At 41.3% G+C, this 130363-nt stretch overlaps 3 protein-coding genes across 24 annotated transcripts; 1 reads left to right on the plus strand and 2 right to left on the minus strand.

Moving 5' to 3' along the window:
* The first annotated feature begins 11713 nt into the window (after positions 1–11713).
* LOC143267330 (disks large homolog 5-like) lies at positions 11714–97245 on the plus strand. 16 transcript variants are annotated; one of them, XM_076544756.1, is made up of 11 exons: positions 30618–30948; positions 34220–34384; positions 36548–36756; positions 59770–59817; positions 64676–65477; positions 88232–88366; positions 91470–91638; positions 92580–92711; positions 93362–93545; positions 95462–95577; positions 96522–97245. In XM_076544756.1, the coding sequence occupies exons 6-11, from the start codon at positions 88234–88236 to the stop codon at positions 96712–96714; spliced, it is 927 nt and encodes a 308-aa protein (XP_076400871.1). In that variant the 5' UTR covers positions 30618–30948; positions 34220–34384; positions 36548–36756; positions 59770–59817; positions 64676–65477; positions 88232–88233; the 3' UTR covers positions 96715–97245. The 16 variants fall into 16 exon arrangements, 15 of the variants coding, with proteins under 15 accessions (XP_076400869.1, XP_076400872.1, XP_076400882.1 ...); XM_076544754.1 differs by lacking the exons at positions 30618–30948; positions 59770–59817 and adding an exon at positions 11714–12061; XM_076544765.1 differs by lacking the exons at positions 59770–59817; positions 88232–88366 and having other exon boundaries at positions 30619–30948; positions 96522–96618; positions 96782–97245.
* Positions 12620–30775, minus strand: LOC143267338 (ribonuclease P protein subunit p29-like). 4 transcript variants are annotated; one of them, XR_013042339.1, is made up of 4 exons: positions 30527–30775; positions 27895–27947; positions 15807–15908; positions 12620–13841 (listed from the first exon to the last, which is right to left on the minus strand). XR_013042339.1 is itself a non-coding variant. In XM_076544800.1 (4 exons), the coding sequence occupies exons 1-3, from the start codon at positions 30531–30533 to the stop codon at positions 26125–26127; spliced, it is 252 nt and encodes an 83-aa protein (XP_076400915.1). In that variant the 5' UTR covers positions 30534–30775; the 3' UTR covers positions 21474–23672; positions 26094–26124. The 4 variants fall into 4 exon arrangements, 1 of the variants encoding a protein (XP_076400915.1); XM_076544800.1 differs by lacking the exons at positions 12620–13841; positions 15807–15908 and adding exons at positions 21474–23672; positions 26094–26316; XR_013042340.1 differs by lacking the exon at positions 27895–27947 and having other exon boundaries at positions 15813–15908.
* On the minus strand, positions 69555–78482 carry LOC143267329 (uncharacterized protein C2orf78 homolog). Of its 4 annotated transcripts, none has more exons than XM_076544751.1 (5): positions 78325–78482; positions 76160–76921; positions 71812–74849; positions 70821–70863; positions 69555–70654 (listed from the first exon to the last, which is right to left on the minus strand). In XM_076544751.1, the coding sequence occupies exons 1-3, from the start codon at positions 78329–78331 to the stop codon at positions 72967–72969; spliced, it is 2652 nt and encodes an 883-aa protein (XP_076400866.1). In that variant the 5' UTR covers positions 78332–78482; the 3' UTR covers positions 69555–70654; positions 70821–70863; positions 71812–72966. The 4 variants fall into 4 exon arrangements, with proteins under 4 accessions (XP_076400866.1, XP_076400864.1, XP_076400863.1 ...); XM_076544749.1 differs by lacking the exon at positions 78325–78482 and adding an exon at positions 78112–78181 and having other exon boundaries at positions 72039–74849; XM_076544748.1 differs by lacking the exon at positions 78325–78482 and adding an exon at positions 78112–78181.
* Positions 97246–130363: the final 33118 nt, after the last annotated feature.

Genomic DNA, 130363 nt, shown 5'->3' on the forward strand with positions numbered 1-130363 from the left:
TTTGACATATGACCTGATAATTCTCTGGAATTCCTCCATGTCTGTTGTTATATCCCCCTTTTCATTTCTGATTGTGTTGATTTGGATTCTCTCTCTCTGTCTTTTGGTTAGTTTGGATAAGATAATCTATCTTGTTGATTTTCTCAAAGAACCAACTCTTTGTTTCATTAATTTTTTGTATTATTCTCTTAGTTTCTAAATTATTAATTTCACCTCTCACTTTGATAATTTCCTGGCATCTATTCTTCCTGGGAGACTTTGCTTCTTCTTGTTCTAGAGTTTCAGGTGTGCTGTTAAGTCACTAGTGTGGGATTTCTCCAATTTCTTTATGTGGGCATTTAGTGCTATGAATTTCCCTTTTAGCACTGCTTTCATAGTGTCCCATAAGTTTGGGTATGTGGTGTCTTCATTTTCGTTGATCTCTAGGAAGTCTTTAATTTCTTTCTTTATTTCTTCCTTAACCCATTGGTGATTCAGTTGAGCATTATTCAGTTTCCATGAGATTGTAGGTTTTCTGTAGTTTTTGTTGTTGTTGAAATCTAACTTTAAACCATGGTGGTCTGATAGAACACAGGAGGTTATTCCAATTGTTTTGTATCTGTTGAGATTTGCTTTGTGGCCAAGTATGTGGTCGATTTTAGAGAAAGTTCCATGGGGTGCTGAGAAGAAGGTATATTCTTTCTTGTTAGGATGGAATGTTCTGTAGATATCTATTAGGTCCAGTTGGGTCATGACATCAGTTAAGTCCTTTATTTCTCTGTTAAGTTTTGATTTGGGAGATCTGTCCAGTGGTGAAAGTGGGGTGTTGAGATCTCCCACTATTAATATGTGAGGTTTTATATGTGTTTTAAGCTTTAGTAATGTTTCTTTTACATATGTGGGTGCCCTTGTGTTTGGGGCATAAATATTCAGAATTGAAATTTCATCTTGGTGGATCTTTCCTGTGATGAGGATGTAATGCCCTTCTTGATCTCTTTTGATTGATTTTAGTTTGAAGTCTATTTTGTTGGATATCAGGATGGCTACACCCGCTTGTTTCTTAAGACCATTTAATTGGAAAATCTTTTCCCAGTCTTTTATTCTTAGGTAGTGTCTGTCTTTGAATTTGAGATGTGTTTCTTGTATGCAGCAGAAAGATGGGTCCTGCTTTCGTGTCCATTCTGTAAGCCTGTGTCTTTTTATAGGTGAATTAAGTCCATTGATATTAAGGGATATTAATGACCAGTGTTTGTTCATCCCTGATATTTTTGGTGGTAGTGTGTGTGTACTTCTCTTCTCTGGGGTTTACTGTTGTGGCTTTATCTATTGCCTGTGTTTTCCAGTGTGTATCTGACTTCCTTCGGTTGGAATTTTCCTTCTAGTGCTTTCTGTAGGGCTGGGTTTGTGGATAGATATTGTTTAAATCTGTCTTTGTCTTCGAATGTCTTGTTCCTTCTGTCTATGATGATTGAAAGTTTTGCTGGGTATATTAGTCTGGGCTGACATCCATGGTCTCTTTGTGTCTGCATTACATCTGTCCAGGTCCAGATGGGCGTGGAGGCAGGGTGTGGAGATTGCAGGGGCTGCCAGGGGAGGTTTGGAAAAGGGGATCCCTCCTGGTGGGGCTAGAAGGGGACCTGCCTGGTGCCCAGAACCCGGGGCCAAGTTGGGCAGGTCTTCCTGGAGTGGTTGGTGCCCAGGGATGGGGTCCGGGTTGGACCCGGATACTCACCTCTGGTCTAGAAGGGAAGTCAGAGGCAGGATGGGAGCTGGGGGCCTGTCTCTAAGTCTCAGGAAGTGGCTGGAGTCTTGGGCAGATGGGCATGGGGGCAGGGCATGGAGATTGCAGGGGCTTCCAGGGGGGGCTTGGAAAAGGGAATCCCTCCTGGTAGGGCTAGAAGGGGACCTGCCCGGTGGCCAGAACCTGGGGCCAAGTTGGGCAGGTCTTCCCAGAGTGCCTGGTGCCCAGGGATGGGGTCCGGGTTGGGACCGGATACTCAACTCTGGTCCAGGAAAAAATTTTTTTTAACTAAATGAAAAAAGAGGAACTGCTGCGGGCCGCAGGAATATCATAAGAACTCAGCTGGTTATGGCAAAGTCACTACCTGGAGGAATCAGGTAATTCCTCCAGAGGAAGCCAAATCCCAAGGAGTTTTGGGTGTTACTTGACTTGTTATATATCAGCTGTATTCTGTTATGAAAATCATGTGTGCCTTCATAGCTTTCCCAATTGACTTTTCCCTAAGAAGGGCTAACAGTGTGGACTGATCACTCTCTGGACATACACATTCCAGGTATTTGGAGAACAGCCTCAGGAAAGGCTTTCTCTGGAACCAGTTAACAGCCTCAGTTAACCCTTAGCCACTTTCAAGGACTACAGGAAACACCACCCAGGTGGCCACCCAACTGCCAAGGACTAACAATGATAACAGCCCACCTGAAAGTCTCCTGACTTAAATTCCACAAGGAGACACCACCCAGGGGGTGCCCAACTTCTAAGGACTAACAGTGATAGCAGCCCACATACAAGTCTCCTGACTTTCAGTAAATTCCACAAGAGGACGCCGTCTAGGTCAGGTGGACACTAAGTAATAGCTTTACACAATTTAGCTTAGTCCCTCCTTTCTTAAAGCCTTTATAACTTTAGACCTCTAACTCCTTACCTAACCACTTCTAGGAATATTTAGATTTTTAACATTCTTTACCAAACACATTTTAGACTACAATTGTGCACATAAGATCCCTCTTAGATATTAACCCAATTTAGCCTTTAGTCAATTCATTAGTCACTTCCCCTTTGAGTTGCAAATGGTAATTAACAACTATTGCCCCTCATTGTAATTCTTATCACCCCTCCATTTGATCCTGATAATGGACAATCACTGCCTGAGGAAGTTCAGGCTGGGTGTCCTGGGTGGAGGGGAGGATTGTGATTTCTGGGGGATATATAACTGTAAAGCAAGGGACGGGGAAGAGAATTAAAGCGAATGGACCAAATGACTCTGCGTGCGTAGATTGATTTGCCGACCTTAAAGAATAGATTCCCAGCTGGTTGATAGATTCTTCCATGGACCCTGCAAAGGAGACTATTAGAGGCTGGACCCCAATAGTCCCCGATACCTGGCATTTTCAAATAAAGTTAAAAGATGACTTTTATATGTACTCATAACAAATGCTTAACTACCTCATCTTTCCTATGAAATACACCATGAGGCAAAATGTACATTAGCTTTCAGATAACAGATGCTACCTACCACTGTATGTAAACTTTATATTAGTTATTAAGCTTCTCTATAAAGAGATAAGATGTAAAATAATATGCTGGTGTAATATAGTAAATTGCCTGGCGTGACTTCCGTTTAAAATATTTTATCCTATTTTATAATAATATTCTGAAAATCTAGAAAGCATGGCTTAGGCAGTGGTTTTCAATTCATGGGCCACAGACCCTTTGGGAGAGTGGAAGGAAACTTTCACAGAAGTTGCATGTCAGATATCCTGCATATCAGATTTAAGGTTATGATTTATAATAGCATCGAAATTAAAGTTATGAAGTAGCAACAAAGTAATTTTATGGTTCAGGCATCACCATGACATGAGGAACTGTATTAACAGGTTGCAGTGTTAGGAGTGTTGAGAACCGCTGGCTTAAGGAGAGGAGGGTTTATCCTGCTGTGAATTCAGGTGAGTTCAGTTCCTGGTTGACTTGGGCAGATCATCATAATAGGAATATATGGTGGATGGGAGCTGTTTACCTCATGGCTGCCAGGAAGCAGAGACATAGAGACAGGAAGGGAACAGACAGGACAAGATAGAACCCCGATTACCTCTCTCCCCGGGGAGCTACTTCCTCCAGCTAAAGACTGCTTCCCAGCATCTTAGGAACCTCTCCACAGGGTTGTCTGGTGCTTTGAATAGTTGTCCTCCAGCTGCTGGTCCAACCTCGGGAGTTTGGGGACTATTAGGAGGGACTTCCCTAGGAGAAGTAGGTCCCTACAGCTGAGCCTCTGAGCAATAAAGCCTAGCCTAGGCCTACTTCAGGACTAGCTCCTTGAGCCTATGGGCAGCTTCCTGGTCTGCTGCCATGGCAGCTGCCATGGAAACAGCCTCAGCCTCCCACTCCACAGACTGAGCTTCCCCACATGCCTTCTCCACTGTGATAGAGTGAGGCCTAATAAAACCTTCCTCTCCCAATTGTTTCTGTCAGGTATCATGGTGAAGCCATAAAAAACAAGGAACTAATTTAGTAATTGACCTCATTACCCTGAAATCTCCAGGCTCAGACTGCTTCACAGGTAAATTCTAAACTCTGTTAAACTGTAGAGAAGAGATGGCTTCCTTTTAAAATGAGACTACGTGGCTACGTGGCTCTAGCTGGCCTAGGAATCACTACGTACACCAGGCTGGACTTAACATTACAGTCATCCTCTTGCCTCTGCCAACTATGTGCTGGGGTTACAGGCTGGAACCATTGTGCCCTGCTCTGTATTGTCTTTTCAATGAAAGCTGTTCCCAAACAGAAAAGAAAACAGTGCCTCAACTCTGTTTTTTTTTTTTTTTTTTGTTGTTGTTGTTTTTGTTTTTTTTTTTGTTTTTCAAGACAGGGTTTCAATGTGTAGCTCTGGTTCTCCTAGAACACACTATGTAGAGCAGGCTGGCCTAGAACTCAAAAATCTGCCTGACTCTTCTTCCTAAGTGCTGTGATTAAAGGGGTATGCCACCATGCCTGACTCTGCATCTACTTCTTTTGAGCCTCAGTTAGCCTCGCTTACAAAATCAAGAAAACCAAATGAAGTTACAGGCCCACTTTCACTTGCACCCATTTGCCAACAAATGTACTAAATGTAACCCATTTCCAGTATTGGAAGCTTTATTTGGAGACAAGAGATATCCAGTTGGGTTTCTGTCTTCTTGATTTTTTGTATTTTTTTCCATTTTGGCTGTTTCATCTACATCCCTCATATATGTATATATTTTAGAGTGGTTCTACTCTATTAGGCTTCTATAAGATCCCTCAAATGGCCCTTAATTTTACCTCTCTCTCCCTATATTTCTTCATTTACCCCTCTTCTGTGTCCCTCCACATTTGACCATGCTGTTTCACACTCCATTACTCATTCATCCATAGCAATCTATTTCATTCCCTCTTTATGGAGATCTGTCCCTCCCTGTGATTCCCTAATTCTATACCTAACCTGTGGTTATACTGATATATCTTTGACTCAATAGCTAATACCCATATATAAGTGACAACATACCATATTTATATTTCTGTGTCTGGGTTAGCTCACTCAGGATGACTTTTTCTAACTCCATCCATTTGCCTGCAAATTGCATGGTTTTCTTTCTTTTTTTCTTTTTTAACTGCTTAGTAATAGCCCATCTCTGTAAGTGAACCACATTTTCTTTAGACATTTATCTGTTGAGGGACACCTAGGATGTCTCCAATTTCTGGCTATTATAAATAGAGCAGCAATGAACACGGTTGAGAAGGTAAGTGTCTCTGTGGTAGGTGAAGAATCCTTTGGGTATATGCCAAGAGAGGCATAGCTGGGTCTTGATCGATTCCTAGCTTCCCAAGAAACAGCCACACCTATTTCCAAAGTGGCTGTACAAGTTTGCATTCCCACTGGCAATGGATGAGTGTTTCCCATATTCCACATCCTGTCAACATTAGATGTCATTTATTTTATTAATCTTATCTGTTCTGACTCATGTAACATGAAGTCTCAAAGTAGTTTTGATTTGTGTTGCCCTGATGACTAAGGATACTGAACATTTTTTAAGTGTTTTGCAGACACAAGAATTTCCTCTACTGACAATTGTGTTTAGTTCTGTAACTCATTTTTAATTGTCATTCATTTTCCTGATATTCAGTTTTTCTTAGTTCTTTACATATTTTGGATATTAGCCCTCTATTGGATAAATAGTTGATAAAAATCCTTTCCCCAGCCATGTGTTAGTGGTGCATGCCTTTAATCCCAGCACTTGGGAGGCATAGCCAGGAAGATCTCTGTGAGTTCAAGGACAGTCTGGTCTACAGCACAAGATCCAGACAGGCACCAAAAGTACACACAGAAAACCTGCCTCAAAAAACAAAAACAATCCTTTTCCCATTTTTTAGGCTTCCATTTGGAATAAAACATTATTAGTGGCAGAATAGATAATGCTCCATGGTTGATCCCACAAGTGGACAGACACATTAGAGTTAACAGAATTCAATAAAGCTATTTAATAAATTATTTCTATATAATAATCCATTCTTTACATTAATAATTTAATGAATATACTTCAATGTATTTTCACTTATTCTTTGAGAATTTCATAGAATGCATTTTGATCATATTCACCCCAAACTCCTCTCAGTAATTCATCCAAATCTGCCCAACATCTGTGATGCCCAACTTTGTATCTTCATCATTAAATTACGTTTAAATAACCCCAGTGGCAGGCTCTTGAAGAAAGCTGCCTCTCCCTCTTCCAGAAGCCATTGTTCATCCTTAGGTCATCAGTCAAGAGAAGGGGCTCAAGCACCCTTCCCACTCTATTGTAGCAGGAATCTTAACAATTCTTATTAATAAAATCAAACCAGAGGCCAGTTATTGAGGAGAATGCTGGTAGATCAGATGCAGAACAAGCCACAGCTATCTCACCTTGCCAATTCCTCAGCTGGTCCTGTTTCCTCACACTGGAGGCCTCTGAGTCCTCATCCAGAATGGGTCTCAGCTGAATTGCTGTTCAAAAGCCTGAATGCTTATCCAGCCAAATGCTTAACTAGCTAAATGCTTCTAGTTTCTGGTTTCCATGCCTTATATATCCTTCTGCTTTCTACCACCACTCCCTGGGATTAAAGGCTCACTTTCTGGGATTAAAGGCGTGAGTCACCATGCTTGGCTGAATCCTTGAACACATGGATTTCTGCCTCTGGAATTCTAGGATTAAAGGCGTGTGCTACCACTGCTTTTCCTTTATGTTTAATATTGTGGCTGCTCTGTCTCTGACCCTAGATAAGTTTATTAGTATGCACAATATTTGGGGGAATACAATACCATGTTTGAAAGTTTACTGGCTTGATATTGTATAAGTGACCACAGGTGCTGTGGGTCATAAGGTCCTGTCATGGCCAGAAGACACTGTTTGCTCTAATTCTCCCTGACCTCTGGCTCCTATAATCTTTCTGCCCCACTTTTCATGATGGTCTTTTAGCCTTGTGGAAAGAGTATGATACAGGTGTCCCATTAAATATGGCTGAAATCAGTGAAATAAACAGAAAAATATAAAGATAGAGTGAAACAAAGAGTCAATTCTTTGAAAACACTAACAAGATGGACACACCTTTAGCCAAATTAACCAATAGGAAGAGGAGGATGAAAATAATAAAACACAGGAGGAAAAAGGAGACATGGAGGGAATTCAAACCTTAAGAATCTCCATTCCACCAAATTGGCAATTTTTTTCAAAATATTGATGAATTTCTAGATGTCTGTGACCCACCAAAATTATATCAAGATAATGTGAATAATTTAAATAGTCTCATACTAATTAATGATATAGAAGCAGTAATTAAAAATGGCCCAACAAAAAGAAGCCTAGACCAGGACAGAATCAGTGTAGAATTGAACCAAACATTTAAAGGACAACTAATACTCCTGAGAATATCCAATAAAATAAAAAATGAAGGATCTCTTCCAAATTCTTCTTTATGCCAGGAATACCCCAATGTTGAGAGAGGGAGACAGATAGATACATAGATAGGTAAGAAAGTAAATAAATAGGTAAATGATAGATAGATAAATAGATAGATAGATTTAAAGAGGGAAAAGTAGGGAGCATGCCATATTAGACAGAAATACGTCGTATGAAATTAAAAAATAAAAAATACTTCAGTAGAGTTATGTGAGCAGTCTGTGAGATTGGTAGACTGGGTATTGCAACAGATGCAGTGCCCACAAACTTTGTATTTGTAGAAAAAAGAGGCTACAGACAACATAGAAAAGGATGGGTTATCAGAGCATGCTCTGAGAATATGTCAAATGTTCTAGTTAGCTTTCTGTTGCTCTGATAAAAGCCCAAAAGCCAATCTGGGAAAGTAAAGTGTTTATTAACCTCACAGGTTACAGTCCATCATCAAGGGAAGCCAAGGCAAGATCCCAAGGCAGGGACTTGAAACCACAGAGGAATGCTGCTCACTGTTCTGCTCAGCTACCTTTCCTCTATGGCCCAGGCTCACATGCCTGGAAATGCCACTACCTACAGAGTACTGAGCCCTCCTTCATCAATTAGCAATCAAGAAAATGCCAAAGGAGCATACCTACAAGCTAGTCTGAGGAAGTCAAATGCTCACTACATGTTAAGTAGACAGCCAAGATTAGCCATTACAGCAAGCCATAAAAGGGAAAATATTAATCTCAGCTTACTGCAAAGAACATTGACCCTCTATGAATAGAATTCTATGTCCAACGTGAATAATTTCAAAGAATTTATATTGGAAAATGTAACTCTCTCTAAAATAAGTGACAATCACACAAGCCACAAAGGAAAATTTGGTAAATTTGCCCATTGAAGCCCCTTTTGGAGGCTGCAGGGTGGTCATGGGGATTGGCTGTTGGCTGCCAGCACCTTTGGCCATCCTTGCAGTGTTTTGGTGGAAGAGTTCCCATCAGAAGTTCTACCCCTTATAAGCTTATGTTCTAAAGAAATGGATGAGGCCATTCTGCTTGATGATTTGGAGAAGGCTGTATCCCATTTTCAGATCCATAGATTTTGAAAACTTCTAAAGCAGCACCAGGCACAAGCCCAGTGTTCTTGGTGGCACACACTGAAGTGCCCATGCTCATCATGTTAGTGTCAGTGGTGAGCTCTGTAACATGATTTAACTTTGGAGTATGATTTGTTTCCTGTTGCTGCTGTCTCCAAATCCTGCCTCTTTAACCACCAGAGAAACTTCAAACTCAATAAATCGTTTTTGCTTAGAAAACAATAGGAGGCTAGTAGCTGTTGTTTACAATGAAGACCCCACAGATGTCTTCCCAGGGTTCTCCTATCTTCAGTAGGAGTTTTTTCCTTTCTCAGAATGCATGGATTAAGCAAGATGTGGCCTGTAGGAGTTCAAGTCCAAATTCACAGGCTCTTTCTGACACCCCACTCTTTCTTTCAGGTCCAGTGTGTTTGCTTTCTTCCTATTTCTTTAAGGAAGGAGTACCCATTTTCTGCCTTTTGGACCCTTTTACAACACAGTTCCTACAAGACATAACATAATTATTTGAATTCCAAATCTTCAGTTACAGAGATTGACTGAATTCTTTTGTAACTGGATTTCTAGTTGATCCCTCCTACCCAAGAATGCACAGAGTGGTATTTCATCCTATATTAGCCATCCATGGTCATAAAAAGGCCACTGAACTGCCACACCAACTCCAGTGTCGTCCGTATGACATGAAAAGTTATGTCAATAATAGCGGACAGGAGATACATGTCCCACGGGACTAAGCTCCCTGGAGGTCCCTGGCAGAGTGCCCGTGTTATGCCTCCTTCTCGAAGGAGACGTGCTTCACAGATCATGAGCTCCCTGGGCTATGGGTTCTGCATAACTGCTTTTCTGATAATGGTCTAATTAATCTATAAAACACAGCCAAAATTAATGAATGCTTGGGTTGTGAACTATGGAGGAAAGGGGAAGCTGGACATGGAACTTATTTAGATATAGCAGAATTCCTTAAAGACCTCAAGCCTCAAGTTTCTAGATAATAGAAATTATAATATTTCAGGCACTTCTAGGGAATGAACACTCACCCACTAGGAATCCTTTAGGAATCCCAACTAAAGTGATTTATGGCAGAAAACATGGCCCCTCTGTTGAGGAAGTTCAGCATGGAAAACTTAAGGACTACAACAGAACCCCTTCCCCTTACAGGTGTAAAAGTACAAGAGTCCATATTCCAGCAGGTAAAAAGGTTTTATATTAGAAGAGATATATGGTAAAGAATGGAAGAAAGACTTAGGGAGGATCTGCAGCATCCAAATTGGCTAAGTGGGTCATGAGAACCAAAAAAGTAAAAATGAATAATAAACTAGTGAGCAGCTGAGATAAAGATGAAGGACACAGCTGCAAGAAGCCTACACAAGTCTAGGAACTGTACTAAGTTTAAAAAACACAGACTGTTCTTTGGGTCATAAAGTTCTTGCGAGTGAAGAGATATGTCTAGTGCCGATTAATAATTATATGCTTACTGTTTTAAAAGATGATGTAATTGAATTATTGCCAAGCTCTTGTTGTTCCCTGTATGACTTGATAGTTTTCTGTATATAAACTACTGATTTGCAGAAGTAAAATTGCAGCAGATTCAAACCACTTTTGAGTGAGTTGTCTGTCTGTCAGTTGCCGAATCCTTGCCTTCCTGACTACCCAAGCCCTGATTCTCCTACGGTCGTGGTACTCCCGGTGGGCCAGTCCGTGGCACTGAACATCATCATGTCATGAGATCTACAGGAGGTCCAGATGTGAGTTTGGATCATCATCCCTCTTTCTTTTCACTCTCTGGTCAATTGCTCATGAATATCAGTGAAGAAGAGAACACAACTGTGATGACTGTTCTTGTTGTCAGTGTGACTACATCTAAGGTCAACTAACACCCAGAAAATAGAGCGCACAGCTGTCAGCCATTTCTACTTCATTTGAAGTAGGAAGATCTTTTTCTAGTCTGGATCTTTGGGGTAGGAAGTCACACCTTTAATTCAGATCTTTAATCCAGATGTAATCGGGACCATGCTTTCTGCTGGAAGCCTATAGAAAGACCTGGAAGAAGGAAGTTTTTCCTCTTTCTCTGCTTCTTCTACCTTCTTAGCACATCCATTTCTTCACTGGCATTAGACCTTACTTTTTGAGATTACAGCATAGACTGCAGACAGCTGAGATATCCAGACTTGTAGACTGAGCAACTACTGGATTCTTTGACTTTCTATCCATAGCCAGCCATTGTTGGATTAGCCACAGTACAGCTTGTAAGTAATTATAACAAATCTCTTTTCAATATATATAGAGATTCATTTTATCACTTATGTTGTGCTACAGAGCCCTAACACACGTGTATGTAGAGAGGACATTCTACAACAGTTTGTGTCTCATAAGAGTCTCGGCTCACTTACAAATTACCAATGGCCACCTTCCCTTAACCTTAGCCTTCTCTAGGCACTTGTTTACTTCAAGGGACACAGTCCTCCTCCTCCACATCATCCTGACTAATTTCTTGGAATGCTTTATTTCTTCTATTATTGGGTATGGGTATTAGAATGGGGTTGGAGCCCATTTTTAGGTTTCATAGTGGTTATAATCAGCAGATCTGCATAGAGAGGATGATTGGACCATGGGCCTGAGTGCAGGTGTCTGAGATGGTCTGCACTCGGGGGAGGTCTTTTGTTCCACCCCTTGGCTTTCCTTTAAATAACCTAGGGCAGAGACACTCAGCTCCTCTCCAGGCTATCCTGTATTTTCTATCTGTTTCTCCCACCTCTAAACTTCTAAGTAATATTTACTAATGTTCCTACTGAAGAGTATTCTGGGGAAATATGGGGTAATGAGTAGCCTCCCCATAGGATGGGAAGGGCCAACTATTGTCAGTGTTTATAAATGAGCTTCCAACTCCTCATGGGTGAAGTAGTGAAAAGATTCTAATGAAGCAGAAAGAAATCTATTGCTTTGGAAGGAGGAGGAGCTGAATGGCTTCCCCTGTGTCACAGCAGAGATTCCTGGAAAGAAACATCAGCTTCTGGTCAGTTCATGAAGAATTAGCAAGGAAGCAAAGGCTGTGCCCCATGACATCAGCAGTCTCTTCTCTGGAATTCTACTGTATCCTGGAGAGCTCTTGGAATCCCCTGTGATGTCACTAGTGTTGTAGCAACACCACGTGAGCTTAGGACATTAGTTCACTGCTGTAAGGTTCACCTACAGAGATGTGGTCAAGACTGAGGCGTCTAGTTGAGAGAGAGAATACACGGCATGGAGAGACCAGAGTGAGAAAGAAAGAAGCAGGCCCTAGGTCTCACTGGAAAACATGGAGAAATCTCTGGTCCTGGGGAAGACACAGTGAGTTCAGGAGGGGCTGGGCAGCTTTCTGGATGTGATGGGCTTGAGCCTTCCAGAGCTGGGGCTCAAGAGCTGGGTACTTGTGGAAAGGAATAGGCCTATCCTGCTCTGGGTTTCTAAGGAGCAGACCCAGATCAAGGATCCATGATGGTTAGTTTGGCAGATTCAGGAATTGACAAGGCTTTACCTGCTTTGCTGTGTACCATCTGCTTTCACTCTGAGTGGGGAGGCGGCACAGAAAAAGTAATGAGATTTCTGTATCTTAACTGTGATCCCTCCCCCACACACTGGTGTAGATGTAACCAACCATCTTATTAAAATAAGAAACACAGAACCAATGAAAAAGAGAAAGCTGAGAGGTCAGAGCTCAGAGCTAAAATTTTACCTCCTGCAGTGTTCCTACCTCCCCAAAAGAGAGCTCCTTTCTGTATGTCTGTCTTTAAATAGTCTTTCTGTTCTGCCTTCTCATTGGTTGTAAACCCAAACACATGACTGCCTTGTCACTGCCTGTAAGTACAGCCCTTCAGGTCTTAAAGGCATATGTCTCCAATGCTGGCTATATCCCTGAACACACAGAGATCTACCTAGCTCTTCTACCAAGTGCTGGGATTAAACACGTGTGCCGCCACCACCACCATGCCCTTGCTATGGCTCTAATAGCTCTGACCCCTGGGTTACTTTATTTATTAACATACAATTAAAAACATATTTCAGTACAAATAAAATGTTACCATATTTCCCCTTTTCTATTTTAATAAAAAGAAAAAAGGCAAAACGTTATAACTAACAAAAGAAAAACTATTTACAAAAGTACAATAACTATATACAATATATACAAGTAACAAATACCTAGCGATGTCTAGTTTATTTGTATTTGACAAATCAGAGAAAATAATTCCCTTATCTATCCTATTTTGGTAAGTCCAAAATGTATCTAATTCACTTTCTATTCTAATTAATCTTCAACTATAACTAACTAACCTTCAACTCTCTCAGAGACCCAAGAAGGAAATAATATTAGCTAACAAAAATAAAAACAGGAAGTGCATGCAAGCAACTTCAAAAAAATTTGTGAGTTGACAGAAACAGCCAGCTGCCTGGACAGTCATTTGAGGTTTCTCCGCAGTGTTTGGGCATCATCTTCAGCCTATAGGCTTAGTGTATCTGGCAGACTCATTTGTGAAGTAGGATGTACACAAGGTCAACAGTTCAACCTCACATTGGGTGAGAGCAGTCCATGTACCAGAAACACCTGAATTCCACTAGTGTCATGTCATGATTCAGGATTTTAAATTCTGGAAATTGTTGACGGTTTTTTAATTCAGCTGTCCATTCTTCTTGGCTGTGTATATAGCGCTTCATCTCAGCATCCCCTTCTTCTCCACATCCCTCTATTAAATGCCAGTCTACTACTGAGAGGCGTGAGCATTCAGCTGCTGTTCCATTGCACAACAGAAGCCATCGGCCCACTGCCTGTTCAGCTGCCTTTGAAGAAAAGGGCACTGTACCTTTTCTGGATTGCGAAGGCCACTTCAGGGATGGGGCCATATTGTCCTGGCCTCAGAAGATGCCTTTTGATAAAGTCATAACCACACTTCTTTTGGCAACAATCAGTAGTCCTTTGTTTCGTGTCCTGTCTGTCCATTTTGTCCTGTTGATTCGAGGATACTTTGTTGTCCAGTAGCTAACTTTTGCTACAATGAAATTTAACTCCATATGCAGTTTCTTCAATGCCCATATTTTCTCTGAAGTAGATTGGTACTGCCAGGAGCCAACATGTCTCAAAAAAGAAAAATTTCTAAGTTATTAAAACATTTTAAATGGCATATTCTGTAGATCTCTGAAGGGTTTGAAGATGACCTGTCTAAAATATATCTGTTCAATTTTTAAAACATATCTAGGCCGGGCGGTGGTGGCGCACGCCTTTAATCCCAGCACTCGGGAGGCAGAGGCAGGCGGATCTCTGTGAGTTCGAGGCCAGCCTGGGCTACCAAGTGAGCTCCAGGAAAGGCGCAAAGCTACACAGAGAAACCCTGTCTCGAAAAACCAAAAAAAAAAAAAAAAACATATCTAATATGACTACAAGTTCTATTGTAATGTCTAACTACTAACTTTCATTTCTTTATATCCTAATAGTTGGTAATAATAACATTCAAGTATCAGAAAATTACATTACATTGTTAAATGAATGGTATAAATACAATTAGAAATATACATACAGCATTTTCTAACAATATCTATTTCAAATTTGTATACAATATAAAACAATCCAATCCAATGTAAAGTATTTAAAACTAGTAATTGTCTTTTCTTTCTTTTTTTTAAACAAGAACCTTAAATCTAATCTCTTTTGTTTAGCCTTTTTCCTAACCCTTGACAACAACTTGTAACAGACCCCCCTAAACAATGAAAATTATCCCAGAACCAAAACCCATTAAAAAGAACAAAAAACCACCCGCCCCACACCACATCTTTGGGAATGTGGGCTTCCTATTCTTAAAATTGCTTCCTGTTGGGTATGGGCGAAGTTATCATTATCCTGAAAGAAAAATTTTAGGTTAATTGTCAAATTCTAGGAAAGGTAACTATATCCTTCATTATCCAGTCTGTGTATAATGCCAAAGTTCAGGGTTTATCTCAAGTCCTTATTCAAGTAGTCTTTGAGACTGGATCATCTCAGCTAGTCATCTCAAAATTGCTCTGAGCACCTTGTAGTTCAAAGCTGATCTGTATATGATGTTTGTCAGCTTAATGATATTATTATTATCCACGTGGAATTGTTGTGTTGTGGGGCCCCATATTCTTTCTGGAGACTTCAGTTGATGTTAGGCCTGGCCGTGATTTCCTGCAGAAAACTGATAAGAGACTCGAACACAAAGACATATATATATATATATATATATATATATATATATATGCAGCTAATTGAAGCCTTTTTTCTAGAATTAGTTAGTACTCTATATGACCATTCATATCTTAACAACGTTTAAAATGTATATATGTCTATTTATATATTAATCTTGTAAATTTTGATATAAAATGTATACTTTAAGAAAAGTTTACATGAAAGTTTACAGCAGTGTGTTGCTAATAGTAGAAAAGTTAAAACAACTCAAATAGCTATCAAATACTGGAGAGAAATAAAATGTGGCTTATTCATACAATAGAATATTATTAAGACATAAAAATGAATGAGAAACTGACAGATTAAATGACTTTGGTGAACCTTCATAATTTCATTTGTAGATCTTTCCATTTCTAATTTATAAATACATTTGGGGTTATGAATTATAAATGTACTGCCTCCTGTCAACATTGTATACTTCTATTTGATGATTTCTGTGTCAAACATTATATGGAAATGTTTCCAAGTATTTTCTGTATTAACTGTGAATGAATAGAACAAAATAAATTGCCTGTGATGGAAAAAAAAAGAAAAGTTTAAAGAATCAGAATAGAATCAAAGAGTTGAGATTAGTAATAGAATAGTCCCTTAATTAATTTGGCTTTTGTCCTGTCCCACAGCAGATGATGGCTCTTTTATTCTGGCATGATACAGGGACTTTGCAATTTCCTTTTAACAACATGCTTGAGTTTAAAGAAGGAGAGAACCATTCTCCAACTCCAAAGTCAGCTTTAAATTTTAATTGAACTGGGACTATTAGAAGACCAACAGTGTTAAATCTTTAGAGAAAAGCAGAAACAAACATTTAGGAAGACATAAAATTTTTTAGATAATATATACCCATACAGCGTTTCACTCTGTTTCCTGGGATAGATGATTTGTCCCTTTTCTCCAGTTGTCACATTTGTCTTGTGTTCTTCAGATTCCTTAACCTTCATTCTCCTAAAAGACAAAAACAAAAACCTTTCTCCAAGACTAATTTTGGGGGTGTTCTTTTTTGGCAAGTTAATATCTGATTAAATGAAAAGGCATGTGTTACTGGTACAATTTAGTTTAAATTGGATGTTCATGCTGGTTGATGAACTATCACCTCCTCTAATTAAGAGGTTTCTCTTGTTCAAATCGAACCTTTATCAATTTTGATGGTACCCACAGCTTATCTTCTCCTGTAGAAACAAAAGCAAAACCTTGTCCCCAATGTAATGCATACCCTGGTTTCCATTCTGAGGTCAGCACATCCTTACAGTATATAGGCTGATTTAATTCTGTAGTTTTTTCTATTATCCAATGTCTCTCTACAGCTGTTGTTCCTTTCTCATTGGCATTCAGAAAATTCAAAGTTAATAGAGCATTATGCAGTCTATTTCTGGGGGGTTTTGTTACCCCTTTCTGTTTATTTAGCATATCCTTTAGAGTTCTGTTTTATCTTTCTATAACTTCTTGACCTGTAGGATTATGTGGTATACCTGTAATATGTTTTATATTGTAATAAGCAAAAAACTGTTTCATTTTAACAGAGACATATGACAGAGCATTGCCAGTTTTGATTTGTGCAGGTATACCCATGATGGCCATAACTTCTAGCAAATGAGTGATTACAGAATCAGCTTTTTCAGAACTCAAAGCAGTTGCCCATTGAAATCCTGAATAAGTATCGATGGTGTGGTGTACATATTTCAATTTTCCAAATTCTGCAAAGTGAAACACGGCCATCTGTCAGATTTCATTCCTCTGAGTACCCTTTGGATTACATCCTCCTGGTAATGGCATTTGATTTCAGAAGGAACATGTAGGACATTTCTTTAATATTTTTTTGGCTTGTTGCCAGGTTATGGAAAAATCCTATATATATTTATTTATTTTACAATACCATTCAGTTCTACATATCAGCCATGGGTTCCCCTATTCTCCCCCTTCCACAGCCTCCCCTTACCCCCATTCTACCCCCATTCCCACCTCCTCCAGGGCAAATCCTCCCCCGAGGACTGAATCAACCTGGTAGACTCAGTCCAGGCAGGTCCAGTCCCTTCCTCCCAGGCTGAGACAAGCGTCCCTGCATAAGCTCCAGGTTTCAAACAGCCAACTCATGCAATGAGCACAGGACTTGGTCCCACTGCCTAGTTGCCTCCCAAACTGATCAAGCCAATCAACTGGCTCACCTATTTAGAGGGCCTGATTCAGCTGGGGGCCCCTCAGCCTTTGGTTCATAGTTCATGTATTTCCATTCATTTGGCTATTTTTTTCAATAATTGAGGAAAATTGAAATTTATTATAAGCCACAGTCGTCCTAGGGACCTCCATGGTATATATATATAGCCTCTATGGTTCTATGGGTTGTGGTCTGATTGTTCTTTATTTTATATCTAGAATCCACCTATGAGTGAGTACATACCATGACTGTCTTTCTGGGTTTGGGTTACCTCACTCAGGATGATTTTTTCTAGTTCCATCCATTTGCCTGCAAATTTCATGCTTTCATTGTTTTTCTCTGCTGAGTAGTACTCCATTGTGTATATGTACCACATTTTTTTCATCCATTCTTCCGTTGATGGGCATCTAGGTTGTTTCCAGGTTCTGGCTATTACAAATAGTGCTGCTATGAACATAGCTGAGCACGTATCTTTATGGTATGAATCAGCATTCCTTGGGTATATGCCCAAGAGTGGGATGGCTGGGTCTTGAGGTAGTTCGATTCCTAATTTTCTGAAAAACTGCCATACTGATTTCCACAGTGGTTGTACAAGTTTACATTCCCACCAACAGTGGAGGAGTGTTCCCTTTGCTCCATATCCTCTCCAACATTGGCTGTCATTGGTGTTTTTGATCATAGCCATTCTGACAGGCTGTCTCGCTCACATAATAAAATGTCAAGACTGTTGAGTATACTGCTACAGAGAAGGCACAGATTTTATGTACATTCACAACTCTCCAATGATATGCGTACACATGCACAGAAGGGAAATCTTATCATGTACTGCAATTCACCACAAAATTTCTTCAGACTGAGGAGTTCTAGGTTCCAGAGGAAAGAGTATTTCTATGGTTTTTTTGAATAGAATGATTGGGTGTTTACAATTCCCATTTACACCTTTGTGGTTTTGCAGGAGATTAATGTAGTTTCAGGTGCAGCTGTAACTGTTACAGTCTGACTCTTTGCTGGCCTTCCTTTGGCATTGTTTCTGTTGCTGTTGGAGAGAGCTGTCATTGTTTAGGCTGCTGAGACTCAGTGGCTGCTGTTGTGGCGACATGGCCGGCTGGTACTCAGAAATGGATCATGCACAAAGCAGTCCATCCAAAGCTCAGGGATTGTCCTGCCAGTAGGAGCCCAATGGAATTGAGAGCTAGAGCAGTAGGGTAGAATAGTGTAGCATGGCTTTCTATTCCAAAATCAAGTGAACATCCCATTGTGATGTTTTAGCATTGATTATCTCAGATGGATGGAGACCTTAGAAAGTAATTGAACAGATTAATTCAGTGATAGACAGGTCTGTGGCTGTGAAGCTTAACTGTACATAGTAGAAGGAGCCATGGAGGTTCATGAAAACTTGACTTGTCATTCTAGACATTACTTGAATTTGAACACCAGGTCCATTGGAAAATGGTCTTTCTTGATGCCAGGGAATAGAAGTGGAGAGTTAACTGAAAGTAGGGTGCTTCCAAGTATTGCTTCCACAGGAAACACCAATAAGTTGGTGGGTATAGTGTGAAGTATTCTACTCTCTCTCTATTTCTGTATGGAGTCACTTTAAACACCAACCCAAGGTCTGTCACATATCCCATCTATACTATTCCAAGGAAATGAACATTTTACTGCATTGCGCATCAGTATAGATTGCAGTATTTTTTCAGGAATATTTATGTTACCTGATCTTCCTGTCCAATAACAGAGCAATGGATAAGGAATATGTGATGTCTACACACAACAGAACCATTTCAGCTAAAGTGATGAGTGTAGTCAAGGTGATTGCAGGGGAGTTCTTTTAACTCGTGATAATCATATTATACCATATGTATCCAGTCCAAGACAAATATCTCCTGATGCTGTCTCTATGAATGGATGCTCGATTACACATACCTACATGGTTCCATTCCTGACATTGAAGGTAATGCTGTTGAGCATATGAAGCATGCCTAAGATTTTTGGTGAGAGTTAAGGAATGGGTAGGCCTTGGTCATAAAGATACTGGGCTCAGTATACAATATATAGTTTTAAAAGAACATGTTCAATGAATAGTACAATGAGAATTAATGACATTGAGGATTCAGTACAAGTACAACATTGTCTGAATTACTTTAATGCCAAAAATGCTTCCTGAGTTTCTTTAATAAGAATTATTTTACAAGACCCTTAGTTTCAATACATAAAGCTTAAAATAATAATGTCAAGGTCAAAAGATATCCATTCAAATGTGTTTCTACTGCTCCTAAGATGTAAAGTGAAGCATAGTAATCTCATGGCAGTGTGCAAATCTGTAATTAAAACCACACACAGAGAGTGATAAAACCAGAGGCCTCCCTAAGCCATTGATTTCCATCATTCTGTTGTACCCAAATTTGTCCCTGTGAGGATCATTGCATACAGGTAGTAGGATCTTTTCATGCTGGGTTTGTTAACATTTTCTAGATGGGTGAGTCTGGACATAGCCCTTTTTAGAATGTACACCTTTGGGCCTACACATTAGTTGCAGGTTAGATATTGTGAAGAAAGTTATACCATGAAACTCTATTTACAGGCTGAATACAATTCCTCTATAAAAATCAGATGCCCGAATTCATCGAAGTAAAAAAGCAATCATAACTTTAACATAAAAGCACTAAATATCCAAAATAGTATTATCACATCTCATAGGAGGTTAGTGATTCATAGGTATTATAGCAAGTATAGCTTACAACTGAAACAAGGTTGATTGCCAGGAAAAAAAATGAATCTGAGTTAAGTTCCATTTGGAAATACATGTGGTTTAGTCTTTTTGGTTTTAGGTATGTACCAAAAATGCACCAAGGAGTACACATGGACCCTTCATCAAGTCATGCACTAAAACGTGGTTATCCACCTGTACAGAAATAACCTGGATTCCACATGGCTTCTTGCTGCATTCCTTTAGTCTCTGCACTCTTGAAGCAGGGGCTGAGGAAGAGGCAGAGGTGGAGGCAGAAGGGGAGGGTGTGATTGACATGGATACAGAGGCAGAAGGGAAGGCAGGCAGCTCTTTCTGAGTTCAATGTTTGATTGTTTGATTTAGCCAGGTCCAGGATAGGCTGGGCTATGGGGAGGGTCCTTTTCTCAAGAAACTAAATATGAGTTAGTAAGTAAATGAATTCTGTTTACTACGATTAAACCTGGACAAAGATAATTACTGCCCAATGTCCCAGAGGCCAAAGTGTAATAAACTCTGATACTGTTAAAGCACAGAGTAGCACAAAGAGTTGAAGGTTCAGAAGATTCCAGGTTTCTTCTCACCCTTCTTCCACAGTGAATGACAGACCTTCACAGACTCCAGCATGTGCTAACTGAGGTGGGTTTGAAGCTTGTTAAATCTATCATGGCTGAGCTCCAGTAATTCCTGCTTCCTTGTGTTGTTAAGGACAGTGAATTGATGGCTTCAGCTCCTTCAGCTTTCTTGGAGTTATTTCTCTAGTTTTCTTGATCTTGTATTTTATGATTCCTAGGTCTGCTGGGCCTGCAGAATGTGGCTTTCTGACCTTAGCCCTCCATTTGCTGGGCCATGTTATCAATATTCCCTTCTCTGGCCACAGCACTGACCCCACCTTCTCTCCCTATATCATGTCCTGATAAAGGATTCTGAACAGAGAAGCTATGTGAAGAAGATTAGAGCTTTTTTCTTCCATCTTCCTCAACTGGTTTAAGGATGTGCTGAATACACCTTAACTTTACTGGGTCTGATCACTCCTGATGACCATGGAGTCTTTGTATAGGGTGACTGTGGAAACCTGGAATTGGTTTAGTTCAGAGAGGGAGTTGAGCAGTTGGGGAGGTGAACTTCTGCCACTAGTGTTGTCATGTCTGCAAAGTTCATGCTGGAGGCCAAAACATTGTGCATGTCCCAGGCTCATCCTGACCAAGACTGCTGCTTTCCCTGCTGGCATTGTCACAAGCAAGCTCCTGCTCTAGGCTCCCTGGGTTAGTGAAGTACAAGGGATGTTTCATGTTGGGGTGTGCTAAAGAGAGGAGAGATAGGTCTTGGCTTTCTTTCGTGCACTCATAGGCATCCAGAGGCATTGACAGATTTGCTGCCATCTCATGCAGGTTGTCATTCTCTGTTTGTTCCAGGCATGGAGCTTATGGCAATGCCAGGATTTTTGAAGGTTGTGGATTGGGGCAGTTAATGACTTGTCCCCAAGTGTGGTAAGAGCAGGAATGTGTTTACTGTAACAGTTCACTGTAACTCCTACAGGAAACATACCAAGTTCAAAGACTTTTATTTTATTTGAAAATAAAAGTCAAAGGGAATAATTACTTTTACCTTAAATAAACAATACCAGTGATTTATAGTATGTAGTTTATTCATATTACACATATTTTAGTTTGGCAACATGAACAGTAGCATAGGTATGAAGAAACCATCAAAGCCTCCTATATATTCTTACTCAAGGTTGATATAACTGACTTTTGTTTCTTCAGTCACTTTTAGTGTCTTTTACAAGTACAGAAACTCTGTCTGACATTTTTATATATAAATCCTTGCATCTACCAATTAATCTCCTTAACTCCATATGTACCTACATATCTACACATACACCCAGATCTTTAAATCCAATGTGTACATGTATATGTGTCTCTATATCTCCCTTTCTCTATGTTGAATAGTAATGAGTTCCAAAGTCTAGGCCAGACCTTACATGACATAGCCAAAATATCTGGAAATTTCCATATCCTTCTCCCTCTGAAGGAAGAGCTGCGGTTTTCCCAGAGAGGTGTACTTGGCAGCATTCTCTCTCTCCTGTTGAGCTCGCCTCTTCATGGCCTCCCTCTCTGGCCTCTGCTCTTCTGTGATGGACTGTGAGATGACTGGCCCTGGAATGTGGACATTCCTCCATGGAATTGGTTGGTGGCTGAAGTCTTGCAGTAGATGTTGGATTTGAGGTTTGGGAGGTGATGGGGCCTTTTTCCTGTCAGTAGAGGCAAGCTCCCTCTGTAGTGAAGGGTGAGATGATGCCCTGTAGGATACTGGCCTACAGCCAGCTTGCTGAGGCCCAGTGCAAGACTGGATGGGGTTGGTTATGTTAGCTTGTGTGGCACTGGTCACAATAGGCAGAACAGGATTCAATACACAAAACTGCAGAGTACCCTGATTAAGAGAAGGACCTAAGCAAAGGCACCTGATGTGCTAGTCACACAAAGCCAGCCACGTACACTGAAAACTTTTACTCTGACTGGATGGGAAGCTGCTAAAGAAGAGGCGAATGGCAGCCGGTAGTCTGACGTCTGATAACAGCCCTCATTTTGGGAATTTCATGTGGTATGCATGTGGAAAAAAACAGTATGTGAGCTGGGGAAGGGGGAGGAAAAGCTTCCATACCAACATGAGGGAGCTGGAGGTAAGTTAGATTCAAAAACAAGGTATTAAATGACTTGAGGTGCACGATTACGAATGAGGTGATGCGTGTGTTTCTAGGTTTCTAGGCTGAACAAATTGTATACAGAGATGTGTCATTTTTGGAGATGAGGAATTCAAGTCACAGAGAGCTGACCTAAATGGAGACCAAGGGTTCTGTGTTAGATAGGTAGTTTGAGGTACCTCCTGGATGTCCAGGTGGCTGTTGGGTGCAATGAGGTGAATGAGGCTGGCAATCACAGGAAAGGTCTGCACTGGTGATGGCACACTGGAAACCATGATGAGAGAGAATCTGCCCCCAAGAGTCTCAGCTAGGTTCCAACAGTGTGAGCCAATGACATGCAGAGAGCACTTAGTGTGTTTAACAAACTCTCAGGATGGGTCAGGTCACAACCATCTTAGATCTTCACTGTTTGTAACTTAGAGATAACTCAGGGATACCAAGTGAAAGATGACAGGCAGAATACTGCCACTGAATAACATTGCCCAGATGAACATATGCTCTCATAGAAATTACCTGAGATAATAGCACCATGAAGATTTGCCTTTATGTGCTTGGCCTGAATCATCTGTGGCTGCCTAGGTGGTGAAGTGAGCCCACAAAGACGCGTTAGTAACAAAGCAAGCAGGATCACAAACACCCACAGCCAGATGGTTTCTCAGGCTGCATCTCTAGTGTTCTCAAGACTTGGGGTCTAATCCCATGGCAGGCTTCAGAAATTAACTCACATGTCTGGCTTGAGCCCATTGCATAAGTCACGGATGTACTGCTTCCAGAGTTAATGCAGAGGGAGGAAGAGACTGTATCTGTCATAAAGTCAGGAACAGGTACAAAGTCAGACACATGAGCTTGGGATTTCCAGTGTTCAGGAAGACAGCTGGGCTCAGGGCTGAGAATGAGCATGAGGGAGCACTGGAGACTGCCTGTAAGCCCCAGGATCCAATGACAATGTGGCCAAGGCCGAGTGCATTTCCCTTCTTGAACCTCAGTTTCTTCCCTGGCAGAACCTGCTCAAGGCTAAATTTCTGCTTTTGAGAAGGGAAGAGGGGGCCCTTTGCTTTGATTCTCTTCATGCTGGCCAGTTGTAGATGTGAGGGTGGAGCCCCTGGCTCAGACCAGGAATAGGATCTGAAAGTGGAGATAACATCAGCTGTAAAAATCCAGGTGCTGTTCACTCAATCTCCTTTTCCTAAGAGAAACTGTGGTATATTGGATGTGTGTTCATGGGGGCTCAAAGAAAGAAGGCACAGAGCAGTCTAGGAATGATTTTAGACTTTATCACATTCAGAGGGGGTCCATCTCTCTGAACTGAAACACTGTAGATAAGCAAAAGACCCTTTTATTGTTATGCAATTCACAACTTTAGCAAGTCAATTCCATATACCTCTTCTATAAGCCCCTCAAAGGGACAATGCCAAATGCAAATTCTCAGTAAAGGAATACTACAGTTTTCTGGGTTGTCCCTGAACCAAGTTTTCATAGGCTTTGAACTCCTAGCAAACTCTCAGATAAGACTTCAAACAGGAGATAATGGAGACAGGAGGTAGCAATCACAAAAGGCAGATCAAAGCTAGGTGCTGACACTCAGGAATCAAACCAGCTGGAGTTCTGCAGAAATTCTCCCAACATATCCCCGTATTTACATGCAACAATTAATTATTTTGGAGGTTATGTAGCTTCACAGCAAATACAGCCTTTTCTCTATCTTTCTGTTTTACAATCTATGTAAGTAAATCAAAACACATCTTAAAGCCAATAAGGTTACTGTTGCTAGCAAAAGAATAACCCTTGCTAAAACAAGAAACCTATTAAAGTTATGTACATGGTTCAATGAGGCTATAGTATCTGCAAGGCTTTCCATAACATCCATTCTTGTCATATCAGGTAACATTTAACAATTCTTAATTTCTTGCTGTAAATCATAAATCATTTGAGAAGAGTTAGGGTGACCCATCAAATACATTTTTATCTTTTCCCAACCATACTTGCTTTCATTAAACTTTAAAGGAGTAATACATAACATTCCAATCACATTTTAACTTTATTTGCTCCTTTGATAGTTCTAACTGATCTCTCAACAATATACCAGCTTGTCTCAAATCAGGTAATTCATTAAGAATATTAAGAAGAATACATCAAATGGTTGGATTGATTATTGCAGTTATTATGGGAATTATTGCATTGAATGCATTGAATGCTACTGGTGCAAAGCCAGAGTGGTGCTTCATAAAAAAAAATTCCAACTACTGAGTTTGTTAGAAACTGGCATAAGCATTCTACAGAACTTTGGACTTAACAAAATGAAATAGATAATGAGATAATTAATGAATGGAAAGAGGGCACAGAGCCTTCTAAGTATGATTTTTAGACTTTTCCACCTTCAGAGGGGGTCCATCTCTCTGGACTGAAACATTGTAGATAAGCAAAGGGCCCTTTTATTGTTATACAATTAATACCTTTAGGAAGTCAATTCCATATACCAAAACATCTTATCTAAGCCTCTCCAAAGCCTCTCCAAAGGGACTATGCCAACTGCAAATTCTCAGTAAAGGAATAGCACAGTTTTCTGGATTGTCCCTAAACCAAGTTTTCATAGGTTTTGAACTCCTAGCAAACACTCAGATGAGACTTCAAACAGGAGGTGATGGAGACAAGATGTAGCAATCACAAAAAGCAGATCAAAGCTAGGTGCTAACACTCAGGAAACAAAGCAGCTGCAGCTCTGCAGGAATTCACCCAACAAGACACAAAAACAATTAACGTCAACCTTGTTGAACCCACTGACATAGGAGGTTACGGTGCAGATTTGCAAAGCAGTTCCTTGTGTAAAGTAGTGGGATTGTAGGGAAAGGGAAGGGAGAGGACCAAAGTTTTTCTCTGAGGTTGTTACCATTTGTCTTGGTGCCCTTTCACACAAAGCCAGGGTAGGGAGTCAAGAACACCAGGCTCAAACCTGAAACAAGAACTTTTTCAAGAACCCCAGGGAGACAGTCCCAGGGTAAAGTGACACTCTCATGCCTTCTGGGACATGGAAGGCTATGTGTTTATAGCGTGTTGTACAAAGCCTATAAATAGTGGCTGTACACACAAACTCAGAACTGTCTTAAGGGAGCCATCCTCCCAGAAGAAAGTCATATGTTCCTTTCAGAAACTTCAGACATGTGTAGGCAGTACCTCTCCTTGGCAGTAACCTTTGAGTGGGTGATTCTGTCTAGTGATATTAAAAGCTATAGGAAAGTCCATATTAAAGAATATCAGTTCCTCTTTTCTAGAAAGCCAAGACAGTCTATGACTATGGGTAACAGACTCACTTATTAGTGAGCCTAGGAGAGACACTATAAGATGAAAGTTCTCAGGCTCACCAATGCCTGACTTTTAGATGCCAAGCCAAGACAATAAAAATTGGTAGGGGGAGGCCGCCTAGGAGGGAAGCCCCTGAGACTAAGGGGGCAGAGCTGCCTAGTGAGTCCCTGGAATCACCAGTCTACACCCTGACCAGAAAGACTAGGCAATGATGAGTGGCAAGACCTTTAGGAAAGATGGGGGTACCTCTGTTGCTCTGGGTTAATGTCAAAGAGCCTCATGTCTCTCCTCTGTTTGGCAGTGAGGCCTTTGGATTTCTTCTGCTGTTGCTTTGGCTTCTGACGAGTGAAGTATTCCAGACCACAGCCTTGCTTTGCAGATGGCTCTCACAGTCTTGCTGGCTCCAGTGAGGCATGCTTTGCTTCAGGAAGGCCCTCACAAAGGCCCCAGGCCGCTGGCTCCCCAGCTCCTGCTCAGAGACAGGTGGTGTGGTTTACTGTTCTGCTCTCAGACTCCAGGGCCCTCAGACCCCATTCTTGAGAGCCACCAGCTTTGATGATCTTGGCTACAAATCCCTTGTCTTCCAAGTGTTTGCTACACACAACTGCCAAGATGTAAAATAACACTCACATGCTAACTGTGACACTGTCCTACACTGTAGCCAGGTCAAACACTGACTTCCTGTCCTGTTTCTCTGAGGTTACTCTATTGAGCATTCAAAATCCTTTGTAATGCAAGGCTTCTCTAATCCGCATGATACAGGTTATTTAATAAGTCATGACCACAAGACTAGCTTGAAGTGGAAGGGAGCTGGGGTTGTTAGGGAAATGAGCCATTCCAGAACTAGGGGAAATTGCCTGGGGGTTCCAGGCAGGTCAAGGAGGAGGAAATCTGATACTGAGCACCACAGTCCCCTTTCCTTGCTTTTCAGCCTTGTGGCCTCCATGTGGCTGCTCTTGGAGAGGTCTGCTCCAGTCCTCCTTGAGGCAGAAAGCATGAAGGGCATCTCGGTGTCTACTCACTCTTATCCACAGGACTGTAATACCCCTGGCAAGAGAGGGTGAAACCATTTCACTGTTGCACCCAGTCCTGAGACACTCTAGTTTCAGCACCTCTCAAGTTGGGGCAGCAACATTCTATTCTTCACTGGGCAGCAGGCATCTCACTCGGCTTTCATCTGCTGCAACCTGGGCAGTGCTCTTTCCTGAGGACCTACCTCTTGGCTGGACCATTTGCTGGGCTCTTTTTGAACTAACCAGACAGTAAAAACAAGTCTGAGGCTAACTGCCAACTTTATTTAGGTTAAACATATCAACAGTGGCCAATACCTTCTCTCTGCTAAAGCAGGGGGTAAAAAGAAAGAACACACAATCTTTGAGGTAGTTCAAAGTTGGGATGGCTAAACAATCTATCATCAATACCAGAACAATTTGCCTCTTTTAAACACATATGTGGTCTCTCTTTCATGGGGAAATAAAATCAAGGCCTTTTAAAATCTTGATTTCAAGGATATTCTCTCTCTTTTGCTTTTTTTGAGACAGGGTTTCTCTGTGTATCCCTAGATATCTTTGAACTCAAAGAACTGCCTGCCTCTGCCTCCCAAGAACTGGGATTAAAGGCATGTGCCACACAGCCTGGTGGGACAAGTACTCTTTATGAGCCACAGGTGATGCTTCTACCCAACTGACAAAGCATGCTGACAGACAGACAGACAGAATTTATAACATTCACTTATGAAATGGTCTGAGCACTGAACACAGAAACAAGAGCAAGTCAGGTTTCAGGTAGGCACAGGCTGTCATTCACCATGGAGAGGGAGATGACATGAAATCTAGAGTACTAGTCCCTCAGAGCTGCCTCTGATACCCTAAGAAAGGAGCCTGGCACAAGAAGATATCAGCACAAAAGACATCGATGGGGCCTAATATGCTGACTGTAAAGGTGAAGAGTAATCCATGGGAAAGGACAGCTAGACCAGTCTTAGAAGACATTGAACTTTCTTTGCTCTCAAGTCTACCGCTCCCAGCCCACCTTTGAAAGATTGTACCTGTACATAGTGCTCCTCGGCTTCTTTATGAGAAAAGGCATGGTAAATCACAGCTGGGGGATGAAAGACAAAAATAGAAGATTACTTCCTGTTAGGAATGAGTGTAATATCCAAGGCTCTTCTAAGTATGACCTACACTTATTTAGAGATGGAATACTTGGTTAGTATGAAAAGGCAAAGCTTTCTTGGATTATCCTGTAGCAGGAATCTTAAAAGTTCTTATTAATAAAATCAAACCCAAGGCCAGTTATTGGGGCCAATGCTGATAGATCAGAGAGACAGAACAAGTCACAGCTATCTCACCTGGCCAATTCCTCAGCTGGTCTTGTCTCCTCAGACTGGAAGCCTCTGAGTCCTCATCCAGAATGAATCTCAGCTAAACTGTGTTGCTCCATAGCCTGAAAGCTTAACCAGCCAAATGCTTAACCAGCCAAATGCTTAACCAGCCAAATGCTTCTAGTTTCAGGTCCTCACGCCTTATATATCTTTCTGCTTTCTACCACCACTCCCTGGGATTAAAGGCATGTGTCACCATGCTTGGCTATTTCCAGTATGGCTTTGAACTCACAGAGATCCAGAGGGATTTCTGTCTCTGGAATGCTAGGATTAAAGACATGTGCTATCACTGCCTAACTAGTGGCTTGTCTGTTCTCTGACCCCAGGTAAGTTTATTAAGGTACACAATATTTTGGGGAACACAATACCACCACATTATCCTTTTATTTTAGTCTGTAGTACTGGGGGATTAAACTCAGTGGGGTTTAATGCATGCCTGGCAAGTGCTTCACCATGGATCCATGTCCCTGGTCCTACTGAATGCTGCTTATTTACATATTTATTTAAAGACACAGTCTCACTTTGCATCCTAGGCTGACTTAGAATTTGCTATGTAGCTCACAATGGCTTACACCTTCAATACTCCTGTTTTAGGCTTCTAATTGCTAGTTGCTGGGATTACAGACAAGTACCACAACTATCTTAGATACTTCTTAATTCTTCCCTCTGGCCAGATTTGTCTTAGAAATACTTAGGATGAGGCTTAAAAGAGCACCTCTCAGAGCTTAATGTGTTTAAGAACCTTCGGGGATCTTATTAAAACATGGGGTTTTAGTTCCTACTCCAGACTCTGAAGGTTCAAAAAAACTTCTCATTGGATCACATTTAGAGTAGTTCTGATTTAAAATACAAGTTATAATTATACTTGGGCAGTTGCTCACTAAGGAATGAAGACACTAAAATTAAGGTGATGGTAATAGTTAGTGGGTGGTTGGTTTACACACTGTATTTTGATGATTACAAGAAGTTTAAAACAGATTTTTTGCTGTTTAGAATCAATAAAATTGGAATGTATCCGACAGACAAAATACAACAGTCTTTCTGCAAATTCTAAATATGACCAGCATGATGCCATAATCTCTCTAAACCTCCATGCTTCTGTTGCTTATTTGTTTGGAGGAAACCATCACGGTGGCACTGGGGGACAGAGTACAGTTGTAAATGTGGTAAGAAAGGGCAAACGACCAGAAAACGTAGCTCACACTACAACTGTGTGGTAGCGCACACAGTTGATCCCATCACTTCAGAGGGAGAGGCCAGCCTTGTTTACAGTCTGTTTCCAGCTCAGTCAGAAATATATAGTGTACCTTATCCCAACAGCAACAATAATAACAAAAAAACAAAAATCTACCTCTGTTCTCTTGTACTTCCCTGAGTACATGTTTGACCAAGCAAACAAACCAAGGAAGTTACCAGTTTTACATACAGAATCTAGTTCTCCCTTGAACTGCAAATTGAGACTCCAGTTTGTTTACTGAGATTAATGTGCAGGGCCTAGGACCCTAGGAATAACTTTTTTTTAACCTACCCCAGATGCCTAGAATCAGAGTTGGAAATCTTTCTGTAGAAGTACACTTGTAATAGCTCTGGTACACTCACTGCTTGTCAAGTAGTTGATTTAAAACAACACATATATACACTCATGGGTGTGTGTACACATTTATTTCAATCTCATTCATCTTTCTAAGAATTTTAAACATAGTTATTCCTAGTTATGTACAAAATAATACTGAAGTTGAGATATGCCAAGGCACTTGATCTCTGATGAAAGGACATGGCAAGAGTGTAAATCAACAGATCAGAGGCTTAATCTTTACAGTATCCTCTCTCCCCTCTTATACTGCTCCAGTGCTTGCTTCCCTTCATGGAACATCTCTTTTCTGCTCAAATACCAAAGCCTTAGGTTTGCAATACTGCACCTAAGAAGGTTTTCACATGACAAAGGGTGAAAAGCCAGGTGGTAGAGGGGAGCAGGTCCTGGCAGCAGTTATCTAGGCAGGTAGTGAGTAGGTCTGGCCAAGGCCTTGGATCCACCTCTTCCAGTTCCCCTGAGCAGCCCTAGCTCCCCTGGGGAGAACACACTCGATCCTGACATCTATTCCTAGCTTAGAGACTGTGTCCGGCCAGTTCACACTCTGCGCCTCGATTACTTTTGTGTACTATAAGTCAATAGTACACGGTTTCCCTGGAAACTGTCTTGGGACTCTGTTGCGACAGGTATCCCTGACTCAGCTTCCTGTTCCAGACCCTCTATACTGTCATCCCGGCCCAATTTCCTGTCTCTCACCCTGCTTACCCTTCATTGTCGAACGCTTCCGGAGCGCTTTGGTGACGTCTCCATCAGGTCTCACTCACTCTTTCCCTTTCTTCGCTTTGTTCAGCAGCTTTCAGCTACCAGGACTCTTTTTTGTTTATCTTTCCGCTGGAAAAATCCGTTGTGCCCAAGAAACAACGTGCGCACAGTACACAAACAGACTTATTCCAGGCGGCATCAATGGATATGTCCAGATTTCAGATACGGCGCCTTGCGTGACGCCATCGAAGCGTGATGGGCTCTGGCGGTGCATGCGCCTTGGGTTTAGCTCTGCTGCCGAGGGAGGGGCTAGCTAAGCTCCGGTTCTGTGGCTGGTGGAGTCTGTTATTTGTGGCCTCTTCAGTTTATGGCTCTCCTGGCGGGAACAGTCCAGTTGCGGGTCAGGATTAATGAAGTATAGAGAGGCAAGCTGTCATGGAGAGGATGCGAGGGAGATTGGGACTACGGAGGGCAGAAATGGGCCCGAAGTAGTGGACGTAATGGCTGTATTGAGGTCTTAGGGTTTTTGTTTGTTTGTTTGTTTGTTTAGTTTTTCGAGTTTTAGTTTCTCTTTGTAAGAGCCCTGGTTATCCTGGAACTCACTCTTGTAGACCAGGTGGCCTCAAACTCAGAGACTTGCCTGCCTCTGCCCCCTGTGTGCTGGGATTAAAGGCATGAGCCACCATCATCTGGATTTTTTTTTTCCGCCTCCCAGGGGACTCATGTGTCTCTGGCTGGCCTAGAATTCACTCACAAGATTACTAGTTATCATTTGTAATGGTGGCCGGGTATTTTCTTCTATTTAAGCTACTATGTAATTTTATGACCTCGTTTAAGGGTCTCTTTCCTATGAGTAAAATAGAGTAGCTTTAGCTGGCTTTAGTCTCAGAATGCTTGCTTTTTAAAATATATTTATTTTTCCTTCTGAAGACAAAGTCTCCCTTTGTAGCCCAGACACTTTCTATGCTGCCGAGGCTGAGCTCCTAAGTATAATCAATATTCTTGCCTTAGCCTCTGCAACATTGGAATTTACAGGCCTCTCTTACTACATCCAACCCAGAAAGCATTCTTGAGACTTGGAGCATTAGTTTCTGTCAATATGATAAAAGACAAAAAATGATTCTCATGGCTGCAGATCTGGGACACAAAGGCCCAGCCCAGCCTTCTCAGCCTGCCTAGGTTCTGTCCAGACACTGCTCTTAATTTCTGATGAGTGCTGGATCTAACTTGGATGGTGGGTGAGAGAAAGCAGAATTATGGTCCCTGCGGTCTCTTTAGTCAGTGATTTTTAATATTGAGTACTGTGCGACCTCCTTTTAAAGAGGAAAAAGAATTCTTAGAGAAACTTGGGCAAAGAGCACTGAATTCTTGTTTAAGAAAAATAGGCTTTATATGTTTTTGGGTGATAATTGTGTGCCATTTTGATCTTTAGCGGTACAGGCCATGGTAACACACATATACTTTAGACGTTGAGGCCAGCCTGACAACAGGATGGACACCAAATGTGTTGCATTTGCAAAGGCCTGACACTTGTTTAGCATGTATAAGACTGTGTGAGAAAGTGCCCTTGGGGACTCATAAATATGAACTCAATAATGAACACAAGATTTCTTTTTTGAGATAGGCCTCCCTTTGTAGTCTTGTCTGTTCTAGAACTGGCTATGTAGATCAAATTGGCCACAAACTCAAAGAGATCCACCTGCCTGTGTCTTAAGAGTGCTGGGATTAAAACATGGTAAAAGATTACTTAACAAAAATTGTATATATTTATCACACTTAAAATAACACTTTGAAATTTATATATTGTGAAATGGCTAATCATTCTAAATAACCTCATATAATTGTTTTATGGTGAGACATTTAAAATTTTAGTGATTTTATTTTTCAAGTATATGCTGCTACTATAGTAGCTATGACATACATTAGATTATTATGTATGAGCTTTTGGTCTTCTTTAAAAAGTTATTTAATTAATGAATTTATTTATTTATTTTTGGTGGTTAGGATCAACCCAGGACCTAACTTATGCTTTGTATCACTGAGCTATCCCTCCTTCACAATTATGAACTTAGATAAGCATAAGACAATAGTGAACTAGGGGTGTAGCTCAGTGGTAGAACACTTGCTTTGTACATTGAGGCCCTCAGTTTAATTACCAGAGTAGCAGGTGGTGGGGGTGGGGTTAGACAACTGAAAATATAGGAGTCATTTTGTGGGTTGTAGACTCAAAAGTAGCATGGATTCTGTGGTTATAGTGACAGAGGCAAAGGAGTCTCTCTTTTTGAAAAGAATTAGTTTTATTTTATGAGTGGTTTTTCTTTTTGTTTTTTCAAGACAAGGTTCTCTGTGCAACAGCCCTAGCTGTCCCGGAACTCCCTCTGTAGACGAGGCTGGTCTCAAACACACAGAGATCATCCTGCCTACCTCCTGAGTACTGGCATTAAAGGCATGTGCTACCATGCCCGACTCTATGTTACAGTGTTTTGACTGCATGTATGTACGTATGTGGTATGTGCATTGTGTGTGGCCAGTTCCTGCAGAGGCCAGAAGAGGGTGCCAGATTCTCTGGAACTGGATTTACAGAGATGGTTGTAAGCCGTTATGTGTTCAATATGTGTTGAACCCTGATCCTCAGCAAGAATAGTAGGTGCTCTTAGCTGCTGAGCCCTCTTTCTAGCCCAGTTATTAGGAATCTCTTAATGAATCGTTTTTATATAGCAAGCATAGCTTTGAATATCTGCCAGTGTTCCCTGTGATTTTCAGATTACAGTAGGGAGGTGGGTTCCCCAGAGCAACAGTGACCACAGTTGCCTGCTTACTAAAATATTTGCATTTTAAGAAGGGAGTGCCCCCACTTTATCCTCTTCAGAAAATGTGTATGAAGAGAGATACCTAGTAGAGTTTTGTCATTATTATTTATGACAGCAAAGTACTCAGAATAATATTTGACAGCAAAACTGAGCAAATGAAGTATGTGCTGATTTATTTGGTAAATTAAATTTATCACATGGGTGATAGAGTGCACACTTATCACATGTGTGATAGAGTGCAAACCTATCACATGGGTGATAGAGTGCACACCAGAAAGCTGGGACAGGAGGACAGAGAGTTTAAGGTCCTCTTAGGATACAGTGAGACCCTGTTTGAGAAAGCAAACAAATTAAAGGTTTCAAAATTTCTCATTCCTAGGCATCTCTTAGAGTTACCTAGTAAATGAGTACCCAGTATCTATGTTTTGAAAAAAGATAAAAGTGTTTATGTGTTTGTGTGTGTGTATACATGTGTGTGGGCCCATGTGCGCTACACATGTGCCAGTAGCCACAGAATCCAGAAAAAAACTCCAGTGGATCTCAAGTTACACGTGGTTTGGAGCCACCCAATGTGGGTTCTGGGACCTCTGGAAAAGCAGCAATTGTTCTTTACCCCTGTGCCATCTCCCCGGCCCCTAGAATCTGTATTTTTAAAGAATCTTTTCAGGTGAGATGTTCTTATATTCAGGTATATAATAGGTCCTGTTACAGGTTAGATAATCACAATTTTTACGATGGTTAGAGAAATATTGGTAAATAAAACCAAATCTGTAGAGAACAATTATACAAATACATTGAAAGGTTTTATAAATGGATGAGGAATCACCTTTGCTATTTAAAAAATTCATTTTATGAAAGTGACATCTCAATTTTTTTCTCTTTGTAGCAATGAATGGTAAACTTTGCATCATGGATATTCATGCATTTTCCCATGAGCGAATCTATGAAAATTCTGTGAGAATTTGAGGTTCAATGAAATAATGGTGACTCCACCCACCTACAACAACTTACTATGGAAAACTTGAAGTAGGATTGGTGAGATGGCCAGCAGGTAAAGGTGTTTGCCAGCTAAATCTGACCACCTGAATTCCATCACCAAATTCTACCAGGACAGACATGGACTGACTTCAGAGAGTTGACCTTTGACCTCCCCACACATGCTGTGGCATGTGTGTATCACACTCACACACACCTACTCTAGTCAGTGCCAGTATGCTTCTATAGCTAACATCTTGCTACATTTGTGCAGATTATGTTGGCTTGCTGTCTTAAGACCTTCAGGCTGTCTTAAGACCTTAAGACAGAAGAAGCACATTTTCATAGAGAAACTCAAGAATAACTTCAGTTATTAAACACATGAATATTTGAAAATCAGGCCATAAATTGGATTACTTTCTTTTCCTCCTTCTTATTTTATTATTTTTTTTCCTCTCTATGCATTGGTTTCCCCTGCTTGTATATCTACATGAGTGTGTCGGGTACCTGGAACTGGAGTTATAGACAATCATGAGTGGCCATGTGGGTACAGGGAATTGAACCTCTTGGAGAACAGCCAGTGCTCTTAACCACGGTGCCATCTCTCCAGCCTTCTTTTTTCTATTACAGTTACTATGTGTGTCTGCGTGTGTTGGCATGTGTGTGCCACAGCATGTGTGATGGTCTAAGGAGAGTTGAAGGAGTCAGTTCTCATGCTGCACTCTGTGTGTCCCTGAAATTGAAGTCCTGTCATCAGGCTTGGCAGCCAGCACATTTACCCACTGTCTTAGTTAGGGTTTCAACTGCTGTGATGAAACACTATGACCAAAAGCAACTTGGGGAGGAAAGGGTCTATTTCTCTTATATATCCCCAGTCACAGTCCACTGAGGGAAGTCAAGGCAGGAACCCAAACTGGGAAGGAATCTGGATGCAGGATCTTATGCACAGGCCATAAAGGAGTGATGCTTACTGACTTACCCCTCATTGCTTGTTCAACCTGTTTTCTTACAGAAACTGGGACCACCAGCCCAGCTAGCACCAGCCACAGTGGGCTAGGCCCTCCCACATCAATCCCTAATTAAGAAAGTTCCTTGTAGTTTTGCCTACAGCCTGACTTCTGGAGGCATTTTCTCAGTCGAAACCTCCATTTTGTCTGCTCTCAGGTGACTTTAACTTGTGTCAAGTTGACACAAAATTAGACAGCACACCCATAAAAACCATCGTGCCAGCCCCTTAGTTTACTTCTTGCTGAAATTGACACTATACATACAGAAACAAGGGTGGAGAGGTTAACTTTGGTGCAGGGTCAGTGATCTGCAGTCTATCACACCAGGGTAGGTATGGTGCAGTGGCTCAGTCCATGACAGCAGAAGTGTGTGGCAGTGTTACTCATGTCATGGCTGACCAGGACAAGCAGAATGACCAGAACTATGTCTGGGCTATAACCTTGAAGGCGACTCTATGCCTAATTATCTACTTCTGCCAGGAAGCAGGGCTTCCTGAAGGTTCCATCGCCTTCCCAGATAGTGTCACCAGCTGGGGAACAAGTGGTCAAAACATGAGCCTCTGGGAGACACTGCAGATTCAAACCATGTGTTCCATTAGTGAATGAGATCCATTTATCTAATGACTTCTGGTGACAGCGGGAATTACTTTCTGTAGCCCACTTCACTTTTGGATTAAGGAGAGACATTTCTACTGGAGTTTCTAGTCACTGCTTAAAAAATTAGTGATTAGAAAGAAATTACCTCCAAGCGTGCAATTAGAACCAAGAGTCCTTATTGATCATGAGAGCTGGAAACTGTTTCTTCACTCTTTTATTTCATTTGTTGTATGAAACATGTATATACACATGCATACTTGTGCCTCTGCCTGCCCAGTGACAGGACTATAGGAAATCACTACCAGGTCCAGTTCTGGTTCTTTTGAATGGTTATATGGATGTGAGAGAGACAGCCCTTTTTGGACTTTCACACTAGAAAGCCCTGTATTTAATACTATGGGAACAGCAGAAGGTGAGGATTTCTCATCTTATCCACCATGTTTGGGACCAGCAGTGTCTCATACTTTGGAGTTTTCTGGACTGTGGGAATGTTGGCATGGATTTGCTGATTGAACAATGCTAATCTGAAACTTAAAGCTGTAAATTAATCTGAAATCTGAAGGTTTTTCAGGACACTTTGGGTTCTGGGTCATTGCATTTCTTGAATTGTGGGTTCTCCTGTGCTTGCTTCATAGGCTGGCTTGGACTACTCTGTAGGACAGCACTGCTTGACATAAGATACCAGCTTTATCCATGCCCTCAAAAATGCAAGGCACAGATTATGAACTTCCTGACCCTGTTTTGCACTTGATCCAAACTCTGGTGTCAGTACAGAGGACTGGCAAGCAGAACTACGGGTGTTGATATAGGAGAACATGGACCCAATGGCACCAGCATTCTTCAGGTTGGTTGGTTATTTATTGTGTTTGTGTGTATGTGTGTTTGTGTGTTCACCATGCCATGTATGTGTAGCTCAGAAGACAACTTAAAATAGTTGTTTCTTTCCTTCTATCATGTAAGTTTAGGATACTGAACTTAGGTTGTCAGGCTTGGCAGCCAGCTCCCTTACCCACTGCCTCATTTTGCTGGCTCCGTTCTTCTAGTTTAATAATATCATCAGAGGCCACTGGAGAATAAAGAGACTGCCATTAGACTTTACTTCCCTCACTTTGTTTTGTGATACTCCAAAATGTTGTGCATGGAACCCAGGTTTCCCACTTTCTAGGCAACAGATCTACTTGTTGAGCTCTACCCCATCTCAGCATTGGGCATTTCTGCTGGGCAAATCATTTCCTGCATTGAATAAACTGACACATTGGCAATAGAAATCACAGGCCTGATCACATGCATTCCCCTAGTCAACAGATGTTACCATATTTTAAAATTTGGTTTAAATTTAATATCAACAGTATAGCTATGACACATACCATGTATAGCCCAACATCAGTTTGAAACATTTGAAAAAATGCAATTCCATAGTCTCTCAACCTGTGAAAGTCACTTTTTAGGCTATCTTGACTCCATGGTGTGTACAATAGAGCTTCCTTGATTTTCTTTTCCAAGGCAGTGTCTCACTATGTAGCCCTGGCTGTCCTGGAACTCACTATGTGTAGACCAGGCTGGTCTTGAACTCAAGAGATCCACCTGTCTCTACCTCCTGAGTGTTGGGATTAAAGGTGTGAACCAATATACCAGGTTTTCAGATTAAGTTGCTGTGAGCCTATTCCATCGAGTACAACTTGGTTTGGCTTATACGAGGGTCTCATATGAATTTGAGGCTCTTTGGATTTGGGAGTTTTTCCTGAGATACTGGAGGAGTTTCAAGGACTCTCACTATAGGCTGCAAGGGCATGCACTCAGTTCCTACTTGTACTCTCCTTTCTGACATGTTCAGTCTCAGAGAAGTAGATGCTGGCTGCAGACCTCATTTTCCCCTGTGCATGCCTCCATGGTGGTTCCTAATACTGGGAAGTGAGAGAGAGAAAGGAGTGCAAGCAAAAACTGAAGTTTGGCTGTGTTGCTTGTGTCCTAACACCTAGCTGGAAGGAGGAGACCTACCTCCCCTTCGGGTTACAGCAGACCTGGACAAGGTTAGCCTAGTTCTGTGAAGAAGAGAGCCCCTCAGCACAGCTGTTTGCAACAGTTTAAAAGGCCCATGCTTTGTGAAAGGCAGAAATACCTTTAGCTTCTAATGTCTCTTCTGTTCTTTAATGTGCAACATGTAGCTTAAACTATAAAAAACAGTATAGAAGAATATATGCAAAAGCAATGTACAAGAAAGATATACAGGTGCATCAAACTGCAGGTTAGACCAAGAGTAGATATTTCTATCAGAAGCAGGAATCTTCAGGCTAGACCAGGAGAGGATGATGCTATCAGAATCAGGAACCTGCAGGCTAGACCAGGAGAGGATGGTGCTATCAGAATCAGGAAACTTCAGGCTAGACAAGGAGAGGACAGAGCTGTAGAAGTCCTAGGTGCCTGCACTGGAAGAAAAGACCCATAAGATACTATGACAGACACATCAAACAGTTTAGAGGAAAGGATGGACTTAATAGGTGACCAAATGATCGCAATAATAGCTACAAAGACCATGATCATGGTTCTCACTGGCAGCCTCATGTATAAAGTAAGCACACGGATAATTACTGAACATCAATCCACCCCAAGGTCACAGACACACTTCCTGCTTAGTTGTCTAATAAACAATTACATGTGAGATGACCTTACCACCGGATGTGTACTAGGCAAGTGTTCTGCCACCGAGCCCAATCACTACCCTCCTTTTTGCATTTTATTTTAAGCCCAGGGTAGGGTGCCCAGGCTAGCCTTGAAGTTGTGATCTCCCTGCCTCAGCCCCTCAAGTAGGTGGGATAGCAAGTTTGCATCACCAGGCCTAGCAATACTCATTTTCTTCCAACTCTGAAATCTTTCCCTGCAGATCTTGGACATGGAAGTGGCCAGGATGGAGAACTGATCATCAAAGCTGCAGGGGGTCTTCAGAATGATACTTTAGTTTCCTACTACATGTCAGTATAGGATCAGAAATGAATCAGGGCTGGCACCTTCCTGAGTCAGGGAGTGATTTCCCTCCATGCCTGTTAAAAGTCAGGATTACCCACTACTTCTGGGGATCACAGCTGGTTCTTATAAGAAGGAGTTGGGGACATTCAGGATCAGAGTTATTTCTCTGTAAACACTGTAGATGGATTTTGATTTAATATCTCAACAGAGCCAGGAGACTTCCATGAGACAGAGGTTAAAGGGAGAGAGAAAGATGAGATGTGGTTGCAGATGACATTCCTGGATTGGTGGCTGCTCAAGAGGGTGGAAGGGCAGGAGGCCGGCCATCCCAGAGGACAGGATGCACAGGCAGATTTTAGTGTGTCCAATACAGGGCTGCTCTGATGAATGCAAGGGGTTTTGACTTGTCACTCGGACTTTATGTTTATTATTTTTTATTTTTGAAGGTATTCTTTCCTCTTTTTCCATAAAAGGATTTTCTGCCCAGTGACCTTGTTATGGCTTTGGAGGGACGTTCATATCTGCAGAGTGTCTGTGCATTGAACAGCATTCATGTGTCCACCCTTGTGCATTATATACAATCACAAGCTCATGAATTTAAGGTGCCAGTGTCATTTCCCTTAACAGGTAGATAACAGACAGGGAACTGAAGTCACTTAGGGAAATTGTTACTAATTGTGATTATTGAACTGTTTTGGCATTTAGTGTGTGTATGATGACATTTATTGGTGCTATCTCATTGGGATTTCAATTTTCCCTCTTCATCAACATGGAAGAAAAGTTCTTTTGAGAGGAGCTTAAGACAGGTGGGATGGCAGGGCCCCACAGTGCTGAGGTGTGTATGTGGGGTGCAGACAGCATTTGTCAAGGAGTGAAGCAATGACTGAGCAGCTGGTCCATGCTTCCTAAGTGGTGTGATTCCATATCATGCCACATCCTCTGTCACTGTCAATGGAGTAACAAGCAAGCTATTGTCCCAAGGAACTGCAGGGCTCCAGATCCCAATAACAGAGAGAAGAGTCCTTCCATCAGCAGAGGTTACCAGCTTTCTTCAGGGTCATATTCTGGAATGCAAATGTCCCTGGACAGGGTACTAAGTAAACCCTATCATGTCCCAAGGTACATCTGTAGCCTGTTTCTCTGAAAGAGTCATGATGTGGAGGGGAGCAAGGGACCAGGTAGAGGTCAAAATTGGAGGTGGGCTGGGTTGAGCATCAGACTACATACACTGGTTCCACTTTCCTTCCTAACGACAATAGATTCCATCTGACTAGGACAGAGCCTCTGGGATCTTACTTATCTCTGGTGGATGTAACTAGGGACAAGTACCTTGTTTCCTTTCATTATACCCTTGACTCCACCCACCAAAGATCCCCCTAAAGGGTTGCAGGAAGTCAGTACTTGAGGGGACACAGTGTGAGGAGCTCACCTCTGTTTGTCACTTCCCTGAACTGACCTCTTTGCTTTGCCTGGCTGAAGCAGGCATGCTAAGTTCTGTCTGTTCTAAGCTGAGTTCTGTCTGTCCCAAGCACTGTACTTGTTAAAGTGTTCCCCCTTTCTCTGGAGATGCCCTGTCTTCTGGAGCCACAGAGTACACAGGCATTTCTCACTGTTCTTGCAAAGTGATCCCAGTTAATGCTGAATCTCCAGCAGAGAGCCATCACCAAGGGATATGAGATCTGCACATAAATTAGGCAATTGATCAGTAACATTGTTAAAAAAAATTATGCCTGTTGACCATATTCCTGGATGGTAATCAATGATATAATCAATGATGTTAATTTTCAGTACATGAGTTCTGGACTAGACATTAATTAGAATGGATAAAACTGTGTGATGGATCACAGTATGAGATCTAGGACAGACAGACACTCAAAGGGTGCCCAGGAGATTTTCTTTTACCCACCAGTTAACAGATAATGAAGTGGGAAATCATCCCTGGTAGCTGAGTCCTGAAGATAAATGTTTAAAAGCTGCTCCCCAATGTCACATGTCTGACCATTTATGCTCCTTGGGTTCCAGTGACAAGAAAATGACAGTGCAGAGCTTGCAGGAGACTCTGCCCCTTCTGATCCAGATGGGAGCCACCCCCTCTTTCCACCCAGTGTAACCTTTCTTTCCCAGTCCATGTATTTTGTCATGATTGAGAGGAAACTTTAAGTTGAAAGGTGACACTTGAGGTGTCAAGTCTAGCAAGTCAGAAATAGCAGAAATAGTTCAACAGCAAAGGCAGCATCAGGGGTTTAGTCAGAGTGCTGACCAACCGTGTGTGTGTGTGTGTGTGTGTGTGTGTGTGTGTGTGTGTGTGTGTGTGGTCTGAGAGAGGGTTCCATAACTGTCACCTTCATGATGAACACTTATGGCCTGAGGGCAGATGGGGAATGTTTTGACCACTGGTCAGGAAGTAGATGGGGAAGACCTATTACTCAGGTGCAATGGTCTGGATCTTGAATGTCCCTCTAAGGCCCATGTCTTAAAGGCTTGGTCCTTGTGGGGAGGGCTCTAAGGGGCTAAGGGGAAAGCAATGGAACCATTAGGATGTGGGGTCGTGGGAGAAGTTAGGTTATAAAGAGGAGTGTAAGACCCTGGCCCTTCCTGACTTTCCTTGCTATGTGGCTTATAAACCTAAAGCAGTGGGGCCATGTGACTTGGAATGAGAGCCTTCAGAACCCTGAGCTGCAGTGTCTTCTGCTTTGGACTCTGTGTCCCAGGGCTGGCAGGGCTCTGGCTATGTGTAGTCTTTAGGCTCCCTCCTGATTGGCAAGCTCTTTTTCTTTTTTCCTCTTCTGGGACTCATTAGCTTACCAACTCTTGTGTCTCTTGTTTGTGTTCTGGGGCCTTCCTATGGCTGTCATTTTGACTATAGCAAAAAGTTGTCACTGATACCAATCATTGCTTGAAGAATAATGGTGTACTATTCACACACAGGACCTTGTAGCATGCAGGGTCCAGCTTCTGGTCTGCCACTCCACGTTTGGAATGGCTGCAGCATCTGCATGCACATCTTCATGTGATATGCTTATTGTCCACCAGGAAGCAAAGTAGCAACATTGAAGTGCTCTCTCACCAATTTGTTTTCATCACCTTAGCTTTCCAGAGGCTTGGTGTAGATGGAGTCCAGCAGTATTGGACATGTGCTAAAGGCACCACTTGGTTGACAACGGTCCTGGCTGCCTGCCAGTGAAACTGAAGGATCTCCTGCTGGCAGGCTACAATCAGCTTTTTCCTGTTGATGCTGTGTGGCAGGTGCAGCTTCCCTGGCACAGCCTCCTGTAGCAAGCTTCCCTGTGGGACTATCTTTGGATTGCTAGTCCCTAAACAATGACAGGGAGATTTCTCATTAATTACGAAAGCTTGGCCTCTTGCTTAGGCTTGTCCAACTAGCTCTTTGTGTTAATATGAATTTTAAAAATCTATTTTTTTATTAAGGAATTTTTAATATACCAATATTTATTCATTTTATATGCCAATATCTCTCCTCCCACCCCTCCAGACTTCTAGCCCCCAACCCACTCCCCATTCCCTCCTCCTGTGGGGAGTCAGCAGAGCCTGGTACATTTAGAAGTGGCAGGTCCAAGTCCCCCCCTCCCTGCATCAAGACTGTACCAGGTAGTGACTCCCCCTGTATCAAGGCTATACCATAGGTAGTGGGCTCCAAAAAGCCAGCTCATGCACCAGGGATGGGTCCTGATCCTACTGCCAGGGGCCCCCTTAAGTAGATCAAGCTACACAACTGTCTGGCTTATGCACAGGCCTAGTCCAGTCCCACGGAGGCTCCACAGCTATTGGTCCACATTCATGAGTTCCCACTAGTTTGGTTTGGTTGTCTCTGTAGGTTTCCCCAGCATGATCTTCATAAACTTGCTCATAAACTCCCTCTTATCTCTCTTCCACTGGAATCCTAGAATTCAGCATGGTGCTTTGCTGTGGATCTTTGTGTCTGCTTCCATCAGTTACTGGATGAAGGCTTTATAATGAGAGTTAAGGTATTCACCAATCTGATTACTGGGGTAGGCTAGTTCAGGCACCCTCTCCACTATTGCTAGCAGTCTAAGTTGGGGTCATCTTTGTGGATTCCTGGGAACATCCCTTGTACCTGGTTTCTCTCTATCTATATGATGTCTCTCTCTCTATTATGGTATCTCTTTCATTGCTCTCCCACTCCATCCCTGTTCCAGATCAACCACCCCATTCCCTTATGCTCTTATTCCCCATCCACTACCTTCCAATGCCCCCCTCTTCCCCAGTTTACTCATGGAGATCTCATCTATTTCCCCTTCCCAGGGCAATCAATGCATTTCTCTTAGGGTCCTCCTTGTTACCTAGCTTCTCTGGAGCTGTGGGTTGTTGCCTGGTCATTCTTTGCTTTACATCTAGTACCCATTGATGAGTGAGTACATACCATGTTTGTCCTTCTGAGTCTGGGTTACCTCACTCAGGATGATATTTTCTAGTTCCATCCATTTGCCTGCAAATTTCATGATGTCATTGTTTTTCTCTGCTGAGTAGTACTCCATTGTGTATATGTACCACATTTTCTTTATCCATTTTGAGGGGCATCTAGGTTTTTTCCAGGTTCTGGTTATTGTGAATAATGCTGCTATGAACATAGTTGAGCATGTGTCTTTGTGGTATGATTTAGCATTCCTTGGTTATATTCCCAAGAGTGCTATAGCTGGATGTTGAGGAAGATTGATTCCCAATTTTCTAAGAAACCACCATCCTGGTTTCAAAAGTTGCTGTATAAGTTTGCACTCCCACCAACAGTGGAGGAGTGTTTCCCTTGCAACACATCTTCTCCAGCATAAGCTTTCTTCATTGTTTTTGATCTTAACCATTCTGACAGGCATAAGATGGTATCTCAGAGTCGTTTTGATTTACATTTCCTTGATGACTAAGGATGTTGAGCAATTCCTTAAATGTTCAGCCATTTCAGATTCTTCTGTTGAGATTTCTCTGTTTAGCTCTGTAGCCCATTTTTTAATTGGATTGTTCAGTATTTTGATGTTTAGTTTCTTGAATTCTTTATATATTTTGAAGACCAGCCCTCTATCAGATGTGGGGTTGGTGAAAATCTTTTCCCATTCTGTAGGCTGTTGTTTTGTCTTATTTGCTGTGTCTTTTGCCTTGCAGAAGCTTCTCAGTTTAGGAGGTCCCATTTATTAATGGTTGCTCTCAGTGTCTGTGCTACCAGTGTTCTATTTAGGAACTGGTCTCCTGTGCCAATGCATTCAAGGTTACTTTCTACTTTCTCTTCTATCAGGTTCAGTTTAGCTGGATTTATGTTGAGTTCTTTGATCCACTTAGACTTGAGTTTTGTGCATGGTGACAGATATGGATATATTTGCAATCTTCTACATGTTGACACCCAATTATGCCAGCACCATTTTTTTGAAGAAGCTTTCTTTGTCTCATTGTACAGTTTTGGCTTCTTTGTCAAAAATCAGGTGCTTATAGGTGTGTGGCTTAATGTCAGGGTCTTCAGTTCGACTCCATTGGTCCACATGTCAGTTTTTTATGCCAATCCTAAGATGTTTTTATTACTGTAGCTCTCTATAGTAGAGCTTGAAGTCAGGGATGGTGATACCTCCAGAGGTTGCCTTATTGTACAGGATTCTTTTAGCTATCCTGGATTTTTTGTTTTTCCATATGAAGTTGAGTATTGTTCTTTCCAGGTCTGTGAAGAATTGTGTTGGGATTTTGATGGGGATTGCATTGAATATGTAGATTGCTTTTGGTAAGATTGCCATTTTTACTATGTTAATCCTACTTATCCATGAGCATGGGAGATCTTTCCATTTTCTGATATCTTTGTCAATTTCTTTCTTCAGAGACTTAAAGTTCTTATCATACAGGTCCTTCACTTGTTTAGTTAGAGTTACCCCAAGGAAATTTATATCATTTGTGGCTAATGTAAAAGGGTGATGTATCTCTGACCTCTTTCTCAGCCCATTTATCATTTGTATATAGGAGGGGTACTGATTTTTTTGAGTTAATCTGTATTCTGCCACATTGCTGAAGATGCTTATCAGTTGTAGGAGTTTCCTGGTAGAATTTTTGGGGTCACTTTCAAGCAGAGTTGAAAGAGATATTGCCAGGGTCTCAGAAAAGCACAGTTCTTTAGTTCTAAACAAGCTCCCCCTTCTGGCTACCTTATATTTACTGTCATTTTATCTGCAAATAGCAAACGTTTGACTTCTTCCTTTCCAATCTGTATTCCCTTGATCTCCTTTTGTTGTCTTATTGCTCTGGCTATAACTTTGAGTACTATCTTGAACAGATATGGAGAGAGGGGACAGCTTTGGCTTAATTTGATTTTAGTGGAATTGCTTTGTGTTTCTCTCCATTTAATTTGATGTTTGCTGTTGGCTTGCTGTAAATTGCCTTTATTATGTATTCCTTGTATTCCTGATGTCTCCGAGACCTTTATTATGAAGGGATATTGGATTGTGTTTAAGGCTTTTTCAACATCTAATGAGATGATCATGTGTTTTTTTCCCCTTCAGTTTGTAGATATGATGGATTACATTGACAGATTTTCGTATGTTGAACCATCCCTGCATCTCTGGGATGAAGTCTACTTGATCATGATGGATGGTTTTTTTGATGTGTTCTTGGATTCAGTTTGCCTGTATTTTATTGAGTATTTTTTGCATCAACATTCATGAGGGAGATTGGTGTATAATTCTCTTTCTTTGTTGCATCTTTGTGTGGTTTGTGTTATCAGGGTGACTGTAGCCTCATTAAAAAAGTTTGGCAATGTTCCTTCTGTTTCTCTTGTGTGGAACAATTTGAAGAATATTGGAATTAGCTCTTCTTTGAAATTCTTGTAGAATTCTTGCTGAAACCATCTGGCCCTTGGCCTTTTTTTGGGGGGGAGAGGGTTGGGAGATTTTAATAGCTGCTTCTTTTTCCTTATGGGTTATAGGTCTATTTAAATTATTTATCTGGTCTTTACTTAATTTGAATATATGGAATTGTCCATTTCTATTAGATTTTTCAATTTTGTGGTGTACAGGTTTTTGCAGTATTATCTAGTGATTTTCTGGATTTCCTCATTGTTTGTTCTTTTCATTCATGATTTTGTTAATTTGAATATTCTCTCTCTAATTTTTGGTTAGTTTGGATAACGGTTTGTCTATCTTTTTGTTTTTCTCAAAAAACCAACTCTTTGTTTCATTGATTCTTTGTATTGTTCTCTTTGTTTCTATTTTATTGACTTCAGCCCCAAATTTGATTATTTCCTGGTATCTATTCCTCCTGGGTGAGTTTGCTTCTTTTGTTCTAGAGCTTTCAGGTGTGCTAAGTCACTAGTGTGAGATTTCTCCAACTTCTTTATATAGGCAATTAGTGCTATGAATTTTCCTCTTAGTACTGCTTTCATAGTGTCCTATAAGCTTTGGTATGTTTAACTCTTTTTCATTGAATTCTAGGAAGTCTTTAATTTTTTTCTTTATTTCCTCCTTGACCCAGTGGTGATTACGATGAGCATTATTCAGTTTCCATGAGTTTGTAGGCTGTCTGCAATTTGTGTTGTTGTTGAAATCTAATTTTAAGGCATGGTGATCTGATAAGATACAGGAAGTTATTCCAATTTTTTGTATATATTGAGATTTACTTCATGACTGAGTATGTGGTCAATTTTAGAGAAATTTCCATGGGGTGCTGTTATTCTTAGATTGGTTTTTCATGGTGTCCCAGATTTCCTGATTATTTTCTGTTATGACTTTGTTGGCTTTAATGTTTTCTTTGACTGACGAATCTACTTCCTCTATGTATCTTCAATGCCAGAAATTCTCTCTTCCATCTCTTGTTGGTTATGTTTTCATTTGTAGTTCCTGTTTGTTTACTCAGATTTTTCATTTCCAGTTTTTCCTTTGGTTTGTGTCTACTTTATTGCCTCTATTTCAGTTTTTAAGTCTTGAACTGTTTTCTTCACATGTTTGATTCCTTTTTCTTGTTTTTCTTGGCTTTTTTAAAAAAAAGGGATATTGATTTCTTCAATTTTTTTGTCTTTTCTTTGATTTCTTTTAGGGAATTTTTCATTTCCTCTTTCAAGGCCTCTATCATCTTCTTAAAGTCATTTTCAGGCCATTTTATTTAGCTTCTTCAATGTTGGGATGTTCAGGTATTGCTGATTTAGAACTACTAGTTTCTGGTGGTGCCATACTGCTCTTTATGTTGTTGAATGTATTCTTGCACCGGCATCTACCCATCTCTTTCTCCAATCAGTGTAAAGGTGTCTGTGTCTCAGGGAGCCACTCTTGGTCCAGTTGGCACTCTTGGTCCAATTTGAGCTCTTGGTCCAATCAGAGCACTTATTCCAATGGGAGCTCTTGGTCCACTTGGTGCTCTTGGAGTCTGTGTCTCAGGGAGCAGCTGTAGTCTCGGAGGATGGGTGGATTTGTGGGGTAGAGTGGGATTTGTAGGTTACAGGATTCAGGAGGCTTGTGCCCTGCCCTAGGGTCTCTACTCCCCCCAACCATTGCTGCCTCAATAAATCTGCTCTTTTGCTATCTGCGCCTGAGCTCCTGGGGACGGCTCTCAGTCACAGACCAGTGCCCAGAGGGAGGCAGAATCCAGAGACCAACATGCTGTCTCCAAAAATCAGTAGGGTAACATAAGATGAAGCAGGAACCACTCCTCTCTAAGATTTAGACCATCAGTGAGGAAGCAGGCTGACAGTGGTCCCCAAAGATGGCCATGGGTCCAGCAGCCTGTGACCACAGACCTTGACTTCCCAAGGTCAGGGGAGCTGGACAGCACATAGGACTGGATATAACCAGGCTCCCTCAGGAACAATGGACTTGGTGGGTGGCTGGATGAAGTCACAGTATCCTTTAAAGCAGGAGGCCAGCCCAGGGGAGCCCATTTAGAATTTTTGACCCCCACAGGGACAGCCAGTGTGCGCGATCTGAAGCTGTGACGAGGGCAGGAACCTGGCACAGCTGCTGACATTCCCTCAGGTGTGCTGGGCCGCCTGAGGAGGGGTAGGTGGGCTCAGGCCTGCAGGAGGAGAGGAACAGACCAAAAGGATGGTGAAGGAATATTTTCCTAGGGCACCAGACTGGAGCAAAAGAGGAGTGCCTCCATCACAGTCACCAGCCAGACATCCTCAAGAGGCTGTGAACCTCGAGGGGCCCCAAATTGGAAGTTGCTGATGTACCCAGAGTGCTGCGGCCCTGCTGTCACCATTACAGCTATTTGGGGAGGTGTTGGCAGACAGACCTATCTGGGACAGACTGGAAGGAGGACTGGAACCAGAAGGAGGCCCTGAAGAAACAGTGGAGATGATGGCATGAGCCCCAAGAGGGGAAGGAGGGGGCCAGGATCTGGCCCTGAGCCCTAGGGCCTGTAGGAAACAAGGGGGGGGGGAGATTGTTCTCAGCTGAAGGGACAGGCCTGGGCAACAGGGACCCAGGAGAGACTATGGGTGAGGAGGGGCCCAGGTTGGGGTATGACACCCCACCTTGGCCAGGATCTACACTGGTAGTGAATTCATCGGGAGTTGAAGGCCACATCCTGGCACCATGCTAGTAAAAGGCAGGGGCTTAAGACTTCTGAGGTCAAAGGGCAAGTTGCAAAGTAAAAACCAAGGCAGCATGTGGAGGACACATCCTGGATGGCCAGAGCACTCAGCCCTGGAGCCTGGGACCTTTGCTGCTCCCTGGCCTCTGTCTTTTCCAGCCTTCTAGTCCCTCTCTGGGTCTCCTTTGTCTGCCTGTCCTTCTCCATATGTGTCCAAGTTAACTCTTCCATTCAGCCACCTCTTTGTATGTGTGTGTGCACGCGCACGTGCATGTGTGTGTCCTTTTCCCCTTTTTAAGACACAGTCTCGCTGTATAGCCCAAATTGGTCTCAAACTTGCCACGATCCTCCTGCCTCAGGTACCGAAGTGCTGGAATTACAGGTGTAAGCCACCATACCCCACTACCCCATCTCTTCCCATGGCTCTGAAGTCCCTCTGGGTCTCTGGGCTGCTTACCTTCTCTATGCTCCATCTCCCCCCTTCCTGCCCACCCCTGCTCCACCTGTTGCCTGTCCAGTCCCAGGAAGGGGACAGCTGCCAGGACTCCCTGAGTGTTTCTATTCTTGGCCTGTGACATCCCAGGTACACCCTCAGCTGTGACCAAATAAGGTTCTAAATGAGGAGCCTGTGGAGGGAAGTGTGCAGGCCTGCATAGATTCAGTTCTTCCTGTTTGTCCTTAGGGCTGACTTGGTGCCCCATTGACCACCTAACTTCTGAGGAGAGCACCTTGGCCCTAACATGCCTGACCAGGCCTGTCCTGAAGCTGGTGGGTTCCTGGGGGTTCCCTGATGCCCATGGGTGTGGGGGTCTGTGCTGACCTCCAGGGGCCCGAGGCACAGGCCATGGGAGGGAGGTTGGTGGTATGGCTGACTGTGTAGCTGTTGCTGGCTGTGCTGACAGCTGAGGCTTAATTTAGCTGCAAGGCCAGGGTCTGGCCAGATAAGGTGTAGATAGGGACAGGACCCACCCCTATGGTGCCCCTTAAATTGCAGGGCTTGAGCTGGTGTTGGGGATGCAGACACCGAGGCCAGGTGAGAGGGTCCTGCTGCTGTGGTCGCCCACAAGGTGCCCAGTGTCTCTCCACCTGTCCACTTGCCTTTCCTGACTGGGCTCCTTCTACCTTCCACAGCCTCCAGCCTCATCCTTCTGTACCTCTCTCTGCCTGTGTCTGCCCCCCTTCATCTCTCTGTCTCTGTCTCTCTCTGTCTCTCTCTCTTCATCTCTATGCCTGATTTTCCCTGTCTCTACCTCCCTCCCTCTCTCTCTGCTTCTGTGTCTCTCCATCTCTCTCTCTGATTTTCTATCTTCCTTCATCTCTGCCGCTCTCCATCATTCTGGGTCTGTCAACCCAATAATTCATTTATCTCTGATGTTCCCGTATGTGTCTGTCTTTCTCTTGACCTGATTTTCTTTCTCTCTGTATTTTTCTTTCTGTGTCTGTCTTTGTCTCTATCATCTTTTGTAGATGTAACCAACCATCTTATTAAATAAGAAACACAGAACCAATGCAAAGAAGGAAGCCAAGAGATCAGAGCTAAGAGCCTTACCCATCTGCTGCAGGTAGCCTCTTCAGCAAAAGAGAGACGTACTTCCTGTGTTTGTCTTTGTATGGACTTTCTGTTCTGCCTTTTCATTGGTTGTAAACCCAACCACATGACTGCCTCATCACTGCCTATCTGTACAGACCTCCAGGTCTTCTATGGTTGGTATTGAGATTAGGTATTGGTTGGAGAAGAAATTTCAAAAGGTTTGAGGAATGTTAGATGTTTTGGATGTGGAAAGCAAGGACATTTGAAAAGGGACTGTAGACAGGTCATTCCTAGAAATAATGTTTCTTCAAGGGACACTTGTAACAAAATGCCCCTTCCTTCTGGAGTATGCAGAAGGTGTGGTAAGGGAAAACACTGGACCAACAAATGTAGATCTACAAGGGACAGACAAGGTAATCCTTTGCCTCGGTCTTCGGGAAACTCCCAGAGGGGCCTTAGGCAGGCCCCCACAGTAAATCCTGTCAAACCTTTCCTGCAGTTGCAATTATGGTCACATCAGTACCTGTGTCTACCAGACCAGACAAGACAAGTATATACAGACATGCAGACAACACACTTGTGTATGTAAAATTAAAAATACCCAAACAGTGAGGCATGAAATGTTTTTTTTTAAATTTCCACAGGTAATTCTGAGTTCATGTTTCTGTTTGTAAAAACCAAGCTTTTGAGGTAGAATCTATCTCAATCATTCTGTGCATTTGCTGATATAGTACTTCTGCATGATTGTGTTTTTTTTTAATTAATGTATAATATCTGTGTCTGTGTTGTGCAGACTAGTTGCCGCATTAACTTTTCACAAGATAGAGTCATTGATAGGAGGTAACCTTAATTGAGAAAATGCCTCCATCAGGTTGAGGGTTGAGCTATAGCCAGGCAAATGAACAGGGCATATTTGTAATTTTTGATTTATGGGAAAGGGCCAAACCCACTGCAAATGCAGGCATGTTTGGGCCGGTGGCTCTGGGTAGTATAAGAAAGCCTACTGAGCAAGCCAGTAAGCAGTTCTCCTCCACGGTCTCTGCATCAACTTCTGCTTCCTGCCTTGAATTCCTGCCTCAATTTGCTTCAATTATGGACCATGATATGGAATTGTAAGTGTAACGTTCCTCCTAAGTTGTTTTTGGTCCTAGTGTCTCATCCCAGCAATGGAAACCCTAAGTAAGACATGGACAGTCCACATTTCATGATAAAAAACCAAAACACACACACATACACACACACACACACACACACACACACACACACACACACACACACCAAAAACCAAATGGCTAGGTGCAAGAAACCATGGTAATCAGGGAGTATTTATCTGACTCTGAAATGATTGAGTTATGATAGATTTTTGTTTTTGCTTTTTGTTGCTTCCCTCCAAATTCCCTTCATTTGTGGAAATTGCTGAGGCTAGCACATCCCAAGTTCAATAGATACGCTTTGCCTTGGGAAGAATACCTTTAACATGGTATCTCCCCTGCCAGCTAAGTATGAAGGGGAAAGGATTTAAAGCAGGAAATGATTTGCATTTGCTCTCTTACATAATGGCTGGTGAGGCTGTAAAACACAGGGTCTAGACAGAATCATTCTGGATTTGATGGCAATGTGATATCTCCAAAATTGCTGTTTCCACAATCATGCCCTCTACTAATAATGAAATAGATGAAATCTCAGACAAAGAATTCAAAAGAATGCTTATAAGTGTGTCTAAATAACTCAAAGGACACAAATAACTTCTGATTGTATTCCAAGGTACACAAAAGGAAGCTAATAGAGGATATGAAAATGTAATTCAATAAAGAGAAATACTGAATAACAACCAAACCAACTGCAAATCTCCTTGGAAAACTTCAGCAGAAGAATGAATCAGGGAGATCACTGTATCAGGGCCTGAGGACAGGGGAGGAAGAGAGACTTGCAGACCATGGTGAAGATGAGTAGGCAGGATGATAAACAGAACACTTGGGTTCCATGGGATGGAAAAGCAGAAAGCTTGAGGTCTGTGTGATGATATGAAACACCCACTGTTTTGTTTAGGCTTTTGTTAACAAGTGAGAGTTATTGAGGAAGAGAAACCTTAATTGAAATTTCCTTAGGCAAGTTTGTGGGGATATTTTCTTGATTAACGATTGATGTGGGAGGGACCAGCTCGTTATGGGCATTGCCACCCCTTGGCTGGTAGTCCTGGATGCTACAATAACGCTCATTGGGTAAGCTAGTAAGCAGCTTCCTCCATGGTCTCTGCTTCAGTTCCTGCCTCCAGGTTCCTTCTTAGAGTTCCTTTGCCCTGCCTTCTTTCAATGATGGACTGTGAGCTGTAAGATGAAATAAATCCTTTTCTCCCCAAGGTTCTGTGGTCATTGTCTTAGTTAGGGTAACTCTGGCTATGATGAAACATTGTGACCAAAAGCAGGTTGTGGAGAGAAGAGTTTATTTGGCTTACACTTCCATATCATAGTCCATCATTAAAGGAAGTCAGGCCAGGAACATGGAAGATCCTTCTCTCAGATGACATTAGCTTGAGTCAGGTTGAGATAAAACTAGTCAACTCAATTGACCCCTTGTCTTGACACACAAACACATCAGTTTAAAGTTATAACTTTTTCTTTCATATTCATCCCCAAGATCTCACATTAACATTAATGTCACAATATAAAATATTACAAGTTTTAAGAATGCCTTGGTTCTTTAAAAATTCAAAAAAGTTTTTCTTTTAGAATTTTTAGAATCCCAATTTTCTTTTAGAATCCAAATTCTTTGTAAAACTCCAGGATCTCTTTAAATTATTAAGTCTCAACTGTGGGCTCCTATAAACTAAAAAAATTACTCTTTATATAGTGATATTTTATTTGTACTAAAATGTGATTTGTATATTAATAAATAAAGTTGCCTGGGGGTCAGAGGTATTAGAGCCATAGCAAACCTGGGTGGTGGTGGTGCATGCCTTTAATCCCAGCACTTGGTAGACAGAGCTAGGTAGATCTCTGTGTGTTCAAGGATACAGCCAGCATTGGAGACATATGCCTTTAATCTCAATACCAACTATAGAAGATCTGTAGGAGGTCTGTACAGACAGGCTGTGATGAGGCAGTCATGTGGTTGGGTTTACAACCAATGAGAAGGCAGAACAGAAAGTCTATACAAATGGGAGTTCTCTTGTCCAAATGGGAACTCCAGGGCAGGATGGAAGCTCTTATCTGGACCGGAAGTCTGGGGAAGGATGGGAGCTTTTGTTCAGACAGGAATCTGTCAGCTCTTTCTGAACCAAGTACACTGATAAGACCAAGAAGGAACCACAAGGAGATGGGCAGATGTCAAGGCAGAAGTACATACAACAAAATAAAGAGCAATACAGCTTCACCAGAACCTAGCCCGCCTCCAATATCTAGACCTGAACATCAAAAATTGGAAGAAGCAGAAGAAAATAGCCTTATGAGTAACATCATGAAGAAGGTAGAGGCTTGTGTAGAGGAAAAGACAAAAAAATTGGAAGAATGCTGTAAACAACTAGAGGAAAGGGCAAACAAATTAGAAGAAAACAATAAAGTCCTGCAAGAAAACAATAAAGTACTGGAAGAAAACAATAAAGTCCAGGAAGAAAACAATAAAGTACTGGAAGAAAACAATAAAGTACTAAAAGAAAATCATGAAAAAGCAATGAAACAAATAAAGGAAACAGTCCATGACCTGAAAAGGGAAATTGAAAAAATAAAGAAGACACAAACAGAGGGAATGCTGGAAATAGAAAACCTGAGTAAAAGATCGGGAACTTCAGATGCAAGTATAACCAACAGAATGCAAGAGATGGAAGAGAGGATCTCTGGCAATGAAGATACAGTAGAAGAAATAGTTTCATCAGTCGAAGGAAACACTAAAGCCAACAAAGTCATGAACCAAAATGTCCAAGAAATTTGGGACACCATGAAAAGACCAAATCTACAAATTATAGGGATAGAAGAAGGTGAAGACTACCAACTCAAAGGCACAGAAAATATATTCAACAAAATTATAGAAGAAAAATTTTCCCTACTTAAAGAAGGAAATGCCTATGAAGATACAAGAAGCCTATAGAACACCAAACAGACTAGACCCCCCCAAAATTCCCCTCGACACATAATAATTAAAAACTATATGTACAGAATAAAGAAAGAATACTAAGAGCAGCAAAGGAAAAAGGCCAAGTGACCTATAAAGGAAAATCCATCAGAATAACACCCGATTTCTCAATGGAGACTTTGAAAGCCAGAAGGACCTGGACAGATGTAATGCAGACACTAAGAGACCATGGATGTCAGCACAGACTAATATACCCAGCAAAACTTTCAATCATCATAGACGGAAGGAACAAGACATTCGAAGACAAAGCCAGATTTAAACAATACCTATCCACAAACCCAGCCCTACAGAAAGCACTAGAAGGAAAATTCCAACCGAAGGAAGTCAGATACACACTCGAAAACACAGGCAATAGATAAAGCCACAACAGTAAACCCCAAAGAAGAGAAGTACACACACACTACCACCAAAAATAACAGGGATGAACAATCACTGGTCGTTAATATCCCTTAATATCAACGGACTTAATTCACCTATAAAAAGACATAGGCTTACAGAATGGATACGAAAGCAGGACCCATCTTTCTGCTGCATACAAGAAACACATCTCAAATTCAAAGACAGACACTACCTAAGAATAAAAGGCTGGGAAAAGACTTTCCAATCAAATGGTCTTAAGAAACAAGTGGGTGTAGCCATCCTGATATCCAACAAAATAGACTTCAAACTAAAATCAATCAAAAGAGATCAAGAAGGGCATTACATCCTCATCACAGGAAAGATCCACCATGATGAAGTTTCAATTCTGAACATTTATGCCCCAAACACAAGGGCACCCACATATGTAAAAGAAACATTACTAAAGCTTAAACCACATATAAAACCCCACACATTAATAGTGGGAGATCTCAACACCCCACTTTCACCACTGGACAGAACTTAACAGAGAAATAAAGGACTTAACTGATGTCATGACCCAATTGGACCTAATAGATATCTACAGAACATTCCATCCTAACAAGAAAGAATATACCTTCTTCCCAGCACCCCATGGAACTTTCTCCAAAATCGACCACATACTTGGCCACAAAGCAAATCTCAACAGATACAAAACAATTGGAATAACCTCCTGGTTAAATCAGACCACCATGGTTTAAAGTTAGATTTCAACAACAACAAAAACTACAGAAAACCTACAATCTCATGGAAACTGAATAATGCTCAACTGAATCACCAATGGGTTAAGGAAGAAATAAAGAAAGAAATTAAAGACTTCCTAGAGATCAACGAAAATGAAGACACCACATACCCAAACTTATGGGACACTATGAAAGCAGTGCTAAAAGGGAAATTCATAGCACTAAATGCCCACATAAAGAAGTTGTAGAAATCCCACACTAGTGACTTAACAGCACACCTGAAAGCTCTAGAACAAGAAGAAGCAAAGTCTCCCAGGAATAATAGACGCCAGGAAATTATCAAAGTGAGAGGTGAAATTAATAAATTAGAAACTAAGAGAATAATACAAAAAATTAATAAAACAAAGAGTTTGTTCTTTGAGAAAATCAACAAGATAGATTATCTTATCCAAACTAACCAAAAGACAGAGAGAGAGAGAATCCAAATCAACAAAATCAGAAATGAAAAGGGGGACATAACAACAGACATGGAGGAAATCCAGAGAATTATAAGGTCATATTTCAAAAACCTCTACTCCACAAAACTGGAAAACCTAAAAGAAATGGACATTTTTCTGGATAGGTACCACATACCTACGTTAAATCAAGACCAGATAAACTATTTAAATTGTCCAATAACCCCAAGGAAATAGAAACAGTCATTAAAAGTCTCCCAACCAAAAAAAGCCCAGGACCAGATGGTTTCAGTGCAGAATTTTACCAGATCTTCAAAGAAGAGTTAATACCAATACTCTCTAAATTGTTCCACATAATAGAAACAGAAGGAACATTACCAAACTCCTTCTATGAAGCTGCAATTACCTTGATTCCTAAACAAAACAAGGATACAACAAAGAAAGAGAACTGCAGACCAATATCCCTCATGAACATTGATGCAAAAATACTCAATAAAATACTGGCAAACAGACTCCAAAAACACATCAGAACAATTATCCACCATGATCAAGTAGGCTTCATCCCAGGGATGCATGGGTGGTTCAACATACGAAAGTCCATCAATGTAATACACCATATAAACAAACTCAAAGAAAAAAAAACTACATGAACATCTCAATAGATGCAGAAAAGGCATTTGACAAAATCCAACACCCCTTCATAATAAAAGTCTTGGAGCGATCAGGAATACAGGGAACATACCTAAACATAATAAAGGCAATTTACAGCAAGCCAACAGCCAACATCAAATTAAATGGAGAGAAACTCAAAGCAATTCAACTAAAATCAGGAATGAGGCAAGGCTGTCCACTCTCCCCATATTTATTTAATATAGTAGTTGAAGTTCTAGCCAGAGCAATAAGAAAACATAAGGAGATTAAGGGGATACAAATTGGAAAGGAAGAAGTCAAGCTTTCCCTATTTGCAGATGACATGATAGTATACTTGAGTGACCCCAAAGATTACACCCAGGAACTGATAAAACTTATAAACACCTTCAGCAACATAGCAGGATACAAGATCAACTCAAAAAAATCAGTAGCCCTCCTATATACAATGGACAAAAAGCTGAGAAGGCAATTAGAGATACATCACCCATTACAATAGCCAAAAATGACATAAAATACCTTGGGGTAACACTAACCAAGCAAGTGAAGGACCTATATGACAAGAACTTTAAGTCCCTGAAAAAAGAAATTGAAGAAGATGTCTGAAAATGGAAAGATCTCCCATCCTCATGGATAGGCAGGGTTAACATAGTAAAAATGGCAATCTTTCCAAAAGCAATCTACAGATTCAATGCAATCCCCATCAAAATACCAACACAATTCTTCACAGACCTGGAAAGAATAATACTCAACTTCATATGGAAAAACAAAAAACCCAGAATAGCCAAAAGAATCCTGTACAATAAAACAACCTCTGGAGGCATCACAATCCCTGACTTCAAGCTCTACTATAGAGCTACAGTAATAAAAACAGCTTGGTATTGGCATAAAAACCGACATGTGGACCAATGGAATCAAATTGAAGACCCTGACATTAACCCACACACCTATGAACATATAATTTTTGACAAAGAAGCCAAAAGTGTACAATGGAAAAAAGAAAGCATCTTCAACAAATGGTGCTGGCATAACTGGATATCAACGTGTAGAAGGCTGCAAATAGATGCATATCTGTCACCATGCACAAAACTTAAGTCCAAGTGGATCAAGGACCTCAACATAAATCCAGCTACTCTGAACCTGCTAGAAGAGAAAGTAGGAAGGAGTCTTGAACACATTGGCATAGGAGATCACTTCCTAAATATACACCAGTAGCACAGACACTGAGACAAACAATCAATGGGACCTCTTGAAACTGAGAAGCTTTTGTAGAGCAAAGGATACGGTCAACAAGGCAAAGCGATAGCCTACAGAATGGGAAAAGGTCTTCACCAACCCCACATGTGACAGAGGACTGATATCCAGAATATATAAGGAAGTCAAGAAATTAGACATCAAAACGACCAACAGTCCAATTGAGAAATGGGCTTTAGAACTAAACAGAGAATTCTCAACAGAGGAAAGTCAAATGTCTGAAAGTCATTTAAGGAATTGCTCAACATCCCTAATCATCAGGGAAATGCAAATCAAAATAACTCTGAGATACCACCTTATGCCTGTCAGAATGGCTAAGATCAAAAACACTGAAGACACTTTATGCTGGAGAGGATGTGGAACTAGGGGAACTCTCCTCCACTGCTGGTGGGAATGCAAGCTTGTACAACCACTTTGGAAATCAATATGGTGCTTTCTTAGAAAATTGGGAATCAATCTCCCCCAAGATCCAGCTATACCACTCTTGGGCATATACCCAAGAAATGCTCAATCATACCACAAGAGCACTTGCTCAGCTATGTTCATATCAGCATTGTTTGTAATAGCCAAAACCTGGAAACAACCTAGATGCCCTTCAACTGAAGAATGGATAAATAAATTGTGGCATATATGCACAAAGGAATACTACGCAGCAGAGAAAAACAATGACATCATGAGGTTTGCAGACAAATGGATGGATCTAGAAAAAATCATCCTGAGGAAAACCAATATGGTATGTACTCACTCATAGGAAGATGCTAGATGTGGAACAAGGATGACTGGACTGCTACACACATCACCAGTGAGGCTACCTGGAATATGGGACCCCAAGAAAGACACGGAGAAATGGATGAGATCTACATGAACAGCCTGGACATAAGTGGGAGCAATGAAGGGCGAGGGTCAAGGGAAAGAGAGCGGGAGATCCTAGCTGGATCAAGAAAAGAGAGGGAGAACAAGGAAAAGGAGATCATGGTAAATGAAGACCACATGAGAAAAGGAAGAAACAAAGAGCTAAAGAGGCCCACAGAAATCCACAAAGATACCCCCACAAAAGACTTCTGGCAATGGTCGAGAGACAGCCAGGACTGACCTACTCTGGTGATGGGATGGCCAAACACCCTAATAGTTGTGCCATAAACACCATCCAAGGACTGAGGAATCTGGATGCAGACATCCACGCCTAGGCCCCTGGTGGAGTGCTGGGAGTCCAATTAGTGAGAAAGAGGAGGGTTTATATGAGCGAGAATTGTTGAAACCAAGGTTGGATAAAGCACAGGGACAAATAACCAAATGAATGGAAACACATGAACTATGATCCAAAGGCTGAGGGGCCCCCAACTGGATCAGGCCCTCTGAATAGGTGAGACAGTTGATTGGCTTGATCTGTTTGGGAGGCATCTAGGCAGTGGTACCAAGTCCTGGGCTCGTTGCATGAGTTATCTGTTTGAAAACTGGGACTTATGCAGGGATGCTTGGCTCAATCTAGGAGGACGGGACTAGACCTGCCTGGACTGAGTCTATCAGGTCGATCTCAGTCCTCGGAGGAGACCTTGATCTGGAAGAGGTGGGAATGGGGGGTGCGCTGGGAGGAAGGAGAGGGGGGCAGGAAGGGAGAGAACAAGGGAATCTGTGGCTATTATGTAGAACTGAATAGTATTGTAAAATAAAAAATAAAAATAAAAATAAAAAAAGAAAGTCTATACCACGACAAACACACAGGAAGTACGTCTCTCTTTTGCTGAAGAGGCTAGCTGCAGCAGATGGGTAAGGCTCTTAGCTCTGATCTCTTGGCTTCCTTCTTTGCACTGGTTCTGTGTTTCTTATTTAATAAGATGGTTGGTTACATCTAAATTTGGCGTCCAACGTGACAAGAATCCATGAAAAATCGCTTGGCTTGGCTTGGCGGCAGGTCTGGTTTCCAGCCTGTGTGGCCCGGCTCCCTAGCTCGGGCCTGGTCTGCTTGGTCTCAGGCCAGACTGACTGTAGCTCCAAGCAGTTGCATGCAGCTGGAGCTACTTGCTTAAAGCTGATGCTACAAACAACTCAGGCCTATCCTGCTGAACAGGGCCCCTGCCTGTAAAGCCAATGCACGTGGTCGGGGCTTAAGGAAGCTGGAGTCCAGGCTTGACTCGACTTAATCAGGAACACGTGGCTGGATTTAAGCTTTTAGCTACACTTTCTTGTTCTCTCTCTCTCTCTCTCTCTCTCTCTCTCTCTCTCTCTCTCTCTCTCTCCCCCTCTCTCTGGATTCACACCTTGGACACTAGGTGGGTGTTTTGAAATTCCCTCGGATTTCTAAAGTTCTACACAGACTGGTAAGTCAATTAAAATATCAGATATTTTTAAAAGAAAATATTTAAAAGAGAATTTTTCCATATTAAAAAAAAATGGGTTTTATGTGTACATTGGAAGAAAATTGGGCTTTGTTTGAAATTTTAGGCAGTCTGACAATGGAACAACTATATGAGAAGATTAATATTTATCAAATTATGCAGTTTATTACTTTTCTTATCCTCATTTTAATATTTAAAAACATAGTCAATTTAAGTGCCAGGATAACAGTTTTAGAAAAACCTGTTAAACCTGTAAAAATGAATTATAGAGAAATTCAAATTCAGACAGAAGAAATTAACAGTGAAGTTGTTTCAAAATTGGATCATAAGGTTACAGAAAGAAAGCCTGTTTTCACACCATCACCCTTAATTTATCTGGTAGCCATAGAGCAACTACCTGGTAAAGAGAATGGACAAAATACTTGGATTCCAACTGAAATGTTAGACTCATGAAGGTTTAAGGAGGCAATAGCATCTTATGGCATGCATTCCCCATATGTAAAGCAAATGTTAAACTCCTGGTCAACTTATAGTAGGATTCTACTACAGGACTGGCAGGAGCTTGCACAGGCTGTTCTGGAACCCAGACAAAACAAAACCTCCAGTGGCAAATGTGGTTCAAGGAGGAGGCTAAAAATATAGAAAAACAATGGAGAGATAGAGGAACACGAGTCTGCTAGGATCAGCTTATTGGAGAAGGCCAATATGCTTCAGTACAAAGACAATGTTCATATGATGTCCAATCCTTAATTCTATGTTGAATGGCAGCCTTGAATGCATGGGACAGAGTTGAGGAACCAAGAAAAAAACTGAGTCATTTACAAAGGTTATACAAGGCCCAAAAGAATCTTTCACAGATTTTTTACAAAGACTGGCTTCAGCAGTAAAGAGAATGGTCCCGAATTTAGAAGCTAGTCAGATAATAATCAAATCTTTGGCTTTTGAGAATGCAAATGCAGCGTGAAAGAGAATAATAAGGCCATTAAAGGCAAGATCTGCACCCTTGGAAGATTGGATTAGAGACACAGTTAATGTGGAGGCTGATGAGCATGATGATATTTGGGTAGGAGAAGCAATTTCAAAAGGTTTGAGAAATGTTATATGTTTTGGATGTGGAAAGCAAGGACATTTGAAAAGGGACTGTAAACAGGTCATTCCTAGAAACAATGTTTCTTCAAGGAACACTGGCAACAGAATACCCCTTCCTTCTGGAGTATGCAGAAGGTGTGGTAAGGGAAAACACTGGACCAACCAATGTAGATCAACAAGGGACAGGCAAGGAAATCATTTGTCTCAGTCTCCAGGAAACTCCCAGAGGGGCCTCAGGCAGGCCCCCCATAGCAAATCCAGTTCAAACCTGTCATGGACAAGGACAGAATCTCTAGTTAGTGGAAAAATACAGACTCCTGATAAGACAGGGAAAATATCATCTTACAGTCAGGTTGTCCTGCAACAGGACATTGAGTCAGAGCCCTTGACTCTTTCACCCTGTAAACATCCTCCATAAACATCCTGTTGCTTGCCCCACCCTATGCAGATAACACCTTCTTGCTCCCCCACCTTGCAGGAACTATATAAACCCTCCTGGAGAAAAATAAAGTTGCACCTTGATCAGAATCTTGACTTGGTGTATTTCCTTTGTGTCTCCTGTCCCTACATTCTGTCCTTAGGGTGGTTGAGAACCTGTTGAAGCCCTGAAGGCCGGGGGAAAAACCTTTCCTGCAGTTCAAACCCCCTAATCAGAGCAACTAAGTAACCAAATGCCTATTGTAATAAATCATGGTGGTCAGGATGATGAAACATAGAGAATAGAAAATTTAGGAAAAAACAAAGAAAATTTTTTGGCAAACTTCTATTAATGAACAAAGACCAAAATTAACGATAAAAATAAATGGTGTTTTGTTGTCTGGTCTGGTAGACAGGTGTGGACGTGACCATAATTGCACCAGAATTTTGGCATCCAACTTGGCCTCTTCAGGAGGAAAACATTCAACTGTTAGGAATTGGGACATTATCTCAGGTGAAACAGAGTGCAAGATGGCTCGAATGTATAGGTGCAGAAGGACAGAGAGGAAAATTAAAACCATATGTGGCTAACATAGCTATGAACCAGTGGGGTTGAGACTTGTTGCAACAATGGAATACTCAGATTGACATCCCTCCAATCTCAGAAACAAATCATAAACCAGCACATGTTTCTGAGAGAAATATTAGAAGGCATTATTCTGAGTGGTCACCAGCCATCCATATTATACAAGAACAGGGCACAAAAACTGATGATCTCCCAATGACACCAAGAGCTCTACCTTTAAAATGGTTAACAGACAAGCCTGTATGTGTTCAGCAATGGCCTTTAACAACAGAGAAACTCCACGCTTTGGAAGAGCTGGTAGAACAGTTAAATGATTAGCATATTGAAGAATCAACCAGCCCTTGGAATTCTCCTGTATTTGTTATTAAAAAGAAATCTGGTAAATTGATTTAAAAGACTGTTTCTTTTCAGTGCCCTCACCAGAAAATGACAGAGAAAGATTTGCTTTCGCAGTGCTTACTTATAATAATTCTCAACCAGTTAAAAGATTTCAATGGAGGGTTCTCCTACAGGGAATGTTGAATAGCCCATGTCTCTGCCAATATTTTGTGCAACAGCCATTGGAAGTGATACGTAAAAAATTCCCTAAATCTATAATTTATCATTATATGGATGATATTTTACTAACTGACTCAAATGCAGATAATTTAGAAAGAGTGTTTGAAGAAGTAAAGAAAATTTTGCCCCTCTGGGGATTAAAAATTGCTCCTGAAAAGATACAAAAAGGAGATTCTATTAATTATTTAGGAAATAAAATAATAACAACAAAAAATTAGACCCCAAAATGTGCAAATTAGGAGAGATAGACTACAGACTCTTAATGATTTTCAAAGATTACTTGGAGACATTTCTCATCTATGAATTACTGTTAGGGTAAAAAATGATGAACTGAATAATTTGTTCAAAATCTTAGAAGGTGACAAGGACTTAAATAGTCCAAGAGAATTATCACCTGAAGCTGAGAAAGAATTGTCTTGTAGAAAAGAAAGTACATGAAGAGCACGTGGATCGTATTGATCCAAAGCTGGATTGCATTTTGGTTATTTTACCTTCTAGGCATTCTTCTACTGGAATATTAATGCAGAGGGAAGGTATTATATTGGAATGCATATTTTTACCAAATAATCCAAATAAAAAATTAAAAACTTATTTGGAAAAAATCTCTGACTTGATTTGGAAAAGAAAATTGAGACTTCGTCAACTAGCAGGAATAGACCCCGCAGAAATTGTCATACCTTTAACTAAAGAGGACATTGAAAAATTATGGACAGAAAGTGAACCTTGGCAAAGAGCTTGCAATAATTTTTGGGGAGAAATTAACAGCAAATATCCCAAAAGCTATAGAATTGATCTTATAAAGAGAGGTGATTGGATCTTGCCTCAAATTGTACAGGAAAAACCCATATCTGGAGTTCGTACATTTTATACAGATGCCAACAAACAAGGAAAGGCAGGTTACAAATCAGAAAATTTAAGTAAAGTGATCCAAAGTACTTATAATTCAGTTCAAAAATCAGAATTGTATGCTATTCTGTTGGTATTCATGGATTTTTCAGAACCTCTCAACATAGTAATGGACTCTCAGTATGCTGAAAGAGTAGTATTACATATTGAGACTGCAGAATTTATCCCTGATGCTTCAGAATTAACTTCACTATTCAATTACAAGATACAATCAGGAAAATGAGTCATCCTTTATATATAACTCACATTTGATCCCATACTGGTCTGCCAGGCCCTCTAGCACAAGGCAATTGATGAGACTGATAAATTATTGATAGCATATGTGCTGGAGGGCTCAGAATTTCATAAAAACACATCGTGTCAATAGTAATGGTTTTAAAAAGGATTTTTCCATAACCTGGCAACAAGCCAAAGAAATAGTAAAGAAATGTCCTACTTGTGCCTTCTATAATCAAATGCCATTACCAGCAGGATGTAACCCATGGGTAGTCAGAGGATTGAAATCTGGCAGATGGACGTGTTTCACTTTGCAGAATTTGGAAAATTGAAATATGTACACCATACCATCAACACTTATTCAGGATTTCAATGGGCAACTGCTTTGAGTTCTGAAAATGCTGATTCTGTAATCACTCATTTGCTAGAAGTTATGGCCATCATGGGTATACCTGCACAAATCAAAACTGACAATGCTCCAGCTTATATCTCTGTTAAAATGAAACAGTTTTTTGCTTATTACAATATAAAGCATATTACAGGTATACCACATAATCCTACAGGTCAAGTAGTTATAGAAAGTTCCAACAGAACTCTAAAGGATATGCTAAATAAACAGAAAGGAGTAACAACCCCCCCCCCCAGAAATAGACTGCATAATGCTCTATTAACTTTGAATTTTCTCAATGCCAATGAGAAAGGAACAACAGCTGCAGAGACACATTGGATAATAGAAAAAATACAGAATTAAATCAGCCTATATACTTTAAGGATGTGCTAACCTCAGAATGGAAACGAGGATATGTGTTACATTGGGGACCAGGTTTTGCTTTTGTTTTTACAGGAGAAGATTAGCTGTGGGTACCATCAAAATTGAGAAAGGTTCAATTTGAACAAGAGAGACCTCTTAATTAGAGGAGGTGATAGTTCATCAACCAGCATGAACATCCAATTTAAACTAACTTATACCAGTAACGCATGCCTTTTCATTTAATCAGATAATAACTTGACAAAAAGGAACATCCCCAAAATTAGTCTTGGGGAAAGGTTTTTGTTTTTGTCTTTTAGGAGAATGAAGGTTAAGGAATCTGAACACAGGACAAATGAGACAACTGAAGAAAAGGGACAAATCATCTATCCCAGGAAACAGAGTGAAATGGCGTATGGGTATATCATCTAAAAAATTTTATGTTTTCCTAAATGTTTGTTTCTGCTCTTCTCTACAGAAATTTAACACTATTGGTCTTCTAGTAGTCCCAGTTCAATTAAAATTTAAAGCTGACTTTGGAGTTGGAGAATGGCTCTCTCCTTCTTTAAACTCAAGCATGTTGTTAAAAGGAAAATGCAAACTCCCTGTATCATGCCAGAAGAAAAGAGCCATCATCTGCTGTGGGACAGGACAAAAGCCAAATTAATTAAGGGACTATTCTATTACTAATCTCAACTCTTTGATTCTATTCTGATTCTTTAAACTTTTCTTAAAGTATACATTTTATATCAAAATTTACAAGATTAATATATAAATAGACATATATACATTTTAAACTTTGTTAAGATATGAATGGTCATATAGAGTACTAACTAATTCTTTTAAAAAAGGCTTCAATTAGCTGCATATATATATGTCTTTGTGTTCGAGTTTCTTATCAGTTTTCCGCAGGAAATTATGGCCAGGCCTAACATCAACTGAAGTCTCCAGGAAGAAGATGGGGCCCAACAACAACAACAATTCCACATGGACAATAATAATATCACTAAGCTGACAAACATCATCTACAGATCAGCTTTGAACTACAAAGTGCTCAGAGCAATTTTGAGATGGCTAGCTGAAAAGATCCAGTCTCAAAGACTACTTGAAAAAGGACTTGAGGTAACCCTGAACTTTGGCATTATACACAGACTGAATAACGAAGGATATAGTTATCTTTCCTAGAATTTGACAATTAACCTAAAATTTTTCTTTTCAGGATAAACATACCTTTGCCCATACCCAGCAGGGGGCAATTTTAAGAATTTGACGCCCACATTCCCAAAGAAATGGTGTGGGGTGGGTGGTTTTTTGGTCTTTTTAATGGCTTTTGGGTCTGGGATAATTTTCATTTTTAAGGGGGTTGATTACAAGTTGTTGTCAAGGGTTAGGAAAAAGACTAAGCAAAGGAGATTAGATTTAAGGTTCTTGTTTAAAAAACAAAGAAAAGAACAAGACAATTACTAGTTTAATTACTTTACATTGGGTTGGAAAGTTTTATTTTATAAACAAATTATATACATTGAAATTGATATTATTAGAAAATGCTATATGTATATTTTTAATTGTACTTATACTGTTCTTTTAACAATGTAATGCAATTTTCTCATCCTTGAATGTTATTATTACCAACTATTAGGATATTAAGAAATGCAAGTTAGTAGTTAGACATTATAATAGAACTTGTAGTCATATTAGGTATGTTTTAAAAATTGAGCAGATATATTTACGATAGACAGTCATCTTCAAACCCTTCAGATCTACAGAATATGGCATTTAAAATGTTTTAATAACTTAGAAAAATTTTTCTTTTTTGTTATGACTATGAGACATGTCAGCTCCTGGCAACACCAATCTACTTCAGAGAAAATACCAGCATTGAAGAAACTGCATATGGAGATAACTTTCATTGTGGCAAAAGTTAGCCACTGGACAACAAAGTATCCTCGAATCAACAGGACAAAATTAACAAACAGGACATGAAACAAAGGACTACTGATTCTTGCCAAAACAAGTATGGTTATGGCTTTATCAAAAGGCATCTTCTGAGGCCAGGACAATATGGCATCATCCGTGAAGTGGCCTTCACAATCCGGAAAAGGTACAGTGCCCTTTTCTTTAAAGGCAGCTGAACAGGGAGTGGGCCATTGGCTTCTGATGTGCAATGGAACAGCAGCTGAAACAGTTATTCTTGAAGAGTAATTAAACTCATGCCTCTCAATAGTAGACTGGCATTTAATAGAGGGATGTGGAGATGAACAGGATGCTGAGATGCAGCCATATATATACACAGCCAAGAAGAATGAACAGCTGAATTAAAAAACCATCAACAATATCCAGAATTTAAAATCCTGAATCATGACATGACACTAGTGGAATTCAGGTGTTTCTGGTACGTGGACTGCTCTCATCCAATGTGAGGTTGAACTGTTGACCTTGTGTACATCCTACTTCACAAATAAGTCTGTCAGATACACTAAGCCTATAGGCTGAAGATGATGCCCCAACACTTCGGAGAAACATCAGGTGATTGTCCAGGCAGCTGGCTGTTTATGTCAACTCACATTTTTTTGAAGTTGCTTGCATGTACTTCCTGTTTTTATTTTTGTTAGGTAATATCATTTTCCTTCTTGGATCTCTGAGGGAGTTGAAGATTAGTTAGTTATAGTTGAAGATTAGTTAGTTATAGTTGAAATAGAAAGGGTAGAAAGTGAATTAGGTACATTTTGGACTTACCAAAATAGAATAGATAATGGAATTATTTTCTCTGAATTTGTCAAATACAAATGGACTAGACATTGTTTAGGTATTTATTACTTGTATATGTTGTATATAGTTATTGTACTTTTGTATATAATTTTTCTTTTGTTAGTTATAACCTTTTTCCTTTTTTTCTTTTTATTAATATAGAAAAGGGAAAATATGGTGGGATTTTATTTGTACTGAAATGTGATTTTATTTGTATGTTAATAAAGAAAGTTGCCTGGGGGTCAGAGCTAATAGAAGCCATAGCAGAGCTGGGCATTTGTGGTGCACAACTTTAATCCCAGCACTTGGTAGGCAGAGCTAGGTAGATCTCTGTGTGTTCAAGGTTACAGCCATCATTGGAGACAAAAGCCTTTAATCTCAATACCAGCCATAGAAGACCTGGAGAACTGTACAAACAGGCAGTGAGGAGGCAGTCATGTGGTTGGTTTTTACAACCAATGAGAAGGCAGAATAGAAAGTCTATATCAAGACAAACAGACAGGAAGTAGCTCTCTTTCAGAGAGGTCCCTTGGCTGGAGAGGCTAGCTGCAGCAGGCAGGTAAGGCTCTTAGCTCTGATCTCTTGGCTTTCTTCTTTGCATTGGTTCCCTGTTTCTTATTTAATAAGACAGTTGGCTACATCTACACAAGAGAGATGTATACATTGGTACAGAGAAAGCAGAGTTGATAGCTATAATTTAAACAACTCTCCAATTTGATATGTGTACACCTGCACAGAAGGGAATTCTTATCTTGTACTGCAAGCCACCACAAAATCTCCAGGGATGGAGGAGTTCCAGGTCTAGAGGGAAGACAACTGCTATTGTTTTGTTGACTGGAATGGTTGGGTCTCTACATTTCCCTTCTAAACCTTTGTGGTTTTGCAGGAGATTAATATAGTTTCAGGTGCAGCTGAAACTGTTACAGTCTGACTCTTTGTTGGCCTTCCTTTGGCATTGTTTTTGTTGCTGTTGGAGAGATTTGTCATTGTTTAGGCTGCTGAGACTCAGTGGCTGCTGTTGTGGTGAGATGGCTGGCTGGTACTCAGAATGGATCATGCACAAAGCAGTCCACCCAAAGCTCAGGGATGTCCTGCCAGTAGGAGCCCAATGGAATTGAGAGCTAGAGTGGTAGGTTAGAATGGTGTAGCATGTCTTTATGTTTCAAAATCAAGTAAACATCCCATTGTTATGGATGATCAGATGGATGGAGAACTTTGAAAGTAACTGAAGAGATGTATGCAGTGATAGACATGTCTGTGGCTGTGAATCTTAACTGTACATAGTAGAAGGAGCCATGGAGGTTCATGAAAACTTGACTTGTCATTCTAGACATTACTTGAATGTGGACACCAGCCCCATTGGAAAATGGTCTTTCTTGATGCTAGAGAATAGAAGTGGAGAGTTAACTGAAAGTAGGGGGCTTCCAAGTATTGCTTCCACAGGAAACACCAATAAGTTGGTGGGTATAGTGTGAAGTATTCTACTCTCTCTCTATTTCAGTATGGAGTCACTTTAAACACCAACACCAGGTCTATCTCAATTTCGTTCCCTACTATTCCAAGGAATTGAACATGTTATTGCTTTGCACATGAGTATAGATGGCAGCTTTTTTTCAGGAATATCTATATTACCTGATCTTGCTGTCCAATAACAGAGCAATGGATAAGGAATATGTGATGTCTACACACAACAGAACCATTTCAGCTAAAGTGATGAGTGTAGTCAAGGTGAGTGTAGGAGAGTTCTTGTAACTCGAGATAATCATTTTATACCATATGTATCCAGTCCCAGACAAATATCTCCCGAAGCTGTCTTGCTATATGGTCAGAGATTACACACACCTACATGTTCCATTCCTGACACTTAAGGCAATGCTGTTGAGCATATGAACAATGCCTAAGATTTTGGGTGAGAGTTAAGGAATGCGTAGGCCTTGGTCACAAAGTTACTGGGCTCAGTGTACAATATATAGTTTTTTTTGGTTTTTCGAGACAGGGTTTCTCTGTGTAGCTTTGCATCTTTCCTGGAGCTCACTTGGTAGCCCAGGCTGGCCTCAAACTCACAGAGATCCGCCTGGCTCTGCCTCCCGAGTGCTGGGATTAAAGGCGTGTGCCACCACCGCCCGGCACAATATATAGTTTTAAAAAATCGTGTTCAGTGAATAGTACAATGAGAAATAATGACATTGAGGATTCAATACAGGTACAGCATTGTGTGAATTGCTTTAATATCAAAAATGTTTCCTGAGTTTCTTTAATAAGGACTATTTTACAAGACCCTTAGTTTGAATACACAAAGTTTAAAATAATATCAAGGTTAGAAGATATCCATCCAAATCTGTTTCTACTGCTCCTAGGGGATAAGATGAACACCGTAGTCTGATGGCCGTGGTCAAATCTGTCATTAAGCCACACACAGAGAGTGATATAACCAGAGGCCTCCCTAAGCCATTGCTTTCCATCATTCTGCTGTACTCAAATTTGTCCCTGTGAGGATCATTGCATTCAGGTAGTAGGATCTTTTCATGCTGGGTTTGTTAATATTTTCTAGGTGAGTTAGACTGGACTTAGCCCTTGTTAGAACGAACAATGTTGAACACAGGTGGATTGATCTTCTTATTGCTGCTGAGGACAGTGGGCTTGTCTTCTGTCTTGACTCTGTGACTTCGTAGCATCAGCTCCCTCAGCTTTCTTGGAGTCGATTTTTCTAGTACTTTTGGACTTGCCTCCTATGATTCCTAGGTCTGCTGGGCCTGCCGAGTGTGGCTTTCTGAGCTTTGCCCTCTATATACTGGGTGATGTTGTCAATATCACCTTCTCTAGCCACAGCACTGTTCTCAGGCTCTGTCCCTCCACCAGGTAGTGATACTAGATTCTGGCCAGAGAATCTCCATCAATCAGATGGGGGCTTTTCTCTTCCTTCCTCCTCACCTGGTTTAAGTGTGTGCTGATGACACCTTATCTTGACTGGGCTTGATCGCTCCCGATGACGATGGAGTCTTTGCGATGGGTGGCTGTGAGAACCTGGAATTGGTTCAGTTCAGAGAGTGGGTTGAGCATGTGGGGAGGTGAACTTCTGCCACCAGTGTAGTCATGTCTGCAAAGTCCATGCTGGAGGCCAACATATTGTGCATGCCCCAGGCTCATCCTGACCAAGACTGCTGCTTCCCAATGCGGCATTGTCAGAAGCAAGCTTCTGCCCTAGGCTCCCAGCATCAGTGAAGTGCAAGGGATGCTGCATGTCAGGGTGTGCTAAAGGGAGGAGAGATGGGTCTTGGTGTTCTTTCGTGTACTCAAAGGCAGCCAGAGGCACTGACAGATTTGCTGCCATCTCATGCAGGTTGTTGTTCTCTGTTTGTTCCAGGCATTGAGCTTGTGGCAATGCCAGGAATTCTGAAGGTTGTGGTTGAGGGTAGTTCATGACTTGTGCCCATTAACAGGTGGTGTCCTCATATGGTAATCCAGGGTGTAGGAGTAGCAGAGCTCTGTTCTTCTGCTGAGGGATTCTCTGGCTTGATGTGTGATTCCCAGGGAAGTCTCTGTTTGCACCTCTGAAAAAGAGTCAAGGAAGAACTCAGTACCTGGTAAGTGGGATTTGCACCTTTCAGTGCACTTCTGCACTTAGGCCCCTACAACAGCTGGATGACATTCTTAGGATCTCTGCCATGGCTACAGATATTCAGATATTCAGATTTTTAGTAGATAAGAAAAATGTACCTTGGCTTCCACATGGCCTCTTCATCCAGTCATGCTGGGAAACCTGGATATGCACATAGATTAAAAGAAACTTGATTCTATTTGTGTGATTGTGCTTTTAGTCTCAACACTCTTGTGTTAGAGCCAGGGCCTGGGACAGGGCCAGGGTAATTGCAGAGTCAGAGTCATCGGCAGAGGCAGAGATAGTGTTAGAGGTAGAGGCAGGCTGATGTTTGTGAATTCAAGGCTAGCCTGATCAACATAGTTAGTTCCTGAACATGCAGGGCTATGGAGAGAGAACCTGCCTCAAGAAACTAAAAGCAAAGTAACAAATCAATTGGTTATATCTCCTATGTGTCACCCTCTCAAATAAGTGCCAAATGCCTCAGAGGCAATGGTGTGAGTATCCCTGATAATATTAGAGCCCAGAGTGTGCCAAAGAGTTGAATGTTCACAGACAGGCCAGAATGGAGCAACACACGGGCCACTCAAGAAATCCTGGCCGTAGTTGACAGATGGTCTCTCAGGGAAGTAAAGCATTTGTTCCCAGAAAAAAAGAAACAGTTATTTGAGAGATGGTGCTAGAGAAGAGGAGGACATCTTTGCTATTGCTACCCCAGTAAGAAGATTAATATCAGATTATTTGAATTAGATAAAATACATAAATCATAAGAAAGAAGGCAACCCAGGGAGTACAGTGCAAAGAGAAAGACAGTCCTCCCTGATTTCTTCAAAGAGAGTGAGGACATACAATGGTTCAGATTGAGGAAGAATCAGGGAAAGGCATAGTGAACCTCCTAGATGCCATCCAAGGCCAACTAGAAAAGAAATGACAGCCGCTCCTGAGAGAGTCTGCAAAAAAGAATGCTAGGAAATGCTGGAGAGGATGGAAAATTTCCAGCCTGATTGGATGTCAGTGTGGAGGATCCTCCAAAAGCCAAAACCTGGCCCACCACATGGTTCATATATGCCTTTCCAAAGAAAGAACTCAATACATTAGAGAGGTACTTGCCCATCAGTGTTGACTGCAGCACCGTTTCAAGAATATTAGGGAACCAAGCATGGTGTCCAACAGCAAGGCAATGGGTGAAGAAAGTGGGATGTTCATTGAACGTGAAGTCTTTTCAGCCATAGAGAAAATGAAGTTGTGCTGTTTGAAGTATGTGGATTCAACTCAGGCTCATGAGATGGCTCAGTAGATGAGAATACTTTCTTTTCTTACATTATCCGCAGGCTTACTTCGGAACACCTTCTGGAAGCTTTCAATCTCTCTTAATTCCAGACCTCAGAGGTCTGATGGCCTCTTCTGGCCTCTGTGGGCACTCCACACATGTGTTCCACAGGAATTCAGGTGGACAACAAACAAACACACAAACACAAAATAAAGCATAATTGGATGATTTCAAATATGGATACAATTGAGACAGAGTAATCAAATGATGCCCAAGTCAGGAAATTGATCAACCTTGTCTATTTTCTCTTTATGGTGGGTACTTGATAGTGTGCACATGGACTCCTGTATTTCATTTCATGAAATTTCAGGAGGAGCTCTGTCCCAGACTAGTAAATATTAAAGGGCTGGGGTGAGTGTTTCAAAATGGGAGGAATTGTGGTAAGAACAGGAGTGTGTTTACTATAACAGAGTACATTATAGAAAACACACCAAGTTCAGAGAATTTATTTTACCTAAAAATAAAAGTCAAAGAGTATAATTGTATTACCACTACAAGTTTTGGCTAATTACTTTTACCTTAAATAACACTACCAGGGACTTATAGCATATGATGTATTTATGTAACATATATTACTACTTCGACAACATAAAGAATAACAGCAAAGGTACAAAGAGACCATCAAAACCATATATATATATATATATATATATATATATATATATATATATACTTACACATGGATAAAATATAACCAACTTTAGTTTCTCCAGTCACATTTAGTGTCTTCAGATATTTACAAGTAATGAAACTATGTCTGAAAAATTATGTGTAAATCCTGGGATGTACACATATTATTCACCTTAACTCCATATGTACCTACATATCTATACTTATGTCCAAGTCTTTATATCCAATGTATGCATGCATATGTGTCTCCATATCTCACCTTCTCTATGTTGAAGAGTACTGTGTTCCAATGCCTAGGACAGCCCTTACATGACATAGCCAAAATATCTGGAAATTTCCATATCCTTCTGCCTCTGAAGGAAGAGCTGCGGTTTTCCCAGAGAGGTGTACTTGGCAGCATTCTCTCTCTCCTGTTGAGCCCGCCTCTTCATGGCCTCCCTCTCTGGCCTCTGCTCTTCTGTGATGGACTGTGAGATGACTGGCCCTGGAATGTGGACATTCCTCCATGGAATTGGTTGGTAGCTGAAGTCTTGCAGTAGATGTTGGATTTGAGGTTTGGGAGGTGACGGGGCCTTTTTCCTGTCAGTAGAGGCAAGCTCCCTCTGTAGTGAAGGGTGAGATGATGCTCTGTAGGATACTGGCCTACAGACAGCTTGCTGAGGCCCAGTGCAAGACTGGATGGCGTTGGTAATGTTATCTCGTGTGGCACTGGTAGCAATAGGCAGAACTGGCTTGTCAGAGGCCATCAAAGAAGTGCTGGCATGAGCTGGTTTAGATGGATTGGGTGTGGTAGACTGAGCTGAGTTAGAATGAGTTGTCACAGGGTACAGTGCAGGGGCCCTGTGTGAAGCCAGGGAGAGAGGCTTTGTAGAAATAGGTCTTGCTTGTGGCATGTCCAGGGCTGGAAAAGGCAGAGGTACTAACTTGACCTTGCCAGGTGGGGGCAGCTTATACTGGGATGGAGATGGACTACACTCCCTGAAAGCATTTCTCTCTGTTCTCTGAGCATTGCTTGGGGTTTTACCAGTGCCTCGGCCATCACATGGCACATCCAGAAGTGATATGGTGGCTGGGCCTGTCCTGGGATCTTTGTTGCTGCTGAAGTTTAGCCGAGCCCGGGAGGAAGAGATGCCAGTTTTCTTCTCATTCTTCTTCCCCAGTGGGTGAAAGACTTGCACGGATTCTAGCATGTGCATGCCGAGGTGAGTTCGGGGCTTTTTAAAGCTGTTGTGGCTGAGCTCAGGTGGATTCCTCTTCCTCTTGTTCTTTGGCATGGTGGTGTTTTCGTCTGCCTTGACTCTATTCCTTGACTGCTTAAGCTCCTCTGTTTTCTTGCAGTTGTTTTCTCTGGATCTCTTGGTCTTGTCTTGCCCCTGAGCCCTTGCTTTGCTGGGCATGCTGGGTGTGGCTTTCTGGGCTTTGCCCTCCAAGCGCTTAGGCATGTTGTCAATAGCCCCTTCTCTAGACCCAGCACTGCCCACTGCCTCTTCTCCCTTCACCCATTCCTGGAGCTGGATTCTGGCCTGAGGAAACCCATCTAGCATCTCTGAGGCTTTCTGGCCATTCTTTCTCACTTGGTCCACGGGTACACTGATAGTGCTGGAGCTTTCCTGGACCTGATCCCTGCTGATGTCTTTAGATTGGGTTGCTGTGGGATCTTGGAATTGGTTCCTATCAGTGATTGAGTTGGAGAGTCTGGGAAGGTGAATATCTGCCACCAGTGTAGTCATGTCTGCAAAGTCCATGCTGGAGCCCATCACACTCTGCAGCACCCCAGGCTCATCCTGACCAAGGCTGCTGCTTCCCAAGGTGGCATTGTCAGGAGAAAGCTTCTGTTTTAGGCTCCCTGAATCAGTGTAGTTCAGGGCCTGCTGCATGTTGGCATGTGCTAAAGGGAGAAGTGTTGGGTCTTGGTTTTCTTTTATGCCCTCATAGGCATCCAGAGGAGTTGACAGATCATCTGTCATCAAATCCAAGTCGTTATTCTCTGTTTGTTCCAAGATTGGAGCAGGAGGCAAGGGCAGGAATTCTGTAGGACTGTCGATGGGGGCAGTTAATGACCAGTCCCCATGGACAGGTGGTGACCTCTGGACATCCTGCATGCAGGCATTGCAGAGGTCTGGACTCTGCAGCAGACAGAGTGTCTGGCCTGCAGCTGTCAATCCCAGGGCTGTCTCCATTTTCACCACTGAAAAAGAGTCAAGGAAGAAGTCAGTGCCTGGTAAGTGAGGTGCTCCCCACTTTTCAGTGCCCTTCAGTACTCAGACCCCTACCGCAGTGGGGAAGGCATTCCTGTGAGCTCTGCTTGAGTAGCACAGGCGGCACCTCTATTGGGAGACTTGTGACCACTCTCTTATTTTTATCATCATTTCTCAGATGTTTGTGTTTTCCTTGGTGTTTGTGTGTCATGTGCATGCATAGTGATCATGGGGAGGTGACAGAATTCCCTTGGGGTGTGGTCCTCCCTTTCCTTTCCCATGTCTTTGAATGAGTGACCCTCATTTCTGTGGAAGTTTGCTATCAGGTAGCATGTCTGGTGCATAATTTTCAAGAACTTGCTTGTGTCTTCCAACTCTTGGCATTACTCAAATTCCCCCTGTTGCCTGAGTTTCTAAATTGGTTCAGGTATCCAAACCCAGTTCCTCACTCCTGCAAGACAATATTTTCAAAAACCCTGGATTTCCTCCAGCTCCACATTTCACAGTCTTGTTATTAATGATATGAAATTTTGTTTAAGAAGGTGAAATCTTTAGCTTGGGTTATCTTTGTAGTTTAGAACATATCCTAGTGATCATGCATAGCCTTGGCTCAACTCTGAATAACCATAGCAAAAGAATAAGGGAGAGAGAAGCGGAATTAGAAGGGGAGAGAGACAGAGAGACAGAGAGAGAGAGAGAGAGAGAGAGAGAGAGAGAGAGAGAGAGAGAGAGAAGAGAGAGAGAGAGAGAGAGAGAGAGAGAGAGAGAGAGAGAGAGAGAGAATGAGAATGAGAGAGAAGCTTTGCCCAACTAAGCAGTTGTACTCTGGTACAGCAGGTATACATGACTCTCAATGCACTTATGCTTTGAAGAGAACAGCAGGGCCAGTACTTGGAATCTGCAAGTAATACTTCCTCTAGGACAGTTTTGCAGTGCACTGCTCTAGAATCAGAATTCAAGCAAGAGAAAATAACGTGTTACCAAACAGAAAGGCCTTGGTGTCCTCTACAGCCCCGAGGAATAGACTAGGAAGGAGGCGATTGCTGTAAATGGTGCATGGGACTGATTAGCTAGGTCAGTGATGTGTTTGTCTGTGGTGGTGTCCTTGGACATGTCTTAATGGAGATGGATGCCACTCATTGCCCTGCATTGTCAGTCATTATAGAGACTGAAGATGGGGATGGTGAGCCAGAACAAGGCTGAACTCTCAGGACTCCCATTTTTTCTCCCTGAGGACATCCACTCCTGAAAGTTTGAGCTTTGAGTGCTGATCTCAGTTATCCCTCCTGGCTCTACTCACCTTGAAAACAGGTGTCTGTCTTGTCTTGAGCAGGTGTGGGATAGTAGATGGCAGAGGTGGAGAAGGGTGTTTGGACATTTGTTGACTGAAACTCCTTTGGCACCATCACCATCTCTGGTTGCAGAGCAGAGGCATGACCCCCAAAGTAGGACACAGAGCCACAGGCCTGCAGGCACTGCCCATGTTCTCCAGACCTCAGAGGCCCCAGGCTGTTGAAGTCATTGTAATAGACCTGGCTGCCCTCCAGGTAGGAAAGTGCCAGGCTGTATCCTTGATTTGGTACCTGTGGTGGTGTGGCCCGAACAAGGCTGGCAAACATTGTTGGATAGGAGAGGACTAAGGCATTGGGATCTAAAATATTATCACCCTGGGCTCTCCTAGAGAAGGAGGAGAATGTGGTATTCTGGTCAATGACAGTTACAGTGAAGTCCCGGAGTGCAGCTCCCCTCTGGTCAGTGTTTCCCGTGGGATCCCACCGGAGAACACCTGGATAGGAGAGTGCTGAGGCAGAGATCTGGCCCTGGTCAGTCAGTGCAGTCACCATGGTTGTGCCAGCTGGTAGGTAGGGGTAGGCACTGTCCCTTAGCTGCTGGCAACAAGTGCTGGAGTCCGATGGCAGGAGCCATGCTGCACTCACAGCTGGGGTGGAGACCCTGGAGAAGTTGCACACACTTCCTGCTATGGGCATGGCATTCCTCATCCCAGGCACAGAGGGCTGCAGAGCACATTCTGTTCCAAGGAAAGGTGCACTTTGGAAATTTTCTGTAGGAAGCAAGAGGAAAATGGGAAGAGGGTGAGATGGAATCTGTGTGTCTTTCCTTGAAGATCTTTGTTATCTCCAGTTTGTACAGTCTGGGAGAGTCTGAGACCCATTTTCCTTCACATATCCCAAACAAATGATTCAGAATGATTCTTGTTAAAGGATAGGATGGCATTCATTTAGTGAGCTGCCTGTTCTTCCTGTGCTGGCATGGACTTCCTAGTTCATCCATGTTGACCCTTGCTCTGACCTAGACAACAGCCTTCTTTGCCCTGCTTTGTCTTGTTCTGATTCCTGCTGTGGCACTGCCTCACACCTGTGTCCCAGAACAGAAGTGTTTAAAGTAGGAGAACCTTAGACAGCTTCTCATGCCTGTGCCTTTGTCCTGTTCTGTGCAGATCTTCTTCTATGTAGGCAGAGAGAGTCTCTACCTAGATCAGTCTGGCCTTGAAATCACACAGACTGGACTGTCTCTGCATCAGACTGCTGGCATTGTAGGTTCTTTACATGTCCACCAGGCTTGGCTTTACTCTGACCTTTCTTAATGAAATGTCATATCAGGACAATCATACATAAGAACTGTATTTAGCTAAGATGACCTTTGTCATCTAGCTCCTTCTGTTCCCCACTACTTTTTATGTAAGTCACTACTTGTTATTTTTTAATATAAATTCAGTACACATCCAATATGACTACATGAATACAACCTGCTGATAACATTTCATGTTGAGTGCCTATGTTTCAAGCGACAGTTTGGGATTTCTAATGTAGCATGTGGTTCATCTCTGAATAAGATTGTTTCTTAATTAAAAGTTGGTTACATTGATTCTTCAATGAACACTTCCACAGTAATTGTTAATTTCTTATAACTCTCCTAGTTGAGAATCCTTGTGAGAATTCGTGCGCACACTGGTGTGTCAGTTCTTGTCCAGAGAACAAGTGACTGTGGAGTAGCCAGTCCATGTTGATAACATCCAACCCTACCAAAAGATGAGGAGAATGCTGTGGAAGATGGGCTGGATAGAGTGTTAGAGCCAGGGACTAGAGCTGGATATTGTTTTCTATATGTGACAGGAAACCTTTACCTAGACTAATCTCAACAGTGTGGCGGCATAGTAATGGGTTGGGATATGATAATGTCTTGTGCCATTTATTTACTCTGTGGTTATCTGTAACATTAGTTCCAAACTACCTTTGTGTACATCCAGGGTCATCTCTACAGTTTGTCTTCTTTTAGGTCCATATTTTCCAGCCTCAGTAAGAACCAAATCTAAATGTGACATTCAATTCAATATCTCTATCAGCATCAATAGTATACCCATTACACAAAAATTTAAAAGTATAGTAAAAAATAAGGGAGAAGTGATCCCTTATTTCTTTAATGTTTTAAAATTTTTTTCCTTACCTGCCATGGTCGTGGGGCGGGGGGAGAGTATCAGCAATCCACAGTACAATGGAGCAAGAGAATTGTTTGTCCTTGTCTGATGAGCTGACCTGAGTGGCAAGTGTGTCCGGTATCAGACAGCACTTACTGGTCACTGGTCACAGGTGACCTGTGATGATCCAAATTTGTTTACAGGCATCACCATGGCAACCCCAAGAACCTACCAGGGCTGGTAGGTTGGGTTGAAGGGCGAATGATGTCATAAACGGGGCAGCAACCAATGAGAAAGTCGCATTCTGAGCTAACAGGTGGGATTGGTTGGAGAGGATGCCAGGACACTAACAGTAGCCATGCAGGCTGAGGTGTATGCTAGTGAAAGAGGCAAATCTGGCTTGGAAGTCCTCCTCTCAGGAGGTTTAGTCCAGGATATTGGTAGCTTCTTATAATGTTCATCTATGAAGCTGTGTCTGTTGTTCCTATGAGGTGTCACCTTCCAGGTGTGAGTGTGCTTTCAGCATACACTGTACATACACTCAGTCCCCTTGGGCAGGAAGGAGAGGTCAGCATGGGAGGAGGGAACTCGGGTGAGAAACTGTATCAGTTGATCTGGTTTATGAGCCATTATCATCAGCCCATGACCCAAGGAAGAGATCAAAGGGCTCCATTGTGACTGTGTTAAAGGACAGAGTTGAGTGTATTGAGAGCACTTTGGATGATGAACTCCAAGAATCTTCGCTTTGGGTTTCTTCTCCTAGATGCCTTCCTTATTCTGTGTGGCCCCACGCAAGACTCACATCTCTCTTCTCTGCTTTTCATCCCTTCTTGGTAGGGTGTGATTCTTGGACTAGGGTGAACCTGTACCGTTAAAATGGTGGGCAGTATTATGGTGAACTTCCAGAAGCAGTGGTCTTCTGGTCATCGTGAAGATGCTTGTAATTGGATGCTGCTGGTTGTAGCAAGCACTTGAGGGGTAACCCCTGTTGTTTGGGTGCTCATCTTGTGTCTCACTCTGGTGTCAAACACATGGGCATTCTTTGTATCTTGCCTCCCTTCTTACAGTATTGAGGTTGTTAGTCATTGAGTCTGGCCACCTTCTCTCTTCATCTGCAAGTATAATGAGTATGACAGTTACTGAACCTTCTTCCTCCTGGCAACAGTCTCTGCAGAATCCTGGGCTCTAGCATTCTCTGCCATGCTTTTTTTTCTGAGAAAGGGCTAAATAGAGACTGGAACACCTTGAGCAGAAAGGCATTTGTTGGTATGTGGCTGTGGGTTACATGAAAAAAGCAGTGTAGGTGTTTTTGTAACTGTGGCAGCTTGTTGGAAAGGGATCCTGGCTGTTGAGAACCAAGGAATAGCACTGACCCGTCCAGCAGGCCAGGTTATTCGAGGGTCTTGAGGAGGGACCACCTGTGAATCAATGGGGGGCGAGAGGGAAAGGAGACCAAGCGCGTGAAGAAAGACAAAGCAGTCTGAGTTGCGTCAAGGCCTCACTTTATTGACTGGTGTTAGAGCTTATAAACAGGGCTTCAGGTAGGGAGGGGGAGCAGGAGTGAGGAGAGGACAAAGAAAATTCCTAAGGAGGGTCAGCAGGAGGTCGCTTTGGTCCCAGGCCCCTGCAGCTAGCTGATTTAAAGAGGTTTATTTAATCCTACATTCCTAGGTTAGACTAAAAGCCTCCTATTTACACGAGGCTTGATAAATCGTGGCAGGTAACACAAGGTTCAAGACACAGCTGTCCAGAGTCGGTCTCCAACATAGCACAAAGTTGACTTAAGCATAGCAGCTTACCTCCCTGCTCCAGGGAAAGTTTTCCCCAATGAAACCACTTTGCTTTGTTAGGGGAAGGTTTCCCTAGGGAAAGTGTTAACACTTCTGCTCTGCTCCTGTGTATCTAATGTTCCCCCTCTGCTCTGCTCCCTTCTGACAAAAGAAGGTCTCACCCAACCCCCATTCAAGAAATTTATTGGAGGGGAAGAATCCAAGAGGGTGGCTGCCTCTGCCAGGAAGAAAAAACAGGTAGTTACCAAATGAACAGGTACAGGGCTTATGTAGGACTTCTTAGTGGGGGAGTTTTTCCAGGGTGAAGCATTGCAGGGTAAGAATTGCTCAGATTCCAATCCCTGAGTTTGGACAAACCCAGAGATTGGTTCGATTATGTTCTGTAGGTTTTCCTGCTCAGCGATTTTTTTTTTTTTTTTTTTGTGCGGAGTGGGTCAGGGGCAGAGTGTGTTTCTTTGATTCTGGTTTCAGGGCCAAAGTGTGTTTCTTTCACAGGCCATTTTTATCGTTTTCACCCTGGTTTCAGGGGTAGGGAGGGTTTCTTTGGCTGGTTCTTTTATCCTAAATTTCAATTTATATTTGAAAAAAAGAACAACCCACTTCCCATCTCAGTGTATAACACTGACAGGAATATGATATTTTGTTTAAATATGGGTAAATCTTGTGTGTTTCCTCACTTTAGTTTAGATTGTTTTCATTCTCCTTGGGTACTCACTGGTGGGTTCATAGACTGTCTCATGGCATGGGTGTATTGTGCATTTATATACCTTTCTTATTCTAACTGCCTCAACAAGCACTACTATGACAGTGTCTGTCTGTCAGTCCTCATTGAAAATGACCCTGGAGCCTGTTTAGCCCTCCTCCTGCATTCACATGAGCTGTCAGCACTTTCCCTTGGGACCTCTTTTACACTGAGCTAGTGCTGTAGCTTGCAGCTACATGCCCAGCTCAGTAGAACTGTTCCTCCATGCAGATTGTTTCATGGTTTGTAGTGCTTGGCAAAGCTCTGCAATAAGAGTGTCTTTTCTCATAGGCCAGTAGGCTGCCTTTGTCTTTCACCCTTCCAGTTTCCTTCATGACTGACCACTTGTCAGATAATGTGACACATTCCAAGTGGCAATGACTGAAAGTTGGAAGGTTCATCCAGGCTCCTGGTTGTAGACCATTCTGAAAAAAAGTGTGTTCTTGTAGCAGCATAGACCCAGGTGAGTAGAACATCACTGGGCCTGTGTTACTGAGAAGTCTTAGAGTGGAGCAAAAATGAGAGATCCATAGATATGAGAGATGGATAGATAGATAGATAGATAGATAGATAGATAGATAGATAGATAAGTTGTTAGAGAGTTAGAACTGTGTTCTGTATTTAATTTCCATTATTTCAGTGCTTTTTTTTTAACATTTCCCCATTATTTTTTTTCAGTGTCATAACTTGAGAAGTTAAGTCATGAACTTATTTTCTCTAATAACCTATAGTGGTTTTAGTTTCTGAACCCTCTACTCCTTCTAATTCTTTTCCAAGTCCCTACCTGTCAGTTCCTACTATCTTTCTGTTGCTCTTTAGAAAAGAAAAGACTTTCAAGAGGTAACACATAAATATGGAAAAATAATACTTTGGGACAGCATCTCCAGGAAAATGAATGTAAGTAAATAATTTGAAAGATGGTATCCTGCATGGGTGAAAAATGGCACTCCCTGAAGACATATGCCTGCTAAATGCTAAGGGCCAAGATGGGGCTTAAGCCTCAGGAGATGTTGGCCAAGAATGTCCTTAGGACTTCCCAGAATATGAAAACTATTTCATTCCTCTTTAAGTTATGAGCCAAACGTAGAATAGCACCAAACTGATTGAGTAGCAGGCTATGAAGGAGTCAGATTAGTCCCAAGCTGGAACCCCCTCCTGATAGCAGGCTGGCTTTCATCATCCAAGCCAGGCTCTTCCATCATTTTGGGGGAGAATTGTCTGGATTTGTGCTATTAGGATATCAACTGTCTCTCCCACATATTAAAATGTCAAGAGAGATGTATACACTAGTAAGGAGAAAGCAGAGTTGATAGCTATAATGTAAACAACTCTCCAATTTGATATGTGTACACCTACACAAAAGGGAATTCTTATCTTGTACTGCAAGCCACCACAAAATCTCCAGGGATGGAGGAGTTCCAGGTCTAGAGGGAAGACAACTGCTATTGTTTTGTTGACTAGAATGATTGGGTGTTTACATTTCCCTTCTAAACCTTTGTGGTTTTGCAGATTAATGTAGTTTCAGGTGCAGCTGTAACTGTTACCGTCTGACTCTTTTCTGGCCTTCCTTTGGCATTGTTTCTGTTGCTGTTGGAGAGAGCTGTCATTGTTTAGGCTGTTGAGACTCAGTGGCTGCTGTTGCTGTGAGATGGCTGGTTGGTACTCAGAATGGATCATGCACAAAGCAGTCCACCCAAAGCTCAGGGATTGTCCTGCCAGTAGGAGCCCAATGGAATTGAGAGCTAGAGCAGTAGGGTAGAATAGTGTAGCATGGCTTTCTATTGCAAAATCAAGTGAACATCACATTGTGATGTTTTAGCATTGATTATCTCAGATGGATGGAGACCTTAGAAAGTAATTGAACAGATTAATTCAGTGATAGACAGGTCTGTGGCTGTGAAGCTTAACTGTACATAGTAGAAGGAGCCATGGAGGTTCATGAAAACTTGACTTGTCATTCTAGACATTACTTGAATTTGAACACCAGGTCCATTGGAAAATGGTCTTTCTTGATGCCAGCGAATAGAATTGGAGAGTTAACTGAAAGTAGGGGGCTTCCAAGTATTGCTTCCACAGGAAACACCAATAAGTTGGTGGGTATAGTGTGAAGTATTCTACTCTCTCTATTTCTGTATGGAGTCACTTTAAACACCAACCCAAGGTCTGTCACATATCCCATCTATACTATTCCAAGGAAATGAACATTTTACTGCATTGCGCATCAGTATAGATTGCAGTATTTTTTCAGGAATATTTATGTTACCTGATCTTCCTGTCCAATAACAGAGCAATGGATAAGGAATATGTGATGTCTACACACAACAGAACCATTTCAGCTAAAGTGATGAGTGTAGTCAAGGTGATTGCAGGGGAGTTCTTTTAACTCGTGATAATCATATTATACCATATGTATCCAGTCCAAGACAAATATCTCCTGATGCTGTCTCTATGAATGGATGCTCAATTACACATACCTACATGGTTCCATTCCTGACATTGAAGGTAATGCTGTTGAGCATATGAAGCATGCCTAAGATTTTTGGTGAGAGTTAAGGAATGGGTAGGCCTTGGTCATAAAGATACTGGGCTCAGTATACAATATATAGTTTTAAAAGAACATGTTCAATGAATAGTACAATGAGAATTAATGACATTGAGGATTCAGTACAAGTACAACATTGTCTGAATTACTTTATTGCCAAAAATGTTTCCTGAGTTTCTTTAATAAGGATTATTTTACAAGACCCTTAGTTTCAATACATAAAGCTTAAAATAATAATGTCAAGGTCAAAAGATATCCATCCAAATGTGTTTCTACTGCTCCTAAGGTATAAAGTGAAGCATAGTAATCTCATGGCAGTGTGCAAATCTGTAATTAAAACCACACACAGAGAGTGATAAAACCAGAGGCCTCCCTAAGTCATTGATTTCCATCATTCTGTTGTACCCAAATTTGTCCCTGTGAGGATCATTGCATACAGGTAGTAGGATGTTTTCATGCTGGGTTTGTTAACATTTTCTATATAGGTGAGTCTGGACATAGCCCTTTTTAGAATGTATACCTTTGGGCCTACACATTAGTTGCAGGTTAGATATTGTGAAGAAAGTTATACCATGAAACTCTATTTACAGGCTGAATACAATTCCTCTATAAAAATCAGATGCCCGAATTCATCGAAGTAAAAAAGCAATCATAACTTTAACATAAAAGCACTAAATATCCAAAATAGTATTATCACATCTCATAGGAGGTTAGTGATTCATAGGTATTATAGCAAGTGTAGCTTACAACTGAAACAAGGTAGATTGCCAGAAAAAAAAAAATGAATCTGAGTTAAGTTCCATTTGGAAATACATGTGGTTTAGTCTTTTTGGTTTTAGGTATGTACCAAAAATGCACCAAGGTGTACACATGGACCCTTCATCAAGTCATGCACTTAAACGTGGTTATCCACCTGTACAGAAATAACCTGGATTCCACATGGCTTCTTGCTGCATTCCTTTACTCTCTGCACTCTTGAGGCAGGGGCTGAGGAAGAGGCAGAGGTGGAGGCAGAAGGGGAGGGTGTGATTAACATGGATACAGAGGCAGAGGGGAAGGCAGGCAGCTCTTTCTGAGTTCAATGTTTGATTGTTTGATTTAGCCAGGTCCAGGATAGGCTGGGCTATGGGGAGGGTCCTTTTCTCAAGAAACTAAATATGAGTTAGTAAATAAATGAATTCTGTTTACTACGATTAACCCTGGACAAAGATAATTACTGCCCAATGTCCCAGAGGCCAAAGTGTAATAAACTCTGATACTGTTAGAGCACAGAGTAGCACCAAGAGTTGAAGGTTCAGAAGATTCCAGGTTTCTTCTCACCCTTCTTCCACAGTGAGTGACAGACCTCACTAATTTTCTGTTAGGAAATTTTTTATGTATCATTTCCAATGGTGGTTGTACAAAATATTGGTACAGATTTGGGCTATTCCACATTCCCTGTGGGAGCACCCTCCATTGAAATCTTTTAACCAGTTGAGAATTATTATAAGTAGGCACTGTGAAAGCAAATCTTTCTCTGTATTTTTCTTGTAAGGCTATTGAAAAGAAACAGTCTTTTAAATCAATAACTATGACAGGCCATCATTTTGGTAACAGAGTAGGCATAGGCATTCCAGATTGTAGGGAGTCCATTGGCTGAATTACTTTGTTAATTGCTCTAAGGTCTGTTACCATTCTCCATATACCAGATTTCTTTTTAATAACAAATACAGGAGAATTCCAAAGGCTGGTTGATTCTTCAATATGCTGAGCATTTTACTGTTATTCTACCAGCTCTTCTAAAGCCTGGAGTTTCTCTGTTGTTAAAGACCATTGCTGAACCCATACAGGCTTTTCTGTTAACCATTTTAAAGGTAGATCTGTTGGTGTCTTTGGAAGATCATCAGTTGTTGAGCCCTGTTCTTGTATAATATGGATGGCTGGTGACCACTCAAAATAATGCCTTCTAATATATCTCTCAGAAACATGTGCTAGTTTATGATTTGTTTCTGAGATTGGAGGGATGTCAATCTGAGTATTCCATTGTTGCAACAAGTCTCAAGCCCACAGGTGCATAGCTATGTTAGCCACATATGGTTTTAATTTTCTTCTCTGTCCTTCTGGACCTATACATTCCAGCCATCTTGCACTCTGTTTCACCTGAGATAATGTTCCAATTGCTAACAGTTGAACATTTACCTCCTGAAGAGGCCAAGTTGAATGCTAAAATTCTGGTTCAATTATGGTAACGTCCGCACCTGTGTCTACCAGACCAGACAACAAAACACCATTTATTTTTATCGTTAATTTTGGTCTCTGTTCATTAATAGAAGTTTGCCAAAAATTTTTCTTTATGTTTTCTCCTGAATTTTCTATTCTCTCTGTTTCATCATCCTGACCAGCATGATTTATTCCAATAGGCATTTGGTTATTTAATTGCTCTGAGCAGGGGTTTCCACTATGACTGCAGGAAAGGTTTGAACTGGATTTGCTATGGGGGCCTGCATGAGGCCCCTCTTGGAGTTTCCTGAACTGAGGCAAAGGATTACCCTGTCTGTCCTTTGTTGATCTACATTTGTTGGTCCAGTGTTTTCCCTTACCACACCTTCTGCATGCTGCAGAAGGAAGGGGTATTCTGTTGCCATTGTTCCTTGAAGAAACATTGTTTCTAGGAATGACCTGTTTACAGTCCCTTTTCAAATGTCCTTGCTTTCCACATCCAAAACATCTAACATTCCTCAAACCATTTGAAATTGCTTCTCCTACCCACATATCATCATGCTCATGAGCCTCAACATTAACTATGTCTCTAATCCAATCTTCTAAAGGTGCAGATCTTGCCTTGAATGGCCTGATTATGCTTTTGCATGCTGCATTTGCATTCTCAAAGGCCAAAGATTCAATTATTATCTTACTAGCTTCTAAATCTGAGACCATTCTCTTTACTGTTGAAGCCAGTCTTTGTAAAAAATCTGTGAAAGATTCTTTTGGGCCTTGCATGACCTTTGTAACTGACTCAGTTTTTTTCCTGATTCCTCAACTCTGTCCCATGTATTCAAGGCTGCCATTCAACATAAAATTAGGGTTTGAACATCATATAAACATTGTGTTTTTACTGAAGCATATTAGCCTCCTACAATAAGCTGATCCTGGCAAACTTGTATTCCTTTATCCCTCCATTGTTTTTCTATGTTTTTAGCACATCCTTGAACCAAGTTAGAAATTGAAGTCTCTGGCTGGGTTCAAGAACAGCTTGTGCCAGCTCCCGCCAGTCCCGTGGTACAATCCTATTATATGTTGACCAAGAGTTTAACATTTGTTTACATATGGGGAATGCATGCCATAAGATACTATTGCCTCCTTAAACCTCTTTAAATCCAACATTGCAATTGGAGCCCAAATATTTTGTGTAGTCATTTGATCAGGCAACTGCTGTAAAGTTACATGATAAATTAAGGGTGACTGTGTGAAAACAGGCGTTCTTTCTGTAACTTTATGATCCAAACTTGAAACAACTTCACTGTTAATTTATTCTGTCTGAATTTTTACAGGTTTAACAAGTTTTTCTAAAGCTGTCACCCTGGTACTTAAATTGACTATCTTTTTAAATAGCAAAATGAGCATAAGAGTAGTGATAAACTGCATAATTCCAACAATACTAATCTGCTCATATATTTGTTCCATTGTCAGACTTCCTAAAATTTCAAACAAAACCCAATTTTCTTCCAATGTACACATAAAACGTATTTTTTTTAATGTGGAAAAAAATTTCTCTTTTAAATAGTTTCCTTTAAAATATCTGAGCCGGGCAGTGGTGGTGGTGCATGCCTTTAATCCCAGCACTCGGGAGGCAGAGCCAGGTGGATCTCTGTGAGTTCAAGGCCAGCCTGGACTACCAAGTGAGTTCCAGGAAAGGCTCAAAGCTACACAGAGAAACCCTGTCTCAAAAAACCTAAATAAATAAATAAATAAATAAATCCGATATGTTGTGACTTACCACATCTGTGTAGAACAGTAGAAATCTGAGCGAATTTCAAAACAGCTACCTAGTGTACTAGGTGTGAATCCAGAGAGAGAGAGAGAGAGGAGAGAGAGAGAGAGAGAGAGAGAGAGAGAGAGAGAGAGAGAGAGAGAGAGAGAGAAAGCATAGTGGCCTAAAGCTTAAATCCAGCCACGTGTTCCCTCTTGCCCCGGGTCAAAGCTTGGCTCTGGCTTCCTTAAGCTCCCACCATGTGCATTGGCTTTACAGGCAGGGGCCCTGTTAAGCAGGGCAGGCCTGAGTTGTTTCCAGCACTGGCTTTAAGCAAGCAGCTCACAGTTAGTACGGCCTGAAACCAAGCAGACCTGGGCCGGGGCTAGGGAGTCAGCCGCTCAGAATAGGGAGCCGGCCCCAAGTGGTTTTTAATGGATTCTTGATAAGTTGGGCACCAGATGTATTTTCTATCTGTTTCTCCCACCTCTAAATTTCTAAGTAATATTTACTAATGTTCCTACTGAAGAGTATTATGGGGAAATATGGGGTAATGAGTAGCTTCCCCATAGGATGGGAAGGGCCAACTATTGTCAGTGTTTATAAATGAGCTTCCAACTCCTCATGGGTGAAGTAGTGAAAAGATTCTAATGAAGCAGAAAGAAATTTATAGCTTTGGAAGGAGGAGGAGCTGAATGGCTTCCCCTGTGTCACAGCAGATATTCCTGGAAAGAAACATCAGCTTCTACTCAGTTTATGAAGAATTAGCAAGGAAGAAAAGGCTGTGCCCCATGACATCAGCAGTCTCTTCTCTGGAATTCTACTGTATTCTGGAGAGCTCTTGGAATCCCCTGTGATGTAACTAGTGTTGTAGCTTAGGACATTAGTTCAGTGCTGTAAGGTTCACCTACAGAGATGTGGTCAAGACTGAGGCGTCTAGTTGAGAGAGAGAATACACAGCATGGAGAGACCAGAGCGAGGAAGAAAGAAGCAGGCCCTAGGTCTCACTGGACAACATGGAGAAATCTCTGGACCTGGGGAAGACACAGTGAGTTCAGGAGGGGCGGGGGAGCTTTCTGGATGTGATGGGCTTGAGCCTTCCAGGGATAAAGCTAAAGAACTGGGAACTTGTGGAAAGGAATAAACCTATCCTGCTCTGGGTTCCTTAGGAGCAGACCCAGATCAAGGATCCATGATGGTTAGTTTGGCAGATTCAGGAATTGACAAGGCTTTACCTGCTTTGCTGTGTACCATCTGCTTTTACTCTGAGTGGGGAGGAGGCCCAGAGAAAATAATGAGATTTCTGTATCATAACTGTGTTCCCTCCCCCACACACTGGTGTCCTTTAGTTGTGTGCCAGTAATAATAGGAAAAGGAGGGTGCCCTGGCAAAGCCTGAGGTTCTCATTCTTTACATCACAGCTACTAGCAGGGCAGGATACACCAAGTGCTGCTATCTTCAAATGACCCCTGTGGTTTCTGAGTTACCAACTGCTGATGGCACACAGGTCTGCAGTTCAGCCTGAGAGCTGTTAGATTCAGTGAACCTGGACTGAGACTGTCCCCTTCCTGCCAGCTCTGGGTGTCTTAGACTGTCAGTGAGGATGGCTTTGTAAATCTGATGACCATGTTCTGCCCCTGCATGGCTTCCCCATTAACATGAGAGTCTGAAGCATAGAGCAAGTGAGGTGGGCATCCATACACTACCTGAGTGTGACATTAACAATTTTCTCCTGGTTTTTCAAAGCACTTGGCTGAGGGCTCTGAAGCTACAGAGCATTCTCTGTAGCTGTGAATAAGCTTTAGAAGGATGTCCCCTGGGTCACATTGTCTAGGGAGAGAGAGGAACCCCGATGACTTCTGAGACATCCACCTACCTATAGAGAGATGGAAGAACTGACATCCACAGAGGGGGAGACTCAAGTCTTGTCTTTGCGGAATTGCTAGGACAAAGACTCATCTGTCAGTTACTTCCTGAGCATCCTTCAGTGGGTCAGGTTTGACTGAGATGAGGTAATGCCTAGGGCAGTACTGTGCTTTGACTTCTAGACTAGGGAATTACTGAGATACTTAACTTTGTCTAACTTGGTTGTCAGGGTGATATAACATCTGAATGGACATAGTTTACCCCACATCACTCATGTGTTCTTGGGTCCACCAAGTACCTTCCTGAGACCAAAGTCCAGTCTTCTGAAGAATTTGCCATCCAGGCTGAACATGGTGCTAGCTCCTCATTTCAGTGCAGCCAGGAAATTGACAAGTGTGATGTGCGGCTCTGGGAAAGGTCTAGAGTAAAGGACCCCTCATATGTCTCCTGTGTCCTTTGCCTGCCCTTCTCATGCTCCCAGGAGTATTCTTTAAGCTGGCTGTGCCCCTCTCCTTCCCAAGGGCATGGACATCTTCACAAATGGCTCCAGATCAAGAAATTAGTCTCTGTGTAGCACGAGGTGAAGCAACATAGCAGTGACACACTACATATTGTCCCCATGGCTGTGACACATTTGTCCTTTCATATCTGTGTCTGGCCTCTCACTAGCCATTCATCTTTCCTGACACTTGAGTGCTGGAATGGACCATCACTCATCCTGGCAGTGTTTGCTCTTGTGTCTCAGGGATCACCTGGAGAGTCCCAGTTCTTACTATCCACCCTGACATGTCACTAACTAATTACACATTTGCTAATATTGTGTTGGCTTGAATTTATTGTGTTGATTCAGGGAAATATTTCTCATTAACTAAGGGACATTTCTTTGTTCTGGCAGGACACCCACAAACTCCTACCATATCCATATATTGTAAAAAGCCTTGTGAATCCTGCACAATGTTCTTGTTGACATCAGAGGATCAACCTTTCCTTCTCACCATTCTGACTTAATTCCCTAGCAACATTTTTTCTCATGTTATTGATTACAGATATCAAGAAGGGCAAAATCATTGCCTGAGATATATTTTGAAGTGAGTCTTCAACTTCCCATACATGAAGTAGTGAAAATATTCTAATGAAACAGAAAGAGATCTCTGGCTTTGTAAGGAGGAGGTGCTGAAGGTCTTCCCTTTTGTTTCTGGGAAGGCTGCTGGGAAGGGCAACATGGCTTTTGATGAACTGCAGAAGAGCTAGTTAGTGGATAAGTGAGGACTGCCAGGGGTGACCCTAATCATCCCTTCCATGGAGATTCTATTCTATGATGGAGAGTGCTTGGTGCTCTCTGTGATGTCACCAGTGTTGTGGCAACATCAATGACTGTGGGTTATTCCTTCAGTTCCCATGGACATGTGGACAAGACTGAGCAGGCTGCTTGGGAGAAAGAATGGAGAACATTGTGTGACCAGAGAGAGACAGAAGGAAGCTGGCCTTTGGTCTCAGTGTAAAACCTGGAGAAATAAATGGTTCTGGGAAAGGCACAGTGAGTCCAGGGCAGGGGACAAGACACTTCCTGGAGGAGGTGAACTTGAGCTGATATTTCTAGTATTGTAGCTCAGCAGCTGGGAGTTTCTGTGTAGTAATGGGTGAGTCCAGCTTTTCTGGCTTTCTAAAGAGCAGACCCAGAGTCAAGAGTTTCTAAAGGTTAGTTTAGGAGAGCCATGATTGGTCCAGGTTGCAGCTGCTTTTCTGGGAATTCCTTCAATTCCTTCTGACTGAGAAAGAGGATTAGGATAAAAGGACCACTGAGTTGGCCCTCTCTCCATAGGGCGTTGCTGTACTTCATCCTAGTGGATTACTCAGTTTCCATGGAAATCTGATGCCAATAGAAAGGGAGGGAAACCAACTAGGCCACACAGCACATCAGCAGATGTTTTGGTCCTGAACACATGTGATTAGGTTTTGGTGCTGCTAAGCTCTAGGGACAACAGGCTTTGCTTGAATCACATCAGATGGTAGCTGACACTGTCCTCCAATTCTACTTGGCTGGCATTGCTTATGCCTTCCAGGGCCAGGATACTGCATTAGGGAGGGAGGCACATAATTATCCACAGTGGTTGAGAACAGAGACAGCTCAGTGGGCAGAGTTTGACCATAGCTTTCCTGCTGTTTGGAAGGTTCCCTGGGTCCCTAGCGTTCATTACATTAGGCTTCTTCTTGGGACTCAGCATGGTCTCTCCTGGTCCTTGCCATTCAAGAATACAAGTTAAATTGTCTTTATCTACCTGCAGGGACTACTGGAGAGGCACCATCCCAACTCTCCAGCTTTACTGAGCAGGAGCAGGAGCAAGACATGAAAAAAATCGAAAAACTCACTATTTGCTTACATGACATGGAATGTGAGAGAAATGAACTTCGTGGTATCCTAGCCAATTATAATTGCAAGGATTTGAAAAACAGGTAGTCATTATGCGCAGTTCTCTGCTGACCTTCTTGAAACCACAGTATCAATCCCAGGTTTCCTGAGGAACAGAAGGCTGAAATTCCAGGGTGTCCTGCTGCCTAAACTAGTTTTCATGAGTTCCTTTGAGATGCAGACTTGGAACCCGGGAGGAATGAGATAGGGACACAGGCTGTTCTGCTTCTTCCAAATGAAAAGAAGAATGTGTGGCCTCAATTGCAATCTTGGGATACAGATAGTAGTGTGTGAACCCTCAACATGTACTTCAAGAGACCTTGACAGGTGTTAGCTTGTGGGAGATACTAGGTGCTGTGAGTTTGTGGAGAGTCTTTGTACTTGACCAGTAGATGATTGTGTATGAAAGCTCATGAAAGCAGCTGGAGGGCCCTGGTTTATTCATCTGACTAAGGGTGGTCCCGATTACAGCACTGGTGAAGCAAGGGGAACCTCACTTTGAGCATCACACCTCCTGGTCACTGTGCTCACCGTTTTAGAACATAAGAATCACTGTGCAGTTTATAAAACCATTCCGAAATTGGGGCTCCTCCGGGCAAATAATAATTGTTTGCTCTGGGTCTCTGTGTAGCTATTGGCACCCAGGAATGAGAATCCCTGTTCTAGAGATAGGAGAAATGTTACAATAGTTTTCTTGTGTTTTCAGATATGTGGCACAGATTCCTGGCAACTTCTTAGAGCAATTATCTATAGCTCCATGCCCACTATGGGTGCTCATGAACTAGATCCCTCACCTTAAACCTTCTGGCTGTTATGTTCTGAGCACAGGATAGAATGTTTAATAAGCACCAGGAAGTCCCAGTGTTTAAATACCAGGCTGTGGCATCTACTGTGCTGGGGTAGTCCATGACACAGCCTTATTTATGTGATCCTTGTTGCCTGTGTTCATGGGGTTCTTTTTTCCTGGGGCCATGCCCTACCACAGGCTAAACTTTGAAACAGAGATGCTTGAAATGGAACACAAGCAGGTGATGTTGGCTCTCCAGGAAATGCCATTGGAGATGAGTGAAGCCTTGGACAAGTGCAAGGGGCTGATAGAGGAGACTGAATACTTTAGGTAAGTGCCCAATAGCTTGGGAGGGACTGATTCTGCCCTTCTTTGTCCTTGACAAAACGTGAGGGCTCTGGTTCTAGCCTGTGTACCTCTGAGCCCATAGCCTGCCTTGTGGCCCTTCAATTTTTGCCTCTTGGACTCAATTTTACTAAGTGTGAACAAACACTGAGGCCCTCATATTATTGTCCTGCCCAACTCAGGAGACCTAAGACAGAAAAATGGTTTGTACCATAAAGGGATTTCTTGAAGCCCAGGTTCTCTGGGTGCTGGCAGGGTCTTCACAGATCTGATTTGCCTGGGATCTGTAGAGAGAAGTTATTCCTGTTGGAACTTCTGCCCTCATTCAGAATGTGTTTTGCCTCTACCTGCTGATGCTTTCCCAATATCAGGAACAGTTAAGCAAAGGTGTGGACTGCACCCTTTTCTCAGAGGGACAAGATCCCTTTTGATACCTGGATTTTCAGAAGTAGTTTGAATTTGTCTGCAATTTGGCTATTCTCTGGATTTAGCCTGCATTTGAGTGATGCTGGCTAGTCTACTGAGAGCTCCATTCTTATTCTGTTGACGTCAGACTTTTCATGGTTGGTGGTATGTGGATGCAGGATGGCAAATAGAGGCTCACTGTGGCTCACCAAGTTTTGGTGATTGTTTAGTTACCTCAATGGCCAGGTCCTTCCAGAGTGTAATCAGCTAAAGAACAATGTCCATCTGTTGAGACATCAGAACATGCTGTTGTGGAAGGAGCAGATTGAAGAGCATGAGACCTGTGAGCAGTTGAAGAAGCTCTTAAAGGAGGCCCATGAGAAGATGTGTGACCCCTGTGCTGAGCAGCATCAGGTAGGCTGAGGCAGTAGGGGCAGACTTCCCAACTGTCCAACCATAAAATAAAAACACCCATGTAAGCACCCACCCACCCATCCAGAATCCATTTCTGTGATCATTCAAAGTCTTCCTGTAGAGGTAGCCTCTTGCTAGATACTAGCTGATTGGAAAGCAAACCCTCCTGGTCTGCTGGAATTGCAGTACATTCAGAGAGATGGGTCTGTGAGATACCACACACCTACATGTCATTATATTAGAATCTGTCATGTAGGGAGCTACTTGGAGAATACCACAGAGCTCTCATTTATTAGGTCAGTGGCCTGTGGCTCATTTGCATTCTGGGGTCATGTGAGATCATAAGTAGGAAGCAGCTTGCAAGGACTAGAGCCCTAGACAATGCCAAGTGAATGTTTTTCATTGTCAACTTTTGGGGTGGCAAGTGGGCTTGTTTTTTCTTCCTGCATTCCATTTTGTTCTCTTTCTTTAGCTTAATTCTTGGGTCACACTCTCAGAAGCTGAGTATCAGCTTGTCAGCCCTGTTTTCTGTGAGCGGTGCTGGGCAGTTCTCCCATCCTGGAGTTTCCAGTCTGGAGCTGACTGAATGACTATCGGTGTGGGAGGACTTTGACAGCTTGAGGGTTGGGGTGACAGGTTTAAGGCTTGAAGAGAACATTTTCTCCAATCACCTCAACATAGTTTGACTAAGCTGTGTGCTCTCCTCTAGGCAGTTTTAGTCCCCAGAAGATGGATAGATCTGTTGTAGGCCTCTGTGGAAACATTTGATGTGCATAATCTAAATTTATCTGTTTACTCAATATGATATCCTCTTCTTTTTTTCTGCTTGCTTTTGATTCCTGTTGTCTGTGTGTGATCCTTACAGGTGTATGTAAATGTGTACATACACGGGTGTGTTCAGAGGCTACATAATGAAACCCCATGTTGTCATCTGTTGCTTACTCTCTTGTTCCCTTGAACCAAGGTCATTCACTGAACATAAAATTATCTGTTTGGGCTATTTGGGCTGGCCAGGACTCTGGATCTCCTGTTCTTTAATGGGGCCTTCTGTCTTGTTTTGTCTCATCTAATTGTCACAAGTTTTAATTGCTCAGAAAGAAAAAGGAGGGAGTAGTTTCTCCTGTGTTTATACACTCTTATTGCTTTGGTATACATGTGTTCTTTAATAAATAATAAAATCAAACAATACACCTATTTTAAAAATAAAAACTGGACTTCTTCCTTTTCATTACACACAGCTAACACAAAGGAAATGTCTTGTTTGTCTCATTGGCTTCACAACACGGAATCCCACAGTGCATCTCCTTGCTGATATTGTGTTACTGACTATATCATGTGTGTGTGTGTGTGTGTGTGTGTGTGTGTGTGTGTGTGTGTGTGTGTGTGTGCATTTGTGTACATCTGTGTGGGTGAACTTCTCTCTGTGTGTGAATGCTGACTATTATTTGGACATTAGTGTTCCTTTGGTTTCTATATATGACCTCCTGTTGGTGAGTGGGTGTTTGTGTGCCCATATTTCCTGTATGTGTAGGGGTAAATGCTTGTGTGTGTGTTGGGGATATGGGTGCTTAAAAGTACTAGTGTTTGTGAATGTGTAAACTCATGTGTGTGTTTTTCTCTGAAATTACTCGTTATATTTTTAATGATGATGGAGACCAACTAACTTTATTGAGAAAGTACTGTGCCTATCTCTAATTGCCACTGTGTTCATTTCTCATCCAAAGAAGTTTAATCTTCTTCTCAATAGTATTCTTGGTGATTGCTCCTTCTATTAGAATTGGCAGTGAAACTGAACATGTTAGTGCATTACAGTGGGCTTGTATGTGTGCATAAATGTATTTATGTGTGTCCTTGACTTTATGTGTGTGCATGAGAGTGAGAAGTCTCCCCTGAGAACACAATCTTCTAATGAACAGGAGCAAGAAAGCCTGGATGAAAAACTGAAGGGCCTGCTGAATCAGAAGGAGCTGGTCACCCAGCAAAGGGACTTGGCAGAAAAGCTGCAACATCACTTCAGTGTTTATGAGATGAGGTAGGAGCCCAAACTGGGAGGAGTAGTTAGAACCATGGAGGTCACCTGTACCTATATCTCTGTCATTTTTGGGAATCTCCCCATCTGGATGGCTCTCATCCACAGGCAGTGAAAGACAACCTCAGGGTGTTGTGCTGGCCCTGTTAACAAGAACTTCTCCAGGAAACACTATGTTTGAGCCTTAGTGTTTCTGAGGAATGTGTACCCCTTATTCCCTTCGGAGATCTCTGGTATATTCTCAGTGTCCCCTGTGTCTCCCCATAAATCTCCCTATGGTAGTCCTCAACCTAGCAGGAGGAGGGTTAGTTTTGAAGGACAGTGTGTGCTCTTGTTACTTTATTTTCCTTCCAGAACATCACATTTAAAGAGAAGTTCCTACTTTTGGTTAGATCTGCATGCAGCACACTCCTGCTGATTATAAGCTCTCTGCAGTGTGCATCTGTCTCCTGAGAAAAGATTTTTCTGGATATAAGATTATTTAGGGGTTGAGGTGTTGAACTCAGTCAGGTCTTTGTGCTGCAGGAAAAATCAGAACCTTCACTGCTTTTATTTTGTAGGCTCTCTAGAGGGACTACATTCAGTTTCCCAGGTTGCTCATTAACCTGGTATCTAATCAGGGCCACGTACATCTGCCCTGAACTGTCACTCAGACCTTGATACACCGTTACGTTTTTTCTCAAAATATTGTATCTGGACAGCTGTAGAAATGTGTGGATTTTCTTGTCCAGCACTGTGTAGTTCTCATTTGTCTTCTAGCAGATTTTAAAACAGAGAGTTAAATACAGGCTAAGGTGCACTCTGACACTACTCTCCTAGGATATCAAGGAATGACCTGAGCTGAGAGGTCATGCTGGACTGTCCAGATGACTAGAGCTGGTTCAGGCTCAACAGCTGACACAGCAGGTCCCCACCAGGCCTGTTCCCTAACTGACTTTCTCCTCTAGGTCAGAAAATCTCCAGCATGACCTGGAACATGTCACAGCCCAGGATGAGAGCCTCCTGCAGACAGAGCTGCTGCAGCAGGAGCAGGAAGTATCACAGGCAAGTGAGCCACCACTGCATTCCAACCCGTGCAACCATGGCATTCATGGGGACTGGAGGCTCTTGACATTGGCTTCCAGTGTGAATAGGCCCTGATTTTGTCTAGCCTGTGGCCCAGCCAGGATGCCTCTGGGACTGATTGCCTTTCTTTCTCACACAACAGCTTTGAGAGAACTGAGGAGGCCAAAGAAGCCACAATCCACTTGAACCCATGGCGCTTTGCACCCTTGGATTGAAGCCTCCTCAGAAGAATACACACTCCAAGTCTCATGGGGCATTGCTATACTTGCTTTGAAATGGTCTTTTGCATTTGTGACTGCCTTCCTACCATGTTTTCAAGGCCAGCCACAGGCTTTTGACTGTGCCTCAAAGTCTGTTGCATGATTAACCTAACCCTTTAATCTTTTAATTTAGCAAGCTGCTTAGCCTAATTTTTTTGTTTGTTTTTTGTTGGGTTTTGTTTGCTTTGGGTTTTTTGGTTTTCTTTGTTATTGTTTAAAGTTTTGAATTCATTTGTACTTTCTTTGGTTCTTGTTGTTTGGTATTTTGATATGACTATTTACTGTTTATATTGTGTGCCCTTTCATCCATTATTGAGTAAAATGATTGTATCTTTATTAAGAAAAATGTAATTGCCTACTCTTCACTCTTAACACTTTAAATGTGGTCATATACACAATGGAGTACTACTCAGCAGAGAAAAACACTGACATTATGAAGTTTGCAGGCAAATGGATGGATCTAGAAAAAATCATCCTGAGTGAGGTAACCCAGACTCAGAAAGACAAACATGGTATGTACTCAGTCATAGGAGGATACTAGATGTAAAACAAAGATGACTAGACTGATACTATCAACTTCAGGGAGGCTATGTAGAAAACAGGACCCCAAGAAAGATACAGGGTTCACCCAACAACAGAAAAGTGGATGAAATCTACAAGAACAACATGTACGTGAGTGGGGCTAATGAAGGGCAAGGGTCAAGTGCAAGAGAGCTTAGGGGAGCAGGAGTTCCCACCTGGATCAAGAACACACAGAGAGAACAAGAAATAAAAGAGCATGATAAATGAAGACCACATGAAAATAGGAAGAAGCAAAGAGCTAGCGTGGCCCCCAGAAATCAACAAAGAAACCCCCACAATAGACTACTGGCAATGGTCGAGAGACAGCCCGAACTGACCTACTCTGGTGATAGGATGGCCAAACACCCTAATTGTCATGCTAGAAACCCCATCCAATGACTGAGGGAACCGGATGCAGAAATCCACAGCCAGGCCCCACGTAGAGCTCCACAAGTCCAATTGGTGAGAAAGAGGAGGGATTGTATGAGCAAGAGTTGTTGAGACCAAGGTTGGAAAAACCACAGGGACAAATAGCCAAACAAATGGAAACACATGAACTATGAACCAATAGCTGAGGAGCCCCCAACTGGATCAGGCCCTCTGGATAAGTGAGGCAGTTGATTAGCTTGATCTGTTTGGGAGGCACCCAGGCAGTGAAACCGGGTCCTGTTCTCAGTGCATGAGCTGGCTGTTTGGAACTTCGGGCTTATACAGAGACACTTTGCTCAGGCTGGGAGGAGGGGACTGGACCTGCCTGGACAGAATCTACCAGTTTGAACTCAGTCCTCAGGGGAGACTTTGCCCTGGAGGCAAAGGGAATGGGGGAGTGGTTCAGCTGGGGGAAGAGGAGGGAAGGGCCGGAGGGGGGAGAATAAGGGAATCACTGGCTGATATGTAAAATTAAATTAAATTATAAAATAAAAAAGACCTCTTTCTCTGGTCAGCATTGCTTTGGGTTCAAAGTTTGTCTAGCCTGTGTGCCAGCTAGGCTGCACTAGATATGATGGTCTTTCCTTCTCTGAGGGCAGGTCTCAAGGGAAACCTGAGAAGGCCAAAGAAGTCCCAGATCTCTTGATCACGTGACATTCTTCAGCCTTAGGGTTAAGGCCTCCTCAGATGAAGACACCCACTTTAGCTGTGATTTCACTAGTGAGACAAACACCAAGTGACCTCCAGGGGATCCAGCCCCCATCAGATCCATGGGTCTGTTGGTTCAGTACTCCTGAAGAAAAGAAAGCATCACCAATGAGCTTGAGACACAGAAAACATGAGACAGGAGTTACTGAGAACCCTGACATTCAGCAGAATGTGGCTTCTGTGAGGGGTACTACAACATGGAGGGTAGAGATGTTGGTGAGCAAGACTTTTTTTATCCGTTTAATGTCGATGTCTTTGGCAAGCTACTTAGCCCTCCCTATGTGATGGGAAATCTATCATGGACTGTCTTGAGGTCAAGTTGTTCTAGATAGACAGTTTCCAACTCTTCACTCTTAATATCATGTGCGAAGTTTTCATCCTGTAACTCCAGAACCTCCTTTAACACCAGAACTCTGTGTGCCCATCTTGGGCTACATAGTGACTTCCAAGCCAAGACAGGGATACATAGGTCTTTGCATGTGGATAGTGTGGCCAATTCAGTGTATACCCAATTCTTGATGCAAAAAGGATCCATACTGCATCCTTGTGGACATATATATTGCTATCCCTCAACTATATTATTCTGTATACACATTTCATGAAATGATCCTGTGAACCCTATTAATGAGAAACAACCATATCTTGTCCATGGACCTGACACAGCTGTGGGCATCTTGTGTTGATATCGATGACTCCTATTACCACTGAAGGCTCAGCAGCTGTCATCAGTCTGGGCCACCACTTGTGATTATGGTACTATGAAAGGGATATGATACCACAGGGCATATTTGTGTTTTAGAGGACTGTGCTGCCAACCGGGACAAGAGTAACATCTGTGCCAGGAACATTGCCATGAGCCACATAGGGATCTCTGGCTCTGCTGAAACCAGGGTCTGCATTGCTTTCCTAGATCCTGATGCCATCACAGACAGTGCAGATGCCTGGAATCTGGGCTGCCACATGGATCCACTTGGGTACTGCTGGTGGGTCCATGCTGATCTGAGTGATCTGCATTGCCAACTAGGGCCATGTTGACATCCAGGCCCAGCAAGCCATCTAGCACCATGTCTGGGTTCATGTTGCTAATGCAGCCAGTGTTTGTGGCCTATATTGTCAACCAAGAGACATACAGGACCATCTTAGACAAGGGCTGTGTCTTCCAGGGATATACAGTTCTTAGTGGACTATGCTACCACCAGGGGCTATGGTGTCCTCCCGGTCTAGGCTGCTGTTAATGGCCATGTATAAAAATTGTACCCTGCCACAGCTTCTGTTTTTGTTGGTGTCAGTTGCTCCTGTTACCACTGAAGACAGGATAGGGATTCAAAGAATTCACCCTGCCTCTCACAGGCTGTAGCACCAGGGAGAACTGGATCTGCCCCTCACCAACTGCAGCACTTGGAGAGTGGGTCCTGAACCTGGACTGAGTAGCATGTAGACCTAAATTGTTAGTGGTTGTATAGGTGAGCTGGCTGTGATGGTGTGAGAGCAGAAGAGCTGACTCTGCTCCCCTTCTTCTGACCTGTGTTGGCAATGGTGAGGGAAAGATGTCTGCCCCACCTGAGGATATGCTATCTGAGGCTGGTGGGAGAGCTGGCCTCTGGGCCATGAGAGTTGGACAGTCACCTATGGAAACAATTGGAGGACTGGACCCAGCACCTTGCCTCTCCAAACAGTAGGGCTGGTCCTTGTGTTCTGAGTGTGGGTGACTCAGATGTGAGGGCAGGTGGGTAGCATGAATCTTAACAGGTCTCATTAATAAAATCAGACCTGAAGCCAGGGATTGGGGTGAATCCTAGAAGATCAGAGAAGCAGAGCAAGCCACAGCCTGCTCACTTTGCCAGTTCCTCAGCTGTTCCTGTTTTCAGACTGGAAGCCTCTGAGTCCTCATCCATATACATCATAGGTGAACTGCTGTTCAAAAGCCTAAACACTTAACAGACTCTATCTAGTTCCTCGTCCTCTCGCCTTATATAATTTTTACTTCCAGCCATCATTTCCTGGGATTAAAGATATGTGTCACATATCCTGGCTGTTTCCAGTGTGACTTAGAACTCACAAAAATCCAGATGGTTCTCTGCCTCCAGAATGCTAAGATTAAAGGTGTGTATGCCACCATTTTCTGGACTCTAGGTCCTAGTGGCTATTCTGCACTCTGACTCCAGATAAGTTTATTACGGTACAGTATTTTGGGGAACACAATATTACCACTCATGAGAGCAGGATAATCGGCCTCTCTTCAATCTACCTCCTGGACTGGGTGATTTAGCTGGGGGAGAATAGGAGAGCTTGCTCAGTGGTGAAGATGAGGGAAAGCTGGTGGGTTCTCTAACCCAGCTACAACCCAGGTTCATAACCAGGGCTATAGGTTATCCCACCCTAACACCCACTTCATCTATGAACTGCAGGCACATGTGAATGGCCCAGATCTGCAGATCAGAGCTATAGGATCTCTGTGACACAGACATCAATTCTATATCCAAGAGGAGTCCAAGTGAGGGTGGATTATTGACAGTGTAGTAGAAATCAGAGGCCAGAACACTTACAAGAAAAGATGTATAGACGAAAGGATGTACTGTGTGACTCACAGGGCCACACTACAGATTCCTCAGCAAGATTCTTGTTTGTTTGCTTTGGTTTTGGGTTTTCCATTTTTCTTTTAAATTGTCTTATTTTAGATGGGAGGTATAAAGAGCAGAACACAGATACAAGAAACAGGTAGTTGGAAGAGTGGGATTGGAATGCATGATGTGAAACCAACAGAGAATCAATAAAATATTAAATAAAAACAAACTAAAAAAACTGGAGCTATCTTCCTTTAATTTTCTTGAAATATAGCTTCAGTGATAACCACATAATAGACAGAGTGAATTCAAAGATAAGTTGGGACATTTTTTTTGCTGCTGTTGGCCTTAATGTTTCATTAGTGCAATAACAGGTTTTTAACGATTTATTTCTTTTATTCATATGTATGGGTGTTTTGTCTGCAGCAGGGCTGTAATATATCTGATTGCAGTTCCACCTAAGGCCAGAAGAGGGCATCAAATTGTACCTGAACTGGTGTTAAGGAGGCTTTTTAGCTGCCCTGTTGGTTCTTTGGGAGCGAAACATTTACTCAAAAGTAAAGGAGCCATCTCTCTAGCCCCTGTAATTGACTTTTGTGTTTCTAGCCATGTGTGGTGTATTAGTTGGAATGAATCAGCCCAAACCAAAGAGAAATTTCAGGAGTTCGGTAGGGACAAATATATGATGTAGGCATAGTAATTGTCTTAGAATGCCATGCATCCATGCAAGGTGTTCATGGGTTCAGGATCCTGCTCCAGCATCACTTTTTGTCAGGGTTGTAGCAGATCTCTCACATCTCACCCTGATTGACGATGCAGATTAGGGCCATCTGATGAAATGCAGAACTGAGAAGACCCTCCTGGTTGTGTAGGTGTGGTTAGGAGTCCCTCTGGATGCTCCAGCTAAGTTTTGGGAGGAAGCTTCAGATCAGGCAGAGTGGATGAAGTCTGCATCAAAAGCCATGTGCCTGAATGTGATGGAAAGCATGCCCGTGCAAGGCTAGGAAGGGAGAGGGATAATTGATGCTGCTCTTTCCCCACATCAGATCTCACTGTATACTGAGGAAAGTTTCCATTCAGATGAGTGCTTTATATTTATGAAGCTTCCCTGGACCAGATCTGACGTCTGAGACTAAATCAGAGAGTTAATGTGTGAAGGAAATAATCCTGTGGAGTTCGAAATTGGTGCTGTCAACCAAGGGTAGAAAGAATCTACTCTTCATGAGTAAAGAACATATATACACACAGAACACCAATACCTCTGACAAATTGTCCTCTGATCTTCTTGTAGGTATGGAAGTCATTGCCCACAAAAGCTAAGACATGGGGATTTGTTTCCATTCCTCACTTACCTCGAATCTCTCCATCCGAGACACTCATTAATTGTATTACTCTGCATTCCATTGGAGAGATGTGGGAATTCTGCTATTTTATCGTCATTTCTGAGATGTTATAGGAGCCAAGAAGGCTGACATCAAAGCATCACCTGAAGAATGTTTAAGGGAATGTGACCATTGGGGTTTGTGACATTGCTGAGACACAAACTGCTCTAGAATGTCCTCTCTACATGCCTGGTGTATTATTCAGGGCTCTCTAGTGTAATAGCAATTATAAACTGAAGCTCCCTCTATCTAGGAAGTGAGTTGTTAGAATAACTTCCAAGCTGTGGTCCAACCTATACAAGGATGGCTGTTTGTGATGAACAGTCCAGGAATTCAGTAGTTGCTCAGTCCACAACACTGGATATCTTAGGTGTCTGAAGTCTATGCTGTAATCTTAAAGAAGTTGGTTCTCATGCAAATGAAGAAATGAATGTGTTCACTAGGCAAGAGCAAGCAGAGAGAGAGAGAGAGAGAGAGAGAGAGAGAGAGAGAGAGAGAGAGAGAGAGAGAGAGGCAGAGAGAGAGAGTAAATAATCCTTCTTCCATATCATTATAAATGATTCCAGCAGGAGTGGTCCAGATTACATCTGAGTTACAGTTTGAATTAAAGGTGTGACTTCCTACCTCAAAGATCAGAATTAGAAGTAGATCCTCCTACCTCAAATGAAATCTCCCATAGATGTGCTGTATATATTTTAATGTTAGTTAATATCCTATGTATTCATATTGATAACCAAGAATAGCAATCACAGTTGTATTTGCCTTTACATGAGTATTCTTGAGTAAATGACTCCCTTACAGGGTGAAAGGAAGGAGTGACAAGAATCATAAGTTACATCTGAGTCAGCTGTAGATCCCGTGGTCATGATGACTTTATTGGAGTACTTATGGCCAGGAATGGTTAAAGAGAACTAAATACCTATCTCTGGTCCTTGGGAAGGAGGGAATCCAAAAATCCAGTTTCTGTACAATAGGAAATTAGACATTGAAATAAGTATAATGTGCCCGGTAGTAACTGTGGTGGAAATGGTCCCTGAAGGGAGAAATGAGTGTTCTTTCAAGAAAAGGAAGAAAGGCCCAACATACCAAACACAGTGCTGCAGTCAAAAAGAGTGGGATTCCTCAGGCCATGTGTTTTGAAATTTAAATCCTCCAGACCCCTTCTTGTTCAGTCCATGCATCCTGAAAAGGAAAGACAAATGAAAAAAAACAACACAAAATGCCAAAACTCCCTCTTAATACAGGAGGCCAGGGAAGACTTCTGTGGAGTCTTCATTTAACACAACAGTAGAAGACTCCAATTGCTTTCAAAGCAAAAATGGTTTATTGGGATTTGAAGTTTACTAATGGTCAAAGAGGCAAGATTTGGAAGCAGCAGCACCAAAAGTATATAATAGTCCAGAGCCAAATCTTATTGCAGAGCTCCCACTGACACTTCCATGATGAGTGAGGGCACTGCAGTGTGTGTCCCCAAGAACACTGGCTTTAGACAATGTTCCTGGTGCTGCTTCAGCAGATTGCAACATCTACAGCTCTGAAAATGGGATGCAGCCTTCCACAAATCATCAAGCAGAATGCACCCCATTCATTTCTATAAAACATAAGCTCTGGCATCCAGTTGATGATTCAGGCTTGTATTTGGGACCTAGTTGCTGCAGTTAGGGGTAGAGGCTTCTGGTGGAAACTCCTCCAACAAAATACTGCAAGGATGGTCAAAGGTGCTGTCAGCAACAGCCCCTGCCCATGTTTACCCTGCAGCCTCCAGAAGAGACTTCAATAGTCAAATTTACCAAGTTTTCCTTTGTGGCTTGGACTGATTGTCACTCATTATTTTAAATATTTTTTCATTTTCTTACCTAAATCCTTTTTAATTGCTCTTCCTACAATTGAAATTTTACTTTGGACATAGAATCCTATTCATCAAGAATCAATTTTTTTTGTAGGAAACTGAGGCTTATATTTTTCCCTTTATGGTTTGTTAGGATGGCTCATCTTGGATGTCTACTTGACAAATAGTTGAGGAGCTTACACCATCAGACTGGCTTGCAGGCATGCTTCTTTGACATTTTCTTGATTACAATTTGATTGTGGAAGGTTCAGCCCTCTGGGTAGGGCTATACCTAGACATGAGAGCCTAGACCATAGAGGAAAGTTAGTTAGCTGAGCAGAGGAATGAGCAACATTCCTCTGTGGTTTCAAGTCCCTGCCTTATGATCTTGCCTTGGCTTCCTTTGATGACGGACTGTAACCTGTGTGGTGTTGTGGAAATTCAGCCCTTTGTATTCTCCTGTATTTGTTATTGAAAATAAAGAATGTGGACACATCTGAGAGCCATAAATAAAATGATTCCACTAATGGGCTCTCTACACCCTGGAATGCCATTGCCTTATCTGTTACCTAGAGAATGGCCTCTTATAATGTTGTCTTAAAAGACTGTTTGTTTACTCTGTCTCTATAAGAAAAGGATATGGAAAAGTTTGACTTATAATAATTCTCAGCCTGTTAAGAGATATCAATAGAAGGTTTTCCCAAAGGGAATGTTAAATAGCTCTACCCTGTGCTAATAATTTGTTGAACAACTGTTTTAAATAGTCCATGTATCGTTTCCACAATCTACAATATACCATTATATGAACAATATCTTTTCCATTGAAATAATGAAAATAATTTTTTTATTATTTATTTTACAATACTATTCAGTTCTACATAATAGCCACAGATTCCCTTGTTCTCTCCCTTTCTGCACTCCTCCCCTTTCCTCCAGCACACCTCCCATTTGAAAATAAATTTTTTTAATATATCTTTTCCCCTTAGTAAGTAAGTCTCATCATCCACAGTAATAGAGCCAAATTGTTTGATATGCAATAAAAACAAGCAATCATTGTAATAAAGTATGTGGACTGATAGATTAACAAACATTTACAAGTATAAAACTTTCCTCTTGCTCATTTTTATATATCATGTTATTCTAAAACAACTTCTCATGGACTACAATTAACTTCAGATTAATGATTAACCTTAATTTAATGCTAATGTTTAAATTGAAATAAATGTGTTAACTTCTGAAGTTTACCCTTGATAATGGATTGACTGTCAATGAAGCTAACCACCTCCTTGAGTTACACTAATTTTGCTTTAAAGTATAATATTTTACAAAATAACATGAAATAAGTTTCAAAGAAAATTTTAAACTGAATCTTAATTCCTAGGTAGTTTTTCTATATGACAAGAAAGTGGCACCCACAACATTTCAAAAATCTAGGTGAGAAAATTAACCTTTCCTAGGAACAAATGCCTTGATAGGTTATCCAACCCTAAGTGGTCAGGCCTTAAAAGTCATTATCAAATACAAAGTATACATGCTGTAAATTTAATTCTAATTCAAGAAATGTTCAACAGGTATAAAAATGTAAAACTCTGAGAGTAAATTTCTCAGAGATTAATATGTCTTCTATCCATGCAGGTTCTATATTGAGATTCTCATTGCTATTTTTGCTGGGCTGTTCCAAGTGCACAGATAAAGTTAACTAGGACTTTCCATTCCTTGTCAGCATGACACACATCACCTCAACGCCATAACCATTTATTTCTTGTTCCCCAAATTCTTATGTTAATATCATAATATAAAACACAGTGTAAGTTTTAAAATTCCCACAATCTTTAAAATTTACAACAATTCAAAGTCCAAGGTGTCTAGAAATCAAACAAAAACAAAAACTTATTAATTGGATTGGTAAGATAAACTAAAGAAAATGGATATTTTCTTATTCCACAAAAGAAGAGCTGGAGCACAGAAATTTTCATTTGGTAACAATGCCATAATCTAGCTGTAATAATCCAAATCCTACAGCCCAGTGTTCAGCATCTGGTACTCATGTGATCTGCTGGGCTCCAAATGGTTGGGGCATTCCTCCCTCTCCATCTCTGCCCCATGCATCATATGCAGTGCAGCTTTTCTCAGGATTAGTCTGGCTCCACTTCACATATGTGCTTCACCTCAGTGGATGGACAATGACCCTGCCATCTTCAGATTCTGTGGCACTTTTTTCACTTCCTCTTCCACAGGGTTCCCTAAGTCCTGAGGGGAGGAATTGGAGCAGAGATGTCCTGTTTAGGGTTGAGTGTTCAAGATCACTTCCTCTCTGCCTATAATCAACTGAAGGTTCTGTATTTGTTCCCATCTGGGCTGTACATGAGGAAGCTGCTCTTATGAAGACTAAGAAAGGCATTATCTATGAGTACAGCAGGATATTGTTAGGAGTCATTTTATTGTTATGGCCCTTAAGCAGAGCAGTAGTGTTTGGTTTCCCCCGTGGATCCTGGCATACCTAGTCTCAGGTCTTGTCCACCCACACAGTGCTGGATATAGGTTCCATCTCATGGAGTCAGCCTTTTACCAATCAGATATTGGTTGGTTACTCCCACAGGCTTTGTTCCACTACTGCACCATCATATCTTGGCTGCAGTCACCATTGTAGCTGGGTTGGTGTTTACTTTCCTCTTTGATAGTGAGCAGAGTCCCTTCCAGTGCCTTTAAATCTAGTCCGTAAGTGGTGAGATGTCTAGGGGGGCATGAGCTTGACTGATTCATGTTCAGTGACTTGTGTTGGTGTCATCTTCAAGAACAGCTCCTCCTGTCAGTTTATGGAGGGCAACCAATAGCCTTATAAGACCTTGCGTTGTTTGATGTTCCATTGGACCCATTTGTCCTACAAATTGACTAAATGTAACCCATTGCCAGTATAGAAGCTTCATTTGGTGACAAATATATCCAGTTGTGGTTCTGTCTCACTGGTTTTTGGATTTTTCCTTTTTTGACGATGCCATCTAGATCAGCTCGTATATGTATGTATTTTAGAGTGGTTCTCCTGTATTAGGTTTCCATAAGATCCCTCAAATGGCCCTTAATTTTACCTCTCCCTTCCTCTATTTCTTCACTTACCCTTTCTTCTCCCTCCCTTCTCATTTGACCATCCCGTTCCAAACTCTATCCTTCATCCATCCATAACAATCTATTCTACTCGCACTTTCTGGAAATTATCCCTTCCCCCAATCCCTTACTCTATACCTAACCTGTGGTTTTCCCGATTGTAGCTTAACTATTTTTAACTCAACAGTTAACATTCATATATAAGTAAAAACACACCGTATTTGTCTTTCTGTGTCTGGGATACCTTACTCAGGATGATTGTTTCTAACTCCATCCAATTACCTCTAAATTTCCTGGTTTTTTTTTCTTTGACACAGGGTTTCTCTGTGTAGCTTTGCACCTTTCCTGGAACTCACTTTGGAGACCAGGCTGGCCACAAACTCACAGAGATCCACCTGGCTCTTCCTCCCGAGTGCTGGGATTAAAGGGCCACCACTGTGGCCCAGTTTTCTTTTTTAACTGCTTAGCAGTAGCCCATCTCTGTAAGTGAACCACATTTTCTTTTGACATTAATGTGCTGAGAAACACCTAGCCTGTCTCCAATTTCTGGCTATTATAAATGGAGCAGTAATGAACATGGTTGAGCAAGTAAGTGTCTCTGTGGTAGGTGAATCATCCTTTAGGTTTACACCAAGAGTGGCATAGCTGGGTCTTGATAGATTCCTAGCTTCCCAAGAAATAGCTATACCTCTTTCCATAGTGGCTGTACAAGTGTGCCTTCCCAAAAGGAATGGATGAGTATTTCCTGTACTCCACATCTTCCCCAACATTAGATGTCATTTTTAAATTAATTTTTTTGTTCTGCCTCATGAAACATGAAGGCTCAGAGTAGTTTTGATTTTCATTGCATCAAGGGCAGAGTAGTTTTTATTTGCATTGCATCATTTGCGTCAAGGGCAGAGCACAGATGAAAGGGAACAGGTAGTTGGAAGACTGGGATTGGGATACAGGATGTGAAACCAACGGAGAATCAATAAAACATTAAATAAAAACAAATTAAAAACCTGGAGCTATCTGTCTCTGGTTTCCTTGAAATATAGCTTCAGTGATAACCCAATAACAGAGAGAATGAGTGCAAAGATAAGTTGGGACATTATTATTATTATTATTATTATTATTATTATTATTACTATTATTATTATTATTATTATTATTATTATTATTATTACTATTATTATTTGCTTCTCTTGGCCTTAATGATGCATCAGTGCTACAGGTTTTTAAAGATTTCTGTCTTTTATTTATATGTATGTGTGTTTTGCCTTCTGAATGGCTGTAATCTATCTCTATGCAATTCCACCACAGGCCAGAAGAGGGCATCAAATTCTAGATGAAACGAGTTACAGAGGCTTTTTAGTGGCCCTCTTGGTTCTTTGGGAGATAAACAATTACTCAAAGTGAAGCAGCCAACACTTCAGCTCCTGCACTTGACTTTTGTCCTTCTAGCCATCTGTGCTGTATTAGTTGGAATGAAACAGCCCCAAACAAAAAGAGAAATTTCAGGAATCCAGTAGGGACAAATATATGATGTAGGCATGGTAATTGTCTTAGGATGCCAGGCATTCATGCAAGGTGTTCATGGGTTCAGGATCCTGCTCCAGCATCACTTATTGTCAGGGTTGTAGCAGATCTCTCACATCTCATCCTGACTGACAATGCAGATTAGGGCGATCTGATGAAATGCAGAACTGAGAAGACCCTCTGGTGGTGGAGGTGTGGTTAGGAGTCCCTATTGATACTCCAGCTAAGTGTTGGGAGGAAGCTTCAGACCAGCCACAGTGAATGAAGCCTGCAGCAAAAGCCACATGTCTCTCTCTGATGGAGAGCATGCCTGTACAAGGCTAGGAAGGGGAAGGAATGGTTCATGGTGCTCTTTTCACACAGCAGATCTCACTGTATACTGAGAAAGGGTTCCTTCCAGATGAGTACTTTATTCTTGTGAAACTCCCCTGGACCAGATCTGACTTCTGAGACTGAATCAGAGAGTTAATGTGTGGAGGAAATAATCCTGTGGGGTGCCAAACTGGTGTTGTCATACAAGGGTAGAAGAATCTACACTTCATAAAAAAACAACTGTTATACACACCGAACATCAATGGATATACAAAGCCCATTTAATTCCATGGATGTTGTGTTCAGCTGAACAATTGGCTCAGTGAGCAAAGGTACTTGTTGCCTGGTTTATAGGTCTTAGTTCCTTCCCTGGGACTCACATGATTGAATGAGACAACAAACCTCTGAAAAATTGTCCTTTGATCTTCATGTGGGTGGGGGTGCCCAGTCATCACCCACAAAAGCTAAGACATGGGGATTGTTTCCATTCCTCACTTACCCTAGAATCTCTCCATCTGAGACACTCATTTAACTGTATTACTCTGCATTCCATTGGTGAGGTGTGGGACTTTCATGATTTTACTGTCATTACTGAGATGTTATAGGAGCCAAGAAGGCTAACACCAAAGCCTCACCTGAAGAATGGTTGAAGGAAGGTGGCCATTGGGAATTTGTGACATAGCTGAGACACAAACTGGTCTAGAATGTCCTCTCTACATGCCTGGTATATTAGTCAGGGCTCTCTAAAGTAACAGAAGTTATAAGCTGAAGTTTTCTATATGTAGAAAGTGTTTTGTTCGAATGACTTCCAGGCTGTGGTGCAGCCTATACAAAAATGTCTGGCCATGATGGAAAGTCCAATATCCAGTAGATGCTCCATCCACAAGAATGGATGTATTAGCTGTTTGTAGTCTAGGCTGTAATCTTAAAGAAGTAGGTTCTAGTTCCAGTGAAGGAATGGATGTGCTCACAAGGCAAGAGCAAGCAGAGAAAGAGTAAATCTTCTTTCTTCCATTTCATTATACATGCTTCGAGAAGAAGGAGTGATCCAGATTACATCTGGGTTAAAGTCTGAATTAAAGTGAGACTTCCCACCTTAAAGATTAGGACTAGAAGTAGATCCTCCTACTTCAAATGCAATCTCCCATATATGTGCTCTATATATTTTGATTTTAGTTAATATCATATGTATTCACATTGACAACCAAGAATAGCCATCACAGTCATATTCCCATCTTCACTAATATTCTTGAGCAAATTGCTCTCTTAGACACTGAAAGAAAGAAGTGAAAATAGTCATAAGTTACATCTGGTTCAGCTATAGATACCATGGTCATGATGACTCTGTTTATCCTCCTTATGGTAATGGATGGCTGAAGTAGGAGTAAACACTCATCTCTCGTTTCTTCTGAAGGATGGGATCCACTGGAAATCCAATTTCTATACATAGGAGAGTAGACATTGAAATAACTATGATGTGCCTGGTAGTAACTGTGGTGGACAGAGGCACAGGAGGGAGAAATGAGTGTTCTTCAAAGAAATATGAAGAAAGGCCCAACACAGCAAACACAATGCAACAGTCAGAAAGAGTGGGGTTCCTCAGGCCATGTGTTTTTGACTTTAAATCCCCCAGTCCCCTTCTAGCTCACTACATGCATCCTGGAAAGGAAAGACAAACAAACAAACACAAAACACAAAACATAAGAAGGCAAAAACTCCCTCTTCTTAATACAGGAGGACTAGGGAAGACTTCTGTGGAGTCTTCATTGTATACAACAGATAAAGTTAACTAGGACTTTATATTCCTTGTCAGCATGACACATATTTCCTCAACACCATAACCATTTATTTCTTGTTCCCCAAATTCTTATGTTAATATCATAATATAAAATATAGTGTAAGTTTTAAAAATCCCACAACCTTTAAAAATTACAACACTTTAAAAGTTCAAGCTCTCTAAAAATCAAACAAGACTTTCCAACTATAACCTGAGAAAGAAGATTCTAAAACAGAGCTAAAAACAGCTTCCTAGTTGTCTCTCTCAATTTACCAGCAGCCTGTTGGCTTGAGCTACTTTATATGATGGTGGGACCTACAGCATGGCGGGAGTGAGGCATCTGCAAGCTGCACGTAACACTGCATGGTGGATTTAGCGTTTGTTAGTACAGACAAAAAAAAAGAGTTTTCTGGGCTACACACTGCTTTGATACAGACATAGACCCACTGCCTCCCACAGTCCAGCGGTGAAAATGTTCCTCCAAAGCTGGCGGTAAACATAGTTCTGCAAAGTTGGGAAGCTGAGGTAGGCAGAGCCTGCAGCCACAGCTGCCATTCAGGCTTAGTAATACTTCAGTTGAAAGAAATAGATTCGCAATAAGACAGATTCAGATGGGATAAACCTCTAAATGATTTACAATATATGTAAAATATACATAGGCTTAATAGAGAAAAAGTAATATATATATATATATATAGTTATATGAAAATAGATAATTTTAAAAAATAGTCTTTAAAAAAAGTAAAAATAATATAAAAATAAGCCATATAAAGATAGATATTACACAAAAAATATGGATTGTGTTGTCTTTGGGATTTTTAACTGCAGAGAGACATTTGATTGTATAGGCTGCTCAGTTAAACCAATATGTATATTTTAAAGGTACCTTGACTTCAAAATTTGGATCTAAAGATATGTTGCTTTGAAAAGGAGGCTCTGCTTATGTTTCCACAAAAATCAAGAGGCTGTGGATTTGTTCCAGATTAAGATACATCAGGTTTAACCAGCCAAGTCCCTCTGAAAGATCTCCGATGACACCATGGCCCAGATGATCCAACATCGAAAATGGTTTCATGGCAACTGGCTTAGACAATACAGCCTCACAGACTACCCCATAATCCTAAAATTTTCTTTATGCCCCCATAAAAATATAGCACCCTCATTCAGCAAATAATATTATGAAAAGCTATACCCAGATTCCCAAATATACCAAGCTGGCTTTGGAAATAAAATTGGCTCACTTCTACTCTAAACCCAAACATATGCTGAAACCAAAGGTTGAGAGAGTCTTCTGTCCCATATCAAAAGAGCCCTCTGTTGTGGGACAGAGAAAAACCAATATGTTTTATTTAAAACAGGTTAATTATAAATGCAATCTCTTTCTAACAAAGGGGGATAGTTTAGATATGATAAGATAAAAGGGTAGATTAATAAACCTACTTTTAAAGAACAACTTGTTTAAAAATGTTTTACATTGCTATTGATTTTAGTTTATAGATACAAACTTAAACTTAATTTTGTTATACTATATGTATATTTCTTCTCTTGTTTAAGGTATTATGTTTGTACAACTCATTTAAATGTATAATAGACAGTTAAAAATACAGATTCATAATTATTCTTCTATGATAGTGAAACTTATAGTCATGTTAAATTTTCCACGTATACATAGATATAATTCAATTAGGTAGATAATCTTCAAACACTTCAAAGAGCTACAAAATATAGCATTTAAAATGTTTTAAAAATTTTAGACTTTCTGAACAGTGAGAGTTTTCTGCTCCTGACTGGATCGATTTACTTCAGAGAGGAAGATGGACATCAAAGACACTACATAGAATTTATCTTCTTCTTGACAAAAATAACCATTTGGGCAAGAAACTGTTCTTGCCTGGACTGCTTGACAAAATGTTGTATTGGCTAAACATACAACATCCATAGAAAGGTGACCACTAAACTTTATAAAATGAGATGGTTCTTCAGGTTCCTGCCTTGCAGAGAAACCTGCCAGACATTCCACAGGACACAAAAAAAGTGACTGGGAGACTCTAGGCCTGTGAGCTAAAGACAGATGCCCCAACTTTACAGAGGAACTTTAGATTACTGTCCAGGCTTGCAGCTGTCTCTGTCTACCCTTGCAAGACTCCCAAAAGTTGCTTGCATCCTTCTCCTGTTCCTCAAGTAATATTATATACTTCTGGGGTCTTTGATGTAGTTAAAAACTAGATAGTTATAATTTCCTTAGTGATGATAAAAGATAAGTTAGATATAAAACCTTATACTCACAAATATGAAGTAGATAGGATATCTTCTTTAATTTTGCCAAATACAAATAGACTAGATATTATAACTATAATTCTTGCTTGATAATTGTTTTGTTATATGTAATTTTATTATGTTAAAGTTAAAACCTTCCTTTTTTAAAAAAAGGAAAGTGCTGAGGATAAATGTATGATGTGAATGTGTTGCTATAATTGATTGATAAATAAAATGCTAATTGGCCAGTAGCCAGGCAGGAAGTGTAGGCAGGAGAAAGAGTGAGGAGAATTGTGGAAAGTAAAAGGCTGAGTAAGAAGACACTGCCAGCCGCCACCATGAGAAGCAAGAGAAAAGTACCAGTAAGCCATGAACCACGTGGCAAGGTATAGATGAATAGAAATGGGTTAATGTAAGATATAAAAACAAGATAACAAGAAGCCTGAGCCATTACGCCAAACAGTTTGAATAATATAAGCGTCTGTGTGTTTATTTGGGTCTGAATGGCTGTGAGCCTGATAGAGTTCAAAGTCAGGGCTTTGAATGTTAAATTCCTGGTTCTCAGGGACACAAGTGATAATAGGATCACAATATTAATATTTTTAGTTCTTAGGAATAACATACACATGTACTAGCAGAGACAAGTCAAAATATAAAAAAATCTGTGAGATATACCTAATGAAATTACTATTGTGTTATAAAATGATGTAAGATTTATATGAGGAAATAAGTTAGTATACACACCAACATCTTTGATTCATCCTTCATTCAATCATTATCCAAGAAGAGACCACACTGTTTCAAACAGGACTTACAGGGGAATGTTAGGAAGTTGGTGGTCCAAATGCTTTGTGAACTGAAAGGGTGGTACTGCCATTCAGCCTTGATCTAGATGGGGAAGGAAGATCTTGAGTAAATATTTTACAGTGCTGTTTGCCATACAATAGAAGTTAAATCCATTACTCTGAATCTTGTTGTAGTCTTGCCTCTAAGCCATCCAATTTATTTACTAAGGTGAGCAGAGCTCTTCCTCTAATATGTGAAATTGTTATTAATATTTTCATGACTACTCAAGAATGGATATTTTTATTTATTTATTTTAACATTTTTTTATTTTGTTTTACAATACCATTCAGTTCTACATATCAGCCACGGGTTCCCCTATTCTCCCCCCTCCCACACCCTACTCTTACCCCCATCCTGCCCCCCATTCCCACCTCCTCCAGGGCAAATCCTCCCCCGAGGACTGCAATCAACCTGGTAGACTCAGTCCAGGCAGGTCCAGTCCCTTCCTCCCAGACTGAGCCAAGTGTCCCTGCAAAAGCTCCAGGTTTCAAACAGCCAACTCATGCAATGAGCACAGGACTTGGTCCCACTGCCTAGTTGCCTCCCAAATTGATCAAGCCATTCAACTGTCTCACCTATTCAGAGGGCCTGATCCAGCTGGGGGCCCCTCAGCCTTTGGTTCATAGTTCATGTATTTCCATTCATTTGGCTATTTTTTTCAATAATTGAGTAGAACCGAAATTTATTATAAGCCACAGTCGTCCTAGAGACCTCCATTGTATATATATGGTTCTATGGGCTGTGGTCTGATTGTTCTTTATTTTATATCTAGAATCCACTTATGAGTGATTACATACCATGACTGTCTTTCTGGGTTTGGGTTACCTCACTCAGGATGATTTTTTCTAGTTCCATCGATTTGCCTGCAAATTTCATGCTTTCATTGTTTTTCTCTGCTGAACAGTACTCCATTGTGTATATGTACCACATTTTTTCCATCCATTCTTCTGTTGATGGGCATCTAGGTTGTTTCCAGGTTCTGGCTATTACAAATAGTGCTGCTATGAACATAGCTGAGCATGTATCTTTATGGTATGAATCAGCATTCCTTGGGTATATGCCCAAGAGTGGGATGGCTGGGTCTTGAGGTAGTTCGATTCCTAATTTTCTGAGAAACCGCCATACTGATTTCCACAGTGGTTGTACAAGTTTACATTCCCACCAACAGTGGAGGAGTGTTCCCTTTGCTCCACATTCTCTCCAACATTGGCTGTCATTGGTGTTTTTGATCATAGACATTCTGACAGGTGTAAGGTGGTATCTCAGAGTCGTTTTGATTTGCATTTCTCTGATGATTAAGGATGTTGAGCATTTCTTTAAATGTCTTTCAGCCATTTGTAGTTCTTGTTTTGTGAATTCTCTGTTTAGCTCTTTAGCCCATTTTTTAATTGGACTGTTCAGTATTTTGATGTCTAGTTTCTTGAGTTCTTTATATACTGTGGAGATCAATCCTCTGTCAGATGTGGGGTTGGTGAAAATCTTTTCCCATTCTGTTGGCTGTCTTTTTGTCTTATTGACTGTGTCTTTTCCCTGCAAAAGCTTCTCAATTTCGAGAGGTCCCATTTATTAATTGTTGTGCTCAGGGTCTGTGCTGTTGGTGTTTTATTTAGAAAAAGGTCTCCAGTGCCTATGCGTTCAAGAGTGCTTCCTACTTTCTTTTCTATTAAGTTTAGTGTAACTGGATTTATGTTCAGGTCTTTGATGCACTTGGACTTGAGTTTTGTGCATGGTGACAGATATGGATCTATTTGTAATCTTTTACATATTGACATCCAGTTATGCCAGCAACATTTGTTGAAGATACTTTCTTTTTCCATTGTTTACTTTTGGCTCCTTTGTCAAAAACCAGGTGTTCATATGTGCATGGATTAATGTCAGGGTCTTTAAATTGATTCCATTGGTCTGTATGTCAATTTTTATACCAGTACCAAGCTGTTTTTATTACTATAGCTCTATAGTTCTCTTTCTTTGTTGCATCTTTGTGTGGTTTGGGTATCAGGGTAACTGTAGCCTCATAAAAAGAGTTTGGTAGTGTTCCTTCTGTTTCTATTGTGTGGAACACTTTGAAGAGGATTGGTATTAGTTCTTCTTTGAAAGTCTGGTAGAATTCTGCACTGAAATCACCTGGTCCTGGGCTTTTTTTGGTTGGGAGATTTTGATGACTGTTTCTATTTCTTTAGGGGTTATTGGTCTATTTAAATGGTTTATCTGGTCTTGATTTAATTTTGGTATGTGGTATTTATCCAGAAAATTGTCCATTTCTTCCTGGTTTTCCATTTTTGTGGAGTACAGGTTTTTGAAGTATGACCTGATGATTCTCTGGATGTCCTCGTTGTCTGTTGTTATGTCTCCCTTTTCATTTCTGATTTTGTGAATTTGGGTGCTCTTTTTTGCCTTTTGGTTAATTTGGCTAGGGGTTTGTCTATCTTGTTGATTTTTTCAAAGAACCAACTCTTTGTTTTATTGATTTTTTGTATTGTTCTCTTGTTTTCTATTTTGTTGATTTCAGTCCTCAATTTGATTATTTCCTGGTGTCTATTTCTCCTGGGTGAGTTTGTTTCTTTTTGTTCTAGAGCTTTCAGTTGTGCTGTTAATTCATTGGTATGGGATTGCTCCATCTTCTTTATGTGTGCATTTAGAGCTATGAATTTTCCTCTTAGCACTGCTTTCTTAGTGTCCCATAAGTTTGGGTATGTTGTACTTTCATTTTCATTGAATTCTAGGAACTCTTTAATTTGTTTCTTTATTTCTTCCTTGAGCCATGATGTTTCAGGTGGGCATTATTCAGTTTCCATGAGTTTGTGGGTTTTTTATAATTTTTGTTGTTGTTGAGGTCTAACTTTAAGGCATGGTGGTCTAATAAGATGCAGGAGGTTATTTCAATTTTTTTGTATCTGTTGAGATTTGTTTTGTGTCCAAGCAAGTGGTCAATTTTTGAGAAGGTTCCATGGGGTGCTGAGAAGAAGGTATATTCTTTTGTGTTAGGATGGAATGTTCTGTAGATATCTATTAGGTCCATTTGAGTCATAACATCTGTTAGGTCCTTTATTTCTTCGTTAAGTTTCAGTCTGGTAGATCTGTCTTTTGGTGAGAGTGGTGTGTTAAAAATCTCCCACTACTAATGTGTGGGGTTTGATGTGCGTTTTAAACTTTAGTAGTGTTTCTTTTATGAATGTGGGTGCTTTTGTATTTGGAGCATAAATGTTTAGAATCAAGACTTCATCTTGGTGGATTTTTCTGTGATAAATATGTAATGTCCATCCTGATCTCTTTTGATTGATTTTAGTTTGAAGTCTATTTTATTAGATATTAGGATAGCTACACCAGCTTGTTTCTTAGGTCCATTTGCTTGGAAAGCCTTTTCCCAGCCCTTTACTCAGAGGTAGTGTCTGTCTTTGAAGTTAAGGTGTGTTTCTTGTATGCAGCAGATGGATGGGTCCTGTTTTCTTATCCATTCTGTTAGCCTGTGTCTTTTTATAGGTGAGTTGAGACCATTGATATTGATGGATATTAATGACCAGTGATTGTTAATTCCTGTTATTTTTTGTGGTTGTGTTGTGTTGTCCTTTTGTGGTGTATGTTGGTGTGGGATTATCTTTTGCTTGATTTTTCATGGATGTGTTTAGCTTCTTTGGGATGGATTTTCCCTTCTAGTGCTTTCTGTAGGGCTGGGTTTGTGGACAGGTATTGATTAAATCTGGTTTTATCCTGGAATATTTTGTTTATTCCGCCTATGGTGATTGAGAGTTTTGCTGGGTATAATAGTCTGGGTTGGCATCCGTGGTCTCTTAGTGTCTGCATGAGGTTTGTCCATGATCTTCTAGCTTTCATAGTCTCTATTGAGTAGTCTGGTGTTATTCTGATGGGTTTACCTTTATATGTTACTTGGTCTTTTTCCTTTGTGGCACTTAATATTTTTTCTTTGTTCTGTGTGTTTAGTGTTTTGATTATTATGTGGCGAGGGGACTTTTTAAATTTTTTTTGGATCCAGCCTATTTGGTGTTCTGTAAGCTTCTTGTATCTTCATCGGTGTTTCTTTCTTTAGGTTAGGAAAGTTTTCTTCTATGATTTTGTTGAATATATTTTCTGTGCCTTTGAGTTGGTATTCTTCTCCTTCTTCTATCCCTATTATTCTTAGGTTTGGTCTTTTCATGGTGTCCCAAATTTCCTGGACGTTTTGTGTTACGACTTTTTTGTCTTTAGTGTTTTCTTTGACTGACGAATCTATTTTCTCTATTTTGTCTTCAGTGTCAGAGATTCTCTGTCCCATCTCTTGCAATTGGCTGGTTATGCTTGTATCTGTAGTTCCTGTTCGTTTAGTCAGGATTTCTATTTCCAGCATTCCCTCAGCATGTGTTTTCTTTATTGTCTCAAATTCATTTTTCAGATCTTGGAATGTTTCTTTCATCTGTTTAATTGCTTTTATTTGGCTTGATTTGATTTCTTCCCATTTTTTGTTCGTTTTTTCTTCCATTTCTTTAAGGGAGTTTTTTATTTCCTCTTTAATGGAGTTTTTCATTTCCTTTTTAAGGGAAGTTTTTATTTCCTCTTTAAGGGAGTTTTTCATTTCCTCTTTAAGGAAAGTTTTTATTTCCTCTTTAAGGTAGTTTTTCATTTCCTCTTTAAGGAAAGTTTTTATTTCCTCATTGAGGGAATGTTTATTTCTTCTTTAAGGGCCTCTATCATCTTCTTAAAGTCATTTTTAGGATTGATTTCTTCTGTTTCTTCTGTCTTGGTATGTTCAGGTCTTGCAGGTGTAGAATCACTAAGTTCTGAAGTTGCCATATAGGTCTTTATATTGTTGCCTATATTTTTGCACTGGCGTCTACTCATCTCTTCCTCTGTGTGGTGCAGGTGGTGTCTGTGTCTGAGAGTGCCTCTCTTGTTCTAATTTTTAGTCCTGGTTTAGTAGAAGTTCTTGGTTAAATTGGTGCTATTGGGCTATTTCTTCAGGGGCAGCTTATCTCAGTCGGTGAAGTATATACTTATGATTCTGGTGATCTGGTTTGGTGGCTGGGCAGCTCCTTCTTCTGTGTTCCCAGGTCACGATTTGTTCATTCATCAACTCATCAGCTGATATTGTTTCTTCAGACTTCAGACTGTAGGCATCTGAATGCACTCCCAGATGGGTTTCAGCTGAGTGGGGTAGTCTCACCAACACCTCCAAGTTATTGGGTTTTGCAGGATCAGCAGCTGGGCCCTGGGTTGTCCTCAGATGGAGTGTTCAGATTCATTCTGGTTCCATCCCATGGAGAAAGCTTCCTCCCTGGGTGTTGGGGTTAGAGGCATCCCTGTTCTATGCTGTGTCTTCTTGTCTCAGTCGCTGGGCCTGTCTACCTCTGCGGTCCACCACCGGGCCTGTATGTCCCTGTCAGCTGCCACTGGGTCTGTATGCCTCTGTGGGCCGCCACCGGGCCTGTATGTCTGTGCCAGCTGCCGCCAGGCCTGTATGTCTTTGCCGGCTGCCGCCACGGGCCTACCTACCTCTGCTTGTCACTGCCGCAGTGCCGTGCCAGGGCCACCAGGCCTGTATGTCTCCTCCGGCTGCCGCTGGGCCTGTATGTCCCTGTTGGCCACCGCCGCCATGCCGGTCTACCTCTGCAGGCCATCGCCACAGGCCTACCTGTGTCTACTTGTCTCTGCCGTCCGGCCCGTCTCAAGAATGGATATTTGATAATAGCTTTTGGAATGAATGCTATAGGGAATTGGGTTTGTTCATAGAAAGCTGTAACTATGTTTGCCATTTGAGGCTGTTCTTGCCATAGATGTATTTTGCCTAGGTAACTGACAGACTCTGATTCCATTGACCTGGCATTTTCAAATAAAGTTAAAAGATGACTTTTATATGTGCTCATAACAAATGCTTAACTACCTCATCTTTCCTATGAAATTCACCATGAGGCAAAATGTACATTAGCTTTCAGATAACAGATGCTACCTACCACTTATGTAAACTTTATATTAGCTATTAAGCTTCTCTATAAAGAGTTAAGATTTAAAATAATATGCTGGTGTACTATAGTAAATTGCCTGGCATGACTTCTCTTAAAAATATTTTATCCCATTTTATAATAATATTCTGAAAATCTAGAAAGCATGGCTTAGGCAGTGGTTTCCAATTCATGGCCACAGACCCTTTGGGAGAGAGGAAGGAAACTTTTACAGAAGTTGCATGTCAGATATCCTACATATCAGATTTAAAAATATGATTTATAACAGCATCAAAATTAAAGTTATGAAGTAGCAACAAAGTAATTTTATGGTTCAGGGATCACCATGGCATGAGGAACTGTATTAACAGGTTGCAGGGTTAGGAGTGTTGAGAACCGCTGGCTTAAGGAGAGGAGGGTTTATCCTGCTGTAAATTCAGGTGAGTTCAATTCCTGGTTGACTTGGGCAGATCACCATAATAGGAATATATGGTGGATGGGAGCTGTTTACCTCATGGCTGCCAGGAAGCAGAGACATAGAGATAGGAAGGGAAGAGACAGGACAAGATAGAACCCCGATTACCTCTCTCCCTGGGGAGATACTTCCTCCAGCTAAAGACTGCTTCCCAGCATCTCAGGAACCTCTCCACAGGGTTGTCTGGTGCTTTAAACAGTTGTCCTCCAGCTGCTGGTCCAACCTCTGGAGTTTGGGGACTATTAGGAGGGACTTCCCTACGAGAAGTAGGTCCCTACAGCTGAGCCTCTGAGCAATAAAGCCTAGCCTAGGCCTACTTCAGGACTAGCTCCTTGAGCCTATGGGCAGCTTCCTGGTCTGCTGCCATGGCAGCTGCCATGGAAACAGCCTCAGACTCCCCCTCCACAGACTGAGCTTCCCCACATGCCTTCTCCGCTGTGAAAGAGTGAGCGCTAATAAAACCTTCCTCTCCCAATTGTTTCTGTCAGGTATCATGGTGAAACCATAACAAACAAGGAACTAATTTAGTAATTGACCTCATTACCCTGAGAGCTCCAGGCTCAGACTGCTTCACAGGTAAATTCTAAACTCTGTTAAACTGTAGAGAATAGATGGTTTCCTTTTAAAATGAGACTACGTGGCTACGTGGCTCTAGCTGGCCTAGGAATCACTAAGTACACCAGGCAGGACTTAACATTACAGTCATCCTCTTGCCTCTGCCAACTATGTGCTGGGCTTACAGGCTGGAACCATTGTGCCCTGCTCTGTACTGTCTTTTCAGTGAAAGCTGTTCCCAAACAGAAAAGAAAACAGTGCCTCAACTCTGTTTTTGTTTTTGTTTTTGTTTTGTTTTTCAAGACAGGGTTTCTCTGTGTAGCTCTGGCTCTCCTAGAACTCACTATGTAGAGCAGCCTGGCCTAGAACTCAAAAATCTGCCTGCCTCTTCTTCCTAAGTGCTGTGATTAAAGGGGTATGCCACCATGCCTGACTCTGCAACTACTTCTTTTGAGCCTCAGTTAGCCTTGCTTACAAAATCAAGAAAACCAAATGAAGTTACAGGCCCACTTTCACTTATTTACAGTGGACCCATTTACCAACAAATGGACTAAATACAACCCATCGCCAGTATTGGAAGCTTTATTTGGAGACAAGAGATATCCAGTTGGGGTTCTGTCTTCCTGATTTTTTGTATTTTTTTTTCCATTTTGGCTGTTTCATCTAGATCCCTCATATATGTATATATTTTTAGAGTGGTTCTACTCTATTGGGCTTCTATAAGATCCCTCAAATGGCCCTTAATTTTACCTCTCCCTCCCTATATTTCTTCATTTACCCCTCTTCTGTGTCCCTCCGCATTTGACCATCCTGTTTCAGACTCCATTACTCATTCATCCATAGCAATCTATTTCATTCCCTCTTTATGGAGATCTGTCCCACCCTGTGAGTCCCTAATTCTATACCTAACCTGTGGTTATACTGATATATCTTTGACTCAATAGCTAATACCCATATATAAGTGACAACATACCATATTTGTATTTCTGTGTCTGGGTTATCTCACTCAGGATGACTTTTTCTAACTCCATCCATTTGCCTGCAAATTGCATGGTTTTCTTTCTTTTTTTTCTTTTTTAACTGCCTAGTAATAGCCCATCTCTGTAACTGAACCACATTTTCTTTAGACATTCATCTGTTGAGGGACACCTAGGATGTCTCCAATTTCTGGCTATTATAAATAGAGCAGCAATGAACACGGTTGAGAAGGTAAGTGTCTCTGTGGTAGGTGAAGAATCCTTTGGGTATATGCCAAGAGAGGCCTAGCTGGGTCTTGATCGATTCCTAGCTTCCCAAGACACAGCCACACCTATTTCCAAAGTGGCCGTACCAGTTTGCATTCCCACTGGCAATGGATGAGTGTTTCCCGTATTCCACATCCTGTCGACATTAGATGTCATTTATTTTATTAATCTTATCTCTTCTGCCTCATGTAACATGAAGTCTCAAAGTAGTTTTGATTTGCATTGCCCTGATGACTAAGGATACTGAACATTTTTAAGTGTTTTGCAGACACAAGAATTTCCTCTACTGACAATTGTGTTTAGTTCTGTAACTCATTTTTAATTGTCATTCATTTTCCTGATATTCAGTTTTTCTTAGTTCTTTACATATTTTGGATATTAGCCCTCTATTGGATAAATAGTTGATAAAAATCCTTTCCCCAGCCATGTGTTAGTGGTGCATGCCTTTAATCCCAGCACTTGGGAGGCATAGCCAGGAAGATCTCTGTGAGTTCAAGGACAGCCTGGTCTACAGCACAAGATCCAGACAGGCACCAAAAGTACACACAGAAAACCTGCCTCAAAAAACAAAAACAATCTTTTTTCCATTTTTTAGGCTGCCATTTGGAATAAAACATTATTAGTGGCAGAATAGATAATGCTCCATGGTTGATCCCACAAGTGGACAGACACATTAGAGTTAACAGAATTCAATAAAGCTATTTAATAAATGATTTCTATATAATAATTCATTTTTACATTAATAATTTAATGAATATAATTCAATGTATTTTCACTTATTCTTTGAGAATTTCATAGAATGCATTTTCATCATATTCACCCCAAACTCCTCCCAGTAATTCATCCAAATCTGCCCTGACATCTGTGATGCCCAACTTTGTATCTTCATCATTAAATTACGTTTAAATAACCCCAGTGGCAGGCTCTTGAAGAAAGCTGACTCTCCCTCTGCCAGAAGCCATTGTTCATCCTTAGGTCATCAGTCAAGAGAAGGGGCTCAAGCACCCTTCCCACTCTATTGTAGCAGGAATCTTAACAATTCTTATTAATAAAATCAAACCAGAGGCCAGTTATTGAGGAGAATGCTGGTAGATCAGATGCAGAACAAGCCACATCTCTCTCACCTTGCCAATTCCTCAGCTGGTCCTGTTTCCTCAGACTGGAGGCCTCTGAGTCCTCATCCAGAATGGGTCTCAGCTGAATTGCTGTTTAAAAGCCTGAATGCCTAACCAGCCAAATGCTTAACCAGCCAAATGCTTCTAGTTTCTGGTCTCCATGCCTTATATAACCTTCTGCTTTCTACCACCACTCCCTGGGATTAAAGGCTCACTTTCTGGGATTAAAGGCGTGAGTCACCATGCTTGGCTGAATCCTTGAACACATGGATTTCTGCCTCTGGAATTCTAGGATTAAAGGCGTGTGCTACCACTGCATGTCCTTTATGTTTAATATTGTGGCTGCTCTGTCTCTGACCCTAGATAAGTTTATTAGTATGAACAATATTTGGGGGAATACAATACCATATTTGAAAGTTTACTGGCTTGATATTGTATAAGTGACCACAGGTGCTGTGGGTCATAAGGTCCTGTGATGGCCAGAAGACACTGTTTGCTCTAATCCTCCCTGACCTCTGGCTCCTATAATCTTTCTGCCCTACCTTTCATGATGGTCTTTTAGCCTTGTGGAAAGAGTATGATACAGGTGTCCCATTAAATATGGCTGAAATCAGTGAAATAAACAGAAAAATATAAAGATACAGTGAAACAAAGAGTCAATTCTTTGAAAACTCTAACAGGATGGACACACCTTTAGCCAAATTAACCAATAGGAAGAGGAGGATGAAAATAATAAAACACAGGAGGAAAAAGGAGACATGGAGGGAATTCAAACCTTAAGAATCTTCATTCCACCAAATTGGCAAAAATTTTTCAAAATATTGATGAATTTCTAGATGTTTGGAACCCACCAAAATTATATCAAGATAATGTGAATAATTTAAATAGTCTCATACTAAGTAATGATATAGAAGCAGTAATTAAAAATGGCCCAACAAAAAGAAGCCTAGACCAGGACAGAATCAGTGTAGAGTTGAACCAAACATTTAAAGGACAATTAATACTCCTGAGACTATCCAATAAAATAAAAAATGAAGAATCTCTTCCAAATTCTTCTTTATGCCAGGAATTCCCTAATGTTGAGAGAGGGAGACAGATAGATACATAGATAGGTAAGAAAGTAAATAAATAGGTAAATGATAGATAGATAGATAGATAGATAGATAGATAGATAGATAGATTGATAGATAGATAGATAATGGATAGATAGATGAATGGGTAGATAGAATTACAGGAAATTACCCTGATGAACATATACAAACACATTCTCCATAGAATACTTGCAAATCAAGTTCAGGATCACATCAAAGAATAATCACCCACCATGATCAAGTGTTCTTCACCCAAGCCCTACAAGGATAATTTGATAAAATAAATCTACATGCTTATTCCACCACATAAAAGGAATAAAAGACAGAAACTACATGACTGTCTGAGTATATGAAAAAAAAAAGAGGCCTTTGTAGAAGTCCAACCTCCATTCATGATGAAAGTCTTGGAGAATCTAGGTATATAGAGTATATATTTCAACATAATAAAGTCATTGTACAACAAGCCCATGGCAGCATCATGCTCAGTGGAAGAAAAAAACCTCAAAACAATTCCCAAACATTCAGGAACAAGGAAAGGATATTCACTCCTTCCTCTCCCATTCAGTATAGGACTTGACCTCTTAGCTAGAGCAATAAGACAACTGACATTGATAGAAGTGATACAAACAGAAAAGATGTTTGTCCATATTTGCAGATGATATGATTCTAAACAAATAAAACTAATAATTTGTGGTCGATTCATGCAAATGTGTGTAAAACTGCTTACGTCTAAATTTCCCTACAGTCGTGATTGTCATTGTCTGGTCGCTCTTAAGTTGACTGTGTGAATGCTGAAAACTCTTTTTCTACGGGGAAATGATTTCCTGTGCATCATGTTGATTACCATGGAACCAAGAGATGATCTTGTTGATCTCATTGCAAATTCAAAAGAATTTATCCTGTGGTGCTTTTCAGAGCATGTATCTCGCAATTGAAGCGTTTCATGACTTCCAGAAACAGAAAGAAAATAACACCACTTGATCCTGAGGCTAATCATAGTTAAAATGGCAGAAACAAAAGTAGCACTGATGGATGTGTAGAAATACTCAGCATGGGCCCTTGCATTCTGTTTTATCAAGATTCATTTTAGTCATGCAATAGCAGGATTGTCATGTATAAGGAAATGTGACTAATAAAATATATTACATATTAAAAGTCTCTTATTGGAATACAGTATAATTAGTATAATATTTATTCTACTCCTTATATAAATATACAAGATAGTTATTACAGTGTACTGACAAGAAAGCTAAATCTTCTAGAATTTTTCAACCTCCTTACACTAGACTCAAACTGATTTCTTCACTTCTCAGAGCCCAGTCATACTCTTTATAGTGAGAAATTTCATGGAGTCTGCTTAAAGGGTAAATTAATTTATTGGGGGAGAAAAACTTACTGTACAGAACAGAATTGTTGCAGGTTCTGGAATGCTGGGGCAAAGTTGCATGCTGCTCTGGCTGTCTGAGTCAGTTCCCCATCCAAGTCCCCCAAAGGAGCAAAGAGAGACTGCCTACGTGCATCTCAAGTCTTAATGGTAGCTCCAGAGGCTTGTTCTTGAAGGTCACAGCCAGGTAGAACAGTTATCTGCTGCATCTCTAGGGGCAGTGCTTCAAGGTCATAGACAAAAGAGCTATCCACTACAACTCTTTCCTCTGTTCCTCAGCTTAGCTGATGGCTAGTATGTTCAATTATTGAAACATGAGTTATGCTCATTTTCATATGTCTGCAGAATTTGCCCTTCCAACAAGAATTACTCAGGGTGGAGGAATTTTTCCTCCATGTTCCACTCCCACTGTGCCTGTGTCTGGCCATTAGAGTGAGTCATCCTGAGACAATAAGAGACTATTACCTTTAGTTATATATCAGTAATGCTCCATTGTAGCCCACTGAAGAACAGGTGCTTGGCCATCACTATTCAAGTGCATTGTCTTATGTAAAAAGATCACATGACCAGGCCTCAGGCCCTGAGTCTAGGGCCTTCATCTGTTCTCAGTGACAAAAAACTCAGAAGACAGGAAGGTTCTACATTTTCCATTAATAACTTATCTTCCAGCAGTAGCTGGTCCAGGCCTTGGGACTGCATCAGATATTACTGTGACTCTGAACCTCTCCATTGAGTTCAGTTTGTTAAACAGTGAGCAGGGAATATGGCTTCATCCCCACCCATATTCCCTGTTTATCAAGTATGAGACAATACATTCATTTTGAGTTAATTTCTGATATTGTTTAATAATAAACACTATATCAATGTGAAAAAAACTAATAATTTATTAGAAGTCCCTTAAGACTGATAAATACATCCATAAAAGTGGAAGAATGCAAAATAGTCAGTGGCCTTCCTGTATACCAATGACAAACCAACTGATAAAGAAATCAGGGAAACAATTCCACTCACAATAGGCTTAAAACAAATTAGACATTTGGACTAGCATAATTTTAAAGCATACTATTAATAAAAACAGCTATGAAATACCGAAGAGAAATCTAAATATATTCAAGACCCTTAAAGCTGATGTTCTGAGAGACTTTCAAGACTGAAATGAATGGAAGTTTTTAAAGTTTGGTAGATAAGTAGGTAATGGAAAAGGTCAATTTTGCTAAAGTGATAATACTAATACAATAAATCTTGAATTAGGAAATGTGAATACAATAATGACCCCTTTTCTGTGGAACTTAATTATTTATCCATAAATACTCTATTATGGGGCAAAGGATAATTTATAAAGTGGAAAAGGTAAAGACATGCAGAGGTACTTTTAAAGAGGGAAAAGTAGGGAGCATGCCATATTAGACAGAAATACATCATGTGAAATTAAAAAATAAAAAATACTTCAGTAGAGTTATGTGAGCAGTCTGTGAGATTGGTAGACTGGGTATTGCAACAGATGCAGTGTCCACAAACTTTGTATTTGGTGAAAAAAGAGGCTACAGACAACATAGAAACGGATGGGTTATCAGAGCATGCTCTGAGAATATGTCAAATGTTCTAGTTAGCTTTCTGTTGCTCTGATAAAAGTCCAAAAGCCAATCTGGGAAAGTAAATTGATTTTCACCTCACAGGTTACAGTTCATCATCAAGGGAAGCCAAGGGAAGATCCCAAGGCAGGGACTTGAAACCACAGAGGAATGATGCTCACTGTTCTGCTCAGCTACCTTTCCTCTATGGCCCAGACTCACATGCCTGGGGATGCCACTACCCACAGAGGACTGAGCCCTCCTCCATCAATTAGCAATCAAGAAAATGCCAAAGGAGCATACCTACAAGCTAGTCTGAGGAAGTCAAATCCTCACTGTGTGTTAAGTAGACAGCCAAGATTAGCCATCACAGCAAGCCATAAAGGGGAAAACATTAATCTCAGCTTACTGCAAAAAACATTGACCCTCTATTGTTGCTCGAGGGCTTCTCTCCAGGTCCCAAGCCCCGCAGTCCCACAATCCACGTATAAAATAATCACTCAGATGCTTATATCACTTATAAACCGTATGACCATGGCAGGCTTCTTGCTAACTGTTCTTTTATCTTAAAAGGTTCACTTTCTGTCCATAATTTTTCAATGTCCTCCTTAGTTAATGGTACAACACTTTCTGCTGGGTCTATTCCTCCTAATTGATGAAGTCTCAATTTTCCTTTGCAAATCAAGTCAGAGATTTTTTCCACATAAGTTTTCAATTTTTTATTTGGTTTATTTGGTAAAAATATCCATTCCAATATAATATCTTTAACACATTTCTATAAATCTATACCTTGCCACGTGGCTGGTGGCTTACCGGCGCCTTCACATGCTGCTTGTCCTGGCGGTGGCTGCAGTGTCTCCCCCCCTCTACCTTCGGCTTCCCAGAATTCTCCTCTCTCCTTGTCCCACCTACTTCCTGCCTGGCAACCTACTTCCTGCCTGGTCACTGGCCATCAGTATTTTATTTATATAGAGCAATATCCACAGCACTTCTCCTTTTTTTCTTTTTTTTAAAAAGGAATGTTTTAACTTTAACATGGTAAAATTACATATAACAAAACAATTACCGAGCAAGAATTATACTTACAATACTAAAGAAGATGTCCTATCTATCTTATATTTGTGAGTTTAAGGTTTTATATCTAACTTATCTTTTATCATAACTGAGGAAATTACAACTATCTAGTTTTCAACCACATCAAAGACGTGAGAAGGAACATAATGGTACCTGAGAAATGGTAGATGAATTCAAGCAACTTTCGGGAATCTTGCAAAAGTAGACCAAGACAGCTGGCAGCCCAACGGCTCGAGTTTCCACCTTAAACTTGAGAATATTTAATAACCAATTCTAAACAGAGCCAAAACCAGGTTCCTGCTTCTTGTCTCATACAGGCAGCTAGACGCCGTAAAACGCAGGTTTGAACACTGGTGGGTTCCTGGCCTGTGCGTTTGACCAGCAGTATGGTGGAAATGTGGCGTCTGCCAGCGACACATTAAGCTGTGTGGTAGATTTAGTCTTTACTATTATTTTTTTTAAAAAATAAAGAGGTTTCTGGGCTACACGCTGCTTTGATAAGAAGCATAGACCCACTCTTTCTGATAATTGATGGCTCACAGAACTGGCGGATCTCTGAGTTCGAAGCCAGCCTGGGCTACCAAGTGAGTTCCAGGAGAGGCGCAAAGCTACACAGAGATCCGCCTGGCTCTGCCTCCCGAGGCCTGGGATTAAAGGCATGCGCCAAAACTGCCTGGCTCTTTCTATGGCTCTAAAAGCTCTGACCCCCGGGCAACTTTATTTATTAACATACAATCAAAATCACATTTCAGTACAATTAGAATACTACCACACTCTATGAATAGAATTCTATGTCCAACGTGAAGTTTCAAATGGATGAAGAATAATTTCAAAGAATTTATATTGGAAAATGTAACTCTCTTTAAAATAAGTGACAATCACACAAGCCACAAAGGAAAATTTGGAAAATATGACTATTGAAGCCCCTTTTGGAGGCTGCAGGGTGGGCATGGGGATTGGCTGTTGGCTGCCAGCACCTTTGACCATCCTTGCAGTGTTTTGGTGGAAGAGTTCCCATCAGAAGTCCTGCCCCTTATAAGCTTATGTTCTAAAGAAATGGATGGGCCTCTTCTGCTTGATGATTTGGAGAAGGCTGTATCCCATTTTCAGAGCCATAGATTTTGAAAACTTCTAAAGCAGCACCAGGCACAAACCCAGTATTCTTGGTGGCACACACTGTAGTATCCATGCTCATCATGCTAGTGTCAGTGGTGAGCTCTGTAAGATGATTTAACTCTGGAGTATGATTTGTTTCCTGTTGCTGCTGTCTCCAAATCCTGCCTCTGACCACCAGAGAAACTTCAAACTTAATAAATCATTTTTGCTTAGAAAACAATAGGAGGCTCCTAGCTGTTGTTTACAATGAAGACCCCACAGACGTCTTCCCAGGGTTGTCCTTTCCTCAGTAGGAGATTTTCCTTTCTCAGAATGCATGGAGTAAGCAAGATGTGGACTGTAGGAATTCAAGTCCAAATTCACAGGCTCCTTCTGACACCCCACTCTTTCTGACAGGTCCAGTGTGTTTGCTTTCTTCCTATTTCTTTAAGGAAGGAGTACCCATTTTCTGCCTCTTGGACCCTTTTACAACACAGTTCCTACCAAACATAACATAATTATTTGAATTCCAAATCTTCAGTTACAGAGATCGACTGCATTCTTTTGTAACTGGGTTTCTAGTTGACCCTCCTACCGAAGAATGCACAGAGTGGTATTTCATCCTGTATTAGCCATCCATGGTC

This window comes from Peromyscus maniculatus, chromosome 9 (genome assembly GCF_049852395.1).
Source record: "Peromyscus maniculatus bairdii isolate BWxNUB_F1_BW_parent chromosome 9, HU_Pman_BW_mat_3.1, whole genome shotgun sequence".
Taxonomy (NCBI): Eukaryota; Metazoa; Chordata; class Mammalia; order Rodentia; family Cricetidae; genus Peromyscus; species Peromyscus maniculatus.

Excerpts from the sequence above, each read along its gene's own strand:
- LOC143267338 (XM_076544800.1), bottom strand. Across the intron at positions 26,317-27,894 it reads CCGAGGAGCACTATGTACAG|GAGCTGGGGAGCCAGCGGCC; the intron begins GTACAATCTTTC and ends GTCTCTGAGCAG.
- LOC143267329 (XM_076544750.1), bottom strand. The coding sequence starts at position 78,133 with ATGACCCTGGATGTACACAAAG. Across the intron at positions 76,922-78,111 it reads GACCCTGGATGTACACAAAG|AAAATTTCCAAAGTGCACCT; the intron begins GTAGTTTGGAAC and ends TGCTTCCTACAG. Across the intron at positions 74,850-76,159 it reads GACAGACACCTGTTTTCAAG|TGGTGAAAATGGAGACAGCC; the intron begins GTGAGTAGAGCC and ends ACTCTTTTTCAG.
- LOC143267330 (XM_076544754.1), top strand. The coding sequence starts at position 88,234 with ATGTGGTCAAGACTGAGGCGTCTAGTTGAGAGAGAGAATACACAGCAT. Across the intron at positions 91,639-92,579 it reads TGCAAGGATTTGAAAAACAG|GCTAAACTTTGAAACAGAGA; the intron begins GTAGTCATTATG and ends GCCCTACCACAG. Across the intron at positions 93,546-95,461 it reads CCTGTGCTGAGCAGCATCAG|GAGCAAGAAAGCCTGGATGA; the intron begins GTAGGCTGAGGC and ends TCTAATGAACAG.